This window comes from Pseudophryne corroboree, unplaced genomic scaffold (assembly GCF_028390025.1).
Source record: "Pseudophryne corroboree isolate aPseCor3 unplaced genomic scaffold, aPseCor3.hap2 scaffold_144, whole genome shotgun sequence".
Taxonomy (NCBI): Eukaryota; Metazoa; Chordata; class Amphibia; order Anura; family Myobatrachidae; genus Pseudophryne; species Pseudophryne corroboree.
The window spans coordinates 1,179,209-1,314,542 of record NW_026968068.1 but is presented as its reverse complement, the minus strand read 5'-3'; the positions used below and the strand labels follow the sequence as shown (position 1 = coordinate 1,314,542).

Here is a 135,334-nt window from a genome sequence, read left to right as displayed (position 1 = left end):
TTCATTCTAGTGTCCTTCGTTTGGGAGAAAAATGCAAAGGTACAAGACAGCTTTTCCTTGCCAATATCTCTCTTTTGCAAAGAGCTGCGCATTGGAAAATTCAGGGCTATGTCGTGTAGATGATGGCCTAACAGGAGGCTTTAAAATGTTCTTTCTAGTGTCCTTCGTTTGGGAGAAAAATGCAATGGTACAAGACAGCTTTTCCTTGCCAATATCTCTCTTTTGCAAAGAGCTGCGCATTGGAAAATTCAGGGCTATGTCGTGTAGATGATGGCCTAACAGGAGGCTTTAAAATTTTCTTTCTAGTGTCCTTCGTTTGGGAGAAAAATGCAATGGTACAAGACAGCTTTTCCTTGCCAATATCTCTCTTTTGCAAAGAGCTGCGCATTGGAAAATTCAGGGCTATGTCGTGTAGATGATGGCCTAAAAGGAGGCTTTAAAATTTTCTTTCTAGTGTCCTTCGTTTGGGAGAAAAATGCAATGGTACAAGACAGCTTTTCCTTGCCAATATCTCTCTTTTGCAAAGAGCTGCGCATTGGAAAATTCAGGGCTATGTCGTGTAGATGATGGCCTAACAGGAGGCTTTAAAATTTTCTTTCTAGTGTCCTTCGTTTGGGAGAAAAATGCAAAGGTACAAGACAGCTTTTCCTTGCCAATATCTCTATTTTGCAAAGAGCTACGCATTGGAAAATTCAGGGCTATGTCGTGTAGATGATGGCCTAACAGGAGGCTTTAAAATTTTCTTTCTAGTGACCTTCGTTTGGGAGAAAAATGCAAAGGTACAAGACAGCTTTTCCTTGCCAATATCTCTCTTTTGCAAAGAGCTGCGCATTGGAAAATTCAGGGCTATGTCGTGTAGATGATGGCCTAACAGGAGGCTTTAAAATGTTCTTTCTAGTGTCCTTCGTTTGGGAGAAAAATGCAATGGTACAAGACAGCTTTTCCTTGCCAATATCTCTCTTTTGCAAAGAGCTGCGCATTGGAAAATTCAGGGCTATGTCGTGTAGATGATGGCCTAACAGGAGGCTTTAAAATTTATTTCTAGTGTCCTTCGTTTGGGAGAAAAATGCAAAGGTACAAGACAGCTTTTCCTTGCCAATATCTCTCTTTTGCAAAGAGCTACGCATTGGAAAATTCAGGGCTATGTCGTGTAGATGATGGCCTAACAGGAGGCTTTAAAATTTTCTTTCTAGTGTCCTTCGTTTGGGAGAAAAATGCAATGGTACAAGACAGCTTTTCTTTGCCAATATCTCTCTTTTGCAAAGAGCTGCGCATTGGAAAATTCAGGGCTATGTCGTGTAGATGATGGCCTAACAGGAGGCTTTAAAATTTTCTTTCTAGTGTCCTTCGTTTGGGAGAAAAATGCAAAGGTACAAGACAGCTTTTCCTTGCCAATATCTCTCTTTTGCAAAGAGCTACGGATTGGAAAATTCAGGGCTATGTCGTGTAGATGATGGCCTAACAGGAGGCTTTAAAATTTTCTTTCTAGTGTCCTTCGTTTGGGAGAAAAATGCAAAGGTACAAGACAGCTTTTCCTTGGCAATATCTCTCTTTTGCAAAGAGCTACGCATTGGAAAATTCAGGGCTATGTCGTGTAGATGATGGCCTAACAGGAGGCTTTAAAATTTTCTTTCTAGTGTCCTTCGTTTGGGAGAAAAATGCAATGGTACAAGACAGCTTTTCCTTGCCAATATCTCTCTTTTGCAAAGAGCTGCGCATTGGAAAATTCAGGGCTATGTCGTGTAGATGATGGCCTAACAGGAGGCTTTAAAATTTTCATTCTAGTGTCTTTCGTTTGGGAGAAAAATGCAAAGGTACAATACAGCTTTTCCTTGCCGATATCTCTCTTTTGCAAAGAGCTAGGCATTGGAAAATTCAGGGCTATAACGTGTAGATGAAGCACTAACAGTAGGCTTTAAAATTTTCATTCTAGTGTCCTTCGTTTGGGAGAAAAATGCAAAGGTACAATACAGCTTTTCCTTGCCAATATCTCTCTTTTGCAAAGAGCTAGGCATTGGAAAATTCAGGGCTATAACGTGTAGATGAAGCACTAACAGGAGGCTTTAAAATTTTCATTCTAGTGTCTTTCGTTTGGGAGAAAAATGCAAAGGTACAATACAGTTTTTCCTTGCCGATATCTCTCTTTTGCAAAGAGATAGGCATTGGAAAATTCAGGGCTATAACGTGTAGATGAAGCACTAACAGGAGGCTTTTAAATTTTCATTCTAGTGTCCTTCGTTTGGGAGAAAAATGCAAAGGTACAATACAGCTTTTCCTTGCCGATATCTCTCTTTTGCAAAGAGATAGGCATTGGAAAATTCAGGGCTATAACGTGTAGATGAAGCACTAACAGGAGGCTTTTAAATTTTCATTCTAGTGTCCTTCGTTTGGGAGAAAAATGCAAAGGTACAATACAGCTTTTCCTTGCCGATATCTCTCTTTTGCAGAGATAGGCATTGGAAAATTCAGGGCTATAACGTGTAGATGAAGCACTAACAGGAGGCTTTAAAATTTTCATTCTAGTGTCCTTCGTTTGGGAGAAAAATGCAAAGGTACAATACAGCTTTTCCTTGCCGATATCTCTCTTTTGCAAAGAGATAGGCATTGGAAAATTCAGGGCTATAACGTGTAGATGAAGCACTAACAGGAGGCTTTAACATTTTCATTCTAGTGTCCTTCGTTTGGGAGAAAAATGCAAAGGTACAAGACAGCTTTTCCTTGCCAATATCTCTCTTTTGCAAAGAGCTGCGCATTGGAAAATTCAGGGCTATGTCGTGTAGATGATGGCCTAACAGGAGGCTTTAAAATGTTCTTTCTAGTGTCCTTCGTTTGGGAGAAAAATGCAATGGTACAAGACAGCTTTTCCTTGCCAATATCTCTCTTTTGCAAAGAGCTGCGCATTGGAAAATTCAGGGCTATGTCGTGTAGATGATGGCCTAACAGGAGGCTTTAAAATTTTCTTTCTAGTGTCCTTCGTTTGGGAGAAAAATGCAATGGTACAAGACAGCTTTTCCTTGCCAATATCTCTCTTTTGCAAAGAGCTGCGCATTGGAAAATTCAGGGCTATGTCGTGTAGATGATGGCCTAAAAGGAGGCTTTAAAATTTTCTTTCTAGTGTCCTTCGTTTGGGAGAAAAATGCAATGGTACAAGACAGCTTTTCCTTGCCAATATCTCTCTTTTGCAAAGAGCTGCGCATTGGAAAATTCAGGGCTATGTCGTGTAGATGATGGCCTAACAGGAGGCTTTAAAATTTTCTTTCTAGTGTCCTTCGTTTGGGAGAAAAATGCAAAGGTACAAGACAGCTTTTCCTTGCCAATATCTCTCTTTTGCAAAGAGCTACGCATTGGAAAATTCAGGGCTATGTCGTGTAGATGATGGCCTAACAGGAGGCTTTAAAATTTTCTTTCTAGTGTCCTTCGTTTGGGAGAAAAATGCAATGGTACAAGACAGCTTTTCTTTGCCAATATCTCTCTTTTGCAAAGAGCTGCGCATTGGAAAATTCAGGGCTATGTCGTGTAGATGATGGCCTAACAGGAGGCTTTAAAATTTTCTTTCTAGTGTCCTTCGTTTGGGAGAAAAATGCAAAGGTACAAGACAGCTTTTCCTTGCCAATATCTCTCTTTTGCAAAGAGCTACGGATTGGAAAATTCAGGGCTATGTCGTGTAGATGATGGCCTAACAGGAGGCTTTAAAATTTTCTTTCTAGTGTCCTTCGTTTGGGAGAAAAATGCAAAGGTACAAGACAGCTTTTCCTTGGCAATATCTCTCTTTTGCAAAGAGCTACGCATTGGAAAATTCAGGGCTATGTCGTGTAGATGATGGCCTAACAGGAGGCTTTAAAATTTTCTTTCTAGTGTCCTTCGTTTGGGAGAAAAATGCAATGGTACAAGACAGCTTTTCCTTGCCAATATCTCTCTTTTGCAAAGAGCTGCGCATTGGAAAATTCAGGGCTATGTCGTGTAGATGATGGCCTAACAGGAGGCTTTAAAATTTTCATTCTAGTGTCTTTCGTTTGGGAGAAAAATGCAAAGGTACAATACAGCTTTTCCTTGCCGATATCTCTCTTTTGCAAAGAGCTAGGCATTGGAAAATTCAGGGCTATAACGTGTAGATGAAGCACTAACAGTAGGCTTTAAAATTTTCATTCTAGTGTCCTTCGTTTGGGAGAAAAATGCAAAGGTACAATACAGCTTTTCCTTGCCAATATCTCTCTTTTGCAAAGAGCTAGGCATTGGAAAATTCAGGGCTATAACGTGTAGATGAAGCACTAACAGGAGGCTTTAAAATTTTCATTCTAGTGTCTTTCGTTTGGGAGAAAAATGCAAAGGTACAATACAGTTTTTCCTTGCCGATATCTCTCTTTTGCAAAGAGATAGGCATTGGAAAATTCAGGGCTATAACGTGTAGATGAAGCACTAACAGGAGGCTTTTAAATTTTCATTCTAGTGTCCTTCGTTTGGGAGAAAAATGCAAAGGTACAATACAGCTTTTCCTTGCCGATATCTCTCTTTTGCAAAGAGATAGGCATTGGAAAATTCAGGGCTATAACGTGTAGATGAAGCACTAACAGGAGGCTTTTAAATTTTCATTCTAGTGTCCTTCGTTTGGGAGAAAAATGCAAAGGTACAATACAGCTTTTCCTTGCCGATATCTCTCTTTTGCAGAGATAGGCATTGGAAAATTCAGGGCTATAACGTGTAGATGAAGCACTAACAGGAGGCTTTAAAATTTTCATTCTAGTGTCCTTCGTTTGGGAGAAAAATGCAAAGGTACAATACAGCTTTTCCTTGCCGATATCTCTCTTTTGCAAAGAGATAGGCATTGGAAAATTCAGGGCTATAACGTGTAGATGAAGCACTAACAGGAGGCTTTAACATTTTCATTCTAGTGTCCTTCGTTTGGGAGAAAAATGCAAAGGTACAAGACAGCTTTTCCTTGCCAATATCTCTCTTTTGCAAAGAGCTGCGCATTGGAAAATTCAGGGCTATGTCGTGTAGATGATGGCCTAACAGGAGGCTTTAAAATGTTCTTTCTAGTGACCTTCGTTTGGGAGAAAAATGCAATGGTACAAGACAGCTTTTCCTTGCCAATATCTCTCTTTTGCAAAGAGCTGCGCATTGGAAAATTCAGAGCTATGTCGTGTAGATGATGGCCTAACAGGAGGCTTTAAAATGTTCTTTCTAGTGTCCTTCGTTTGGGAGAAAAATGCAATGGTACAAGACAGCTTTTCCTTGCCAATATCTCTCTTTTGCAAAGAGCTGCGCATTGGAAAATTCAGGGCTATGTCGTGTAGATGATGGCCTAACAGGAGGCTTTAAAATTTTCTTTCTAGTGTCCTTCGTTTGGGAGAAAAATGCAATGGTACAAGACAGCTTTTCCTTGCCAATATCTCTCTTTTGCAAAGAGCTGCGCATTGGAAAATTCAGGGCTATGTCGTGTAGATGATGGCCTAACAGGAGGCTTTAAAATTTTCTTTCTAGTGTCCTTCGTTTGGGAGAAAAATGCAAAGGTACAAGACAGCTTTTCCTTGCCAATATCTCTCTTTTGCAAAGAGCTACGCATTGGAAAATTCAGGGCTATGTCGTGTAGATGATGGCCTAACAGGAGGCTTTAAAATTTTCTTTCTAGTGACCTTCGTTTGGGAGAAAAATGCAATGGTACAAGACAGCTTTTCCTTGCCAATATCTCTCTTTTGCAAAGAGCTGCGCATTGGAAAATTCAGGGCTATGTCGTGTAGATGATGGCCTAACAGGAGGCTTTAAAATTTTCTTTCTAGTGTCCTTCGTTTGGGAGAAAAATGCAAAGGTACAAGACAGCTTTTCCTTGCCAATATCTCTCTTTTGCAAAGAGCTACGCATTGGAAAATTCAGGGCTATGTCGTGTAGATGATGGCCTAACAGGAGGCTTTAAAATTTTCTTTCTAGTGACCTTCGTTTGGGAGAAAAATGCAAAGGTACAAGACAGCTTTTCCTTGCCAATATCTCTCTTTTGCAAAGAGCTGCGCATTGTAAAATTCAGGGCTATGTCGTGTAGATGATGGCCTAACAGGAGGCTTTAAAATGTTCTTTCTAGTGTCCTTCGTTTGGGAGAAAAATGCAATGGTACAAGACAGCTTTTCCTTGCCAATATCTCTCTTTTGCAAAGAGCTGCGCATTGGAAAATTCAGGGCTATGTCGTGTAGATGATGGCCTAACAGGAGGCTTTAAAATTTTCTTTCTAGTGACCTTCGTTTGGGAGAAAAATGCAAAGGTACAAGACAGCTTTTCCTTGCCAATATCTCTCTTTTGCAAAGAGCTGCGCATTTGAAAATTCAGGGCTATGTCGTGTAGATGATGGCCTAACAGGAGGCTTTAAAATTTTCTTTCTAGTGCCCTTCGTTTGGGAGAAAAATGCAATGGTACAAGACAGCTTTTCCTTGCCAATATCTCTCTTTTGCAAAGAGCTGCGCATTGGAAAATTCAGGGCTATGTCGTGTAGATGATGGCCTAACAGGAGGCTTTAAAATTTTCTTTCTAGTGTCCTTCGTTTGGGAGAAAAATGCAATGGTACAAGACAGCTTTTCCTTGCCAATATCTCTCTTTTGCAAAGAGCTGCGCATTGGAAAATTCAGGGCTATGTCGTGTAGATGATGGCCTAACAGGAGGCTTTAAAATTTTCTTTCTAGTGTCCTTCGTTTGGGAGAAAAATGCAATGGTACAAGACAGCTTTTCCTTGCCAATATCTCTCTTTTGCAAAGAGCTACGCATTGGAAAATTCAGGGCTATGTCGTGTAGATGATGGCCTAACAGGAGGCTTTAAAATTTTCTTTCTAGTTACCTTCGTTTGGGAGAAAAATGCAAAGGTACAAGACAGCTTTTCCTTGCCAATATCTCTCTTTTGCAAAGTGCTGCGCATTGGAAAATTCAGGGCTATGTCGTGTAGATGATGGCCTAACAGGAGGCTTTAAAATTTTCTTTCTAGTGACCTTCGTTTGGGAGAAAAATGCAAAGGTACAAGACAGCTTTTCTTTGCCAATATTTCTCTTTTGCAAAGAGATGCGCATTGGAAAATTCAGGGCTATGTCGTGTAGATGATGGCCTAACAGGAGGCTTTAAAATTTTCTTTCTAGTGACCTTCGTTTGGGAGAAAAATGCAAAGGTACAAGACAGCTTTTCCTTGCCAATATCTCTCTTTTGCAAAGAGCTGCGCATTGGAAAATTCAGGGCTATGTCGTGTAGATGATGGCCTAACAGGAGGCTTTAAAATTTTCTTTCTAGTGCCCTTCGTTTGGGAGAAAAATGCAATGGTACAAGACAGCTTTTCCTTGCCAATATCTCTCTTTTGCAAAGAGCTGCGCATTGGAAAATTCAGGGCTATGTCGTGTAGATGATGGCCTAAAAGGAGGCTTTAAAATTTTCTTTCTAGTGTCCTTCGTTTGGGAGAAAAATGCAAAGGTACAAGACAGCTTTTCCTTGCCAATATCTCTCTTTTGCAAAGAGCTACGCATTGGAAAATTCAGGGCTATGTCGTGTAGATGATGGCCTAACAGGAGGCTTTAAAATTTTCTTTCTAGTGTCCTTCGTTTGGGAGAAAAATGCAAAGGTACAAGACAGCTTTTCCTTGCCAATATCTCTCTTTTGCAAAGAGCTACGCATTGGAAAATTCAGGGCTATGTCGTGTAGATGATGGCCTAACAGGAGGCTTTAAAATTTTCTTTCTAGTGACCTTCGTTTGGGAGAAAAATGCAATGGTACAAGACAGCTTTTCCTTGCCAATATCTCTCTTTTGCAAAGAGCTGCGCATTGGAAAATTCAGGGCTATGTCGTGTAGATGATGGCCTAACAGGAGGCTTTAAAATTTTCTTTCTAGTGTCCTTCGTTTGGGAGAAAAATGCAAAGGTACAAGACAGCTTTTCCTTGCCAATATCTCTCTTTTGCAAAGAGCTACGCATTGGAAAATTCAGGGCTATGTCGTGTAGATGATGGCCTAACAGGAGGCTTTAAAATTTTCTTTCTAGTGACCTTCGTTAGGGAGAAAAATGCAAAGGTACAAGACAGCTTTTCCTTGCCAATATCTCTCTTTTGCAAAGAGCTGCGCATTGTAAAATTCAGGGCTATGTCGTGTAGATGATGGCCTAACAGGAGGCTTTAAAATGTTCTTTCTAGTGTCCTTCGTTTGGGAGAAAAATGCAATGGTACAAGACAGCTTTTCCTTGCCAATATCTCTCTTTTGCAAAGAGCTGCGCATTGGAAAATTCAGGGCTATGTCGTGTAGATGATGGCCTAACAGGAGGCTTTAAAATTTTCTTTCTAGTGCCCTTCGTTTGGGAGAAAAATGCAATGGTATAAGACAGCTTTTCCTTGCCAATATCTCTCTTTTGCAAAGAGCTGCGCATTGGAAAATTCAGGGCTATGTCGTGTAGATGATGGCCTAACAGGAGGCTTTAAAATTTTCTTTCTAGTGTCCTTCGTTTGGGAGAAAAATGCAAAGGTACAAGACAGCTTTTCCTTGCCAATATCTCTCTTTTGCAAAGAGCTACGCATTGGAAAATTCAGGGCTATGTCGTGTAGATGATGGCCTAACAGGAGGCTTTAAAATTTTCTTTCTAGTGACCTTCGTTTGGGAGAAAAATGCAAAGGTACAAGACAGCTTTTCCTTGCCAATATCTCTCTTTTGCAAAGAGCTGCGCATTGTAAAATTCAGGGCTATGTCGTGTAGATGATGGCCTAACAGGAGGCTTTAAAATGTTCTTTCTAGTGTCCTTCGTTTGGGAGAAAAATGCAATGGTACAAGACAGCTTTTCCTTGCCAATATCTCTCTTTTGCAAAGAGCTGCGCATTGGAAAATTCAGGGCTATGTCGTGTAGATGATGGCCTAACAGGAGGCTTTAAAATTTTCTTTCTAGTGTCCTTCGTTTGGGAGAAAAATGCAAAGGTACAAGACAGCTTTTCCTTGCCAATATCTCTCTTTTGCAAAGAGCTACTCATTGGAAAATTCAGGGCTATGTCGTGTAGATGATGGCCTAACAGGAGGCTTTAAAATTTTCTTTCTAGTGCCCTTCGTTTGGGAGAAAAATGCAAAGGTACAAGACAGCATTTCCTTGCCAATATCTCTCTTTTGCAAAGAGCTGCGCATTAAAAAATTCAGGGCTATGTCGTGTAGATGATGGCCTAACAGGAGGCTTTAAAATTTTCTTTCTAGTGCCCTTCGTTTGGGAGAAAAATGCAATGGTACAAGACAGCTTTTCCTTGCCAATATCTCTCTTTTGCAAAGAGCTGCGCATTGGAAAATTCAGGGCTATGTCGTGTAGATGATGGCCTAACAGGAGGCTTTAAAATTTTCTTTCTAGTGTCCTTCGTTTGGGAGAAAAATGCAATGGTACAAGACAGCTTTTCCTTGCCAATATCTCTCTTTTGCAAAGAGCTGCGCATTGGAAAATTCAGGGCTATGTCGTGTAGATGATGGCCTAACAGGAGGCTTTAAAATTTTCTTTCTAGTGTCCTTCGTTTGGGAGAAAAATGCAAAGGTACAAGACAGCTTTTCCTTGCCAATATCTCTCTTTTGCAAAGAGCTGCGCATTGGAAAATTCAGGGCTATGTCGTGTAGATGATGGCCTAACAGGAGGCTTTAAAATGTTCTTTCTAGTGTCCTTCGTTTGGGAGAAAAATGCAATGGTACAAGACAGCTTTTCCTTGCCAATATCTCTCTTTTGCAAAGAGCTGCGCATTGGAAAATTTAAGGCTATGTCGTGTAGATGATGGCCTAACAGGAGGCTTTAAAATTTTCTTTCTAGTGTCCTTCGTTTGGGAGAAAAATGCAATGGTACAAGACAGCTTTTCCTTGCCAATATCTCTCTTTTGCAAAGAGCTGCGCATTGGAAAATTCAGGGCTATGTCGTGTAGATGATGGCCTAACAGGAGGCTTTAAAATTTTCTTTCTAGTGTCCTTCGTTTGGGAGAAAAATGCAAAGGTACAAGACAGCTTTTCCTTGCCAATATCTCTCTTTTGCAAAGAGCTACGCATTGGAAAATTCAGAGCTATGTCGTGTAGATGATGGCCTAACAGGAGTCTTTAAAATTTTCTTTCTAGTGACCTTCGTTTGGGAGAAAAATGCAATGGTACAAGACAGCTTTTCCTTGCCAATATCTCTCTTTTGCAAAGAGCTGCGCATTGGAAAATTCAGGGCTATGTCGTGTAGATGATGGCCTAACAGGAGGCTTTAAAATGTTCTTTCTAGTGTCCTTCGTTTGGGAGAAAAATGCAATGGTACAAGACAGCTTTTCCTTGCCAATATCTCTCTTTTGCAAAGAGCTGCGCATTGGAAAATTCAGGGCTATGTCGTGTAGATGATGGCCTAACAGGAGGCTTTAAAATGTTCTTTCTAGTGTCCTTCGTTTGGGAGAAAAATGCAATGGTACAAGACAGCTTTTCCTTGCCAATATCTCTCTTTTGCAAAGAGCTGCGCATTGGAAAATTCAGGGCTATGTCGTGTAGATGATGGCCTAACAGGAGGCTTTAAAATTTTCTTTCTAGTGTCCTTCATTTGGGAGAAAAATGCAAAGGTACAAGACAGCTTTTCCTTGCCAATATCTCTCTTTTGCAAAGAGCTACGCATTGGAAAATTCAGGGCTATGTCGTGTAGATGATGGCCTAACAGGAGGCTTTAAAATTTTCTTTCTAGTGACCTTCGTTTGGGAGAAAAATGCAATGGTACAAGACAGCTTTTCCTTGCCAATATCTCTCTTTTGCAAAGAGCTGCGCATTGGAAAATCCAGGGCTATGTCGTGTAGATGATGGCCTAACAGGAGGCTTTAAAATTTTCTTTCTAGTGTCCTTCGTTTGGGAGAAAAATGCAAAGGTACAAGACAGCTTTTCCTTGCCAATATCTCTCTTTTGCAAAGAGCTACGCATTGGAAAATTCAGGGCTATGTCGTGTAGATGATGGCCTAACAGGAGGCTTTAAAATTTTCTTTCTAGTGACCTTCGTTTGGGAGAAAAATGCAAAGGTACAAGACAGCTTTTCCTTGCCAATATCTCTCTTTTGCAAAGAGCTGCGCATTGGAAAATTCAGGGCTATGTCGTGTAGATGATGGCCTAACAGGAGGCTTTAAAATGTTCTTTCTAGTGTCCTTCGTTTGGGAGAAAAATGCAATGGTACAAGACAGCTTTTCCTTGCCAATATCTCTCTTTTGCAAAGAGCTGCGCATTGGAAAATTCAGGGCTATGTCGTGTAGATGATGGCCTAACAGGAGGCTTTAAAATTTTCTTTCTAGTGACCTTCGTTTGGTAGAAAAATGCAAAGGTACAAGACAGCTTTTCCTTGCCAATATCTCTCTTTTGCAAAGAGCTGCGCATTGGAAAATTCAGGGCTATGTCGTGTAGATGATGGCCTAACAGGAGGCTTTAAAATTTTCTTTCTAGTGTCCTTCGTTTGGGAGAAAAATGCAAAGGTACAAGACAGCTTTTCCTTGCCAATATCTCTCTTTTGCAAAGAGCTACGCATTGGAAAATTCAGGGCTATGTCGTGTAGATGATGGCCTAACAGGAGGCTTTAAAATTTTCTTTCTAGTGACCTTCGTTTGGGAGAAAAATGCAAAGGTACAAGACAGCTTTTCCTTGCCAATATCTCTCTTTTGCAAAGAGCTGCGCATTGTAAAATTCAGGGCTATGTCGTGTAGATGATGGCCTAACAGGAGGCTTTAAAATGTTCTTTCTAGTGTCCTTCGTTTGGGAGAAAAATGCAATGGTACAAGACAGCTTTTCCTTGCCAATATCTCTCTTTTGCAAAGAGCTGCGCATTGGAAAATTCAGGGCTATGTCGTGTAGATGATGGCCTAACAGGAGGCTTTAAAATTTTCTTTCTAGTGTCCTTCGTTTGGGAGAAAAATGCAAAGGTACAAGACAGCTTTTCATTGCCAATATCTCTCTTTTGCAAAGAGCTACTCATTGGAAAATTCAGGGCTATGTCGTGTAGATGATGGCCTAACAGGAGGCTTTAAAATTTTCTTTCTAGTGCCCTTCGTTTGGGAGAAAAATGCAAAGGTACAAGACAGCTTTTCCTTGCCAATATCTCTCTTTTGCAAAGAGCTGCGCATTAAAAAATTCAGGGCTATGTCGTGTAGATGATGGCCTAACAGGAGGCTTTAAAATTTTCTTTCTAGTGTCCTTCGTTTGGGAGAAAAATGCAATGGTACAAGACAGCTTTTCCTTGCCAATATCTCTCTTTTGCAAAGAGCTGCGCATTGGAAAATTCAGGGCTATGTCGTGTAGATGATGGCCTAACAGGAGGCTTTAAAATTTTCTTTCTAGTGTCCTTCGTTTGGGAGAAAAATGCAAAGGTACAAGACAGCTTTTCCTTGCCAATATCTCTCTTTTGCAAAGAGCTGCGCATTGGAAAATTCAGGGCTATGTCGTGTAGATGATGGCCTAACAGGAGGCTTTAAAATGTTCTTTCTAGTGTCCTTCGTTTGGGAGAAAAATGCAATGGTACAAGACAGCTTTTCCTTGCCAATATCTCTCTTTTGCAAAGAGCTGCGCATTGGAAAATTTAGGGCTATGTCGTGTAGATGATGGCCTAACAGGAGGCTTTAAAATTTTCTTTCTAGTGTCCTTCGTTTGGGAGAAAAATGCAATGGTACAAGACAGCTTTTCCTTGCCAATATCTCTCTTTTGCAAAGAGCTGCGCATTGGAAAATTCAGGGCTATGTCGTGTAGATGATGGCCTAACATGAGGCTTTAAAATTTTCTTTCTAGTGTCCTTCGTTTGGGAGAAAAATGCAAAGGTACAAGACAGCTTTTCCTTGCCAATATCTCTCTTTTGCAAAGAGCTACGCATTGGAAAATTCAGGGCTATGTCGTGTAGATGATGGCCTAACAGGAGTCTTTAAAATTTTCTTTCTAGTGACCTTCGTTTGGGAGAAAAATGCAATGGTACAAGACAGCTTTTCCTTGCCAATATCTCTCTTTTGCAAAGAGCTGCGCATTGGAAAATTCAGGGCTATGTCGTGTAGATGATGGCCTAACAGGAGGCTTTAAAATGTTCTTTCTAGTGTCCTTCGTTTGGGAGAAAAATGCAATGGTACAAGACAGCTTTTCCTTGCCAATATCTCTCTTTTGCAAAGAGCTGCGCATTGGAAAATTCAGGGCTATGTCGTGTAGATGATGGCCTAACAGGAGGCTTTAAAATGTTCTTTCTAGTGTCCTTCGTTTGGGAGTAAAATGCAATGGTACAAGACAGCTTTTCCTTGCCAATATCTCTCTTTTGCAAAGAGCTGCGCATTGGAAAATTCAGGGCTATGTCGTGTAGATGATGGCCTAACAGGAGGCTTTAAAATTTTCTTTCTAGTGTCCTTCATTTGGGAGAAAAATGCAAAGGTACAAGACAGCTTTTCCTTGCCAATATCTCTCTTTTGCAAAGAGCTACGCATTGGAAAATTCAGGGCTATGTCGTGTAGATGATGGCCTAACAGGAGGCTTTAAAATTTTCTTTCTAGTGACCTTCGTTTGGGAGAAAAATGCAATGGTACAAGACAGCTTTTCCTTGCCAATATCTCTCTTTTGCAAAGAGCTGCGCATTGGAAAATTCAGGGCTATGTCGTGTAGATGATGGCCTAACAGGAGGCTTTAAAATGTTCTTTCTAGTGTCCTTCGTTTGGGAGAAAAATGCAATGGTACAAGACAGCTTTTCCTTGCCAATATCTCTCTTTTGCAAAGAGCTGCGCATTGGAAAATTCAGGGCTATGTCGTGTAGATGATGGCCTAACAGGAGGCTTTAAAATTTTCTTTCTAGTGACCTTCGTTTGGGAGAAAAATGCAAAGGTACAAGACAGCTTTTCCTTGCCAATATCTCTCTTTTGCAAAGAGCTGCGCATTGGAAAATTCAGGGCTATGTCGTGTAGATGATGGCCTAACAGGAGGCTTTAAAATTTTCTTTCTAGTGTCCTTCGTTTGGGAGAAAAATGCAAAGGTACAAGACAGCTTTTCCTTGCCAATATCTCTCTTTTGCAAAGAGCTGCGCATTGGAAAATTCAGGGCTATGTCGTGTAGATGATGGCCTAACAGGAGGCTTTAAAATTTTCTTTCTAGTGTCCTTCGTTTGGGAGAAAAATGCAATGGTACAAGACAGCTTTTCCTTGCCAATATCTCTCTTTTGCAAAGAGCTGCGCATTGGAAAATTCAGGGCTATGTCGTGTAGATGATGGCCTAACAGGAGGCTTTAAAATTTTCTTTCTAGTGACCTTCGTTTGGGAGAAAAATGCAAAGGTACAAGACAGCTTTTCCTTGCCAATATCTCTCTTTGGCAAAGAGCTGCGCATTGGAAAATTCAGGGCTATGTCGTGTAGATGATGGCCTAACAGGAGGCTTTAAAATTTTCTTTCTAGTGACCTTCGTTTGGGAGAAAAATGCAAAGGTACAAGACAGCTTTTCCTTGCCAATATCTCTCTTTTGCAAAGAGCTGCGCATTGGAAAATTCAGGGCTATGTCGTGTAGATGATGGCCTAACAGGAGGCTTTAAAATTTTCTTTCTAGTGCCCTTCGTTTGGGAGAAAAATGCAATGGTACAAGACAGCTTTTCCTTGCCAATATCTCTCTTTTGCAAAGAGCTGCGCATTGGAAAATTCAGGGCTATGTCGTGTAGATGATGGCCTAACAGGAGGCTTTAAAATTTTCTTTCTAGTGTCCTTCGTTTGGGAGAAAAATGCAAAGGTACAAGACAGCTTTTCCTTTCCAATATCTCTCTTTTGCAAAGAGCTACGCATTGGAAAATTCAGGGCTATGTCGTGTAGATGATGGCCTAACAGGAGGCTTTAAAATTTTCTTTCTAGTGACCTTCGTTTGGTAGAAAAATGCAAAGGTACAAGACAGCTTTTCCTTGCCAATATCTCTCTTTTGCAAAGAGCTGCGCATTGGAAAATTCAGGGCTATGTCGTGTAGATGATGGCCTAACAGGAGGCTTTAAAATTTTCTTTCTAGTGTCCTTCGTTTGGGAGAAAAATGCAATGGAACAAGACAGCTTTTCCTTGCCAATATCTCTCTTTTGCAAAGAGCTGCGCATTGGAAAATTCAGGGTTATGTCGTGTAGATGATGGCCTAACAGGAGGCTTTAAAATTTTCTTTCTAGTGCCCTTCGTTTGGGAGAAAAATGCAATGGTACAAGACAGCTTTTCCTTGCCAATATCTCTCTTTTGCAAAGAGCTGCGCATTGGAAAATTCAGGGCTATGTCGTGTAGATGATGGCCTAACAGGAGGCTTTAAAATTTTCTTTCTAGTGTCCTTCGTTTGGGAGAAAAATGCAAAGGTACAAGACAGCTTTTCCTTGCCAATATCTCTCTTTTGCAAAGAGCTACGCATTGGAAAATTCAGGGCTATGTCGTGTAGATGATGGCCTAACAGGAGGCTTTAAAATTTTCTTTCTAGTGACCTTCGTTTGGTAGAAAAATGCAAAGGTACAAGACAGCTTTTCCTTGCCAATATCTCTCTTTTGCAAAGAGCTGCGCATTGGAAAATTCAGGGCTATGTCGTGTAGATGATGGCCTAACAGGAGGCTTTAAAATATTCTTTCTAGTGTCCTTCGTTTGGGAGAAAAATGCAATGGTACAAGACAGCTTTTCCTTGCCAATATCTCTCTTTTGCAAAGAGCTGCGCATTGGAAAATTCAGGGCTATGTCGTGTAGATGATGGCCTAACAGGAGGCTTTACAATTTTCTTTCTAGTGACCTTCGTTTGGGAGAAAAATGCAAAGGTACAAGACAGCTTTTCCTTGCCAATATCTCTCTTTTGCAAAGAGCTGCGCATTGGAAAATTCAGGGCTATGTCGTGTAGATGATGGCCTAACAGGAGGCTTTAAAATTTTCTTTCTAGTGTCCTTCGTTTGGGAGAAAAATGCAATGGTACAAGACAGCTTTTCCTTGCCAATATCTCTCTTTTGCAAAGAGCTGCGCATTGGAAAATCCAGGGCTATGTCGTGTAGATGATGGCCTAACAGGAGGCTTTAAAATTTTCTTTCTAGTGTCCTTCGTTTGGGAGAAAAATGCAAAGGTACAAGACAGCTTTTCCTTGCCAATATCTCTCTTTTGCAAAGAGCTACGCATTGGAAAATTCAGGGCTATGTCGTGTAGATGATGGCCTAACAGGAGGCTTTAAAATTTTCTTTCTAGTGACCTTCGTTTGGGAGAAAAATGCAAAGGTACAAGACAGCTTTTCCTTGCCAATATCTCTCTTTTGCAAAGAGCTGCGCATTGGAAAATTCAGGGCTATGTCGTGTAGATGATGGCCTAACAGGAGGCTTTAAAATGTTCTTTCTAGTGCCCTTCGTTTGGGAGAAAAATGCAAAGGTACAAGACAGCTTTTCCTTGCCAATATCTCTCTTTTGCAAAGAGCTGCGCATTGGAAAATTCAGGGCTATGTCGTGTAGATGATGGCCTAACAGGAGGCTTTAAAATTTTCTTTCTAGTGTCCTTCGTTTGGGAGAAAAATGCAAAGGTACAAGACAGCTTTTCCTTGCCAATATCTCTCTTTTGCAAAGAGCTGCGCATTGGAAAATTCAGGGCTATGTCGTGTAGATGATGGCCTAACAGGAGGCTTTAAAATGTTCTTTCTAGTGTCCTTCGTTTGGGAGAAAAATGCAATGGTACAAGACAGCTTTTCCTTGCCAATATCTCTCTTTTGCAAAGAGCAGCGCATTGGAAAATTTAGGGCTATGTCGTGTAGATGATGGCCTAACAGGAGGCTTTAAAATTTTCTTTCTAGTGTCCTTCGTTTGGGAGAAAAATGCAATGGTACAAGACAGCTTTTCCTTGCCAATATCTCTCTTTTGCAAAGAGCTGCGCATTGGAAAATTCAGGGCTATGTCGTGTAGATGATGGCCTAACATGAGGCTTTAAAATTTTCTTTCTAGTGTCCTTCGTTTGGGAGAAAAATGCAAAGGTACAAGACAGCTTTTCCTTGCCAATATCTCTCTTTTGCAAAGAGCTACGCATTGGAAAATTCAGGGCTATGTCGTGTAGATGATGGCCTAACAGGAGGCTTTAAAATATTCTTTCTAGTGACCTTCGTTTGGGAGAAAAATGCAAAGGTACAAGACAGCTTTTCCTTGCCAATATCTCTCTTTTGCAAAGAGCTGCGCATTGGAAAATTCAGGGCTATGTCGTGTAGATGATGGCCTAACAGGAGGCTTTAAAATTTTCTTTCTAGTGTCCTTCGTTTGGGAGAAAAATGCAATGGTACAAGACAGCTTTTCCTTGCCAATATCTCTCTTTTGCAAAGAGCTGCGCATTGGAAAATCCAGGGCTATGTCGTGTAGATGATGGCCTAACAGGAGGCTTTAAAATTTTCTTTCTAGTGTCCTTCGTTTGGGAGAAAAATGCAAAGGTACAAGACAGCTTTTCCTTGCCAATATCTCTCTTTTGCAAAGAGCTACGCATTGGAAAATTCAGGGCTATGTCGTGTAGATGATGGCCTAACAGGAGGCTTTAAAATTTTCTTTCTAGTGACCTTCGTTTGGGAGAAAAATGCAAAGGTACAAGACAGCTTTTCCTTGCCAATATCTCTCTTTTGCAAAGAGCTGCGCATTGGAAAATTCAGGGCTATGTCGTGTAGATGATGGCCTAACAGGAGGCTTTAAAATGTTCTTTCTAGTGCCCTTCGTTTGGGAGAAAAATGCAAAGGTACAAGACAGCTTTTCCTTGCCAATATCTCTCTTTTGCAAAGAGCTGCGCATTGGAAAATTCAGGGCTATGTCGTGTAGATGATGGCCTAACAGGAGGCTTTAAAATTTTCTTTCTAGTGTCCTTCGTTTGGGAGAAAAATGCAAAGGTACAAGACAGCTTTTCCTTGCCAATATCTCTCTTTTGCAAAGAGCTGCGCATTGGAAAATTCAGGGCTATGTCGTGTAGATGATGGCCTAACAGGAGGCTTTAAAATGTTCTTTCTAGTGTCCTTCGTTTGGGAGAAAAATGCAATGGTACAAGACAGCTTTTCCTTGCCAATATCTCTCTTTTGCAAAGAGCTGCGCATTGGAAAATTTAGGGCTATGTCGTGTAGATGATGGCCTAACAGGAGGCTTTAAAATTTTCTTTCTAGTGTCCTTCGTTTGGGAGAAAAATGCAATGGTACAAGACAGCTTTTCCTTGCCAATATCTCTCTTTTGCAAAGAGCTGCGCATTGGAAAATTCAGGGCTATGTCGTGTAGATGATGGCCTAACATGAGGCTTTAAAATTTTCTTTCTAGTGTCCTTCGTTTGGGAGAAAAATGCAAAGGTACAAGACAGCTTTTCCTTGCCAATATCTCTCTTTTGCAAAGAGCTACGCATTGGAAAATTCAGGGCTATGTCGTGTAGATGATGGCCTAACAGGAGTCTTTAAAATTTTCTTTCTAGTGACCTTCGTTTGGGAGAAAAATGCAATGGTACAAGACAGCTTTTCCTTGCCAATATCTCTCTTTTGCAAAGAGCTGCGCATTGGAAAATTCAGGGCTATGTCGTGTAGATGATGGCCTAACAGGAGGCTTTAAAATGTTCTTTCTAGTGTCCTTCGTTTGGGAGAAAAATGCAATGGTACAAGACAGCTTTTCCTTGCCAATATCTCTCTTTTGCAAAGAGCTGCGCATTGGAAAATTCAGGGCTATGTCGTGTAGATGATGGCCTAACAGGAGGCTTTAAAATGTTCTTTCTAGTGTCCTTCGTTTGGGAGTAAAATGCAATGGTACAAGACAGCTTTTCCTTGCCAATATCTCTCTTTTGCAAAGAGCTGCGCATTGGAAAATTCAGGGCTATGTCGTGTAGATGATGGCCTAACAGGAGGCTTTAAAATTTTCTTTCTAGTGTCCTTCATTTGGGAGAAAAATGCAAAGGTACAAGACAGCTTTTCCTTGCCAATATCTCTCTTTTGCAAAGAGCTACGCATTGGAAAATTCAGGGCTATGTCGTGTAGATGATGGCCTAACAGGAGGCTTTAAAATTTTCTTTCTAGTGACCTTCGTTTGGGAGAAAAATGCAATGGTACAAGACAGCTTTTCCTTGCCAATATCTCTCTTTTGCAAAGAGCTGCGCATTGGAAAATTCAGGGCTATGTCGTGTAGATGATGGCCTAACAGGAGGCTTTAAAATGTTCTTTCTAGTGTCCTTCGTTTGGGAGAAAAATGCAATGGTACAAGACAGCTTTTCCTTGCCAATATCTCTCTTTTGCAAAGAGCTGCGCATTGGAAAATTCAGGGCTATGTCGTGTAGATGATGGCCTAACAGGAGGCTTTAAAATTTTCTTTCTAGTGACCTTCGTTTGGGAGAAAAATGCAAAGGTACAAGACAGCTTTTCCTTGCCAATATCTCTCTTTTGCAAAGAGCTGCGCATTGGAAAATTCAGGGCTATGTCGTGTAGATGATGGCCTAACAGGAGGCTTTAAAATTTTCTTTCTAGTGTCCTTCGTTTGGGAGAAAAATGCAAAGGTACAAGACAGCTTTTCCTTGCCAATATCTCTCTTTTGCAAAGAGCTGCGCATTGGAAAATTCAGGGCTATGTCGTGTAGATGATGGCCTAACAGGAGGCTTTAAAATTTTCTTTCTAGTGTCCTTCGTTTGGGAGAAAAATGCAATGGTACAAGACAGCTTTTCCTTGCCAATATCTCTCTTTTGCAAAGAGCTGCGCATTGGAAAATTCAGGGCTATGTCGTGTAGATGATGGCCTAACAGGAGGCTTTAAAATTTTCTTTCTAGTGACCTTCGTTTGGGAGAAAAATGCAAAGGTACAAGACAGCTTTTCCTTGCCAATATCTCTCTTTGGCAAAGAGCTGCGCATTGGAAAATTCAGGGCTATGTCGTGTAGATGATGGCCTAACAGGAGGCTTTAAAATTTTCTTTCTAGTGACCTTCGTTTGGGAGAAAAATGCAAAGGTACAAGACAGCTTTTCCTTGCCAATATCTCTCTTTTGCAAAGAGCTGCGCATTGGAAAATTCAGGGCTATGTCGTGTAGATGATGGCCTAACAGGAGGCTTTAAAATTTTCTTTCTAGTGACCTTCGTTTGGGAGAAAAATGCAAAGGTACAAGACAGCTTTTCCTTGCCAATATCTCTCTTTTGCAAAGAGCTACGCATTGGAAAATTCAGGGCTATGTCGTGTAGATGATGGCCTAACAGGAGGCTTTAAAATTTTCTTTCTAGTGACCTTCGTTTGGGAGAAAAATGCAAAGGTACAAGACAGCTTTTCCTTGCCAATATCTCTCTTTTGCAAAGAGCTGCGCATTGTAAAATTCAGGGCTATGTCGTGTAGATGATGGCCTAACAGGAGGCTTTAAAATGTTCTTTCTAGTGTCCTTCGTTTGGGAGAAAAATGCAATGGTACAAGACAGCTTTTCCTTGCCAATATCTCTCTTTTGCAAAGAGCTGCGCATTGGAAAATTCAGGGCTATGTCGTGTAGATGATGGCCTAACAGGAGGCTTTAAAATTTTCTTTCTAGTGTCCTTCGTTTGGGAGAAAAATGCAAAGGTACAAGACAGCTTTTCATTGCCAATATCTCTCTTTTGCAAAGAGCTACTCATTGGAAAATTCAGGGCTATGTCGTGTAGATGATGGCCTAACAGGAGGCTTTAAAATTTTCTTTCTAGTGCCCTTCGTTTGGGAGAAAAATGCAAAGGTACAAGACAGCTTTTCCTTGCCAATATCTCTCTTTTGCAAAGAGCTGCGCATTAAAAAATTCAGGGCTATGTCGTGTAGATGATGGCCTAACAGGAGGCTTTAAAATTTTCTTTCTAGTGTCCTTCGTTTGGGAGAAAAATGCAATGGTACAAGACAGCTTTTCCTTGCCAATATCTCTCTTTTGCAAAGAGCTGCGCATTGGAAAATTCAGGGCTATGTCGTGTAGATGATGGCCTAACAGGAGGCTTTAAAATTTTCTTTCTAGTGTCCTTCGTTTGGGAGAAAAATGCAAAGGTACAAGACAGCTTTTCCTTGCCAATATCTCTCTTTTGCAAAGAGCTGCGCATTGGAAAATTCAGGGCTATGTCGTGTAGATGATGGCCTAACAGGAGGCTTTAAAATGTTCTTTCTAGTGTCCTTCGTTTGGGAGAAAAATGCAATGGTACAAGACAGCTTTTCCTTGCCAATATCTCTCTTTTGCAAAGAGCTGCGCATTGGAAAATTTAGGGCTATGTCGTGTAGATGATGGCCTAACAGGAGGCTTTAAAATTTTCTTTCTAGTGTCCTTCGTTTGGGAGAAAAATGCAATGGTACAAGACAGCTTTTCCTTGCCAATATCTCTCTTTTGCAAAGAGCTGCGCATTGGAAAATTCAGGGCTATGTCGTGTAGATGATGGCCTAACATGAGGCTTTAAAATTTTCTTTCTAGTGTCCTTCGTTTGGGAGAAAAATGCAAAGGTACAAGACAGCTTTTCCTTGCCAATATCTCTCTTTTGCAAAGAGCTACGCATTGGAAAATTCAGGGCTATGTCGTGTAGATGATGGCCTAACAGGAGTCTTTAAAATTTTCTTTCTAGTGACCTTCGTTTGGGAGAAAAATGCAATGGTACAAGACAGCTTTTCCTTGCCAATATCTCTCTTTTGCAAAGAGCTGCGCATTGGAAAATTCAGGGCTATGTCGTGTAGATGATGGCCTAACAGGAGGCTTTAAAATGTTCTTTCTAGTGTCCTTCGTTTGGGAGAAAAATGCAATGGTACAAGACAGCTTTTCCTTGCCAATATCTCTCTTTTGCAAAGAGCTGCGCATTGGAAAATTCAGGGCTATGTCGTGTAGATGATGGCCTAACAGGAGGCTTTAAAATGTTCTTTCTAGTGTCCTTCGTTTGGGAGTAAAATGCAATGGTACAAGACAGCTTTTCCTTGCCAATATCTCTCTTTTGCAAAGAGCTGCGCATTGGAAAATTCAGGGCTATGTCGTGTAGATGATGGCCTAACAGGAGGCTTTAAAATTTTCTTTCTAGTGTCCTTCATTTGGGAGAAAAATGCAAAGGTACAAGACAGCTTTTCCTTGCCAATATCTCTCTTTTGCAAAGAGCTACGCATTGGAAAATTCAGGGCTATGTCGTGTAGATGATGGCCTAACAGGAGGCTTTAAAATTTTCTTTCTAGTGACCTTCGTTTGGGAGAAAAATGCAATGGTACAAGACAGCTTTTCCTTGCCAATATCTCTCTTTTGCAAAGAGCTGCGCATTGGAAAATTCAGGGCTATGTCGTGTAGATGATGGCCTAACAGGAGGCTTTAAAATGTTCTTTCTAGTGTCCTTCGTTTGGGAGAAAAATGCAATGGTACAAGACAGCTTTTCCTTGCCAATATCTCTCTTTTGCAAAGAGCTGCGCATTGGAAAATTCAGGGCTATGTCGTGTAGATGATGGCCTAACAGGAGGCTTTAAAATTTTCTTTCTAGTGACCTTCGTTTGGGAGAAAAATGCAAAGGTACAAGACAGCTTTTCCTTGCCAATATCTCTCTTTTGCAAAGAGCTGCGCATTGGAAAATTCAGGGCTATGTCGTGTAGATGATGGCCTAACAGGAGGCTTTAAAATTTTCTTTCTAGTGTCCTTCGTTTGGGAGAAAAATGCAAAGGTACAAGACAGCTTTTCCTTGCCAATATCTCTCTTTTGCAAAGAGCTGCGCATTGGAAAATTCAGGGCTATGTCGTGTAGATGATGGCCTAACAGGAGGCTTTAAAATTTTCTTTCTAGTGTCCTTCGTTTGGGAGAAAAATGCAATGGTACAAGACAGCTTTTCCTTGCCAATATCTCTCTTTTGCAAAGAGCTGCGCATTGGAAAATTCAGGGCTATGTCGTGTAGATGATGGCCTAACAGGAGGCTTTAAAATTTTCTTTCTAGTGACCTTCGTTTGGGAGAAAAATGCAAAGGTACAAGACAGCTTTTCCTTGCCAATATCTCTCTTTGGCAAAGAGCTGCGCATTGGAAAATTCAGGGCTATGTCGTGTAGATGATGGCCTAACAGGAGGCTTTAAAATTTTCTTTCTAGTGACCTTCGTTTGGGAGAAAAATGCAAAGGTACAAGACAGCTTTTCCTTGCCAATATCTCTCTTTTGCAAAGAGCTGCGCATTGGAAAATTCAGGGCTATGTCGTGTAGATGATGGCCTAACAGGAGGCTTTAAAATTTTCTTTCTAGTGCCCTTCGTTTGGGAGAAAAATGCAATGGTACAAGACAGCTTTTCCTTGCCAATATCTCTCTTTTGCAAAGAGCTGCGCATTGGAAAATTCAGGGCTATGTCGTGTAGATGATGGCCTAACAGGAGGCTTTAAAATTTTCTTTCTAGTGTCCTTCGTTTGGGAGAAAAATGCAAAGGTACAAGACAGCTTTTCCTTTCCAATATCTCTCTTTTGCAAAGAGCTACGCATTGGAAAATTCAGGGCTATGTCGTGTAGATGATGGCCTAACAGGAGGCTTTAAAATTTTCTTTCTAGTGACCTTCGTTTGGTAGAAAAATGCAAAGGTACAAGACAGCTTTTCCTTGCCAATATCTCTCTTTTGCAAAGAGCTGCGCATTGGAAAATTCAGGGCTATGTCGTGTAGATGATGGCCTAACAGGAGGCTTTAAAATTTTCTTTCTAGTGTCCTTCGTTTGGGAGAAAAATGCAATGGAACAAGACAGCTTTTCCTTGCCAATATCTCTCTTTTGCAAAGAGCTGCGCATTGGAAAATTCAGGGTTATGTCGTGTAGATGATGGCCTAACAGGAGGCTTTAAAATTTTCTTTCTAGTGCCCTTCGTTTGGGAGAAAAATGCAATGGTACAAGACAGCTTTTCCTTGCCAATATCTCTCTTTTGCAAAGAGCTGCGCATTGGAAAATTCAGGGCTATGTCGTGTAGATGATGGCCTAACAGGAGGCTTTAAAATTTTCTTTCTAGTGTCCTTCGTTTGGGAGAAAAATGCAAAGGTACAAGACAGCTTTTCCTTGCCAATATCTCTCTTTTGCAAAGAGCTACGCATTGGAAAATTCAGGGCTATGTCGTGTAGATGATGGCCTAACAGGAGGCTTTAAAATTTTCTTTCTAGTGACCTTCGTTTGGTAGAAAAATGCAAAGGTACAAGACAGCTTTTCCTTGCCAATATCTCTCTTTTGCAAAGAGCTGCGCATTGGAAAATTCAGGGCTATGTCGTGTAGATGATGGCCTAACAGGAGGCTTTAAAATATTCTTTCTAGTGTCCTTCGTTTGGGAGAAAAATGCAATGGTACAAGACAGCTTTTCCTTGCCAATATCTCTCTTTTGCAAAGAGCTGCGCATTGGAAAATTCAGGGCTATGTCGTGTAGATGATGGCCTAACAGGAGGCTTTAAAATTTTCTTTCTAGTGACCTTCGTTTGGGAGAAAAATGCAAAGGTACAAGACAGCTTTTCCTTGCCAATATCTCTCTTTTGCAAAGAGCTGCGCATTGGAAAATTCAGGGCTATGTCGTGTAGATGATGGCCTAACAGGAGGCTTTAAAATTTTCTTTCTAGTGTCCTTCGTTTGGGAGAAAAATGCAATGGTACAAGACAGCTTTTCCTTGCCAATATCTCTCTTTTGCAAAGAGCTGCGCATTGGAAAATCCAGGGCTATGTCGTGTAGATGATGGCCTAACAGGAGGCTTTAAAATTTTCTTTCTAGTGTCCTTCGTTTGGGAGAAAAATGCAAAGGTACAAGACAGCTTTTCCTTGCCAATATCTCTCTTTTGCAAAGAGCTACGCATTGGAAAATTCAGGGCTATGTCGTGTAGATGATGGCCTAACAGGAGGCTTTAAAATTTTCTTTCTAGTGACCTTCGTTTGGGAGAAAAATGCAAAGGTACAAGACAGCTTTTCCTTGCCAATATCTCTCTTTTGCAAAGAGCTGCGCATTGGAAAATTCAGGGCTATGTCGTGTAGATGATGGCCTAACAGGAGGCTTTAAAATGTTCTTTCTAGTGCCCTTCGTTTGGGAGAAAAATGCAAAGGTACAAGACAGCTTTTCCTTGCCAATATCTCTCTTTTGCAAAGAGCTGCGCATTGGAAAATTCAGGGCTATGTCGTGTAGATGATGGCCTAACAGGAGGCTTTAAAATTTTCTTTCTAGTGTCCTTCGTTTGGGAGAAAAATGCAAAGGTACAAGACAGCTTTTCCTTGCCAATATCTCTCTTTTGCAAAGAGCTGCGCATTGGAAAATTCAGGGCTATGTCGTGTAGATGATGGCCTAACAGGAGGCTTTAAAATGTTCTTTCTAGTGTCCTTCGTTTGGGAGAAAAATGCAATGGTACAAGACAGCTTTTCCTTGCCAATATCTCTCTTTTGCAAAGAGCAGCGCATTGGAAAATTTAGGGCTATGTCGTGTAGATGATGGCCTAACAGGAGGCTTTAAAATTTTCTTTCTAGTGTCCTTCGTTTGGGAGAAAAATGCAATGGTACAAGACAGCTTTTCCTTGCCAATATCTCTCTTTTGCAAAGAGCTGCGCATTGGAAAATTCAGGGCTATGTCGTGTAGATGATGGCCTAACATGAGGCTTTAAAATTTTCTTTCTAGTGTCCTTCGTTTGGGAGAAAAATGCAAAGGTACAAGACAGCTTTTCCTTGCCAATATCTCTCTTTTGCAAAGAGCTACGCATTGGAAAATTCAGGGCTATGTCGTGTAGATGATGGCCTAACAGGAGGCTTTAAAATATTCTTTCTAGTGACCTTCGTTTGGGAGAAAAATGCAAAGGTACAAGACAGCTTTTCCTTGCCAATATCTCTCTTTTGCAAAGAGCTGCGCATTGGAAAATTCAGGGCTATGTCGTGTAGATGATGGCCTAACAGGAGGCTTTAAAATTTTCTTTCTAGTGTCCTTCGTTTGGGAGAAAAATGCAATGGTACAAGACAGCTTTTCCTTGCCAATATCTCTCTTTTGCAAAGAGCTGCGCATTGGAAAATCCAGGGCTATGTCGTGTAGATGATGGCCTAACAGGAGGCTTTAAAATTTTCTTTCTAGTGTCCTTCGTTTGGGAGAAAAATGCAAAGGTACAAGACAGCTTTTCCTTGCCAATATCTCTCTTTTGCAAAGAGCTACGCATTGGAAAATTCAGGGCTATGTCGTGTAGATGATGGCCTAACAGGAGGCTTTAAAATTTTCTTTCTAGTGACCTTCGTTTGGGAGAAAAATGCAAAGGTACAAGACAGCTTTTCCTTGCCAATATCTCTCTTTTGCAAAGAGCTGCGCATTGGAAAATTCAGGGCTATGTCGTGTAGATGATGGCCTAACAGGAGGCTTTAAAATGTTCTTTCTAGTGCCCTTCGTTTGGGAGAAAAATGCAAAGGTACAAGACAGCTTTTCCTTGCCAATATCTCTCTTTTGCAAAGAGCTGCGCATTGGAAAATTCAGGGCTATGTCGTGTAGATGATGGCCTAACAGGAGGCTTTAAAATTTTCTTTCTAGTGTCCTTCGTTTGGGAGAAAAATGCAAAGGTACAAGACAGCTTTTCCTTGCCAATATCTCTCTTTTGCAAAGAGCTGCGCATTGGAAAATTCAGGGCTATGTCGTGTAGATGATGGCCTAACAGGAGGCTTTAAAATGTTCTTTCTAGTGTCCTTCGTTTGGGAGAAAAATGCAATGGTACAAGACAGCTTTTCCTTGCCAATATCTCTCTTTTGCAAAGAGCTGCGCATTGGAAAATTTAGGGCTATGTCGTGTAGATGATGGCCTAACAGGAGGCTTTAAAATTTTCTTTCTAGTGTCCTTCGTTTGGGAGAAAAATGCAATGGTACAAGACAGCTTTTCCTTGCCAATATCTCTCTTTTGCAAAGAGCTGCGCATTGGAAAATTCAGGGCTATGTCGTGTAGATGATGGCCTAACATGAGGCTTTAAAATTTTCTTTCTAGTGTCCTTCGTTTGGGAGAAAAATGCAAAGGTACAAGACAGCTTTTCCTTGCCAATATCTCTCTTTTGCAAAGAGCTACGCATTGGAAAATTCAGGGCTATGTCGTGTAGATGATGGCCTAACAGGAGTCTTTAAAATTTTCTTTCTAGTGACCTTCGTTTGGGAGAAAAATGCAATGGTACAAGACAGCTTTTCCTTGCCAATATCTCTCTTTTGCAAAGAGCTGCGCATTGGAAAATTCAGGGCTATGTCGTGTAGATGATGGCCTAACAGGAGGCTTTAAAATGTTCTTTCTAGTGTCCTTCGTTTGGGAGAAAAATGCAATGGTACAAGACAGCTTTTCCTTGCCAATATCTCTCTTTTGCAAAGAGCTGCGCATTGGAAAATTCAGGGCTATGTCGTGTAGATGATGGCCTAACAGGAGGCTTTAAAATGTTCTTTCTAGTGTCCTTCGTTTGGGAGTAAAATGCAATGGTACAAGACAGCTTTTCCTTGCCAATATCTCTCTTTTGCAAAGAGCTGCGCATTGGAAAATTCAGGGCTATGTCGTGTAGATGATGGCCTAACAGGAGGCTTTAAAATTTTCTTTCTAGTGTCCTTCATTTGGGAGAAAAATGCAAAGGTACAAGACAGCTTTTCCTTGCCAATATCTCTCTTTTGCAAAGAGCTACGCATTGGAAAATTCAGGGCTATGTCGTGTAGATGATGGCCTAACAGGAGGCTTTAAAATTTTCTTTCTAGTGACCTTCGTTTGGGAGAAAAATGCAATGGTACAAGACAGCTTTTCCTTGCCAATATCTCTCTTTTGCAAAGAGCTGCGCATTGGAAAATTCAGGGCTATGTCGTGTAGATGATGGCCTAACAGGAGGCTTTAAAATGTTCTTTCTAGTGTCCTTCGTTTGGGAGAAAAATGCAATGGTACAAGACAGCTTTTCCTTGCCAATATCTCTCTTTTGCAAAGAGCTGCGCATTGGAAAATTCAGGGCTATGTCGTGTAGATGATGGCCTAACAGGAGGCTTTAAAATTTTCTTTCTAGTGACCTTCGTTTGGGAGAAAAATGCAAAGGTACAAGACAGCTTTTCCTTGCCAATATCTCTCTTTTGCAAAGAGCTGCGCATTGGAAAATTCAGGGCTATGTCGTGTAGATGATGGCCTAACAGGAGGCTTTAAAATTTTCTTTCTAGTGTCCTTCGTTTGGGAGAAAAATGCAAAGGTACAAGACAGCTTTTCCTTGCCAATATCTCTCTTTTGCAAAGAGCTGCGCATTGGAAAATTCAGGGCTATGTCGTGTAGATGATGGCCTAACAGGAGGCTTTAAAATTTTCTTTCTAGTGTCCTTCGTTTGGGAGAAAAATGCAATGGTACAAGACAGCTTTTCCTTGCCAATATCTCTCTTTTGCAAAGAGCTGCGCATTGGAAAATTCAGGGCTATGTCGTGTAGATGATGGCCTAACAGGAGGCTTTAAAATTTTCTTTCTAGTGACCTTCGTTTGGGAGAAAAATGCAAAGGTACAAGACAGCTTTTCCTTGCCAATATCTCTCTTTGGCAAAGAGCTGCGCATTGGAAAATTCAGGGCTATGTCGTGTAGATGATGGCCTAACAGGAGGCTTTAAAATTTTCTTTCTAGTGACCTTCGTTTGGGAGAAAAATGCAAAGGTACAAGACAGCTTTTCCTTGCCAATATCTCTCTTTTGCAAAGAGCTGCGCATTGGAAAATTCAGGGCTATGTCGTGTAGATGATGGCCTAACAGGAGGCTTTAAAATTTTCTTTCTAGTGCCCTTCGTTTGGGAGAAAAATGCAATGGTACAAGACAGCTTTTCCTTGCCAATATCTCTCTTTTGCAAAGAGCTGCGCATTGGAAAATTCAGGGCTATGTCGTGTAGATGATGGCCTAACAGGAGGCTTTAAAATTTTCTTTCTAGTGTCCTTCGTTTGGGAGAAAAATGCAAAGGTACAAGACAGCTTTTCCTTTCCAATATCTCTCTTTTGCAAAGAGCTACGCATTGGAAAATTCAGGGCTATGTCGTGTAGATGATGGCCTAACAGGAGGCTTTAAAATTTTCTTTCTAGTGACCTTCGTTTGGTAGAAAAATGCAAAGGTACAAGACAGCTTTTCCTTGCCAATATCTCTCTTTTGCAAAGAGCTGCGCATTGGAAAATTCAGGGCTATGTCGTGTAGATGATGGCCTAACAGGAGGCTTTAAAATTTTCTTTCTAGTGTCCTTCGTTTGGGAGAAAAATGCAATGGAACAAGACAGCTTTTCCTTGCCAATATCTCTCTTTTGCAAAGAGCTGCGCATTGGAAAATTCAGGGTTATGTCGTGTAGATGATGGCCTAACAGGAGGCTTTAAAATTTTCTTTCTAGTGCCCTTCGTTTGGGAGAAAAATGCAATGGTACAAGACAGCTTTTCCTTGCCAATATCTCTCTTTTGCAAAGAGCTGCGCATTGGAAAATTCAGGGCTATGTCGTGTAGATGATGGCCTAACAGGAGGCTTTAAAATTTTCTTTCTAGTGTCCTTCGTTTGGGAGAAAAATGCAAAGGTACAAGACAGCTTTTCCTTGCCAATATCTCTCTTTTGCAAAGAGCTACGCATTGGAAAATTCAGGGCTATGTCGTGTAGATGATGGCCTAACAGGAGGCTTTAAAATTTTCTTTCTAGTGACCTTCGTTTGGTAGAAAAATGCAAAGGTACAAGACAGCTTTTCCTTGCCAATATCTCTCTTTTGCAAAGAGCTGCGCATTGGAAAATTCAGGGCTATGTCGTGTAGATGATGGCCTAACAGGAGGCTTTAAAATATTCTTTCTAGTGTCCTTCGTTTGGGAGAAAAATGCAATGGTACAAGACAGCTTTTCCTTGCCAATATCTCTCTTTTGCAAAGAGCTGCGCATTGGAAAATTCAGGGCTATGTCGTGTAGATGATGGCCTAACAGGAGGCTTTAAAATTTTCTTTCTAGTGACCTTCGTTTGGGAGAAAAATGCAAAGGTACAAGACAGCTTTTCCTTGCCAATATCTCTCTTTTGCAAAGAGCTGCGCATTGGAAAATTCAGGGCTATGTCGTGTAGATGATGGCCTAACAGGAGGCTTTAAAATTTTCTTTCTAGTGTCCTTCGTTTGGGAGAAAAATGCAATGGTACAAGACAGCTTTTCCTTGCCAATATCTCTCTTTTGCAAAGAGCTGCGCATTGGAAAATCCAGGGCTATGTCGTGTAGATGATGGCCTAACAGGAGGCTTTAAAATTTTCTTTCTAGTGTCCTTCGTTTGGGAGAAAAATGCAAAGGTACAAGACAGCTTTTCCTTGCCAATATCTCTCTTTTGCAAAGAGCTACGCATTGGAAAATTCAGGGCTATGTCGTGTAGATGATGGCCTAACAGGAGGCTTTAAAATTTTCTTTCTAGTGACCTTCGTTTGGGAGAAAAATGCAAAGGTACAAGACAGCTTTTCCTTGCCAATATCTCTCTTTTGCAAAGAGCTGCGCATTGGAAAATTCAGGGCTATGTCGTGTAGATGATGGCCTAACAGGAGGCTTTAAAATGTTCTTTCTAGTGTCCTTCGTTTGGGAGAAAAATGCAATGGTACAAGACAGCTTTTCCTTGCCAATATCTCTCTTTTGCAAAGAGCTGCGCATTGGAAAATTCAGGGCTATGTCGTGTAGATGATGGCCTAACAGGAGGCTTTAAAATTTTCTTTCTAGTGACCTTCGTTTGGTAGAAAAATGCAAAGGTACAAGACAGCTTTTCCTTGCCAATATCTCTCTTTTGCAAAGAGCTGCGCATTGGAAAATTCAGGGCTATGTCGTGTAGATGATGGCCTAACAGGAGGCTTTAAAATTTTCTTTCTAGTGTCCTTCGTTTGGGAGAAAAATGCAAAGGTACAAGACAGCTTTTCCTTGCCAATATCTCTCTTTTGCAAAGAGCTACGCATTGGAAAATTCAGGGCTATGTCGTGTAGATGATGGCCTAACAGGAGGCTTTAAAATTTTCTTTCTAGTGACCTTCGTTTGGGAGAAAAATGCAAAGGTACAAGACAGCTTTTCCTTGCCAATATCTCTCTTTTGCAAAGAGCTGCGCATTGGAAAATTCAGGGCTATGTCGTGTAGATGATGGCCTAACAGGAGGCTTTAAAATGTTCTTTCTAGTGTCCTTCGTTTGGGAGAAAAATGCAATGGTACAAGACAGCTTTTCCTTGCCAATATCTCTCTTTTGCAAAGAGCTGCGCATTGGAAAATTCAGGGCTATGTCGTGTAGATGATGGCCTAACAGGAGGCTTTAAAATTTTCTTTCTAGTGTCCTTCGTTTGGGAGAAAAATGCAAAGGTACAAGACAGCTTTTCATTGCCAATATCTCTCTTTTGCAAAGAGCTACTCATTGGAAAATTCAGGGCTATGTCGTGTAGATGATGGCCTAACAGGAGGCTTTAAAATTTTCTTTCTAGTGCCCTTCGTTTGGGAGAAAAATGCAAAGGTACAAGACAGCTTTTCCTTGCCAATATCTCTCTTTTGCAAAGAGCTGCGCATTAAAAAATTCAGGGCTATGTCGTGTAGATGATGGCCTAACAGGAGGCTTTAAAATTTTCTTTCTAGTGTCCTTCGTTTGGGAGAAAAATGCAATGGTACAAGACAGCTTTTCCTTGCCAATATCTCTCTTTTGCAAAGAGCTGCGCATTGGAAAATTCAGGGCTATGTCGTGTAGATGATGGCCTAACAGGAGGCTTTAAAATTTTCTTTCTAGTGTCCTTCGTTTGGGAGAAAAATGCAAAGGTACAAGACAGCTTTTCCTTGCCAATATCTCTCTTTTGCAAAGAGCTGCGCATTGGAAAATTCAGGGCTATGTCGTGTAGATGATGGCCTAACAGGAGGCTTTAAAATGTTCTTTCTAGTGTCCTTCGTTTGGGAGAAAAATGCAATGGTACAAGACAGCTTTTCCTTGCCAATATCTCTCTTTTGCAAAGAGCTGCGCATTGGAAAATTTAGGGCTATGTCGTGTAGATGATGGCCTAACAGGAGGCTTTAAAATTTTCTTTCTAGTGTCCTTCGTTTGGGAGAAAAATGCAATGGTACAAGACAGCTTTTCCTTGCCAATATCTCTCTTTTGCAAAGAGCTGCGCATTGGAAAATTTAGGGCTATGTCGTGTAGATGATGGCCTAACAGGAGGCTTTAAAATTTTCTTTCTAGTGTCCTTCGTTTGGGAGAAAAATGCAAAGGTACAAGACAGCTTTTCCTTGCCAATATCTCTCTTTTGCAAAGAGCTACGCATTGGAAAATTCAGGGCTATGTCGTGTAGATGATGGCCTAACAGGAGTCTTTAAAATTTTCTTTCTAGTGACCTTCGTTTGGGAGAAAAATGCAATGGTACAAGACAGCTTTTCCTTGCCAATATCTCTCTTTTGCAAAGAGCTGCGCATTGGAAAATTCAGGGCTATGTCGTGTAGATGATGGCCTAACAGGAGGCTTTAAAATTTTCTTTCTAGTGTCCTTCGTTTGGGAGAAAAATGCAAAGGTACAAGACAGCTTTTCCTTGCCAATATCTCTCTTTTGCAAAGAGCTACGCATTGGAAAATTCAGGGCTATGTCGTGTAGATGATGGCCTAACAGGAGTCTTTAAAATTTTCTTTCTAGTGACCTTCGTTTGGGAGAAAAATGCAATGGTACAAGACAGCTTTTCCTTGCCAATATCTCTCTTTTGCAAAGAGCTGCGCATTGGAAAATTCAGGGCTATGTCGTGTAGATGATGGCCTAACAGGAGGCTTTAAAATGTTCTTTCTAGTGTCCTTCGTTTGGGAGAAAAATGCAATGGTACAAGACAGCTTTTCCTTGCCAATATCTCTCTTTTGCAAAGAGCTGCGCATTGGAAAATTCAGGGCTATGTCGTGTAGATGATGGCCTAACAGGAGGCTTTAAAATGTTCTTTCTAGTGTCCTTCGTTTGGGAGTAAAATGCAATGGTACAAGACAGCTTTTCCTTGCCAATATCTCTCTTTTGCAAAGAGCTGCGCATTGGAAAATTCAGGGCTATGTCGTGTAGATGATGGCCTAACAGGAGGCTTTAAAATTTTCTTTCTAGTGTCCTTCATTTGGGAGAAAAATGCAAAGGTACAAGACAGCTTTTCCTTGCCAATATCTCTCTTTTGCAAAGAGCTACGCATTGGAAAATTCAGGGCTATGTCGTGTAGATGATGGCCTAACAGGAGGCTTTAAAATTTTCTTTCTAGTGACCTTCGTTTGGGAGAAAAATGCAATGGTACAAGACAGCTTTTCCTTGCCAATATCTCTCTTTTGCAAAGAGCTGCGCATTGGAAAATCCAGGGCTATGTCGTGTAGATGATGGCCTAACAGGAGGCTTTAAAATTTTCTTTCTAGTGTCCTTCGTTTGGGAGAAAAATGCAAAGGTACAAGACAGCTTTTCCTTGCCAATATCTCTCTTTTGCAAAGAGCTGCGCATTGGAAAATTCAGGGCTATGTCGTGTAGATGATGGCCTAACAGGAGGCTTTAAAATGTTCTTTCTAGTGTCCTTCGTTTGGGAGAAAAATGCAATGGTACAAGACAGCTTTTCCTTGCCAATATCTCTCTTTTGCAAAGAGCTGCGCATTGGAAAATTCAGGGCTATGTCGTGTAGATGATGGCCTAACAGGAGGCTTTAAAATGTTCTTTCTAGTGTCCTTCGTTTGGGAGAAAAATGCAATGGTACAAGACAGCTTTTCCTTGCCAATATCTCTCTTTTGCAAAGAGCTGCGCATTGGAAAATTCAGGGCTATGTCGTGTAGATGATGGCCTAACAGGAGGCTTTAAAATTTTCTTTCTAGTGACCTTCGTTTGGTAGAAAAATGCAAAGGTACAAGACAGCTTTTCCTTGCCAATATCTCTCTTTTGCAAAGAGCTACGCATTGGAAAATTCAGGGCTATGTCGTGTAGATGATGGCCTAACAGGAGGCTTTAAAATTTTCTTTCTAGTGACCTTCGTTTGGGAGAAAAATGCAAAGGTACAAGACAGCTTTTCCTTGCCAATATCTCTCTTTTGCAAAGAGCTGCGCATTGGAAAATTCAGGGCTATGTCGTGTAGATGATGGCCTAACAGGAGGCTTTAAAATGTTCTTTCTAGTGTCCTTCGTTTGGGAGAAAAATGCAATGGTACAAGACAGCTTTTCCTTGCCAATATCTCTCTTTTGCAAAGAGCTGCGCATTGGAAAATTCAGGGCTATGTCGTGTAGATGATGGCCTAACAGGAGGCTTTAAAATTTTCTTTCTAGTGACCTTCGTTTGGTAGAAAAATGCAAAGGTACAAGACAGCTTTTCCTTGCCAATATCTCTCTTTTGCAAAGAGCTGCGCATTGGAAAATTCAGGGCTATGTCGTGTAGATGATGGCCTAACAGGAGGCTTTAAAATTTTCTTTCTAGTGTCCTTCGTTTGGGAGAAAAATGCAAAGGTACAAGACAGCTTTTCCTTGCCAATATCTCTCTTTTGCAAAGAGCTACGCATTGGAAAATTCAGGGCTATGTCGTGTAGATGATGGCCTAACAGGAGGCTTTAAAATTTTCTTTCTAGTGACCTTCGTTTGGGAGAAAAATGCAAAGGTACAAGACAGCTTTTCCTTGCCAATATCTCTCTTTTGCAAAGAGCTGCGCATTGTAAAATTCAGGGCTATGTCGTGTAGATGATGGCCTAACAGGAGGCTTTAAAATGTTCTTTCTAGTGTCCTTCGTTTGGGAGAAAAATGCAATGGTACAAGACAGCTTTTCCTTGCCAATATCTCTCTTTTGCAAAGAGCTGCGCATTGGAAAATTCAGGGCTATGTCGTGTAGATGATGGCCTAACAGGAGGCTTTAAAATTTTCTTTCTAGTGTCCTTCGTTTGGGAGAAAAATGCAAAGGTACAAGACAGCTTTTCATTGCCAATATCTCTCTTTTGCAAAGAGCTACTCATTGGAAAATTCAGGGCTATGTCGTGTAGATGATGGCCTAATAGGAGGCTTTAAAATTTTCTTTCTAGTGCCCTTCGTTTGGGAGAAAAATGCAAAGGTACAAGACAGCTTTTCCTTGCCAATATCTCTCTTTTGCAAAGAGCTGCGCATTAAAAAATTCAGGGCTATGTCGTGTAGATGATGGCCTAACAGGAGGCTTTAAAATTTTCTTTCTAGTGTCCTTCGTTTGGGAGAAAAATGCAATGGTACAAGACAGCTTTTCCTTGCCAATATCTCTCTTTTGCAAAGAGCTGCGCATTGGAAAATTCAGGGCTATGTCGTGTAGATGATGGCCTAACAGGAGGCTTTAAAATGTTCTTTCTAGTGTCCTTCGTTTGGGAGAAAAATGCAAAGGTACAAGACAGCTTTTCCTTGCCAATATCTCTCTTTTGCAAAGAGCTGCGCATTGGAAAATTCAGGGCTATGTCGTGTAGATGATGGCCTAACAGGAGGCTTTAAAATGTTCTTTCTAGTGTCCTTCGTTTGGGAGAAAAATGCAATGGTACAAGACAGCTTTTCCTTGCCAATATCTCTCTTTTGCAAAGAGCTGCGCATTGGAAAATTTAGGGCTATGTCGTGTAGATGATGGCCTAACAGGAGGCTTTAAAATTTTCTTTCTAGTGTCCTTCGTTTGGGAGAAAAATGCAATGGTACAAGACAGCTTTTCCTTGCCAATATCTCTCTTTTGCAAAGAGCTGCGCATTGGAAAATTCAGGGCTATGTCGTGTAGATGATGGCCTAACAGGAGGCTTTAAAATTTTCTTTCTAGTGTCCTTCGTTTGGGAGAAAAATGCAAAGGTACAAGACAGCTTTTCCTTGCCAATATCTCTCTTTTGCAAAGAGCTACGCATTGGAAAATTCAGGGCTATGTCGTGTAGATGATGGCCTAACAGGAGTCTTTAAAATTTTCTTTCTAGTGACCTTCGTTTGGGAGAAAAATGCAATGGTACAAGACAGCTTTTCCTTGCCAATATCTCTCTTTTGCAAAGAGCTGCGCATTGGAAAATTCAGGGCTATGTCGTGTAGATGATGGCCTAACAGGAGGCTTTAAAATTTTCTTTCTAGTGTCCTTCGTTTGGGAGAAAAATGCAAAGGTACAAGACAGCTTTTCCTTGCCAATATCTCTCTTTTGCAAAGAGCTACGCATTGGAAAATTCAGGGCTATGTCGTGTAGATGATGGCCTAACAGGAGTCTTTAAAATTTTCTTTCTAGTGACCTTCGTTTGGGAGAAAAATGCAATGGTACAAGACAGCTTTTCCTTGCCAATATCTCTCTTTTGCAAAGAGCTGCGCATTGGAAAATTCAGGGCTATGTCGTGTAGATGATGGCCTAACAGGAGGCTTTAAAATGTTCTTTCTAGTGTCCTTCGTTTGGGAGAAAAATGCAATGGTACAAGACAGCTTTTCCTTGCCAATATCTCTCTTTTGCAAAGAGCTGCGCATTGGAAAATTCAGGGCTATGTCGTGTAGATGATGGCCTAACAGGAGGCTTTAAAATGTTCTTTCTAGTGTCCTTCGTTTGGGAGTAAAATGCAATGGTACAAGACAGCTTTTCCTTGCCAATATCTCTCTTTTGCAAAGAGCTGCGCATTGGAAAATTCAGGGCTATGTCGTGTAGATGATGGCCTAACAGGAGGCTTTAAAATTTTCTTTCTAGTGTCCTTCATTTGGGAGAAAAATGCAAAGGTACAAGACAGCTTTTCCTTGCCAATATCTCTCTTTTGCAAAGAGCTACGCATTGGAAAATTCAGGGCTATGTCGTGTAGATGATGGCCTAACAGGAGGCTTTAAAATTTTCTTTCTAGTGACCTTCGTTTGGGAGAAAAATGCAATGGTACAAGACAGCTTTTCCTTGCCAATATCTCTCTTTTGCAAAGAGCTGCGCATTGGAAAATCCAGGGCTATGTCGTGTAGATGATGGCCTAACAGGAGGCTTTAAAATTTTCTTTCTAGTGACCTTCGTTTGGGAGAAAAATGCAAAGGTACAAGACAGCTTTTCCTTGCCAATATCTCTCTTTTGCAAAGAGCTGCGCATTGGAAAATTCAGGGCTATGTCGTGTAGATGATGGCCTAACAGGAGGCTTTAAAATGTTCTTTCTAGTGTCCTTCGTTTGGGAGAAAAATGCAATGGTACAAGACAGCTTTTCCTTGCCAATATCTCTCTTTTGCAAAGAGCTGCGCATTGGAAAATTCAGGGCTATGTCGTGTAGATGATGGCCTAACAGGAGGCTTTAAAATTTTCTTTCTAGTGACCTTCGTTTGGGAGAAAAATGCAAAGGTACAAGACAGCTTTTCCTTGCCAATATCTCTCTTTGGCAAAGAGCTGCGCATTGGAAAATTCAGGGCTATGTCGTGTAGATGATGGCCTAACAGGAGGCTTTAAAATTTTCTTTCTAGTGACCTTCGTTTGGGAGAAAAATGCAAAGGTACAAGACAGCTTTTCCTTGCCAATATCTCTCTTTTGCAAAGAGCTGCGCATTGGAAAATTCAGGGCTATGTCGTGTAGATGATGGCCTAACAGGAGGCTTTAAAATTTTCTTTCTAGTGCCCTTCGTTTGGGAGAAAAATGCAATGGTACAAGACAGCTTTTCCTTGCCAATATCTCTCTTTTGCAAAGAGCTGCGCATTGGAAAATTCAGGGCTATGTCGTGTAGATGATGGCCTAACAGGAGGCTTTAAAATTTTCTTTCTAGTGTCCTTCGTTTGGGAGAAAAATGCAAAGGTACAAGACAGCTTTTCCTTTCCAATATCTCTCTTTTGCAAAGAGCTACGCATTGGAAAATTCAGGGCTATGTCGTGTAGAGGATGGCCTAACAGGAGGCTTTAAAATTTTCTTTCTAGTGACCTTCGTTTGGTAGAAAAATGCAAAGGTACAAGACAGCTTTTCCTTGCCAATATCTCTCTTTTGCAAAGAGCTGCGCATTGGAAAATTCAGGGCTATGTCGTGTAGATGATGGCCTAACAGGAGGCTTTAAAATTTTCTTTCTAGTGTCCTTCGTTTGGGAGAAAAATGCAATGGAACAAGACAGCTTTTCCTTGCCAATATCTCTCTTTTGCAAAGAGCTGCGCATTGGAAAATTCAGGGTTATGTCGTGTAGATGATGGCCTAACAGGAGGCTTTAAAATTTTCTTTCTAGTGCCCTTCGTTTGGGAGAAAAATGCAATGGTACAAGACAGCTTTTCCTTGCCAATATCTCTCTTTTGCAAAGAGCTGCGCATTGGAAAATTCAGGGCTATGTCGTGTAGATGATGGCCTAACAGGAGGCTTTAAAATTTTCTTTCTAGTGTCCTTCGTTTGGGAGAAAAATGCAAAGGTACAAGACAGCTTTTCCTTGCCAATATCTCTCTTTTGCAAAGAGCTACGCATTGGAAAATTCAGGGCTATGTCGTGTAGATGATGGCCTAACAGGAGGCTTTAAAATTTTCTTTCTAGTGACCTTCGTTTGGTAGAAAAATGCAAAGGTACAAGACAGCTTTTCCTTGCCAATATCTCTCTTTTGCAAAGAGCTGCGCATTGGAAAATTCAGGGCTATGTCGTGTAGATGATGGCCTAACAGGAGGCTTTAAAATATTCTTTCTAGTGTCCTTCGTTTGGGAGAAAAATGCAATGGTACAAGACAGCTTTTCCTTGCCAATATCTCTCTTTTGCAAAGAGCTGCGCATTGGAAAATTCAGGGCTATGTCGTGTAGATGATGGCCTAACAGGAGGCTTTAAAATTTTCTTTCTAGTGCCCTTCGTTTGGGAGAAAAATGCAAAGGTACAAGACAGCTTTTCCTTGCCAATATCTCTCTTTTGCAAAGAGCTGCGCATTGGAAAATTCAGGGCTATGTCGTGTAGATGATGGCCTAACAGGAGGCTTTAAAATTTTCTTTCTAGTGTCCTTCGTTTGGGAGAAAAATGCAATGGTACAAGACAGCTTTTCCTTGCCAATATCTCTCTTTTGCAAAGAGCTGCGCATTGGAAAATCCAGGGCTATGTCGTGTAGATGATGGCCTAACAGGAGGCTTTAAAATTTTCTTTCTAGTGTCCTTCGTTTGGGAGAAAAATGCAAAGGTACAAGACAGCTTTTCCTTGCCAATATCTCTCTTTTGCAAAGAGCTACGCATTGGAAAATTCAGGGCTATGTCGTGTAGATGATGGCCTAACAGGAGGCTTTAAAATTTTCTTTCTAGTGACCTTCGTTTGGGAGAAAAATGCAAAGGTACAAGACAGCTTTTCCTTGCCAATATCTCTCTTTTGCAAAGAGCTGCGCATTGGAAAATTCAGGGCTATGTCGTGTAGATGATGGCCTAACAGGAGGCTTTAAAATGTTCTTTCTAGTGTCCTTCGTTTGGGAGAAAAATGCAATGGTACAAGACAGCTTTTCCTTGCCAATATCTCTCTTTTGCAAAGAGCTGCGCATTGGAAAATTCAGGGCTATGTCGTGTAGATGATGGCCTAACAGGAGGCTTTAAAATTTTCTTTCTAGTGACCTTCGTTTGGTAGAAAAATGCAAAGGTACAAGACAGCTTTTCCTTGCCAATATCTCTCTTTTGCAAAGAGCTACGCATTGGAAAATTCAGGGCTATGTCGTGTAGATGATGGCCTAACAGGAGGCTTTAAAATTTTCTTTCTAGTGACCTTCGTTTGGGAGAAAAATGCAAAGGTACAAGACAGCTTTTCCTTGCCAATATCTCTCTTTTGCAAAGAGCTGCGCATTAAAAAATTCAGGGCTATGTCGTGTAGATGATGGCCTAACAGGAGGCTTTAAAATGTTCTTTCTAGTGTCCTTCGTTTGGGAGAAAAATGCAATGGTACAAGACAGCTTTTCCTTGCCAATATCTCTCTTTTGCAAAGAGCTGCGCATTGGAAAATTCAGGGCTATGTCGTGTAGATGATGGCCTAACAGGAGGCTTTAAAATGTTCTTTCTAGTGTCCTTCGTTTGGGAGAAAAATGCAATGGTACAAGACAGCTTTTCCTTGCCAATATCTCTCTTTTGCAAAGAGCTGCGCATTGGAAAATTCAGGGCTATGTCGTGTAGATGATGGCCTAACAGGAGGCTTTAAAATTTTCTTTCTAGTGTCCTTCGTTTGGGAGAAAAATGCAAAGGTACAAGACAGCTTTTCATTGCCAATATCTCTCTTTTGCAAAGAGCTACTCATTGGAAAATTCAGGGCTATGTCGTGTAGATGATGGCCTAACAGGAGGCTTTAAAATTTTCTTTCTAGTGCCCTTCGTTTGGGAGAAAAATGCAAAGGTACAAGACAGCTTTTCCTTGCCAATATCTCTCTTTTGCAAAGAGCTGCGCATTAAAAAATTCAGGGCTATGTCGTGTAGATGATGGCCTAACAGGAGGCTTTAAAATTTTCTTTCTAGTGTCCTTCGTTTGGGAGAAAAATGCAATGGTACAAGACAGCTTTTCCTTGCCAATATCTCTCTTTTGCAAAGAGCTGCGCATTGGAAAATTCAGGGCTATGTCGTGTAGATGATGGCCTAACAGGAGGCTTTAAAATGTTCTTTCTAGTGCCCTTCGTTTGGGAGAAAAATGCAAAGGTACAAGACAGCTTTTCCTTGCCAATATCTCTCTTTTGCAAAGAGCTGCGCATTGGAAAATTCAGGGCTATGTCGTGTAGATGATGGCCTAACAGGAGGCTTTAAAATGTTCTTTCTAGTGTCCTTCGTTTGGGAGAAAAATGCAATGGTACAAGACAGCTTTTCCTTGCCAATATCTCTCTTTTGCAAAGAGCTGCGCATTGGAAAATTTAGGGCTATGTCGTGTAGATGATGGCCTAACAGGAGGCTTTAAAATTTTCTTTCTAGTGTCCTTCGTTTGGGAGAAAAATGCAATGGTACAAGACAGCTTTTCCTTGCCAATATCTCTCTTTTGCAAAGAGCTGCGCATTGGAAAATTCAGGGCTATGTCGTGTAGATGATGGCCTAACAGGAGGCTTTAAAATTTTCTTTCTAGTGTCCTTCGTTTGGGAGAAAAATGCAAAGGTACAAGACAGCTTTTCCTTGCCAATATCTCTCTTTTGCAAAGAGCTACGCATTGGAAAATTCAGGGCTATGTCGTGTAGATGATGGCCTAACAGGAGTCTTTAAAATTTTCTTTCTAGTGACCTTCGTTTGGGAGAAAAATGCAAAGGTACAAGACAGCTTTTCCTTGCCAATATCTCTCTTTTGCAAAGAGCTGCGCATTGGAAAATTCAGGGCTATGTCGTGTAGATGATGGCCTAACAGGAGGCTTTAAAATGTTCTTTCTAGTGTCCTTCGTTTGGGAGAAAAATGCAATGGTACAAGACAGCTTTTCCTTGCCAATATCTCTCTTTTGCAAAGAGCTGCGCATTGGAAAATTCAGGGCTATGTCGTGTAGATGATGGCCTAACAGGAGGCTTTAAAATGTTCTTTCTAGTGTCCTTCGTTTGGGAGTAAAATGCAATGGTACAAGACAGCTTTTCCTTGCCAATATCTCTCTTTTGCAAAGAGCTGCGCATTGGAAAATTCAGGGCTATGTCGTGTAGATGATGGCCTAACAGGAGGCTTTAAAATTTTCTTTCTAGTGTCCTTCATTTGGGAGAAAAATGCAAAGGTACAAGACAGCTTTTCCTTGCCAATATCTCTCTTTTGCAAAGAGCTACGCATTGGAAAATTCAGGGCTATGTCGTGTAGATGATGGCCTAACAGGAGGCTTTAAAATTTTCTTTCTAGTGACCTTCGTTTGGGAGAAAAATGCAATGGTACAAGACAGCTTTTCCTTGCCAATATCTCTCTTTTGCAAAGAGCTGCGCATTGGAAAATCCAGGGCTATGTCGTGTAGATGATGGCCTAACAGGAGGCTTTAAAATTTTCTTTCTAGTGTCCTTCGTTTGGGAGAAAAATGCAAAGGTACAAGACAGCTTTTCCTTGCCAATATCTCTCTTTTGCAAAGAGCTACGCATTGGAAAATTCAGGGCTATGTCGTGTAGATGATGGCCTAACAGGAGGCTTTAAAATTTTCTTTCTAGTGACCTTCGTTTGGGAGAAAAATGCAAAGGTACAAGACAGCTTTTCCTTGCCAATATCTCTCTTTTGCAAAGAGCTGCGCATTGGAAAATTCAGGGCTATGTCGTGTAGATGATGGCCTAACAGGAGGCTTTAAAATGTTCTTTCTAGTGTCCTTCGTTTGGGAGAAAAATGCAATGGTACAAGACAGCTTTTCCTTGCCAATATCTCTCTTTTGCAAAGAGCTGCGCATTGGAAAATTCAGGGCTATGTCGTGTAGATGATGGCCTAACAGGAGGCTTTAAAATGTTCTTTCTAGTGCCCTTCGTTTGGGAGAAAAATGCAAAGGTACAAGACAGCTTTTCCTTGCCAATATCTCTCTTTTGCAAAGAGCTGCGCATTAAAAAATTCAGGGCTATGTCGTGTAGATGATGGCCTAACAGGAGGCTTTAAAATTTTCTTTCTAGTGTCCTTCGTTTGGGAGAAAAATGCAATGGTACAAGACAGCTTTTCCTTGCCAATATCTCTCTTTTGCAAAGAGCTGCGCATTGGAAAATTCAGGGCTATGTCGTGTAGATGATGGCCTAACAGGAGGCTTTAAAATGTTCTTTCTAGTGTCCTTCGTTTGGGAGAAAAATGCAATGGTACAAGACAGCTTTTCCTTGCCAATATCTCTCTTTTGCAAAGAGCTGCGCATTGGAAAATTTAGGGCTATGTCGTGTAGATGATGGCCTAACAGGAGGCTTTAAAATTTTCTTTCTAGTGTCCTTCGTTTGGGAGAAAAATGCAATGGTACAAGACAGCTTTTCCTTGCCAATATCTCTCTTTTGCAAAGAGCTGCGCATTGGAAAATTCAGGGCTATGTCGTGTAGATGATGGCCTAACAGGAGGCTTTAAAATTTTCTTTCTAGTGTCCTTCGTTTGGGAGAAAAATGCAAAGGTACAAGACAGCTTTTCCTTGCCAATATCTCTCTTTTGCAAAGAGCTACGCATTGGAAAATTCAGGGCTATGTCGTGTAGATGATGGCCTAACAGGAGTCTTTAAAATTTTCTTTCTAGTGACCTTCGTTTGGGAGAAAAATGCAAAGGTACAAGACAGCTTTTCCTTGCCAATATCTCTCTTTTGCAAAGAGCTGCGCATTGGAAAATTCAGGGCTATGTCGTGTAGATGATGGCCTAACAGGAGGCTTTAAAATGTTCTTTCTAGTGTCCTTCGTTTGGGAGAAAAATGCAATGGTACAAGACAGCTTTTCCTTGCCAATATCTCTCTTTTGCAAAGAGCTGCGCATTGGAAAATTCAGGGCTATGTCGTGTAGATGATGGCCTAACAGGAGGCTTTAAAATGTTCTTTCTAGTGTCCTTCGTTTGGGAGTAAAATGCAATGGTACAAGACAGCTTTTCCTTGCCAATATCTCTCTTTTGCAAAGAGCTGCGCATTGGAAAATTCAGGGCTATGTCGTGTAGATGATGGCCTAACAGGAGGCTTTAAAATTTTCTTTCTAGTGTCCTTCATTTGGGAGAAAAATGCAAAGGTACAAGACAGCTTTTCCTTGCCAATATCTCTCTTTTGCAAAGAGCTACGCATTGGAAAATTCAGGGCTATGTCGTGTAGATGATGGCCTAACAGGAGGCTTTAAAATTTTCTTTCTAGTGACCTTCGTTTGGGAGAAAAATGCAATGGTACAAGACAGCTTTTCCTTGCCAATATCTCTCTTTTGCAAAGAGCTGCGCATTGGAAAATCCAGGGCTATGTCGTGTAGATGATGGCCTAACAGGAGGCTTTAAAATTTTCTTTCTAGTGTCCTTCGTTTGGGAGAAAAATGCAAAGGTACAAGACAGCTTTTCCTTGCCAATATCTCTCTTTTGCAAAGAGCTACGCATTGGAAAATTCAGGGCTATGTCGTGTAGATGATGGCCTAACAGGAGGCTTTAAAATTTTCTTTCTAGTGACCTTCGTTTGGGAGAAAAATGCAAAGGTACAAGACAGCTTTTCCTTGCCAATATCTCTCTTTTGCAAAGAGCTGCGCATTGGAAAATTCAGGGCTATGTCGTGTAGATGATGGCCTAACAGGAGGCTTTAAAATGTTCTTTCTAGTGTCCTTCGTTTGGGAGAAAAATGCAATGGTACAAGACAGCTTTTCCTTGCCAATATCTCTCTTTTGCAAAGAGCTGCGCATTGGAAAATTCAGGGCTATGTCGTGTAGATGATGGCCTAACAGGAGGCTTTAAAATTTTCTTTCTAGTGACCTTCGTTTGGGAGAAAAATGCAAAGGTACAAGACAGCTTTTCCTTGCCAATATCTCTCTTTTGCAAAGAGCTGCGCATTGGAAAATTCAGGGCTATGTCGTGTAGATGATGGCCTAACAGGAGGCTTTAAAATTTTCTTTCTAGTGTCCTTCGTTTGGGAGAAAAATGCAAAGGTACAAGACAGTTTTTCCTTGCCAATATCTCTCTTTTGCAAAGAGCTGCGCATTGGAAAATTCAGGGCTATGTCGTGTAGATGATGGCCTAACAGGAGGCTTTAAAATTTTCTTTCTAGTGTCCTTCGTTTGGGAGAAAAATGCAATGGTACAAGACAGCTTTTCCTTGCCAATATCTCTCTTTTGCAAAGAGCTGCGCATTGGAAAATTCAGGGCTATGTCGTGTAGATGATGGCCTAACAGGAGGCTTTAAAATTTTCTTTCTAGTGACCTTCGTTTGGGAGAAAAATGCAAAGGTACAAGACAGCTTTTCCTTGCCAATATCTCTCTTTGGCAAAGAGCTGCGCATTGGAAAATTCAGGGCTATGTCGTGTAGATGATGGCCTAACAGGAGGCTTTAAAATTTTCTTTCTAGTGACCTTCGTTTGGGAGAAAAATGCAAAGGTACAAGACAGCTTTTCCTTGCCAATATCTCTCTTTTGCAAAGAGCTGCGCATTGGAAAATTCAGGGCTATGTCGTGTAGATGATGGCCTAACAGGAGGCTTTAAAATTTTCTTTCTAGTGCCCTTCGTTTGGGAGAAAAATGCAATGGTACAAGACAGCTTTTCCTTGCCAATATCTCTCTTTTGCAAAGAGCTGCGCATTGGAAAATTCAGGGCTATGTCGTGTAGATGATGGCCTAACAGGAGGCTTTAAAATTTTCTTTCTAGTGTCCTTCGTTTGGGAGAAAAATGCAAAGGTACAAGACAGCTTTTCCTTTCCAATATCTCTCTTTTGCAAAGAGCTACGCATTGGAAAATTCAGGGCTATGTCGTGTAGATGATGGCCTAACAGGAGGCTTTAAAATTTTCTTTCTAGTGACCTTCGTTTGGTAGAAAAATGCAAAGGTACAAGACAGCTTTTCCTTGCCAATATCTCTCTTTTGCAAAGAGCTGCGCATTGGAAAATTCAGGGCTATGTCGTGTAGATGATGGCCTAACAGGAGGCTTTAAAATTTTCTTTCTAGTGTCCTTCGTTTGGGAGAAAAATGCAATGGAACAAGACAGCTTTTCCTTGCCAATATCTCTCTTTTGCAAAGAGCTGCGCATTGGAAAATTCAGGGTTATGTCGTGTAGATGATGGCCTAACAGGAGGCTTTAAAATTTTCTTTCTAGTGCCCTTCGTTTGGGAGAAAAATGCAATGGTACAAGACAGCTTTTCCTTGCCAATATCTCTCTTTTGCAAAGAGCTGCGCATTGGAAAATTCAGGGCTATGTCGTGTAGATGATGGCCTAACAGGAGGCTTTAAAATTTTCTTTCTAGTGACCTTCGTTTGGGAGAAAAATGCAATGGTACAAGACAGCTTTTCCTTGCCAATATCTCTCTTTTGCAAAGAGCTGCGCATTGGAAAATTCAGGGCTATGTCGTGTAGATGATGGCCTAACAGGAGGCTTTAAAATTTTCTTTCTAGTGTCCTTCGTTTGGGAGAAAAATGCAATGGTACAAGACAGCTTTTCCTTGCCAATATCTCTCTTTTGCAAAGAGCTGCGCATTGGAAAATTCAGGGCTATGTCGTGTAGATGATGGCCTAACAGGAGGCTTTAAAATTTTCTTTCTAGTGACCTTCGTTTGGGAGAAAAATGCAAAGGTACAAGACAGCTTTTCCTTGCCAATATCTCTCTTTGGCAAAGAGCTGCGCATTGGAAAATTCAGGGCTATGTCGTGTAGATGATGGCCTAACAGGAGGCTTTAAAATTTTCTTTCTAGTGACCTTCGTTTGGGAGAAAAATGCAAAGGTACAAGACAGCTTTTCCTTGCCAATATCTCTCTTTTGCAAAGAGCTGCGCATTGGAAAATTCAGGGCTATGTCGTGTAGATGATGGCCTAACAGGAGGCTTTAAAATTTTCTTTCTAGTGACCTTCGTTTGGGAGAAAAATGCAAAGGTACAAGACAGCTTTTCCTTTCCAATATCTCTCTTTTGCAAAGAGCTACGCATTGGAAAATTCAGGGCTATGTCGTGTAGATGATGGCCTAACAGGAGGCTTTAAAATTTTCTTTCTAGTGACCTTCGTTTGGTAGAAAAATGCAAAGGTACAAGACAGCTTTTCCTTGCCAATATCTCTCTTTTGCAAAGAGCTGCGCATTGGAAAATTCAGGGCTATGTCGTGTAGATGATGGCCTAACAGGAGGCTTTAAAATTTTCTTTCTAGTGTCCTTCGTTTGGGAGAAAAATGCAATGGAACAAGACAGCTTTTCCTTGCCAATATCTCTCTTTTGCAAAGAGCTGCGCATTGGAAAATTCAGGGTTATGTCGTGTAGATGATGGCCTAACAGGAGGCTTTAAAATTTTCTTTCTAGTGCCCTTCGTTTGGGAGAAAAATGCAATGGTACAAGACAGCTTTTCCTTGCCAATATCTCTCTTTTGCAAAGAGCTGCGCATTGGAAAATTCAGGGCTATGTCGTGTAGATGATGGCCTAACAGGAGGCTTTAAAATTTTCTTTCTAGTGTCCTTCGTTTGGGAGAAAAATGCAAAGGTACAAGACAGCTTTTCCTTGCCAATATCTCTCTTTTGCAAAGAGCTACGCATTGGAAAATTCAGGGCTATGTCGTGTAGATGATGGCCTAACAGGAGGCTTTAAAATTTTCTTTCTAGTGACCTTCGTTTGGTAGAAAAATGCAAAGGTACAAGACAGCTTTTCCTTGCCAATATCTCTCTTTTGCAAAGAGCTGCGCATTGGAAAATTCAGGGCTATGTCGTGTAGATGATGGCCTAACAGGAGGCTTTAAAATATTCTTTCTAGTGTCCTTCGTTTGGGAGAAAAATGCAATGGTACAAGACAGCTTTTCCTTGCCAATATCTCTCTTTTGCAAAGAGCTGCGCATTGGAAAATTCAGGGCTATGTCGTGTAGATGATGGCCTAACAGGAGGCTTTAAAATTTTCTTTCTAGTGACCTTCGTTTGGGAGAAAAATGCAAAGGTACAAGACAGCTTTTCCTTGCCAATATCTCTCTTTTGCAAAGAGCTGCGCATTGGAAAATTCAGGGCTATGTCGTGTAGATGATGGCCTAACAGGAGGCTTTAAAATTTTCTTTCTAGTGTCCTTCGTTTGGGAGAAAAATGCAATGGTACAAGACAGCTTTTCCTTGCCAATATCTCTCTTTTGCAAAGAGCTGCGCATTGGAAAATTCAGGGCTATGTCGTGTAGATGATGGCCTAAAAGGAGGCTTTAAAATTTTCTTTCTAGTGTCCTTCGTTTGGGAGAAAAATGCAATGGTACAAGACAGCTTTTCCTTGCCAATATCTCTCTTTTGCAAAGAGCTGCGCATTGGAAAATTCAGGGCTATGTCGTGTAGATGATGGCCTAACAGGAGGCTTTAAAATTTTCTTTCTAGTGTCCTTCGTTTGGGAGAAAAACGCAATGGTACAAGACAGCTTTTCCTTGCCAATATCTCTCTTTTGCAAAGAGCTGCGCATTGGAAAATTCAGGGCTATGTCGTGTAGATGATGGCCTAACAGGAGGCTTTAAAATTTTCTTTCTAGTGACCTTCGTTTGGGAGAAAAATGCAAAGGTACAAGACAGCTTTTCCTTGCCAATATCTCTCTTTTGCAAAGAGCTGCGCATTGGAAAATTTAGGGCTATGTCGTGTAGATGATGGCCTAACAGGAGGCTTTAAAATTTTCTTTCTAGTGTCCTTCGTTTGGGAGAAAAATGCAATGGTACAAGACAGCTTTTCCTTGCCAATATTTCTCTTTTGCAAAGAGCTGCGCATTGGAAAATTCAGGGCTATGTCGTGTAGATGATGGCCTAACAGGAGGCTTTAAAATTTTCTTTCTAGTGACCTTCGTTTGGGAGAAAAATGCAAAGGTACAAGACAGCTTTTCCTTGCCAATATCTTTCTTTTGCAAAGAGCTGCGCATTGGAAAATTCAGGGCTATGTCGTGTAGATGATGGCCTAACAGGAGGCTTTAAAATTTTCTTTCTAGTGACCTTCGTTTGGGAGAAAAATGCAAAGGTACAAGACAGCTTTTCCTTGCCAATATCTCTCTTTTGCAAAGAGCTGCGCATTGGAAAATTCAGGGCTCTGTCGTGTAGATGATGGCCTAACAGGAGGCTTTAAAATTTTCTTTCTAGTGCCCTTCGTTTGGGAGAAAAATGCAATGGTACAAGACAGCTTTTCCTTGCCAATATCTCTCTTTTGCAAAGAGCTGCGCATTGGAAAATTCAGGGCTATGTCGTGTAGATGATGGCCTAACAGGAGGCTTTAAAATTTTCTTTCTAGTGTCCTTCGTTTGGGAGAAAAATGCAAAGGTACAAGACAGCTTTTCCTTGCCAATATCTCTCTTTTGCAAAGAGCTACGCATTGGAAAATTCAGGGCTATGTCGTGTAGATGATGGCCTAACAGGAGGCTTTAAAATTTTCTTTCTAGTGACCTTCGTTTGGTAGAAAAATGCAAAGGTACAAGACAGCTTTTCCTTGCCAATATCTCTCTTTTGCAAAGAGCTGCGCATTGGAAAATTCAGGGCTATGTCGTGTAGATGATGGCCTAACAGGAGGCTTTAAAATATTCTTTCTAGTGTCCTTCGTTTGGGAGAAAAATGCAATGGTACAAGACAGCTTTTCCTTGCCAATATCTCTCTTTTGCAAAGAGCTGCGCATTGGAAAATTCAGGGCTATGTCGTGTAGATGATGGCCTAACAGGAGGCTTTAAAATTTTCTTTCTAGTGACCTTCGTTTGGGAGAAAAATGCAAAGGTACAAGACAGCTTTTCCTTGCCAATATCTCTCTTTTGCAAAGAGCTGCGCATTGGAAAATTCAGGGCTATGTCGTGTAGATGATGGCCTAACAGGAGGCTTTAAAATTTTCTTTCTAGTGACCTTCGTTTGGTAGAAAAATGCAAAGGTACAAGACAGCTTTTCCTTGCCAATATCTCTCTTTTGCAAAGAGCTGCGCATTGGAAAATTCAGGGCTATGTCGTGTAGATGATGGCCTAACAGGAGGCTTTAAAATTTTCTTTCTAGTGTCCTTCGTTTGGGAGAAAAATGCAATGGTACAAGACAGCTTTTCCTTGCCAATATCTCTCTTTTGCAAAGAGCTGCGCATTGGAAAATTCAGGGCTATGTCGTGTAGATGATGGCCTAACAGGAGGCTTTAAAATTTTCTTTCTAGTGACCTTCGTTTGGGCGAAAAATGCAAAGGTACAAGACAGCTTTTCCTTGCCAATATCTCTCTTTTGCAAAGAGCTGCGCATTGGAAAATTCAGGGCTATGTCGTGTAGATGATGGCCTAACAGGAGGCTTTAAAATTTTCTTTCTAGTGACCTTCGTTTGGTAGAAAAATGCAAAGGTACAAGACAGCTTTTCCTTGCCAATATCTCTCTTTTGCAAAGAGCTGCGCATTGGAAAATTCAGGGCTATGTCGTGTAGATGATGGCCTAACAGGAGGCTTTAAAATTTTCTTTCTAGTGTCCTTCGTTTGGGAGAAAAATGCAATGGTACAAGACAGCTTTTCCTTGCCAATATCTCTCTTTTGCAAAGAGCTGCGCATTGGAAAATTCAGGGCTATGTCGTGTAGATGATGGCCTAAAAGGAGGCTTTAAAATTTTCTTTCTAGTGTCCTTCGTTTGGGAGAAAAATGCAATGGTACAAGACAGCTTTTCCTTGCCAATATCTCTCTTTTGCAAAGAGCTGCGCATTGGAAAATTCAGGGCTATGTCGTGTAGATGATGGCCTAACAGGAGGCTTTAAAATTTTCTTTCTAGTGTCCTTCGTTTGGGAGAAAAATGCAAAGGTACAAGACAGCTTTTCCTTGCCAATATCTCTCTTTTGCAAAGAGCTGCGCATTGGAAAATTAAGGGCTATGTCGTGTAGATGATGGCCTAACAGGAGGCTTTAAAATTTTCTTTCTAGTGTCCTTCGTTTGGGAGAAAAACGCAATGGTACAAGACAGCTTTTCCTTGCCAATATCTCTCTTTTGCAAAGAGCTGCGCATTGGAAAATTCAGGGCTATGTCGTGTAGATGATGGCCTAACAGGAGGCTTTAAAATTTTCTTTCTAGTGACCTTCGTTTGGGAGAAAAATGCAAAGGTACAAGACAGCTTTTCCTTGCCAATATCTCTCTTTTGCAAAGAGCTGCGCATTGGAAAATTTAGGGCTATGTCGTGTAGATGATGGCCTAACAGGAGGCTTTAAAATTTTCTTTCTAGTGTCCTTCGTTTGGGAGAAAAATGCAATGGTACAAGACAGCTTTTCCTTGCCAATATTTCTCTTTTGCAAAGAGCTGCGCATTGGAAAATTCAGGGCTATGTCGTGTAGATGATGGCCTAACAGGAGGCTTTAAAATTTTCTTTCTAGTGACCTTCGTTTGGGAGAAAAATGCAAAGGTACAAGACAGCTTTTCCTTGCCAATATCTCTCTTTTGCAAAGAGCTGCGCATTGGAAAATTCAGGGCTATGTCGTGTAGATGATGGCCTAACAGGAGGCTTTAAAATTTTCTTTCTAGTGACCTTCGTTTGGGAGAAAAATGCAAAGGTACAAGACAGCTTTTCCTTGCCAATATCTCTCTTTTGCAAAGAGCTGCGCATTGGAAAATTCAGGGCTATGTCGTGTAGATGATGGCCTAACAGGAGGCTTTAAAATTTTCTTTCTAGTGACCTTCGTTTGGGAGAAAAATGCAAAGGTACAAGACAGCTTTTCCTTGCCAATATCTCTCTTTTGCAAAGAGCTGCGCATTGGAAAATTCAGGGCTATGTCGTGTAGATGATGGCCTAACAGGAGGCTTTAAAATTTTCTTTCTAGTGACCTTCGTTTGGGAGAAAAATGCAAAGGTACAAGACAGCTTTTCCTTGCCAATATCTCTCTTTTGCAAAGAGCTGCGCATTGGAAAATTCAGGGCTATGTCGTGTAGATGATGGCCTAACAGGAGGCTTTAAAATTTTCTTTCTAGTGCCCTTCGTTTGGGAGAAAAATGCAATGGTACAAGACAGCTTTTCCTTGCCAATATCTCTCTTTTGCAAAGAGCTGCGCATTGGAAAATTCAGGGCTATGTCGTGTAGATGATGGCCTAACAGGAGGCTTTAAAATTTTCTTTCTAGTGTCCTTCGTTTGGGAGAAAAATGCAAAGGTACAAGACAGCTTTTCCTTGCCAATATCTCTCTTTTGCAAAGAGCTACGCATTGGAAAATTCAGGGCTATGTCGTGTAGATGATGGCCTAACAGGAGGCTTTAAAATTTTCTTTCTAGTGACCTTCGTTTGGGAGAAAAATGCAAAGGTACAAGACAGCTTTTCCTTGCCAATATCTCTCTTTTGCAAAGAGCTGCGCATTGGAAAATTCAGGGCTATGTCGTGTAGATGATGGCCTAACAGGAGGCTTTAAAATTTTCTTTCTAGTGCCCTTCGTTTGGGAGAAAAATGCAATGGTACAAGACAGCTTTTCCTTGCCAATATCTCTCTTTTGCAAAGAGCTGCGCATTGGAAAATTCAGGGCTATGTCGTGTAGATGATGGCCTAACAGGAGGCTTTAAAAATTTCTTTCTAGTGTCCTTCGTTTGGGAGAAAAATGCAAAGGTACAAGACAGCTTTTCCTTGCCAATATCTCTCTTTTGCAAAGAGCTACGCATTGGAAAATTCAGGGCTATGTCGTGTAGATGATGGCCTAACAGGAGGCTTTAAAATTTTCTTTCTAGTGACCTTCGTTTGGTAGAAAAATGCAAAGGTACAAGACAGCTTTTCCTTGCCAATATCTCTCTTTTGCAAAGAGCTGCGCATTGGAAAATTCAGGGCTATGTCGTGTAGATGATGGCCTAACAGGAGGCTTTAAAATATTCTTTCTAGTGTCCTTCGTTTGGGAGAAAAATGCAATGGTACAAGACAGCTTTTCCTTGCCAATATCTCTCTTTTGCAAAGAGCTGCGCATTGGAAAATTCAGGGCTATGTCGTGTAGATGATGGCCTAACAGGAGGCTTTAAAATTTTCTTTCTAGTGACCTTCGTTTGGGAGAAAAATGCAAAGGTACAAGACAGCTTTTCCTTGCCAATATCTCTCTTTTGCAAAGAGCTGCGCATTGGAAAATTCAGGGCTATGTCGTGTAGATGATGGCCTAACAGGAGGCTTTAAAATTTTCTTTCTAGTGACCTTCGTTTGGTAGAAAAATGCAAAGGTACAAGACAGCTTTTCCTTGCCAATATCTCTCTTTTGCATAGAGCTGCGCATTGGAAAATTCAGGGCTATGTCGTGTAGATGATGGCCTAACAGGAGGCTTTAAAATATTCTTTCTAGTGTCCTTCGTTTGGGAGAAAAATGCAATGGTACAAGACAGCTTTTCCTTGCCAATATCTCTCTTTTGCAAAGAGCTGCGCATTGGAAAATTCAGGGCTATGTCGTGTAGATGATGGCCTAACAGGAGGCTTTAAAATTTTCTTTCTAGTGACCTTCGTTTGGGAGAAAAATGCAAAGGTACAAGACAGCTTTTCCTTGCCAATATCTCTCTTTTGCAAAGAGCTGCGCATTGGAAAATTCAGGGCTATGTCGTGTAGATGATGGCCTAACAGTAGGCTTTAAAATTTTCTTTCTAGTGTCCTTCGTTTGGGAGAAAAATGCAATGGTACAAGACAGCTTTTCCTTGCCAATATCTCTCTTTTGCAAAGAGCTGCGCATTGGAAAATTCAGGGCTATGTCGTGTAGATGATGGCCTAACAGGAGGCTTTAAAATTTTCTTTCTAGTGTCCTTCGTTTGGGAGAAAAATGCAATGGTACAAGACAGCTTTTCCTTGCCAATATCTCTCTTTTGCAAAGAGCTGCGCATTGGAAAATTCAGGGCTATGTCGTGTAGATGATGGCCTAACAGGAGGCTTTAAAATTTTCTTTCTAGTGACCTTCGTTTGGGAGAAAAATGCAAAGGTACAAGACAGCTTTTCCTTGCCAATATCTCTCTTTTGCAAAGAGCTGCGCATTGGAAAATTCAGGGCTATGTCGTGTAGATGATGGCCTAACAGGAGGCTTTAAAATGTTCTTTCTAGTGTCCTTCGTTTGGGAGAAAAATGCAATGGTACAAGACAGCTTTTCCTTGCCAATATCTCTCTTTTGCAAAGAGCTGCGCATTGGAAAATTCAGGGCTATGTCGTGTAGATGATGGCCTAACAGGAGGCTTTAAAATTTTCTTTCTAGTGTCCTTCGTTTGGGAGAAAAATGCAATGGTACAAGACAGCTTTTCCTTGCCAATATCTCTCTTTTGCAAAGAGCTGCGCATTGGAAAATTCAGGGCTATGTCGTGTAGATGATGGCCTAACAGGAGGCTTTAAAATTTTCTTTCTAGTGACCTTCGTTTGGGAGAAAAATGCAAAGGTACAAGACAGCTTTTCCTTGCCAATATCTCTCTTTTGCAAAAAGCTGCGCATTGGAAAATTCAGGGCTATGTCGTGTAGATGATGGCCTAACAGGAGGCTTTAAAATTTTCTTTCTAGTGCCCTTCGTTTGGGAGAAAAATGCAATGGTACAAGACAGCTTTTCCTTGCCAATATCTCTCTTTTGCAAAGAGCTGCGCATTGGAAAATTCAGGGCTATGTCGTGTAGATGATGGCCTAACAGGAGGCTTTAAAATTTTCTTTCTAGTGACCTTCGTTTGGGAGAAAAATGCAAAGGTACAAGACAGCTTTTCCTTGCCAATATCTCTCTTTTGCAAAGAGCTGCGCATTGGAAAATTTAGGGCTATGTCGTGTAGATGATGGCCTAACAGGAGGCTTTAAAATTTTCTTTCTAGTGTCCTTCGTTTGGGAGAAAAATGCAATGGTACAAGACAGCTTTTCCTTGCCAATATCTCTCTTTTGCAAAGAGCTGCGCATTGGAAAATTCAGGGCTATGTCGTGTAGATGATGGCCTAACAGGAGGCTTTAAAATTTTCTTTCTAGTGACCTTCGTTTGGGAGAAAAATGCAAAGGTACAAGACAGCTTTTCCTTGCCAATATCTCTCTTTTGCAAAGAGCTGCGCATTGGAAAATTCAGGGCTATGTCGTGTAGATGATGGCCTAACAGGAGGCTTTAAAATTTTCTTTCTAGTGACCTTCGTTTGGGAGAAAAATGCAAAGGTACAAGACAGCTTTTCCTTGCCAATATCTCTCTTTTGCAAAGAGCTGCGCATTGGAAAATTCAGGGCTATGTCGTGTAGATGATGGCCTAACAGGAGGCTTTAAAATTTTCTTTCTAGTGCCCTTCGTTTGGGAGAAAAATGCAATGGTACAAGACAGCTTTTCCTTGCCAATATCTCTCTTTTGCAAAGAGCTACGCATTGGAAAATTCAGGGCTATGTCGTGTAGATGATGGCCTAACGAGGCTTTAAAATTTTCTTTCTAGTGACCTTCGTTTGGTAGAAAAATGCAAAGGTACAAGACAGCTTTTCCTTGCCAATATCTCTCTTTTGCAAAGAGCTGCGCATTGGAAAATTCAGGGCTATGTCGTGTAGATGATGGCCTAACAGGAGGCTTTAAAATATTCTTTCTAGTGTCCTTCGTTTGGGAGAAAAATGCAATGGTACAAGACAGCTTTTCCTTGCCAATATCTCTCTTTTGCAAAGAGCTGCGCATTGGAAAATTCAGGGCTATGTCGTGTAGATGATGGCCTAACAGGAGGCTTTAAAATTTTCTTTCTAGTGACCTTCGTTTGGGAGAAAAATGCAAAGGTACAAGACAGCTTTTCCTTGCCAATATCTCTCTTTTGCAAAGAGCTGCGCATTGGAAAATTCAGGGCTATGTCGTGTAGATGATGGCCTAACAGTAGGCTTTAAAATTTTCTTTCTAGTGTCCTTCGTTTGGGAGAAAAATGCAAAGGTACAAGACAGCTTTTCCTTGCCAATATCTCTCTTTTGCAAAGAGCTGCGCATTGGAAAATTCAGGGCTATGTCGTGTAGATGATGGCCTAACAGGAGGCTTTAAAATGTTCTTTCTAGTGTCCTTCGTTTGGGAGAAAAATGCAATGGTACAAGACAGCTTTTCCTTGCCAATATCTCTCTTTTGCAAAGAGCTGCGCATTGGAAAATTCAGGGCTATGTCGTGTAGATGATGGCCTAACAGGAGGCTTTAAAATTTTCTTTCTAGTGTCCTTCGTTTGGGAGAAAAATGCAATGGTACAAGACAGCTTTTCCTTGCCAATATCTCTCTTTTGCAAAGAGCTGCGCATTGGAAAATTCAGGGCTATGTCGTGTAGATGATGGCCTAAAAGGAGGCTTTAAAATTTTCTTTCTAGTGTCCTTCGTTTGGGAGAAAAATGCAATGGTACAAGACAGCTTTTCCTTGCCAATATCTCTCTTTTGCAAAGAGCTGCGCATTGGAAAATTCAGGGCTATGTCGTGTAGATGATGGCCTAACAGGAGGCTTTAAAATTTTCTTTCTAGTGTCCTTCGTTTGGGAGAAAAATGCAATGGTACAAGACAGCTTTTCCTTGCCAATATCTCTCTTTTGCAAAGAGCTGCGCATTGGAAAATTCAGGGCTATGTCGTGTAGATGATGGCCTAACAGGAGGCTTTAAAATTTTCTTTCTAGTGACCTTCGTTTGGGAGAAAAATGCAAAGGTACAAGACAGCTTTTCCTTGCCAATATCTCTCTTTTGCAAAGAGCTGCGCATTGGAAAATTCAGGGCTATGTCGTGTAGATGATGGCCTAACAGGAGGCTTTAAAATTTTCGTTCTAGTGCCCTTCGTTTGGGAGAAAAATGCAATGGTACAAGACAGCTTTTCCTTGCCAATATCTCTCTTTTGCAAAGAGCTGCGCATTGGAAAATTCAGGGCTATGTCGTGTAGATGATGGCCTAACAGGAGGCTTTAAAATTTTCTTTCTAGTGACCTTCGTTTGGGAGAAAAATGCAAAGGTACAAGACAGCTTTTCCTTGCCAATATCTCTCTTTTGCAAAGAGCTGCGCATTGGAAAATTCAGGGCTATGTCGTGTAGATGATGGCCTAACAGGAGGCTTTAAAATTTTCTTTCTAGTGCCCTTCGTTTGGGAGAAAAATGCAATGGTACAAGACAGCTTTTCCTTGCCAATATCTCTCTTTTGCAAAGAGCTGCGCATTGGAAAATTCAGGGCTATGTCGTGTAGATGAGGCTAGAGCTGGGGAGGGTCTCTGCTCGGGCACCCCCCTGTCAAGTGAAGGAGATCCAACTGAGGCAGCACAAGGGAACTCTCGAAAGAAGAACAAGGCTAGAGGAAGATCTGAAACAAAGAAATCTGACTTTTACCAGAGCTGACCAGAGGAAAACACAAACACAGTCCCCCACTACCACAAATAAAGCAGTCAAGTTTCCCACATTAAGGGAAATCACAGGGGTCAGCATACCCAGAATGCAATGAATGAACCTCACCCTGGGAGAATAATCTTCATGACCATGGTATCTCCTATGCAAAATAAGTATGATTTGGGATAGAGCTGGGGAGGGCCGCTGCTCAGGCATATCTCTGTCAAGTTAAGGAGATTCAACTGAGGCAGCACAAGGGAACTCTCATCTGGGGACAACAACTGCAGGGAGAACACATATTTTCAGATAAACATGGGAGGGCAGAAGGCTGCCTAATACTGAAGCACCCCCAAACAACAAACCAAATGCAACAACTAGTGCAAGCATTCCTGGGGGAAGGCCTGCCGCAGATGGATTTGCATATGGTGATGTCATCCAAGCAGTGGGTCAAAGTTGGCTTCAACCCTCGTCTGCATATGAAAACAGAAAAGGGGCGTGCAGGGCATGGTGGCCTTTTGCGGCGCTTGTCTGACCCCTAGTTTGCATTAAACACCTCCACCCTCCTTCGGTGTGGGGCTCATGTTGGCTATGCCCCAGCCCCTGAAGCATTCAAGCTGATTTCTTGCAGCAGCTGGGCACTGTAACAGCTCCAGAGCTGCTCTGTAAGGCAAGTAAAAGGGTGTGGGCCCTGCAGCACTACCTGTAGTTTGCATTGTGCATTGGAAGGCACAAAGTAAGCAGACGGGAGGAGAAGTCAGGATAGTGCACAAGGGTATAGAAGGGAGCGGCTGAAGAAAAGAGAAGTGGAAACAGACAGCAAACTAGTCTGGAGAGAGACCTGAGACAAAGAGATCTGAATTATACGAGAGCCGACCAGGGGAAACACAAATTATGCAGTCAAGTTTCCCACATTTGGGGAAATCGCAGGAGCAGCACACCCAGAGTACAATGGGTGAGCCTTGCCCTGGGAGAAGCACCTTCATGATCATAGTATCTCACCTGGCAGGTAAGTAGGAGTTGGGCTAGAGCTGGGGAGGGTCGCTGCTCGTGTACCCCCCTGTAAAGTGAAGGAGATCAAACTGAGGCAGCACAAGGGAACTCTCGAAAGAAGAATAAGGCTAAAGGAAAATCTGAGACAAAGAAATCTGACTTTTACCAGAGCTGACCAGAGGAAAGCACAAACACAGTCTCCCACTACCACAAATAATGCAGTCAAGTTTCCCACATTTGGGGAAATCACAGCGGTCAGCATACCCAAAATGCAATGAATGAACCTCACCCTGGGAGAAAAATCTTCATGACCATGGTATCTCCTATGCAAAATAAGTATGATTTGGAATAGGGCTGGGGAGGGCCGCTGCTCATGCACATCTCTGTCAAGTAAAGGAGATTCAACTGAGGCAGCACAAGGGAACTCTCATCTTGGGACAACAACTGCAGGGAGAACATATATTTTCAGATGAACATGGGAGGGCAGAAGGCTGCCTAATACTGAAGCACCCCCAAACAACAAACCAAATGCAACAACTAGTGCAAGCATTCCTGGGGGAAGGCCTGCCACAGATGGATTTGCATATGGTGATGTCATCCAAGCAGTGGGTCAAAGTTGGCTTCAACCCTCGTCTGCATATGAAAATAAAAAAGGGGTGTGCAGGGCATGGCGGCCTTTTGCGGTGCTTGGATGACCCCTAGTTCGCATTAAACACCTCCACCCTCCTTCGGTGTGGGGCTCATGTTGGCTATGCCCCAGCCCCTGAAGCATTCAAGCTGATTTCTTGCAGCAGCTGGGCACTGTAACAGCTCCAGAGCTGCTCTGTAAAGCAAGTAAAAGGGTGTGGGCCCTGCAGCACTACCTGTAGTTTGCATTGTGCGTTGGAAGGCACAAAGTAAGCAGACAGGAGGAGAAGTCAGGAGAGTCCACAAGGGTATAGAATGGAGGGGCTCAAGAAAAAAGAAGTGGAAACAGACAGCAAACTAGGCTGGAGAGAGACCTGAGACAAAGAGATCTGAATTATATGAGAGCCGACCAGGGGAAACACAAATTATGCAGTCAAGTTTCCCACATTTGGGGAAATCGCAGGGGCAGCACACCCAGAGTGCAATGGGTGAGCCTTGCCCTGGGAGAAGCACCTACATGATCATAGTATCTCACCTGGCAGGTAAGTAGGAGTTGGGCTAGAGCTGGGGAGGGTCGCTGCTCGGGCACCCCCCTGTCAAGTGAAGGAGATCCAACTGAGGCAGCACAAGGGAACTCTCGAAAGAAGAACAAGGCTAGAGGAAGATCTGAGACAAAGAAATCTGACTTTTACCAGAGCTGACCAGAGGAAAGCACAAACACAGTCCCCCACTACCACAAATAATGCAGTTGAGTTTCCCACATTTGGGGAAATCACAGGGGTCAGCATACCCAGAATGCAATGAATGAACCTAACCCTGGGAGAACAATCTTCATGACCATGGTCTCTCCTATGCAAAATAAGTATGATTTGGGATAGGGCTGGGGAGGGCCGCTGCTCAGGCACATCTCTGTCAAGTAAAGGAGATTCAACTGAGGCAGCACAAGGGAACTCTCATCTGGGGACAACAACTGCAGGGAGAACACATATTTTCAGATGAACATGGGAGGGCAGAAGGCTGCCTAATACTGAAGCACCCCCAAACAACAAACCAAATGCAACAACTAGTAAAAGCATTCCTGGGAGAAGGTCTGCAGAAGACGGATTTGCATACGGTGATGTCATCCAAGCAGTGGGCCAAAGTTGGCTGGAACCCTCATCTGCATATGAAAAGAGAAAAGGGTTATGCAGGGCATGGCGGCCTTTTGCGGTGCTTGGATGACCCCTAGTTCGCATTAAACACCTCCATTCTCCTTCGGTGTGGGGCTCATGTTGGCTATGCCCCAGCCCCTGAAGTATTCAAGCTGATTTCTTGCAGCAGCTGGGCACTGTAACAGCTCCAGAGCTGCTCTGTAAGGCAAGTAAAAGGGTGTGGGCCCTGCAGCACTACCTGTAGTTCGCATTGTGCGTTGGAAGGCACAAAGTAAGCAGACAGGAGAAGTCAGGAGAGTGCACAAGGGCATAGAAGGCAGGGGCTCAAGAAAAGAGAAGTGGAAACAGACAGCAAACTAGGCTGGAGAGAGACCTGAGACAAAGAGATCTGAATTATACGAGTAGCCGACTAGAGGAAACACAAATTATGCAGTCAAGTGTCCCACATTTGGGGAAATCGTAGGAGCAGCACACCCAGAGTGCAATGGGTGAGCCTTGCCCTGGGAGAAGCACCTTCCTGATCATAGTATCTCACCTGGCAGGTAAGTAGGAGTTGGGCTAGAGCTGGGGAGGGTCGCTGCTCGGGCACCCCCCTGTCAAGTGAAGGAGATCCAACTGAGGCAGCACAAGGAAACTCTCGAAAAAAGAACAAGGCTAGAGGAAGATCTGAGACAAAGAAATCTGTATTTTACCAGAGCTGACCAGAGGAAAGCACAAACACAGTCCCCCACTACCACAAATAATGCAGTCGAGTTTCCCACATTTGGGGAAATCACAGGGGTCAGCATACCCAGAATGCAATGAATGAACCTCACCCTGAGAGAACAATCTTCATGACCATGGTATCTCCTATGCAAAATAAGTATGATTTGGGATAGGGCTGGGGAGGGCCGCTGCTCAGGCACATCTCTGTCAAGTAAAGGAGATTCAACTGAGGCAGCACAAGGGAACTCTCATCTGGGGACAACAACTGCAGGGAGAACACATATTTTCAGATGAACATGGGAGGGCAGAAGGCTGCCTAATACTGAAGCACCCCCAAACAACAAACCAAATGTAACAACTAGTAAAAGCATTCCTGGGAGAAGGTCTGCAGAAGACGGATTTGCATACGGTGATGTCATCCAAGCAGTGGGCCAAAGTTGGCTGGAACCCTCATCTGCATATGAAAAGAGAAAAGGGTTATGCAGGGCATGGCGGCCTTTTGCGGTGCTTGGATGACCCCTAGTTCGCATTAAATACCTCCACCCTCCTTCGGTGTGGGGCTCATGTTGGCTATGCCCCAGCCCCTGAAGCATTCAAGCTGATTTCTTGCAGCAGCTGGGCACTGTATCAGCTCCAGAGCTGCTCTGTACGGCAAGTAAAAGGGTGTGGGCCCTGCAGCACTACCTGTAGTTCGCATTGTGCGTTGGAAGGCACAAAGTAAGCAGACGGGAGAAGTCAGGATAGTGCGCAAGGGCATAGAAGGGAGCGGCTCAAGAAAACAGAAGTGGAAACAGACAGCAAACTAGGCTGGAGAGAGACCTGAGACAAAGAGATCTGAATTATACGAGAGCCGACCAGGGGAAACACAAATTATGCAGTCAAGTTTCCCACATTTGGGGAAATCGCAGGAGCAGCACACCCAGAGTGCAATGGGTGAGCCTTGCCCTGGGAGAAGCACCTACGTGATCATAGTATCTCACCTGGCAGGTAAGTAGGAGTTGGGCTAGAGCTGGGGAGGGTCGCTGCTCGGGTACCCCCCCTGTCAAGTGAAGGAGATCCAACTGAGGCAGCACAAGGGAATTCTCGAAAGAAGAACAAGGCTAGAGGAAGATCTGAGACAAAGAAATCTGACTTTTACCAGAGCTGACCAGAGGAAAACACAAACACAGTCCCCCACTACCACAAATAATGCTGTCGAGTTTCCCACATTTGGGGAAATCACAGGGGTCAGCATACCCAGAATGCAATGAATGAACCTCACACTGGGAGAATAATCTTCATGACCATGGTCTCTCCTATGCAAAATAAGTATGATTTGGGATAGGGCTGGGGAGGGCCGCTGCTCAGGCACATCTCTGTCAAGTAAAGGAGATTCAACTGAGGCAGCATAAGGGAACTCTCATCTGGGGACAACAACTGCAGGGAGAACACATATTTTCAGATGAACATGGGAGGGCAGAAGGCTGCCTAATACTGAAGCACCCCCAAACAACAAACCAAATGCAACTACTAGTGCAAGCATTCCTGGGGGAAGGCCTGCAGCAGATGGATTTGCATATGGTGATGTCATCCAAAGCAGTGGGTCAAAGTTTGCTTCAACCCTCGTCTGCATATGAAAAGAGAAAAGGGGCGTGCAGGGCATGGCGGCCTTTTGCGGCGCTTGGATGACCCCTAGTTCGCATTAAACACCTCCACCCTCCTTCGGTGTGGGGCTCATGTTGGCTATGCCCCAGCCCCTGAAGCATTCAAGCTGATTTCTTGCAGTAGCTGGGCACTGTAACTGCTCCAGAGCTGCTCTGTACGGCAAGTAAAAGGGTGTGGGCCCTGCAGCACTACCTGTAGTTTGCATTGTGCATTGGAAGGCACAAAGTAAGCAGACGGGAGAAGTAAGGATAGTGCGCAAGGCCATAGAATGGAGCGGCTTAAGAAAAGAGAAGTGGAAACAGACAGCAAACTAGGCTGGAGAGAGACCTGAGACAAAGAGATCTGAATTATACGAGAGCCGACCAGGGGAAACACAAATTATGCAGTCAAGTTTCCCACATTAGGGGAAATCGCAGGGGCAGCACATCCAGAGTGCAATGGGTGAGCCTTGCCCTGGGAGAAGCACCTTCATGATTATAGTATCTCACCTGGCAGGTAAGTAGAAGTTGGGCTAGAGCTGGGGAGAGTCGCTGCACGGGCACCCCCCTGTCAAGTGAAGGAGATCCAACTGAGGCAGCACAAGGGAACTCTCGAAAGAAGGACAAGGCTAGAGGAAGATCTGAAACAAAGAAATCTGACTTTTACCAGAGCTGACCAGAGGAAAGCACAAACACAGTCCCCCACTACCACAAATAATGCAGTTGAGTTTCCCACATTTGGGGAAATCACAGGGGTCAGCATACCCAGAATGCAATGAATGAACCTCACCCTGGGAGAACAATCTTCAAGACCATGGTCTCTCCTATGCAAAATAAGTATGATTTGGGATAGGGCTGGGGAGGGCCGCTGCTCAGGCACATCTCTGTCAAGTAAAGGAGATTCAACTGAGGCAGCACAAGGGAACTCTCATCTGGGGACAACAACTGCAGGGAGAACACATATTTTCAGATGAACATGGGAGGGCAGAAGGCTGCCTAATACTGAAGCACCCCCAAACAACAAACCAAATGCAACAACTAGTGCAAGCATTCCTGGGGGAAGGCCTGCAGCAGATGGATTTGCATATGGTGATGCCATCCAAGCAGTGGGTCAAAGTTGGCTTCAACCCTCGTCTGCATATGAAAAGAGAAAAGGGGCGTGCAGGGCATGGCGGCCTTTTGCGGCGCTTGGATGACCCCTAGTTCGCATTACACACCTCCACCCTCCTTCGGTGTGGGGCTCATGTTGGCTATGCCCCAGCCCCTGAAGCATTCAAGCTGATTTCTTTCAGCAGCTGGGCACTGTAACTGCTCCAGAGCTGCTCTGTAAGGCAAGTAAAAGGGTGTGGGCCCTGCAGCACTACCTGTAGTTTGCATTGTGCGTTGGAAGGCACGAAGTAAGCAGACGGGAGAAGTCAGGATAGTGCGCAAGGGCATAGAAGGGAGCGGCTCAAGAAAAGAGAAGTGGAAACAGACAGCAAACTAGGCTGGAGAGAGACCTGAGACAAAGAGATCTGAATTATACGAGAGATGACCAAGGGAAACACAAATTATGCAGTCAAGTTTCCCACATTTGGGGAAATCGCAGGGGCAGCACAACCAGAGTGCAATGGGTGAGCCTTGCCCTGGGAGAAGCACCTTCATGATCATAGTATCTCACCTGGCAGGTAAGTAGGAGTTGGGCTAGAGCTGGGGAGGGTCGCTGCTCGGGCACCCCCCTCTCAAGTGAAAGAGATCCAACTGAGGCAGCACAAGGGAACTCTCGAAAGAAGAACAAGGCTAGAGGAAGATCTGATATAAAGAAATCTGATTTTTACCAGAGCTGACCAGAGGAAAGCACAAACACAGTCCCCCACTACCACAAATAATGCAGTTGAGTTTCCCACATTTGGGGAAATCACAGGGGTCAGCATACCCAAAATGCAATGAATGAACCTCACCCTCGGAGAACAATCTTCATGACCATGGTATCTCCTATGCAAAATAAGTATGATTTGGGATAGGGCTGGGGAGGGCCGCTGCTCAGGCACATCTCTGTCAAGTAAAGGAGATTCAACTGAGGCAGCACAAGGGAACTCCCATCTGGGGACAACAACTGCAGGGAGAACACATATTTTCAGATGAACATGGGAGGGCAGAAGGCTGCCTAATACTGAAGCACCCGCAAACAATAAACCAAATGCAACAACTAGTACAAGCATTCCTGGGGGAAGTTCTGCAGAAGACGGATTTGCATACGGTGATGTCATCCAAGCAGTGGGCCAAAGTTGGCTGGAACCCTCATCTGCATATGAAAAGAGAAAAGGGGTATGCAGGGCATGGCGGCCTTTTGCGGCGCTTGGATGACCCTTAGTTCGCATTAAACACCCCCACCCTCCTTCGGTGTGGGGCTCATGTTTGCTATGCCCCAGCCCCTGAAGCATTCAAGCTGATTTCTTGCAGCAGCTGGGCACTGTAACAGCTCCAGAGCTGCTCTGTACGGCAAGTAAAAGGGTGTGGGCCCTGCAGCACTACCTGTAGTTTGCATTGTGCATTGGAAGGCACTTAAGAAAAGAGAAGTGGAAACAGACAGCAAACTAGGCTGGAGAGAGACCTGAGACAAAGAGATCTGAATTATACGAGAGCCGACCAGGGGAAACACAAATTATGCAGTCAAGTTTCCCACATTTGGGGAAATCGCAGGAGCAGCACACCCAGAGTGCAATGGGTGAGCCTTGCCCTGGGAGAAGCACCTACGTGATCATAGTATCTCACCTGGCAGGTAAGTAGGAGTTGGGCTAGAGCTGGGGAGGGTCGCTGCTCGGGTACCCCCCTGTCAAGTGAAGGAGATCCAACTGAGGCAGCACAAGGGAATTCTCAAAAGAAGAACAAGGCTAGAGGAAGATCTGAGACAAAGAAATCTGACTTTTACCAGAGCTGACCAGAGGAAAACACAAACACAGTCCCCCACTACCACAAATAATGCTGTCGAGTTTCCCACATTTGGGGAAATCACAGGGGTCAGCATACCCAGAATGCAATGAATGAACCTCACACTGGGAGAATAATCTTCATGACCATGGTCTCTCCTATGCAAAATAAGTATGATTTGGGATAGGGCTGGGGAGGGCCGCTGCTCAGGCACATCTCTTTCAAGTAAAGGAGATTCAACTGAGGCAGCATAAGGGAACTCTCATCTGGGGACAACAACTGCAGGGAGAACACATATTTTCAGATGAACATGGGAGGGCAGAAGGCTGCCTAATACTGAAGCACCCCCAAACAACAAACCAAATGCAACAACTAGTGCAAGCATTCCTGGGGGAAGGCCTGCAGCAGATGGATTTGCATATGGTGATGTCATCCAAAGCAGTGGGTCAAAGTTGGCTTCAACCCTCGTCTGCATATGAAAAGAGAAAAGGGGCGTGCAGGGCTTGGCGGCCTTTTGCGGCGCTTGGATGACCCCTAGTTCGCATTAAACACCTCCACCCTCCTTCGGTGTGGGGCTCATGTTGGCTATGCCCCAGCCCCTGAAGCATTCAAGCTGATTTCTTGCAGTAGCTGGGCACTGTAACTGCTCCAGAGCTGCTCTGTACGGCAAGTAAAAGGGTGTGGGCCCTGCAGCACTACCTGTAGTTTGCATTGTGCATTGGAAGGCACAAAGTAAGCAGACGGGAGAAGTAAGGATAGTGCGCAAGGCCATAGAATGGAGCGGCTTAAGAAAAGAGAAGTGGAAACAGACAGCAAACTAGGCTGGAGAGAGACCTGAGACAAAGAGATCTGAATTATACGAGAGCCGACCAGGGGAAACACAAATTATGCAGTCAAGTTTCCCACATTTGGGGAAATCGCAGGGGCAGCACATCCAGAGTGCAATGGGTGAGCCTTGCCCTGGGAGAAGCACCTTCATGATTATAGTATCTCACCTGGCAGGTAAGTAGAAGTTGGGCTAGAGCTGGGGAGAGTCGCTGCACGGGCACCCCCCTGTCAAGTGAAGGAGATCCAACTGAGGCAGCACAAGGGAACTCTCGAAAGAAGAACAAGGCTAGAGGAAGATCTGAAACAAAGAAATCTGACTTTTACCAGAGCTGACCAGAGGAAAGCACAAACACAGTCCCCCACTACCACAAATAATGCAGTTGAGTTTCCCACATTTGGGGAAATCACAGGGGTCAGCATACCCAGAATGCAATGAATGAACCTCACCCTGGGAGAACAATCTTCAAGACCATGGTCTCTCCTATGCAAAATAAGTATGATTTGGGATAGGGCTGGGGAGGGCCGCTGCTCAGGCACATCTCTTTCAAGTAAAGGAGATTCAACTGAGGCAGCACAAGGGAACTCTCATCTGGGGACAACAACTGCAGGGAGAACACATATTTTCAGATGAACATGGGAGGGCAGAAGGCTGCCTAATACTGAAGCACCCCCAAACAACAAACCAAATGCAACAACTAGTGCAAGCATTCCTGGGGGAAGGCCTGCAGCAGATGGATTTGCATATGGTGATGCCATCCAAGCAGTGGGTCAAAGTTGGCTTCAACCCTCGTCTGCATATGAAAAGAGAAAAGGGGCGTGCAGGGCATGGCGGCCTTTTGCGGCGCTTGGATGACCCCTAGTTCGCATTACACACCTCCACCCTCCTTCGGTGTGGGGCTCATGTTGGCTATGCCCCAGCCCCTGAAGCATTCAAGCTGATTTCTTGCAGCAGCTGGGCACTGTAACTGCTCCAGAGCTGCTCTGTAAGGCAAGTAAAAGGGTGTGGGCCCTGCAGCACTACCTGTAGTTTGCATTGTGCGTTGGAAGGCACGAAGTAAGCAGACGGGAGAAGTCAGGATAGTGCACAAGGGCATAGAAGGGAGCGGCTCAAGAAAAGAGAAGTGGAAACAGACAGCAAACTAGGCTGGAGAGAGACCTGAGACAAAGAGATCTGAATTATACGAGAGATGACCAAGGGAAACACAAATTATGCAGTCAAGTTTCCCACATTTGGGGAAATCGCAGGGGCAGCACAACCAGAGTGCAATGGGTGAGCCTTGCCCTGGGAGAAGCACCTTCATGATCATAGTATCTCACCTGGCAGGTAAGTAGGAGTTGGGCTAGAGCTGGGGAGGGTCGCTGCTCGGGCACCCCCCTCTCAAGTGAAAGAGATCCAACTGAGGCAGCACAAGGGAACTCTCGAAAGAAGAACAAGGCTAGAGGAAGATCTGATATAAAGAAATCTGATTTTTACCAGAGCTGACCAGAGGAAAGCACAAACACAGTCCCCCACTACCACAAATAATGCAGTCGAGTTTCCCACATTTGGGGAAATCACAGGGGTCAACATACCCAGAATGCAATGAATGAACCTCACCCTGGGAGAACAATCTTCATGACCATGGTATCGCCTATGCAAAATAAGTATGATTTGGGATAGGGCTGGGGAGGGCCGCTGCTCAGGCACATCTCTGTCAAGTAAAGGAGATTCAACTGAGGCAGCACAAGGGAACTTTCATCTGGGGACAACAACTGCAGGGAGAACACATATTTTCAGATGAACATGGGAGGGCAGAAGGCTGCCTAATACTGAAGCACCCCCAAACAACAAACCAAATGCAACAACTAGTGCAAGCATTCCTGGGGGAAGGCCTGCAGCAGATGGATTTGCATATGGTGATGTCATCCAAACAGTGGGTCAAAGTTGGCTTCAACCCTCGTCTGCATATGAAAAGAGACAAGGGGCGTGCAGGGCATGGCGGCCTTTTGCGGCGCTTGGATGACCCCTAGTTCGCATTACACACCTCCACCCTCCTTCGGTGTGGGGCTCATGTTGGCTATGCCCCAGCCCCTGAAGCATTCAAGCTGATTTCTTGCAGCAGCTGGGCACTGTAACAGCTCCAGAGCTGCTCTGTAAGGCAAGTAAAAGGGTGTGGGCCCTGCAGTACTACCTGTAGTTTGCATTGTGCATTGGAAGGCACAAAGTAAGCAGACGGGAGGAGAAGTCAGGATAGTGCACAAGGGTATAGAAGGGAGCGGCTGAAGAAAAGAGAAGTGGAAACAGACAGCAAACTAGGCTGTAGAGAGATCTGAGACAAAGAGATCTGAATTATACGAGAACCGACCAGGGGAAACACAAATTATGCAGTCAAGTTTCCCACATTTGGGGAAATCGCAGGGGCAGCACACCCAGAGTGCAATGGGTAAACCTTGCCCTGGGAGAAGCACCTTCATGATCATAGTATCTCACCTGGCAGGTAAGTAGGAGTTGGGCTAGAACTGGGGAGGGTCGCTGCTCGGGCACCCCCCTGTTAAGAGAAGGAGATCCAACTGAGGCAGCACAAGGGAACTCTCAAAAGAAGAACAAGGCTAGAGGAAGATCTGAAACAAAGAAATCTGACTTTTACCAGAGCTGACCAGAAGAAAACACAAACACAGTCCCCCACTACCACAAATAAAGCAGTCGAGTTTCCCACATTTGGGGAAATCACAGGGGTCAGCATACCCAGAATGCAATGAATGAACCTCACCCTGGGAGAATAATCTTCATGACCATGGTATCTCCTATGCAAAATAAGTATGATTTGGGATAGAGCTGGGGAGGGCCGCTGCTCAGGCACATCTCTGTCAAGTTAAGGAGATTCAACTGAGGCAGCACAAGGGAACTCTCATCTGGGGACAACAACTGCAGGGAGAACACATATTTTCAGATGAACATGGGAGGGCAGAAGGCTGCCTAATACTGAAGCACCCCCAAACAACAAACCAAATGCAAAAACTAGTGCAAGCATTCCTGGGGGAAGGCCTGCCGCAGATGGATTTGCATATGGTGATGTCATCCAAGCAGTGGGTCAAAGTTGGCTTCAACCCTCGTCTGCATATGAAAACAGAAAAGGGGCGTGCAGGGCATGGTGGCCTTTTGCGGCGCTTGACTGACCCCTAGTTTGCATTAAACACCTCCACCCTCCTTCGGTGTGGGGCTCATGTTGGCTATGCCCCAGCCCCTGAAGCATTCAAGCTGATTTCTTGCAGCAGCTGGGCACTGTAACAGCTCCAGAGCTGCTCTGTAAGGCAAGTAAAAGGGTGTGGGCCCTGCAGCACTACCTGTAGTTTGCATTGTGCATTGGAAGGCATAAAGTAAGCAGACGGGAGGAGAAGTCAGGATAGTGCACAAGGGTATAGAAGGGAGCGGCTGAAGAAAAGAGAAGTGGAAACAGACAGCAAACTAGGCTGGAGAGAGACCTGAGACAAAGAGATCTGAATTATACGAGAGCCGACCAGGGGAAACACAAATTATGCAGTCAAGTTTCCCACATTTGGGGAAATCGCAGGAGCAGCACACCCAGAGTACAATGGGTGAGCCTTGCCCTGGGAGAAGCACCTTCATGATCATAGTATCTCACCTGGCAGGTAAGTAGGAGTTGGTCTAGAGCTGGGGAGGGTCGCTGCTCGGGTACCCCCCTGTAAAGTGAAGGAGATCCAACTGAGGCAGCACAAGGGAACTCTCGAAAGAAGAACAAGGCTAAAGGAAAATCTGAGACAAAGAAATCTGACTTTTACCAGAGCTGACCAGAAGAAATCACAAACACAGCCTCCCACTACCACAAATAATGCAGTCAAGTTTCCCACATTTGGGGAAATCACAGGGGTCAGCATACCCAAAATGCAATGAATGAACCTCACCCTGGGAGAAAAATCTTCATGACCATGGTATCTCCTATGCAAAATAAGTATGATTTGGAATAGGGCTGGGGAGGGCCGCTGCTCATGCACATCTCTATCAAGTAAAGGAGATTCAACTGAGGCAGCACAAGGGAACTCTCATCTGGGGACAACAACTGCAGGGAGAACACATATTTTCAGATGAACATGGGAGGGCAGAAGGCTGCCTAATACTGAAGCACCCCCAAACAACAAACCAAATGCAACAACTAGTGCAAGCATTCCAGGGGGAAGGCCTGCCGCAGATGGATTTGCATATGGTGATGTCATCCAAGCAGTGGGTCAAAGTTGGCTTCAACCCTCGTCTGCATATGAAAAGAGAAAAGGGGCGTGCAGGGCATGGTGGCCTTTTGCGGCGCTTGGCTGACCCCTAGTTTGCATTAAACACCTCCACCCTCCTTTGGTGTGGGGCTCATGTTGGCTATGCCCCAGCCCCTGAAGCATTCAAGCTGATTTCTTGCAGCAGCTGGGCACTGTAACAGCTCCAGAGCTGCTCTGTAAGGCAAGTAAAAGGGTGTGGGCCCTGCAGCACTACCTGTAGTTCGCATTGTGCGTTGGAAGGCACAAAGTAAGCAGACAGGAGGAGAAGTCAGGATAGTGCGCAAGGGCATAGAAGGGAGCGGCTCAAGAAAAGAGAAGTGGAAAAAGACAGCAAACTAGGCTGGAGAGAGACCTGAGACAAAGAGATCTGAATTATACGAGAGCCGACCAGGGGAAACACAAATTATGCAGTCAAGTTTCCCACATTTGGGGAAATCGCAGGGGCAGCACACCCAGAGTGCAATGGGTGAGCCTTGCCCTGGGAGAAGCACCTTCATGATCATAGTATCTCACCTGGCAGGTAAGTAGGAGTTGGGCTAGAGCTGGGGAGGGTCTCTGCTCGGGCACCCCCCTGTCAAGTGAAGGAGATCCAACTGAGGCAGCACAAGGGAACTCTCGAAAGAAGAACAAGGCTAGAGGAAGATCTGAAACAAAGAAATCTGACTTTTACCAGAGCTGACCAGAGGAAAACACAAACACAGTCCCCCACTACCACAAATAAAGCAGTCAAGTTTCCCACATTAAGGGAAATCACAGGGGTCAGCATACAAAGAATGCAATGAATGAACCTCACCCTGGGAGAATAATCTTCATGACCATGGTATCTCCTATGCAAAATAAGTATGATTTGGGATAGAGCTGGGGAGGGCCGCTGCTCAGGCACATCTCTGTCAAGTTAAGGAGATTCAACTGAGGCAGCACAAGGGAACTCTCATCTGGGGACAACAACTGCAGGGAGAACATATATTTTCAGATGAACATGGGAGGGCAGAAGGCTGCCTAATACTGAAACACCCCCAAACAACAAACCAAATGCAACAACTAGTGCAAGCATTCCTGGGGGAAGGCCTGCCGCAGATGGATTTGCATATGGTGATGTCATCCAAGCAGTGGGTCAAAGTTGGCTTCAACCCTCGTCTGCATATGAAAACAGAAAAGGGGCGTGCAGGGCATGGTGGCCTTTTGCGGCGCTTGTCTGACCCCTAGTTTGCATTAAACACCTCCACCCTCCTTCGGTGTGGGGCTCATGTTGGCTATGCCCCAGCCCCTGAAGCATTCAAGCTGATTTCTTGCAGCAGCTGGGCACTGTAACAGCTCCAGAGCTGCTCTGTAAGGCAAGTAAAAGGGTGTGGGCCCTGCAGCACTACCTGTAGTTTGCATTGTGCATTGGAAGGCACAAAGTAAGCAGACGGGAGGAGAAGTCAGGATAGTGCACAAGGGTATAGAAGGGAGCGGCTGAAGAAAAGAGAAGTGGAAACAGACAGCAAACTAGGCTGGAGAGAGACCTGAGACAAAGAGATCTGAATTATACGAGAGCCGACCAGGGGAAACACAAATTATGCAGTCAAGTTTCCCACATTTGGGGAAATCGCAGGAGCAGCACACCCAGAGTACAATGGGTGAGCCTTGCCCTGGGAGAAGCACCTTCATGATCATAGTATCTCACCTGGCAGGTAAGTAGGAGTTGGGCTAGAGCTGGGGAGGGTCGCTGCTCGTGTACCCCCCTGTAAAGTGAAGGAGATCAAACTGAGGCAGCACAAGGGAACTCTCGAAAGAAGAATAAGGCTAAAGGAAAATCTGAGACAAAGAAATCTGACTTTTACCAGAGCTGACCAGAGGAAAGCACAAACACAGTCTCCCACTAACACAAATAATGCAGTCAAGTTTCCCACATTTGGGGAAATCACAGCGGTCAGCATACCCAAAATGCAATGAATGAACCTCACCCTGGGAGAAAAATCTTCATGACCATGGTATCTCCTATGCAAAATAAGTATGATTTGGAATAGGGCTGGGGAGGGCCGCTGCTCATGCACATCTCTGTCAAGTAAAGGAGATTCAACTGAGGCAGCACAAGGGAACTCTCATCTTGGGACAACAACTGCAGGGAGAACATATATTTTCAGATGAACATGGGAGGGCAGAAGGCTGCCTAATACTGAAGCACCCCCAAACAACAAACCAAATGCAACAACTAGTGCAAGCATTCCTGGGGGAAGGCCTGCCACAGATGGATTTGCATATGGTGATGTCATCCAAGCAGTGGGTCAAAGTTGGCTTCAACCCTCGTCTGCATATGAAAATAAAAAAGGGGTGTGCAGGGCATGGCGGCCTTTTGCGGTGCTTGGATGACCCCTAGTTCGCATTAAACACCTCCACCCTCCTTCGGTGTGGGGCTCATGTTGGCTATGCCCCAGCCCCTGAAGCATTCAAGCTGATTTCTTGCAGCAGCTGGGCACTGTAACAGCTCCAGAGCTGCTCTGTAAGGCAAGTAAAAGGGTGTGGGCCCTGCAGCACTACCTGTAGTTTGCATTGTGCGTTGGAAGGCACGAAGTAAGCAGACGGGAGAAGTCAGGATAGTGCGCAAGGGCATAGAAGGGAGCGGCTCAAGAAAAGAGAAGTGGAAACAGACAGCAAACTAGGCTGGAGAGAGACCTGAGACAAAGAGATCTGAATTATACGAGAGATGACCAAGGGAAACACAAATTATGCAGTCAAGTTTCCCACATTTGGGGAAATCGTAGGAGCAGCACACCCAGAGTGCAATGGGTGAGCCTTGCCCTGGGAGAAGCACCTTCCTGATCATAGTATCTCACCTGGCAGGTAAGTAGGAGTTGGGCTAGAGCTGGGGAGGGTCGCTGTTCGGGCACCCCCCTGCCAAGTGAAGGAGATCCAACTGAGGCAGCACAAGGAAACTCTCGAAAAAAGAACAAGGCTAGAGGAAGATCTGAGACAAAGAAATCTGACTTTTACCAGAGCTGACCAGAGGAAAGCACAAACACAGTCCCCCACTACCACAAATAATGCAGTCGAGTTTCCCACATTTGGGGAAATCACAGGGGTCAGCATACCCAGAATGCAATGAATGAACCTCACCCTGGGAGAACAATCTTCATGATAATGGTATCTCCTATGCAAAATAAGTATGATTTGTGATAGGGCTGGGGAGGGCCGCTGCTCAGGCACATCTCTGTCAAGTAAAGGAGATTCAACTGAGGCAGCACAAGGGAACTCTCATCTGGGGACAACAACTGCAGGGAGAACACATATTTTCAGATGAACATGGGAGGGCAGAAGGCTGCCTAATACTGAAGCACCCCCAAACAACAAACCAAATGCAACAACTAGTGCAAGCATTCCTGGGAGAAGGCATGCAGCAGATGGATTTGCATATGGTGATGCCATCCAAGCAGTGGGTCAAAGTTGGCTTCAACCCTCGTCTGCATATGAAAAGAGAAAAGGGGCGTGCAGGGCATGGCGGCCTTTTGCGGCGCTTGGATGACCCCTAGTTCGCATTACACACCTCCACCCTCCTTCGGTGTGGGGCTCATGTTGGCTATGCCCCAGCCCCTGAAGCATTCAAGCTGATTTCTTGCAGCAGCTGGGCACTGTAACTGCTCCAGAGCTGCTCTGTAAGGCAAGTAAAAGGGTGTGGGCCCTGCAGCACTACCTGTAGTTTGCATTGTGCGTTGGAAGGCACGAAGTAAGCAGACGGGAGAAGTCAGGATAGTGCGCAAGGGCATAGAAGGGAGCGGCTCAAGAAAAGAGAAGTGGAAACAGACAGCAAACTAGGCTGGAGAGAGACCTGAGACAAAGAGATCTGAATTATATGAGAGATGACCAAGGGAAACACAAATTATGCAGTCAAGTTTCCCACATTTGGGGAAATCGTAGGAGCAGCACACCCAGAGTGCAATGGGTGAGCCTTGCCCTGGGAGAAGCACCTTCCTGATCATAGTATCTCACCTGGCAGGTAAGTAGGAGTTGGGCTAGAGCTGGGGAGGGTCGCTGCTCGGGCACCCCCCTGTCAAGTGAAGGAGATCCAACTGAGGCAGCACAAGGGAACTCTCGAAAGAAGAACAAGGCTAGAGGAAGATCTGAGACAAAGAAATCTGACTTTTACCAGAGCTGACCAGAGGAAAGCACAAACACAGTCCCCCACTACCACAAATAATGCAGTTGAGTTTCCCACATTTGGGGAAATCACAGGGGTCAGCATACCCAGAATGCAATGAATGAACCTAACCCTGGGAGAACAATCTTCATGACCATGGTATCTCCTATGCAAAATAAGTATGATTTGGGATAGGGCTGGGGAGGGCCGCTGCTCAGGCACATCTCTGTCAAGTAAAGGAGATTCAACTGAGGCAGCACAAGGGAACTCTCATCTGGGGACAACAACTGCAGGGAGAACACATATTTTCAGATGAACATGGGAGGGCAGAAGGCTGCCTAATACTGAAGCACCCCCAAACAACAAACCAAATGCAACAACTAGTAAAAGCATTCCTGGGAGAAGGTCTGCAGAAGACGGATTTGCATACGGTGATGTCATCCAAGCAGTGGGCCAAAGTTGGCTGGAACCCTCATCTGCATATGAAAAGAGAAAAGGGTTGTTACAAACCTGCAGCGGCCGCGGCGGCCGCGCTTGTCCCTACGGGTGGTCTGGTCTGCCCGGCGCCTCGTTCCCCCTGGCGGTCTCCGGATTCAGTGGCGGGTCGGCGCTGCTCCCCGGCGGCTTCCCGGAAGCAGGGACGCCGCCATCGCAAGTGAGGGCAAGCAGGCGGAGCAGGTCTGACGTCACCTGCCTGCTCCGTCAATCAGGCTGGGGCGGGGAGTTTAAAAGCGGATACCAGGCAGAGATCCGGTGCCTGAGTATCTTCGTTTCTCCCCAAGCACCTCCGTGCCTCCAAGCACCTCCGTGCCTCCAAGCACCTCCGTGCCTCCAAGCACCTCGTGCCTCCAAGCACCTCCGTGCCTCCAAGTACCTCCGTGCCTCCAAGTACCCCCGTGCCTTCAAGCACCTCCGTGCCTCCAAGCACCTCGTGCCTCCAAGCACCTCCGTGCCTCCAAGCACCTCCGTGCCTCCAAGCACCTCCGTGCCTCCAAGCACCTCGTGCCTCCAAGCATCTCCGTACCTCCAGGGGCCTCCTAGCACGCCCTGTACTTCCAGCACCTCAGAACCCCAATACCGCGGAGCCTCCGACATCACGGTACCTCTAATATCTCAGTACCCCAGCCTTCAGTATTTCTACGAGTCTTGTCTTACAGGAGACCGTCAAGAACTCCTCTGTGCCTCCCGCCTGCCGACGTAGTCCTGCATGAGGAAGACCTACATCCGGCCATCCCTACTGCGACCCAGTGGCGGTTCCTCTTCCCGGTCATCGGAAGAAGCCCCGAGTCCACAACACTCCCAAACCAGGTCAGTGATAGTATACTCAGGCCTAATGGACTCGGGGATTCGGAACACGGACTCGAGTGCCATCCAGAACCTGGCTTCCCGAGTACAAAGTCAGGAGGCGGCGCAAGGCCAGGTGATGCAGTACCTCCAGCAGTTGTCCGGACGTCTGGATCAGATCCAGGCATCTCTGGCCTCAGTAATTCCGGCTCCTGCTCCAGTGGTCGCACCAGTTGTCGTTGCCAGTAATGTTCAACCATCGGCTGGTATCACTCCACGTCTTCAGTTGCCTACTCCGTCCCGCTATAATGGGAATCCCAAAAATTGCCGCGGTTTCTTGAACCAATGCGAGGTACATTTCGAGCTACTTGCACACAACTTTCCTACAGACCGGTCCAAGGTAGCATATATCATTTCTTTATTGGAAGGTTCTGCTTTGGATTGGGTGTCTCCACTATGGGAACGGTCCGATCCCATGGTTTCCAACTATACCAACTTCATCTCGTCCTTTCGAAGGATTTTCGACGAACCCGGCAGAATGACCACGGCTTCTTCCGATTTGCTCCATGTTCGGCAAGGCGCCCGTTCCGTGGGCCAGTATGTGGTTCATTTCCAGACCATTGCTTCCGAACTACGCTGGAATAATGACGCCCTGAGAGCTGCCTTCTGGAACGGTCTTTCCGACCGGCTGAAAGATGAGCTGGTTACTAGAGATCTGCCGGATCCATTAGAAGATTTGATTTCTCTGTGCGTCAAGGTGGATCTTCGGATGCAAGAGCGTGGAAGAGAACGTAGCCATTCAGATCGTCCCAGGCTCCGGAATCCTACTCCTAGGCCGGTGGCCTCACCTAGCTCAGATGAGCCCATGCAAATTAACCGCTCCCGACTGTCTCCAGAAGAACGACAGCGTCGTCGTGAGGGTAAACTCTGCCTTTACTGTGGAGCCGCAGATCATTTTCTTAAATCTTGTAAAGTCCGTCCGGGAAACGGGCAGTCCTAGCTTGTTCCGGAGGAGTCAAGCTGGGAGTTGCGACAAAAGCTTCTCCAACTTCGGACTGTTTGCTTCCAGTAACTCTAGTCTCCAACTCAGTCTCCAAGTCTTGTGAAGCCCTATTGGACTCCGGAGCTGCGGGGAACTTCGTTTCTTCCATCTGTGCCCAAAGTTTGGGTTTGAAGTTACGGCCTATCGAGCGGCCAATCTCACTGACGGCTATCAATGGGACTAGAATTGCCAAAGGTCTTATAAGGTGGCGCACGGGGCCAGTTAAGCTGCAGGTCGGGGCTCTACATCAGGAAGATTTGGAACTCTTGGTAATCCCAGAAATGTCCCATGATCTGGTTCTTGGAATACCTTGGCTAAAAAGTCATAATCCCCACATCGACTGGAAGTCGTCACAAATTCTGTCCTGGAGTTCCTTTTGTCACACTAATTGTCTTACTCCTGTCTGTCCGCTCCGTGTCACTTCCAAGACGGATGAAGAGCACATTCCGGAGGCATATCAAGGGTACAAGGACGTGTTTTCGGAACAAGCTGCGGACCTATTACCACCTCACAGGCCTTGGGACTGCTCTATTGACCTTGTCCCAGGGAAGACGCCACCCCGTGGTCGCACATATCCTCTGTCTCTTCCTGAGACCCAAGCCATGTCGGAGTATATTAAGTCCAATCTGCTCAAAGGATTCATTCGCCCCTCTTCCTCCCCTGCTGGTGCAGGCTTCTTTTTTGTGAAGAAAAAAGACGGAGGGTTGAGACCATGCATCGACTACCGCGGTCTAAATGACATTACTATTAAGAATAAGTACCCTTTGCCACTAATCACAGAGTTATTTGATAGGGTTCGTGGGGCCCGCATTTTTTCCAAACTCGACTTGAGAGGAGCTTATAATCTTATACGCATCCGAGAGGGGGATGAATGGAAGACTGCCTTTAATACCCGAGATGGGCATTACGAATACTTGGTGATGCCATTTGGTCTTAGTAATGCTCCCGCGGTTTTCCAGGGATTCGTCAATGAAATCTTTCGTGATATGCTGTATCAGAGCGTTGCGGTATATTTGGACGACATATTGATTTTTTCCAAGAATCTTGTCGAACACAGGTTACAAGTCAAAGAAGTACTACACCGTTTACGAGAGAATCATCTCTACGCCAAGCTCTCCAAGTGTACCTTTGAAGTAACATCTATTCCGTTCCTCGGTTATGTCATCTCGGGGACGGAGCTTCGCATGGATCCGGAAAAGTTATCTGCCATTCGTGACTGGACTCAACCTCTTTCCCTGAAAGCAATACAAAGATTCCTGGGCTTTGCGAACTACTACAGGAAATTCATTAAGGGTTTCTCCACCATTGTTGCGCCCATTACTGCCCTGACGAGGAAGGGTTCCAATCCTAGTCTGTGGTCCCCGGAAGCCATTTTAGCTTTTTCTCGTTTAAAATTAGCCTTCATGACGGCTCCAGTTCTCAAACAACCAGATTTCGATGAACCCTTCTTCTTAGAAGTTGATGCGTCTTCAGTCGGAGTTGGGGCTGTTCTCTCCCAGTATTCCTCTGATAAGAAACTACATCCGTGTGGCTTCCATTCTCGTAAGTTCTCTCCGGCCGAACGGAACTACACTATTGGAGACCAGGAACTCTTGGCAATCAAGTCTGCCTTGGAAGAATGGAGATATCTTCTGGAAGGGGCTAAACACGTGTTTACTATCTACACAGATCACAAGAATTTGCTGTACATCAAATCCGCACAGTGCTTGAATCCTCGCCAGGCAAGATGGGCACTTTTCTTTTCCCGATTCTCGTTCATTATCAAGTACCGGGCCGGGAGTCTCAATATTAAAGCAGATGCACTTTCTCGTTCACAAGTTTCCTCTGACGAGGATGAACCTCCGGAGCGGGGTTTAATTCTGAATCCAGTTTCTGTCTCTGTTGCTTTAACTACTCCAGCTCCTCCTCCTGGAAGAATGTCCGTACCAGCTAGATTCCGCTCAAGGATACTACTGTGGGTCCATAACTCCAAGTTTTCCGGTCATCCCGGCGCTCAGAAGATGTACAAGTTTCTGCAAAGATCTTACTGGTGGAACACCATGAGGAAGGATGTACAAGATTGCGTTAATTCCTGTCCCCAATGTACACAACACAAATCTCCTCGTTTGCCTCCTGCAGGGTTACTTCGTCCTCTGCCTATCCCTGTGAGACCCTGGACTCACATTTCCATGGACTTCGTCACTGACCTGCCCTGTTCCAAAGGTTTCAACACCGTTTGGGTTATCGTTGACCGTTTTTCGAAGATGGCACACTTTGTGCCCTTGACTGGTCTTCCAACAGCACCGAAACTGGCACTACTGTTTATCCGAGAACATTTTCGTTTGCATGGGTTGCCACAAGAGATTGTTTCTGACCGAGGAGTACAGTTCACCGCCAGGTTTTGGAAAGCCCTTTGTTCGACTCTGCAAATCAAACTTAAGTTTTCGTCTGCTTATCATCCCCAAACAAATGGACAAACGGAACGTGTCAATCAGGATCTAGAGACTTTTCTTCGTCTGTACCTCTCTCCTTCACAGGACAATTGGGTGGAGTTGCTGCCTTGGGCGGAGTTTGCCCACAACCATTTGTTTCATTCTTCCACTGGGGAATCACCATTTTTCGTCAATTACGGGTTCCATCCCCGTGTTCCGGAATTTCCAAGCCTTCCGTTAGTAGAGGTTCCTGCTGTAGTATCCACTCTACGACACTTTGGACAAATTTGGAGGAAGGTTCATGCCAATCTTAAGCAGGTTTCGGCTCGGTACAAGTTCTTCGCAGATAAGAAACGGCGAGCTGCACCTCAATATAAAGTTGGGGACAGGGTATGGCTGTCCACACGGAACCTCTGGCTGAAGGTGCCTACCATGAAATTCGCTCCAAGGTTCATCGGGCCCTACCCTGTGCTACAAGTCTTAAATCCTGTGGTCTGTAAACTGGGTTTGCCTGCCCATCTTCGAGTACCTAACGCCTTTCATGTTTCTCTACTCCGTCCCCTCGTTCTGAATCGGTTCCACTCAGCACTCCCTAGGTCAACGTCAGTAGTGGCAGAAGCCGGAGCAGAGTTTGAAATCAAAGCTATTCTTGACTCCCGTTATCTTCATAAAAAATTACAGTACTTGGTGGACTGGAAGGGTTACGGTCCTGAGGAAAGAAGTTGGATTGGAGCTACTGAAGTAATGGCTCCTCGTCTGATTCGGATCTTCCACTCCAAACATCCGACTAAGCCCGGGAAGTGTCCAGGGGCCACTCCTGGAGGAGGGGGTACTGTTACAAACCTGCAGCGGCCGCGGCGGCCGCGCTTGTCCCTACGGGTGGTCTGGTCTGCCCGGCGCCTCGTTCCCCCTGGCGGTCTCCGGATTCAGTGGCGGGTCGGCGCTGCTCCCCGGCGGCTTCCCGGAAGCAGGGACGCCGCCATCGCAAGTGAGGGCAAGCAGGCGGAGCAGGTCTGACGTCACCTGCCTGCTCCGTCAATCAGGCTGGGGCGGGGAGTTTAAAAGCGGATACCAGGCAGAGATCCGGTGCCTGAGTATCTTCGTTTCTCCTTCGGAAGCTGTGATTCCAGAGCTCCCTCGTCCTGTGCCTCCAAGCATCCCGTGCCTCCAAGCACCTCCGTGCCTCCAAGCACCTCCGTGCCTCCAAGCACCTCGTGCCTCCAAGCACCTCCGTGCCTCCAAGCACCTCCGTGCCTCCAAGCACCTCCGTGCCTCCAAGCACCTCGTGCCTCCAAGCACCTCCGTGCCTCCAAGTACCTCCGTGCCTCCAAGTACCCCCGTGCCTTCAAGCACCTCCGTGCCTCCAAGCACCTCGTGCCTCCAAGCACCTCCGTGCCTCCAAGCACCTCCGTGCCTCCAAGCACCTCGTGCCTCCAAGCATCTCCGTACCTCCAGGGGCCTCCTAGCACGCCCTGTACTTCCAGCACCTCAGAACCCCAATACCGCGGAGCCTCCGACATCACGGTACCTCTAATATCTCAGTACCCCAGCCTTCAGTATTTCTACGAGTCTTGTCTTACAGGAGACCGTCAAGAACTCCTCTGTGCCTCCCGCCTGCCGACGTAGTCCTGCATGAGGAAGACCTACATCCGGCCATCCCTACTGCGACCCAGTGGCGGTTCCTCTTCCCGGTCATCGGAAGAAGCCCCGAGTCCACAACACTCCCAAACCAGGTCAGTGATAAGGGTTATGCAGGGCATGGCGGCCTTTTGCGGTGCTTGGATGACCCCTAGTTCGCATTAAACACCTCCATTCTCCTTCGGTGTGGGGCTCATGTTGGCTATGCCCCAGCCCCTGAAGTATTCAAGCTGATTTCTTGCAGCAGCTGGGCACTGTAACAGCTCCAGAGCTGCTCTGTAAGGCAAGTAAAAGGGTGTGGGCCCTGCAGCACTACCTGTAGTTCGCATTGTGCGTTGGAAGGCACAAAGTAAGCAGACAGGAGAAGTCAGGAGAGTGCACAAGGGCATAGAAGGCAGGGGCTCAAGAAAAGAGAAGTGGAAACAGACAGCAAACTAGGCTGGAGAGAGACCTGAGACAAAGAGATCTGAATTATACGAGTAGCCAACTAGAGGAAACACAAATTATGCAGTCAAGTGTCCCACATTTGGGGAAATCGTAGGAGCAGCACACCCAGAGTGCAATGGGTGAGCCTTGCCCTGGGAGAAGCACCTTCCTGATCATAGTATCTCACCTGGCAGGTAAGTAGGAGTTGGGCTAGAGCTGGGGAGGGTCGCTGCTCGGGCACCCCCCTGTCAAGTGAAGGAGATCCAACTGAGGCAGCACAAGGAAACTCTCGAAAAAAGAACAAGGCTAGAGGAAGATCTGAGACAAAGAAATCTGTATTTTACCAGAGCTGACCAGAGGAAAGCACAAACACAGTCCCCCACTACCACAAATAATGCAGTCGAGTTTCCCAATTTGGGGAAATCACAGGGGTCAGCATACCCAGAATGCAATGAATGAACCTCACCCTGGGAGAACAATCTTCATGACCATGGTATCTCCTATGCAAAATAAGTATGATTTGGGATAGGGCTGGGGAGGGCCGCTGCTCAGGCACATCTCTGTCAAGTAAAGGAGATTCAACTGAGGCAGCACAAGGGAACTCTCATCTGGGGACAACAACTGCAGGGAGAACACATATTTTCAGATGAACATGGGAGGGCAGAAGGCTGCCTAATACTGAAGCACCCCCAAACAACAAACCAAATGTAACAACTAGTGCAAGCATTCCTGGGAGAAGGTCTGCAGAAGAAGGATTTGCATACGGTGATGTCATCCAAGCAGTGGGCCAAAGTTGGCTGGAACCCTCATCTGCATATGAAAAGAGAAAAGGGTTATGCAGGGCATGGCGGCCTTTTGCGGTGCTTGGATGACCCCTAGTTCGCATTAAATACCTCCACCCTCCTTCGGTGTGGGGCTCATGTTGGCTATGCCCCAGCCCCTGAAGCATTCAAGCTGATTTCTTGCAGCAGCTGGGCACTGTAACAGCTCCAGAGCTGCTCTGTACGGCAAGTAAAAGGGTGTGGGCCCTGCAGCACTACCTGTAGTTCGCATTGTGCGTTGGAAGGCACAAAGTAAGCAGACGGGAGAAGTCAGGATAGTGCGCAAGGGCATAGAAGGGAGCGGCTCAAGAAAACAGAAGTGGAAACTGACAGCAAACTAGGCTGGAGAGAGACCTGAGACAAAGAGATCTGAATTATACGAGCGCCGACCAGGGGAAACACAAATTATGCAGTCAAGTTTCCCACATTTGGGGAAATCGCAGGAGCAGCACACCCAGAGTGCAATGGGTGAGCCTTGCCCTGGGAGAAGCACCTTCATGATCATAGTATCTCACCTGGCAGGTATGTAGGAGTTGGGCTAGAGCTGGGGAGGGTCGCTGCTCGGGTACCACCCTGTCAAGTGAAGGAGATCAAACTGAGGCAGCACAATGGAACTCTCGAAAGAAGAACAAGGCTAGAGTAAGATCTGAGACAAAGAAATCTGACTTTTACCAGAGCTGACCAGAGGAAAACACAAAAACAGTCCCCCACTACCACAAATAATGCAGTTGAGTTTCCCACATTTGGGGAAATCACAGGGGTCAGCATACCCAGAATGCAATGAATGAACCTCACCCTGGGAGAACAATCTTTATGACCATGGTATCTCCTATGCAAAATAAGTATGATTTGGGATAGGGCTGGGGAGGGCCGCTGCTCAGGCACATCTCTGTCAAGTAAAGGAGATTCAACTGAGGCAGCACAAGGGAACTCTCATCTGGGGACAACAACTGCAGGGAGAACACATATTTTCAGATGAACATGGGAGGGCAGAAGGCTGCCTAATACTGAAGCACGCCCAAACAACAAACCAAATGCAACAACTAGTACAAGCATTCCTGGGGGAAGGTCTGCAGAAGACGGATTTGCATACGGTGATGTCATCCAAGCAGTGGGCCAAAGTTGGCTGGAACCCTCATCTGCATATGAAAAGAGAAAAGGGGTATGCAGGGCATGGCGGCCTTTTGCGGCGCTTGGATGACCCTTAGTTCGCATTAAACACCCCCACCCTCCTTCGGTGTGGGGCTCATGTTGGCCATGCCCCAGCCCCTGAAGCATTCAAGCTGATTTCTTGCAGCAGCTTGGCACTGTAACAGCTCCAGAGCTGCTCTGTACGGCAAGTAAAAGGGTGTGGGCCCTGCAGCACTACCTGTAGTTTGCATTGTGCATTGGAAGGCACAAAGTAAGCAGACGGGAGAAGTAAGGATAGTGCGCAAGGCCATAGAATGGAGCGGCTTAAGAAAAGAGAAGTGGAAACAGACAGCAAACTAGGCTGGAGAGAGACCTGAGACAAAGAGATCTGAATTATACGAGAGCCGACCAGGGGAAACACAAATTATGCAGTCAAGTTTCCCACATTTGGGGAAATCGCAGGAGCAGCACACCCAGAGTGCAATGGGTGAGCCTTGCCCTGGGAGAAGCACCTACGTGATCATAGTATCTCACCTGGCAGGTAAGTAGGAGTTGGGCTAGAGCTGGGGAGGGTCGCTGCTCGGGTACCCCCCCTGTCAAGTGAAGGAGATCCAACTGAGGCAGCACAAGGGAATTCTCGAAAGAAGAACAAGGCTAGAGGAAGATCTGAGACAAAGAAATCTGACTTTTACCAGAGCTGACCAGAGGAAAACACAAACACAGTCCCCCACTACCACAATTAATGCTGTCGAGTTTCCCACATTTGGGGAAATCACAGGGGTCAGCATACCCAGAATGCAATGAATGAACCTCACACTGGGAGAATAATCTTCATGACCATGGTCTCTCCTATGCAAAATAAGTATGATTTGGGATAGGGCTGGGGAGGGCCGCTGCTCAGGCACATCTCTGTCAAGTAAAGGAGATTCAACTGAGGCAGCACAAGGGAACTCTCATCTGGGGACAACAACTGCAGGGAGAACACATATTTTCAGATGAACATGGGAGGGCAGAAGGCTGCCTAATACTGAAGCACGCCCAAACAACAAACCAAATGCAACAACTAGTACAAGCATTCCTGGGGGAAGGTCTGCAGAAGACGGATTTGCATACGGTGATGTCATCCAAGCAGTGGGCCAAAGTTGGCTGGAACCCTCATCTGCATATGAAAAGAGAAAAGGGGTATGCAGGGCATGGCGGCCTTTTGCGGCGCTTGGATGACCCTTAGTTCGCATTAAACACCCCCACCCTCCTTCGGTGTGGGGCTCATGTTGGCCATGCCCCAGCCCCTGAAGCATTCAAGCTGATTTCTTGCAGCAGCTTGGCACTGTAACAGCTCCAGAGCTGCTCTGTACGGCAAGTAAAAGGGTGTGGGCCCTGCAGCACTACCTGTAGTTTGCATTGTGCATTGGAAGGCACAAAGTAAGCAGACGGGAGAAGTAAGGATAGTGCGCAAGGCCATAGAATGGAGCGGCTTAAGAAAAGAGAAGTGGAAACAGACAGCAAACTAGGCTGGAGAGAGACCTGAGACAAAGAGATCTGAATTATACGAGAGCCGACCAGGGGAAACACAAATTATGCAGTCAAGTTTCCCACATTTGGGGAAATCGCAGGAGCAGCACACCCAGAGTGCAATGGGTGAGCCTTGCCCTGGGAGAAGCACCTACGTGATCATAGTATCTCACCTGGCAGGTAAGTAGGAGTTGGGCTAGAGCTGGGGAGGGTCGCTGCTCGGGTACCCCCCCTGTCAAGTGAAGGAGATCCAACTGAGGCAGCACAAGGGAATTCTCGAAAGAAGAACAAGGCTAGAGGAAGATCTGAGACAAAGAAATCTGACTTTTACCAGAGCTGACCAGAGGAAAACACAAACACAGTCCCCCACTACCACAATTAATGCTGTCGAGTTTCCCACATTTGGGGAAATCACAGGGGTCAGCATACCCAGAATGCAATGAATGAACCTCACACTGGGAGAATAATCTTCATGACCATGGTCTCTCCTATGCAAAATAAGTATGATTTGGGATAGGGCTGGGGAGGGCCGCTGCTCAGGCACATCTCTGTCAAGTAAAGGAGATTCAACTGAGGCAGCATAAGGGAACTCTCATCTGGGGACAACAACTGCAGGGAGAACACATATTTTCAGATGAACATGGGAGGGCAGAAGGCTGCCTAATACTGAAGCACCCCCAAACAACAAACCAAATGCAACAACTAGTGCAAGCATTCCTGGGGGAAGGCCTGCAGCAGATGGATTTGCATATGGTGATGTCATCCAAAGCAGTGGGTCAAAGTTGGCTTCAACCCTCGTCTACATATGAAAAGAGAAAAGGGGCGTGCAGGGCATGGCGGCCTTTTGCGGCACTTGGATGACCCCTAGTTCGCATTAAACACCTCCACCCTCCTTCGGTGTGGGGCTCATGTTGGCTATGCCCCAGCCCCTGAAGCATTCAAGCTGATTTCTTGCAGTAGCTGGGCACTGTAACTGCTCCAGAGCTGCTCTGTACGGCAAGTAAAAGGGTGTGGGCCCTGCAGCACTACCTGTAGTTTGCATTGTGCATTGGAAGGCACAAAGTAAGCAGACGGGAGAAGTAAGGATAGTGCGCAAGGCCATAGAATGGAGCGGCTTAAGAAAAGAGAAGTGGAAACAGACAGCAAACTAGGCTGGAGAGAGACCTGAGACAAAGAGATCTGAATTATACGAGAGCCGACCAGGGGAAACACAAATTATGCAGTCAAGTTTCCCACATTTGGGGAAATCGCAGGGGCAGCACATCCAGAGTGCAATGGGTGAGCCTTGCCCTGGGAGAAGCACCTTCATGATTATAGTATCTCACCTGGCAGGTAAGTAGAAGTTGGGCTAGAGCTGGGGAGAGTCGCTGCACGGTCACCCCCCTGTCAAGTGAAGGAGATCCAACTGAGGCAGCACAAGGGAACTCTCGAAAGAAGAACAAGGCTAGAGGAAGATCTGAAACAAAGAAATCTGACTTTTACCAGAGCTGACCAGAGGAAAGCACAAACACAGTCCCCCACTACCACAAATAATGCAGTTGAGTTTCCCACATTTGGGGAAATCACAGGGGTCAGCATACCCAGAATGCAATGAATGAACCTCACCCTGGGAGAACAATCTTCAAGACCATGGTCTCTCCTATGCAAAATAAGTATGATTTGGGATAGGGCTGGGGAGGGCCGCTGCTCAGGCACATCTCTGTCAAGTAAAGGAGATTCAGCTGAGGCAGCACAAGGGAACTCTCATCTGGGGACAACAACTGCAGGGAGAACACATATTTTCAGATGAACATGGGAGGGCAGAAGGCTGCCTAATACTGAAGCACCCCCAAACAACAAACCAAATGCAACAACTAGTGCAAGCATTCCTGGGGGAAGGCCTGCAGCAGATGGATTTGCATATGGTGATGCCATCCAAGCAGTGGGTCAAAGTTGGCTTCAACCCTCGTCTGCATATGAAAAGAGAAAAGGGGCGTGCAGGGCATGGCGGCCTTTTGCGGCGCTTGGATGACCCCTAGTTCGCATTACACACCTCCACCCTCCTTCGGTGTGGGGCTCATGTTGGCTATGCCCCAGCCCCTGAAGCATTCAAGCTGATTTCTTGCAGCAGCTCGGCACTGTAACTGCTCCAGAGCTGCTCTGTAAGGCAAGTAAAAGGGTGTGGGCCCTGCAGCACTACCTGTAGTTTGCATTGTGCGTTGGAAGGCACGAAGTAAGCAGACGGGAGAAGTCAGGATAGTGCGCAAGGGCATAGAAGGGAGCGGCTCAAGAAAAGAGAAGTGGAAACAGACAGCAAACTAGGCTGGAGAGAGACCTGAGACAAAGAGTTCTGAATTATACGAGAGATGTCCAAGGGAAACACAAATTATGCAGTCAAGTTTCCCACATTTGGGGAAATCGCAGGGGCAGCACAACCAGAGTGCAATGGGTGAGCCTTGCCCTGGGAGAAGCACCTTCATGATCATAGTATCTCACCTGGCAGGTAAGTAGGAGTTGGGCTAGAGCTGGGGAGGGTCGCTGCTCGGGCACCCCCCTCTCAAGTGAAAGAGATCCAACTGAGGCAGCACAAGGGAACTCTCGAAAGAAGAACAAGGCTAGAGGAAGATCTGATATAAAGAAATCTGATTTTTACCAGAGCTGACCAGAGGAAAGCACAAACACAGTCCCCCACTACCACAAATAATGCAGTCGAGTTTCCCACATTTGGGGAAATCACAGGGGTCAGCATACCCAAAATGCAATGAATGAACCTCACCCTCGGAGAACAATCTTCATGTCCATGGTATCTCCTATGCAAAATAAGTATGATTTGGGATAGGGCTGGGGAGGGCCGCTGCTCAGGCACATCTCTGTCAAGTAAAGGAGATTCAACTGAGGCAGCACAAGGGAACTCCCATCTGGGGACAACAACTGCAGGGAGAACACATATTTTCAGATGAACATGGGAGGGCAGAAGGCTGCCTAATACTGAAGCACCCCCAAACAACAAACCAAATGCAACAACTAGTACAAGCATTCCTGGGGGAAGTTCTGCAGAAGACGGATTTGCATACGGTGATGTCATCCAAGCAGTGGGCCAAAGTTGGCTGGAACCCTCATCTGCATATGAAAAAAGAAAAGGGGTATGCAGGGCATGGCGGCCTTTTGCGGCGCTTGGATGACCCTTAGTTCGCATTAAACACCCCCACCCTCCTTCGGTGTGGGGCTCATGTTTGCTATGCCCCAGCCCCTGAAGCATTCAAGCTGATTTCTTGCAGCAGCTGGGCACTGTAACAGCTCCAGAGCTGCTCTGTACGGCAAGTAAAAGGGTGTGGGCCCTGCAGCACTACCTGTAGTTTGCATTGTGCATTGGAAGGCACTTAAGAAAAGAGAAGTGGAAACAGACAGCAAACTAGGCTGGAGAGAGACCTGAGACAAAGAGATCTGAATTATACGAGAGCCGACCAGGGGAAACACAAATTATGCAGTCAAGTTTCCCACATTTGGGGAAATCGCAGGGGCAGCACATCCAGAGTGCAATGGGTGAGCCTTGCCCTGGGAGAAGCACCTTCATGATTATAGTATCTCACCTGGCAGGTAAGTAGAAGTTGGGCTAGAGCTGGGGAGAGTCGCTGCACGGGCACCCCCCTGTCAAGTGAAGGAGATCCAACTGAGGCAGCACAAGGGAACTCTCGAAAGAAGAACAAGGCTAGAGGAAGATCTGAAACAAAGAAATCTGACTTTTACCAGAGCTGACCAGAGGAAAGCACAAACACAGTCCCCCACTACCACAAATAATGCAGTTGAGTTTCCCACATTTGGGGAAATCACAGGGGTCAGCATACCCAGAATGCAATGAATGAACCTCACCCTGGGAGAACAATCTTCAAGACCATGGTCTCTCCTATGCAAAATAAGTATGATTTGGGATAGGGCTTGGGAGGGCCGCTGCTCAGGCACATCTCTTTCAAGTAAAGGAGATTCAACTGAGGCAGCACAAGGGAACTCTCATCTGGGGACAACAACTGCAGGGAGAACACATATTTTCAGATGAACATGGGAGGGCCTAATACTGAAGCACCCCCAAACAACAAACCAAATGCAACAACTAGTGCAAGCATTCCTGGGGGAAGGCCTGCAGCAGATGGATTTGCATATGGTGATGCCATCCAAGCAGTGGGTCAAAGTTGGCTTCAACCCTCGTCTGCATATGAAAAGAGAAAAGGGGCGTGCAGGGCATGGCGGCCTTTTGCGGCGCTTGGATGACCCCTAGTTCGCATTACACACCTCCACCCTCCTTCGGTGTGGGGCTCATGTTGGCTATGCCCCAGCCCCTGAAGCATTCAAGCTGATTTCTTGCAGCAGCTGGGCACTGTAACTGCTCCAGAGCTGCTCTGTAAGGCAAGTAAAAGGGTGTGGGCCCTGCAGCACTACCTGTAGTTTGCATTGTGCGTTGGAAGGCACGAAGTAAGCAGACGGGAGAAGTCAGGATAGTGCGCAAGGGCATAGAAGGGAGCGGCTCAAGAAAAGAGAAGTGGAAACAGACAGCAAACTAGGCTGGAGAGAGACCTGAGACAAAGAGTTCTGAATTATACGAGAGATGACCAAGGGAAACACAAATTATGCAGTCAAGTTTCCCACATTTGGGGAAATCGCAGGGGCAGCACAACCAGAGTGCAATGGGTGAGCCTTGCCCTGGGAGAAGCACCTTCATGATCATAGTATCTCACCTGGCAGGTAAGTAGGAGTTGGGCTAGAGCTGGGGAGGGTCGCTGCTCGGGCACCCCCCTCTCAAGTGAAAGAGATCCAACTGAGGCAGCACAAGGGAACTCTCGAAAGAAGAACAAGGCTAGAGGAAGATCTGATATAAAGAAATCTGATTTTTACCAGAGCTGACCAGAGGAAAGCACAAACACAGTCCCCCACTACCACAAATAATGCAGTCGAGTTTCCCACATTTGGGGAAATCACAGGGGTCAGCATACCCAAAATGCAATGAATGAACCTCACCCTCGGAGAACAATCTTCATGTCCATGGTATCTCCTATGCAAAATAAGTATGATTTGGGATAGGGCTGGGGAGGGCCGCTGCTCAGGCACATCTCTGTCAAGTAAAGGAGATTCAACTGAGGCAGCACAAGGGAACTCCCATCTGGGGACAACAACTGCAGGGAGAACACATATTTTCAGATGAACATGGGAGGGCAGAAGGCTGCCTAATACTGAAGCACCCCCAAACAACAAACCAAATGCAACAACTAGTACAAGCATTCCTGGGGGAAGTTCTGCAGAAGACGGATTTGCATACGGTGATGTCATCCAAGCAGTGGGCCAAAGTTGGCTGGAACCCTTATCTGCATATGAAAAAAGAAAAGGGGTATGCAGGGCATGGCGGCCTTTTGCGGCGCTTGGATGACCCTTAGTTCGCATTAAACACCCCCACCCTCCTTCGGTGTGGGGCTCATGTTTGCTATGCCCCAGCCCCTGAAGCATTCAAGCTGATTTCTTGCAGCAGCTGGGCACTGTAACAGCTCCAGAGCTGCTCTGTACGGCAAGTAAAAGGGTGTGGGCCCTGCAGCACTACCTGTAGTTTGCATTGTGCATTGGAAGGCACTTAAGAAAAGAGAAGTGGAAACAGACAGCAAACTAGGCTGGAGAGAGACCTGAGACAAAGAGATCTGAATTATACGAGAGCCGACCAGGGGAAACACAAATTATGCAGTCAAGTTTCCCACATTTGGGGAAATCGCAGGGGCAGCACATCCAGAGTGCAATGGGTGAGCCTTGCCCTGGGAGAAGCACCTTCATGATTATAGTATCTCACCTGGCAGGTAAGTAGAAGTTGGGCTAGAGCTGGGGAGAGTCGCTGCACGGGCACCCCCCTGTCAAGTGAAGGAGATCCAACTGAGGCAGCACAAGGGAACTCTCGAAAGAAGAACAAGGCTAGAGGAAGATCTGAAACAAAGAAATCTGACTTTTACCAGAGCTGACCAGAGGAAAGCACAAACACAGTCCCCCACTACCACAAATAATGCAGTTGAGTTTCCCACATTTGGGGAAATCACAGGGGTCAGCATACCCAGAATGCAATGAATGAACCTCACCCTGGGAGAACAATCTTCAAGACCATGGTCTCTCCTATGCAAAATAAGTATGATTTGGGATAGGGCTTGGGAGGGCCGCTGCTCAGGCACATCTCTTTCAAGTAAAGGAGATTCAACTGAGGCAGCACAAGGGAACTCTCATCTGGGGACAACAACTGCAGGGAGAACACATATTTTCAGATGAACATGGGAGGGCCTAATACTGAAGCACCCCCAAACAACAAACCAAATGCAACAACTAGTGCAAGCATTCCTGGGGGAAGGCCTGCAGCAGATGGATTTGCATATGGTGATGCCATCCAAGCAGTGGGTCAAAGTTGGCTTCAACCCTCGTCTGCATATGAAAAGAGAAAAGGGGCGTGCAGGGCATGGCGGCCTTTTGCGGCGCTTGGATGACCCCTAGTTCGCATTACACACCTCCACCCTCCTTCGGTGTGGGGCTCATGTTGGCTATGCCCCAGCCCCTGAAGCATTCAAGCTGATTTCTTGCAGCAGCTGGGCACTGTAACTGCTCCAGAGCTGCTCTGTAAGGCAAGTAAAAGGGTGTGGGCCCTGCAGCACTACCTGTAGTTTGCATTGTGCGTTGGAAGGCACGAAGTAAGCAGACGGGAGAAGTCAGGATAGTGCGCAAGGGCATAGAAGGGAGCGGCTCAAGAAAAGAGAAGTGGAAACAGACAGCAAACTAGGCTGGAGAGAGACCTGAGACAAAGAGTTCTGAATTATACGAGAGATGACCAAGGGAAACACAAATTATGCAGTCAAGTTTCCCACATTTGGGGAAATCGCAGGGGCAGCACAACCAGAGTGCAATGGGTGAGCCTTGCCCTGGGAGAAGCACCTTCATGATCATAGTATCTCACCTGGCAGGTAAGTAGGAGTTGGGCTAGAGCTGGGGAGGGTCGCTGCTCGGGCACCCCCCTCTCAAGTGAAAGAGATCCAACTGAGGCAGCACAAGGGAACTCTCGAAAGAAGAACAAGGCTAGAGGAAGATCTGATATAAAGAAATCTGATTTTTACCAGAGCTGACCAGAGGAAAGCACAAACACAGTCCCCCACTACCACAAATAATGCAGTCGAGTTTCCCACATTTGGGGAAATCACAGGGGTCAGCATACCCAAAATGCAATGAATGAACCTCACCCTCGGAGAACAATCTTCATGTCCATGGTATCTCCTATGCAAAATAAGTATGATTTGGGATAGGGCTGGGGAGGGCCGCTGCTCAGGCACATCTCTGTCAAGTAAAGGAGATTCAACTGAGGCAGCACAAGGGAACTCCCATCTGGGGACAACAACTGCAGGGAGAACACATATTTTCAGATGAACATGGGAGGGCAGAAGGCTGCCTAATACTGAAGCACCCCCAAACAACAAACCAAATGCAACAACTAGTACAAGCATTCCTGGGGGAAGTTCTGCAGAAGACGGATTTGCATACGGTGATGTCATCCAAGCAGTGGGCCAAAGTTGGCTGGAACCCTTATCTGCATATGAAAAAAGAAAAGGGGTATGCAGGGCATGGCGGCCTTTTGCGGCGCTTGGATGACCCTTAGTTCGCATTAAACACCCCCACCCTCCTTCGGTGTGGGGCTCATGTTTGCTATGCCCCAGCCCCTGAAGCATTCAAGCTGATTTCTTGCAGCAGCTGGGCACTGTAACAGCTCCAGAGCTGCTCTGTACGGCAAGTAAAAGGGTGTGGGCCCTGCAGCACTACCTGTAGTTTGCATTGTGCATTGGAAGGCACTTAAGAAAAGAGAAGTGGAAACAGACAGCAAACTAGGCTGGAGAGAGACCTGAGACAAAGAGATCTGAATTATACGAGAGCCGACCAGGGGAAACACAAATTATGCAGTCAAGTTTCCCACATTTGGGGAAATCGCAGGGGCAGCACATCCAGAGTGCAATGGGTGAGCCTTGCCCTGGGAGAAGCACCTTCATGATTATAGTATCTCACCTGGCAGGTAAGTAGAAGTTGGGCTAGAGCTGGGGAGAGTCGCTGCACGGGCACCCCCCTGTCAAGTGAAGGAGATCCAACTGAGGCAGCACAAGGGAACTCTCGAAAGAAGAACAAGGCTAGAGGAAGATCTGAAACAAAGAAATCTGACTTTTACCAGAGCTGACCAGAGGAAAGCACAAACACAGTCCCCCACTACCACAAATAATGCAGTTGAGTTTCCCACATTTGGGGAAATCACAGGGGTCAGCATACCCAGAATGCAATGAATGAACCTCACCCTGGGAGAACAATCTTCAAGACCATGGTCTCTCCTATGCAAAATAAGTATGATTTGGGATAGGGCTTGGGAGGGCCGCTGCTCAGGCACATCTCTTTCAAGTAAAGGAGATTCAACTGAGGCAGCACAAGGGAACTCTCATCTGGGGACAACAACTGCAGGGAGAACACATATTTTCAGATGAACATGGGAGGGCCTAATACTGAAGCACCCCCAAACAACAAACCAAATGCAACAACTAGTGCAAGCATTCCTGGGGGAAGGCCTGCAGCAGATGGATTTGCATATGGTGATGCCATCCAAGCAGTGGGTCAAAGTTGGCTTCAACCCTCGTCTGCATATGAAAAGAGAAAAGGGGCGTGCAGGGCATGGCGGCCTTTTGCGGCGCTTGGATGACCCCTAGTTCGCATTACACACCTCCACCCTCCTTCGGTGTGGGGCTCATGTTGGCTATGCCCCAGCCCCTGAAGCATTCAAGCTGATTTCTTGCAGCAGCTGGGCACTGTAACTGCTCCAGAGCTGCTCTGTAAGGCAAGTAAAAGGGTGTGGGCCCTGCAGCACTACCTGTAGTTTGCATTGTGCATTGGAAGGCACGAAGTAAGCAGACGGGAGAAGTCAGGATAGTGCGCAAGGGCATAGAAGGGAGCGGCTCAAGAAAAGAGAAGTGGAAACAGACAGCAAACTAGGCTGGAGAGAGACCTGAGACAAAGAGATCTGAATTATATGAGAGATGACCAAGGGAAACACAAATTATGCAGTCAAGTTTCCCACATTTGGGGAAATCGCAGGGGCAGCACAACCAGAGTGCAATGGGTGAGCCTTGCCCTGGGAGAAGCACCTTCATGATCATAGTATCTCACCTGGCAGGTAAGTAGGAGTTGGGCTAGAGCTGGGGAGGGTCGCTGCTCGGGCACCCCCCTCTCAAGTGAAAGAGATCCAACTGAGGCAGCACAAGGGAACTCTCGAAAGAAGAACAAGGCTAGAGGAAGATCTGATATAAAGAAATCTGATTTTTACCAGAGCTGACCAGAGGAAAGCACAAACACAGTCCCCCACTACCACAAATAATGCAGTCGAGTTTCCCACATTTGGGGAAATCACAGGGGTCAGCATACCCAGAATGCAATGAATGAACCTCACCCTGGGAGAACAATCTTCATGACCATGGTATCGCCTATGCAAAATAAGTATGATTTGGGATAGGGCTGGGGAGGGCCGCTGCTCAGGCACATCTCTGTCAAGTAAAGGAGATTCAACTGAGGCAGCACAAGGGAACTCTCATCTGGGGACAACAACTGCAGGGAGATCACATATTTTCAGATGAACATGGGAGGGCAGAAGGCTGCCTAATACTGAAGCACCCCCAAACAACAAACCAATTGCAACAACTAGTGCAAGCATTCCTGGGGGAAGGCCTGCAGCAGATGGATTTGCATATGGTGATGTCATCCAAACAGTGGGTCAAAGTTGGCTTCAACCCTCGTCTGCATATGAAAAGAGACAAGGGGCGTGCAGGGCATGGCGGCCTTTTGCGGCGCTTGGATGACCCCTAGTTCGCATTACACACCTCCACCCTCCTTCGGTGTGGGGCTCATGTTGGCTATGCCCCAGCCCCTGAAGCATTCAAGCTGATTTCTTGCAGCAGCTGGGCACTGTAACTGCTCCAGAGACGCTCTGTAAGGCAAGTAAAAGGGTGTGGGCCCTGCAGCACTACCTGTAGTTTGCATTGTGCGTTGGAAGGCACGAAGTAAGCAGACGGGAGAAGTCAGGATAGTGCGCAAGGGCATAGAAGGGAGCGGCTCAAGAAAAGAGAAGTGGAAACAGACAGCAAACTAGGCTGGAGAGAGACCTGAGACAAAGAGATCTGAATTATACGAGAGCCGACCAGGGGAAACACAAATTATGCAGTCAAGTTTCCCACATTTGGGGAAAACGCAGAAGCAGCACACCCAGAGTGCAATGGGTGAGCCTTGCCTTGGGAGAAGCACCTTCATGATCATAGTATCTCACCTGGCAGGTAAGTAGGAGTTGGGCTAGAGCTGGGGAGGGTCGCTGCTCGAGCATCCCCCTGTCAAGTAAAGGAGATTCAACTGAGGCAGCACAAGGGAACTCTCATCTGGGGACAACAACTGCAGGGAGAACACATATTTTCAGATAAAAATCTTGGTCATGCTCTGGTTTCTCTTCAGAACGAACAAATCTTTCGCCTTTTACTAAAGATTTCCGTGGAGAGGAGCAAAACCGAGTTTTATCTCAATTTTTGCATGCCCCATCTTTTTGGGGTATCTTTTATCGGTTTAAAGATAGAATGAGTGTGCTTTAATGTAAGCTCATTTGCATAGAAATGACAGTAAATGTTTGTTTCTTTTCAAACAGAACTTTCTTGACCATGCTACTTGCTTGAAAGATCTGGGAGCACATGGAATACAGTACAAACCATGCTTATAGCAAGGAGAAGACAGGTGAGAAATCTGCTTTCTTTCAAATTGGGCGCTCACTTTGATCTGAATGAGGACTGCTGGCACGGCACTCAGGCGACAGGTGGAATCTTGGTCATGCTCTGGTTTCTCTTCAGAACGAACAAATCTTTCGCCTTTTACTAAAGATTTCCGTGGAGAGGAGCAAAACTGAGTTTTATCTCAATTTTTGCATGCCCCATATTATTGGGGTTTCTTTTATCGGATTAAAGACAGAACGAGTGTGCTTTCTTGTTAGCTTTAATGTAAGTTTATTTGCATAACAATGACAATAAATGCCTGTTTCTTTTCAAGCAGAACTTTCTTGACCATACTAATTGCTTGAAAGATCTGGGAGCACATGGAAAAGAGTACAAACCATGCTTATAGCAAGGGGAAGCCTGGTGAGAAATCTGCTTTCTTTCTTTCAAATTGGGTGCTCACTTTGAGCTGAATGAGGACTGCTGGCATGGCACTCAGGCGACAGGTGGAATCTTGGTCATGCTCTGGTTTCTCTTCAGAACGAACAAATCTTTCGCCTTTTACTAAAGATTTCCGTGGAGAGGAGCAAAACTGAGTTTTATCTCAATTTTTGCATGCCCCGTCTTATTGGGGTTTCTTTTATCAGTTTAAAGATAGAACGAGTGTGCTTTAATGTAAGCTCATTTGCATAGAAATGACAGTAAATGTTTGTTTCTTTTCAAACAGAACTTTCTTGACTATACTAATTGCTTGAAAGATCTGGGAGCACATGGAAAAGAGTACAAACCATGTTTATAGCAAGGGGAAGCCTGGTGAGAAATCTGCTTTCTTTCTTTCAAAGTTGGTGCTCACTTTGAGCTGAATGAGGACTGCTGGCATGGCACTCAGGCGACAGGTAGAATCTTGGTCATGCTGTGGTTTCTCTTCAGAACGAACAAATCTTTCGCCTTTTACTAAAGATTTCCGTGGAGAGGAGCAAAACTGAGTTTTATCTCAATTTTTGCATGCCCCATCTTATTGGGGTTTTATTTTATCGGTTTAAAGATAGAACGAGTGTGCTTTAATGTAAGCTCATTTGCATAGAAATGACAGTAAATGTTTGTTTCTTTTCAAACAGAACTTTCTTGACCACACTAATTGTTTGAAAGATCTGGGAGCACATGGAAAAGAGTACAAACCATGTTTATAGCAAGGGGAAGCTGTCACAACTGAGGGCCTGAGCTGACGGGAGGCAGCCTCAGTTGTAGGGGCTGAGATGTACCGGAACCTGGGAGGTTGTATCAGACCCCTGGACATGTAAGTAACATAAATAATAAATGCCCGAAGGCGTGACCACGACAACTTGGATAAAAGTCAATGATGTTTATTATGACAACTCCGCAACACAGCAGCAGTAAAAGAAAACGTAAAAGTCAGCAAAGAATAAATACAGTTCCTGGGTACTACAGGATGGCAGGAGCCACAGGGCACTGGTAGTGTGAGATAGTTCTTATGATCTTCTAGATGGAAAGTCCTTACCAGGCCCGACTGTAGCAATGGAGATAACCCAGGATTGTGCCAGCTGGTGTTCCAGGAAAAGCTGGGTTGCTGAAGATAAAACAGCTGCTGTGGATACTGGCTGGAACCTGACTGTTGTTAGCACGTAGTGGATACTGGCTGGAACCAGTTAAATAATAAATGAACTTGGGAGCGATGAAATATGAACTGAAATGTAGAACTTGAGAGCGGAGAAATAATAATACCGGTGGAGAGTGGTAAAGTGTAGAAAGGACTAGAGATGAGCGGGTTCGGTTTCTCTGAATCCGAACCCGCACGAACTTCATGTTTTTTTCACGGGTCCGAGCAGACTCGGATCCTCCCGCCTTGCTCGGTTAACCCGAGCGCGCCCGAACGTCATCATGACGCTGTCGGATTCTCGCGAGACTCGGATTCTATATAAGGAGCCGCGCGTCGCCGCCATTTTCACACGTGCATTGAGATTGATAGGGAGAGGACGTGGCTGGCGTCCTCTCCATTTAGATTAGGGTTGAGAGAGAGAGAGAGAGATTGACCCGAGGCTGTGATACTGTAGAAGAGAGTGCAGAGTTTAGTGACTGACGACCACAGTGACCACCAGACAGTGCAGTTGTTTGTTTTATTTAATATATCCGTTCTCTGCCTGAAAAAAACGATACACACAGTGACTCAGTCACATACCATATCTGTGTGCACTGCTCAGCCCAGTGTGCTGCATCAATGTATATATATATATCTGACTGTGCTCAGCTCACACAGCTTATAATTGTGGGGGAGACTGGGGAGCACTGCAGTGCCAGTTATAGGTTATAGCAGGAGCCAGGAGTACATAATATTATATTAAAATTAAACAGTGCACACTTTTGCTGCAGGAGTGCCACTGCCAGTGTGACTAGTGACCAGTGACCTGACCACCAGTATATATAATATTAGTAGTATACTATCTCTTTATCAACCAGTCTATATTAGCAGCAGACACAGTACAGTGCGGTAGTTCACGGCTGTGGCTACCTCTGTGTCGGCACTCGGCAGCCCGTCCATAATTGTATATACCACCTAACCGTGGTTTTTTTTTCTTTCTTTATAGTCATACTAGTTACGAGTATACTATCTCTTTATCAACCAGTCTATATTAGCAGCAGACACAGTACAGTGCGGCAGTTCACGGCTGTGGCTACCTCTGTGTCGGCACTCGGCAGCCCGTCCATAATTGTATATACCACCTAACCGTGGTTTTTTTTTCTTTCTTTATACATACATACTAGTTACGAGTATACTATCTCTTTATCAACCAGTCTATATTAGCAGCAGACACAGTACAGTGCGGTAGTTCACGGCTGTGGCTACCTCTGTGTCGGCACTCGGCAGCCCGTCCATAATTGTATATACCACCTAACCGTGGTTTTTTTTTCTTTCTTTATACATACATACTAGTTACGAGTATACTATCTCTTTATCAACCAGTCTATATATTAGCAGCAGACACAGTACAGTGCGGTAGTTCACGGCTGTGGCTACCTCTGTGTCGGCACTCGGTAGCCCGTCCATAATTGTATATACCACCTAACCGTGGTTTTTTTTTCTTTCTTTATACATACATACTAGTTACGAGTATACTATCTCTTTATCAACCAGTCTATATATTAGCAGCAGACACAGTACAGTGCGGTAGTTCACGGCTGTGGCTACCTCTGTGTCGGCACTCGGCAGCCCGTCCATAATTGTATATACCACCTAACCGTGGTTTTTTTTTCTTTCTTTATACATACATACTAGTTACGAGTATACTATCTCTTTATCAACCAGTCTATATATTAGCAGCAGACACAGTACAGTGCGGTAGTTCACGGCTGTGGCTACCTCTGTGTCGGCACTCGGCAGCCCGTCCATAATTGTATATACCACCTAACCGTGGTTTTTTTTTCTTTCTTTATACATACATACTAGTTATGAGTATACTATCTCTTTATCAACCAGTCTATATATTAGCAGCAGACACAGTACAGTGCGGTAGTTCACGGCTGTGGCTACCTCTGTGTCGGCACTCGGCAGCCCGTCCATAATTGTATATACCACCTAACCGTGGTTTTTTTTTCTTTCTTTATACATACATACTAGTTACGAGTATACTATCTCTTTATCAACCAGTCTATATATTAGCAGCAGACACAGTACAGTGCGGTAGTTCACGGCTGTGGCTACCTCTGTGTCGGCACTCGGCAGCCCGTCCATAATTGTATATACCACCTAACCGTGGTTTTTTTTTCTTTCTTTATAGTCATACTAGTTACGAGTATACTATCTCTTTATCAACCAGTCTATATTAGCAGCAGACACAGTACAGTGCGGTAGTTCACGGCTGTGGCTACCTCTGTGTCGGCACTCGGCAGCCCGTCCATAATTGTATATACCACCTAACCGTGGTTTTTTTTTCTTTCTTTATACATACATACTAGTTACGAGTATACTATCTCTTTATCAACCAGTCTATATATTAGCAGCAGACACAGTACAGTGCGGTAGTTCACGGCTGTGGCTACCTCTGTGTCGGCACTCGGTAGCCCGTCCATAATTGTATATACCACCTAACCGTGGTTTTTTTTTCTTTCTTTATACATACATACTAGTTACGAGTATACTATCTCTTTATCAACCAGTCTATATATTAGCAGCAGACACAGTACAGTGCGGTAGTTCACGGCTGTGGCTACCTCTGTGTCGGCACTCGGCAGCCCGTCCATAATTGTATATACCACCTAACCGTGGTTTTTTTTTCTTTCTTTATACATACATACTAGTTACGAGTATACTATCTCTTTATCAACCAGTCTATATATTAGCAGCAGACACAGTACAGTGCGGTAGTTCACGGCTGTGGCTACCTCTGTGTCGGCACTCGGCAGCCCGTCCATAATTGTATATACCACCTAACCGTGGTTTTTTTTTCTTTCTTTATACATACATACTAGTTATGAGTATACTATCTCTTTATCAACCAGTCTATATATTAGCAGCAGACACAGTACAGTGCGGTAGTTCACGGCTGTGGCTACCTCTGTGTCGGCACTCGGCAGCCCGTCCATAATTGTATATACCACCTAACCGTGGTTTTTTTTTCTTTCTTTATACATACATACTAGTTACGAGTATACTATCTCTTTATCAACCAGTCTATATATTAGCAGCAGACACAGTACAGTGCGGTAGTTCACGGCTGTGGCTACCTCTGTGTCGGCACTCGGCAGCCCGTCCATAATTGTATATACCACCTAACCGTGGTTTTTTTTTCTTTCTTTATAGTCATACTAGTTACGAGTATACTATCTCTTTATCAACCAGTCTATATTAGCAGCAGACACAGTACAGTGCGGTAGTTCACGGCTGTGGCTACCTCTGTGTCGGCACTCGGCAGCCTGTCCATAATTGTATATACCACCTAACCGTGGGTTTTTTTTCTTTCTTTATACATACATACTAGTTACGAGTATACTATCTCTTTATCAACCAGTCTATATATTAGCAGCAGACACAGTACAGTGCGGTAGTTCACGGCTGTGGCTACCTCTGTGTCGGCACTCGGCAGCCCGTCCATAATTGTATATACCACCTAACCGTGGTTTTTTTTTCTTTCTTTATACATACATACTAGTTACGAGTATACTATCTCTTTATCAACCAGTCTATATATTAGCAGCAGACACAGTACAGTGCGGTAGTTCACGGCTGTGGCTACCTCTGTGTCGGCACTCGGCAGCCCGTCCATAATTGTATATACCACCTAACCGTGGTTTTTTTTTTCTTTCTTTATACATACATACTAGTTACGAGTATACTATCTCTTTATCAACCAGTCTATATATTAGCAGCAGACACAGTACAGTGCGGTAGTTCACGGCTGTGGCTACCTCTGTGTCGGCACTCGGCAGCCCGTCCATAATTGTATACTAGTATCCAATCCATCCATCTCCATTGTTTACCTGAGGTGCCTTTTAGTTGTGCCTATTAAAATATGGAGAACAAAAATGTTGAGGTTCCAAAATTAGGGAAAGATCAAGATCCACTTCCACCTCGTGCTGAAGCTGCTGCCACTAGTCATGGCCGAGACGATGAAATGCCAGCAACGTCGTCTGCCAAGGCCGATGCCCAATGTCATAGTACAGAGCATGTCAAATCCAAAACACCAAATATCAGTAAAAAAAGGACTCCAAAACCTAAAATAAAATTGTCGGAGGAGAAGCGTAAACTTGCCAATATGCCATTTACCACACGGAGTGGCAAGGAACGGCTGAGGCCCTGGCCTATGTTCATGGCTAGTGGTTCAGCTTCACATGAGGATGGAAGCACTCAGCCTCTCGCTAGAAAAATGAAAAGACTAAAGCTGGCAAAAGCAGTAGCACCGCAAAGAACTGTGCGTTCTTCGAAATCCCAAATCCACAAGGAGAGTCCGACTCCAATTGTGTCGGTTGCGATGCCTGACCTTCCCAACACTGGACGTGAAGAGCATGCGCCTTCCACCATTTGCACGCCCCCTGCAAGTGATGGAAGGAGCACCCGCAGTCCAGTTCCTGATAGTCAGATTGAAGATGTCAGTGTTGAAGTACACCAGGATGAGGAGGATATGGGTGTTGCTGGCGCTGGGGAGGAAATTGACCAGGAGGATTCTGATGGTGAGGTGGTTTGTTTAAGTCAGGCACCCGGGGAGACACCTGTTGTCCGTGGTAGGAATATGGCCGTTGACATGCCTGGTGAAAATACCAAAAAAATCAGCTCTTCGGTGTGGAAGTATTTCACCAGAAATGCGGACAACAGGTGTCAAGCCGTGTGTTCCCTTTGTCAAGCTGTAATAAGTAGGGGTAAGGACGTTAACCACCTCGGAACATCCTCCCTTATACGTCACCTGCAGCGCATTCATAATAAGTCAGTGACAAGTTCAAAAACTTTGGGTGACAGCGGAAGCAGTCCACTGACCAGTAAATCCCTTCCTCTTGTAACCAAGCTCACGCAAACCACCCCACCAACTCCCTCAGTGTCAATTTCCTCCTTCCCCAGGAATGCCAATAGTCCTGCAGGCAATGTCACTGGCAATTCTGACGAGTCCTCTCCTGCCTGGGATTCCTCCGATGCATCCTTGCGTGTAACGCCTACTGCTGCTGGCGCTGCTGTTGTTGCTGCTGGGAGTCGATGGTCATCCCAGAAGGGAAGTCGTAAGCACACTTTTACTACTTCCACCAAGCAATTGACTGTCCAACAGTCCTTTGCGAGGAAGATGAAATATCACAGCAGTCATCCTGTTGCAAAGCGGATAACTGAGGCCTTGACAACTATGTTGGTGTTAGACGTGCGTCCGGTATCCGCCGTTAGTTCACAGGGAACTAGACAATTTCTTGAGGTAGTGTGCCCCCGTTACCAAATACCATCTAGGTTCCACTTCTCTAGGCAGGCGATACCGAGAATGTACACGGACGTCAGAAAAAGACTCACCAGTGTCCTAAAAAATGCAGTTGTACCCAATGTCCACTTAACCACGGACATGTGGACAAGTGGAGCAGGGCAGGGTCAGGACTATATGACTGTGACAGCCCACTGGGTAGATGTATGGACTCCCGCCGCAAGAACAGCAGCGGCGGCACCAGTAGCAGCATCTCGCAAACGCCAACTCTTTCCTAGGCAGGCTACGCTTTGTATCACCGGTTTCCAGAATACGCACACAGCTGAAAACCTCTTACGGCAACTGAGGAAGATCATCGCGGAATGGCTTACCCCAATTGGACTCTCCTGTGGATTTGTGGCATCGGACAACGCCAGCAATATTGTGTGTGCATTAAATCTGGGCCAATTCCAGCACGTCCCATGTTTTGCACATACCTTGAATTTGGTGGTGCAGAATTTTTTAAAAAACGACAGGGGCGTGCAAGAGATGCTGTCGGTGGCCAGAAGAATTGCGGGACACTTTCGGCGTACAGGCACCACGTACAGAAAACTGGAGCACCACCAAAAACTACTGAACCTGCCCTGCCATCATCTGAAGCAAGAAGTGGTAACGAGGTGGAATTCAACCCTGTATATGCTTCAGAGGTTGGAGGAGCAGCAAAAGGCCATTCAAGCCTATACAATTGAGCACGATATAGGAGGTGGGATGCACCTGTCTCAAGCGCAGTGGAGAATGATTTCAACGTTGTGCAAGGTTCTGATGCCCTTTGAACTTGCCACACGTGAAGTCAGTTCAGACACTGCCAGCCTGAGTCAGGTCATTCCCCTCATCAGGCTTTTGCAGAAGAAGCTGGAGACATTGAAGGAGGAGCTAACACGGAGCGATTCCGCTAGGCATGTGGGACTTGTGGATGGAGCCCTTAATTCGCTTAGCAAGGATTCACGGGTGGTCAATCTGTTGAAATCAGAGCACTACATTTTGGCCACCGTGCTCGATCCTAGATTTAAAGCCTACCTTGGATCTCTCTTTCCGGCAGACACAAGTCTGCTGGGGTTCAAACACCTGCTGGTGAGTAAATTGTCAAGTCAAGCGGAACGCGACCTGTCAACAACATCTCCTCCTTCACATTCTCCCGCAACTGGGGGTGCGAGGAAAAGGCTCAGAATTCCGAGCCCACCCGCTGGCGGTGATGCAGGGCAGTCTGGAGCGACTGCTGATGCTGACATCTGGTCCGGACTGAAGGACCTGACAACGATTACGGACATGTCGTCTACTGTCACTGCATATGATTCTCTCCCCATTGAAAGAATGGTGGAGGATTATATGAGTGACCGCATCCAAGTAGGCACGTCACACAGTCCGTACTTATACTGGCAGGAAAAAGAGGCAATTTGGAGGCCCTTGCACAAACTGGCTTTATTCTACCTAAGTTGCCCTCCCACAAGTGTGTACTCCGAAAGAGTGTTTAGTGCCGCCGCTCACCTTGTCAGCAATCGGCGTACGAGGTTACATCCAGAAAATGTGGAGAAGATGATGTTCATTAAAATGAATTATAATCAATTCCTCCGTGGAGACATTGACCAGCAGCAATTGCCTCCACAAAGTACACAGGGAGCTGAGATGGTGGATTCCAGTGGGGACGAATTGATAATCTGTGAGGAGGGGGATGTACACGGTGATATATCGGAGGATGATGATGAGGTGGACATCTTGCCTCTGTAGAGCCAGTTTGTGCAAGGAGAGATTAATTGCTTCTTTTTTGGTGGGGGTCCAAACCAACCCGTCATATCAGTCACAGTCGTGTGGCAGACCCTGTCACTGAAATGATGGGTTGGTTAAAGTGTGCATGTCCTGTTTATACAACATAAGGGTGGGTGGGAGGGCCCAAGGACAATTCCATCTTGCACCTCTTTTTTCTTTTCTTTTTCTTTGCGTCATGTGCTGTTTGGGGAGGGTTTTTTGGAAGGGACATCCTGCGTGACACTGCAGTGCCACTCCTAGATGGGCCCGGTGTTTGTGTCGGCCACTAGGGTCGCTTATCTTACTCACACAGCTACCTCATTGCGCCTCTTTTTTTCTTTGCGTCATGTGCTGTTTGGGGAGGGTTTTTTGGAAGGGACATCCTGCGTGACACTGCAGTGACACTCCTAGATGGGCCCGGTGTTTGTGTCGGCCACTAGGGTCGCTTATCTTACTCACACAGCTACCTCATTGCACCTCTTTTTTTCTTTGCGTCATGTGCTGTTTGGGGAGGGTTTTTTGGAAGGGACATCCTGCGTGACACTGCAGTGCCACTCCTAGATGGGCCCGGTGTTTGTGTCGGCCACTAGGGTCGCTAATCTTACTCACACAGCTACCTCATTGCGCCTCTTTTTTTCTTTGCGTCATGTGCTGTTTGGGGAGGGTTTTTTGGAAGGGCCATCCTGCGTGACACTGCAGTGCCACTCCTAGATGGGCCCGGTGTTTGTGTCGGCCACTAGGGTCGCTTATCTTACTCACACAGCGACCTCGGTGCAAATTTTAGGACTAAAAATAATATTGTGAGGTGTGAGGTATTCAGAATAGACTGAAAATGAGTGGAAATTATGGTTTTTGAGGTTAATAATACTTGGGATCAAAATGACCGCCAAATTCTATGATTTAAGCTGTTTTTTAGGTTTTTTGGAAAAAAACACCCGAATCCAAAACACACCCGAATCCGACAAAAAAAATTCGGTGAGGTTTTGCCAAAACGCGGTCGAACCCAAAACACGGCCGCGGAACCGAACCCAAAACCAAAACACAAAACCCGAAAAATTTCCGGCGCTCATCTCTAGAAAGGACACCGGCCCTTTAAGGGAAGCTGTACTCTGCTGGAAGCTGAGCTGGAAGCAGGTAATGTTGTAGCTGGAAACAGATGAATCCACAATGGATTGGAGAGTCAGGCTACACCGCAGGTGGAATGCTGGTGCGGGTCTCTATGGTGGAAGTCTTGAGACAGGAGCTGGAACCTGGAAGACAATCACAGGAGAGAGACAAACAGGAACTAGGTTTGACAACCAAAGCACTGACGCCTTCCTTACTCAGGCACAGTGTATTTATACCTGCAGCAAGGAAGGGATTGGCTAGGCAATTGTGCAGATTATCAATACTGAGAACAGATTGGTGGAAATGATCAGCTGACAGAATCCAAGATGGCTGCGCCCATGCAGACACTTGGAGGGAAGTTTTGGTTTGTAATCCATGTGGTAATGAAAACAGTAATGGCGGCGCCGGCCACCGGAGACAGGAGGCGCCAGGCTGACAGATGCACATCCAACCACGCGGACACGGCGGAGGCCGCGGGAGACGCCATGCCAGGTGTAATATGGCGTTTACTGTGACAGCGTCCCAGAGTGACAGGAGAGAATACAGGAATGTACACATCAGGATAACAGATGGGATCCGGTCCTGGAGCGCTGAGCCAGCCTTAGGAGGCATCTGATGGGTAAGAAATGGCGTCCAGATACCCGGATCGTGACAGCACCCCCCCCTTTAGGAGTGGCCCCAGGACACTTCTTTGGCTTTTGAGGAAACTTGGAATGGAATCTCCGGACCAAGGCAGGAGCATGGACATCAGAAGCATTGGTCCATGAACGTTCCTCAGGACCATAACCCTTCCAGTCAATAAGATATTGTAGTTGACCGTAACGGTGACGTGAGTCCAGGATCTTGGCCACTTCATACTCAACGCCTCGTTGAGTTTGGACTTTCGGAGTTGGAGGAAGTGAGGAATGAAACCGATTCAAGATCAGCGGTTTCAACAGGGAAACATGGAATGTCCTGGGTATTTTTAAGAAGGGAGGCAACTGGAGTCTGTAAGCAACAGGATTGATGACTTGTTCAATCTTGAAAGGACCGATATAGCGAGGTGCAAACTTCATACTGGGAACTCTTAACCTCAAATTCTTCGTGGATAACCATACCCGATCACCCACCTTGAGAGCAGGAACTGCTCGACGCTTCTTATCCGCAAACTTCTTGTACCTGAACGATGCCTTGAGCAGAGCTGATCGTACGCTCTTCCAGATATTGGCAAACTGATGCAAGGTGATATCCACTGCGGGAACAGAAGTTGCTGGAAGCGGTTGGAACTCAGGGACTTTAGGGTGGAATCCAAAGTTAGTGAAGAATGGTGTTGAAGCAGATGAAGAATGATACTGGTTGTTATGACAGTACTCGGCCCAGGGAAGTAATTGAACCCAGTCATCTTGAGAGGAGGACACATAGATGCGGAGGAAGGCCTCCAAGTCCTGATTCACCCTCTCGGTTTGACCATTGGTCTGAGGATGGTAAGCCGTGGAAAACTTTAGCTTGACTTGGAGGACTTGACATAAACTTCGCCAGAATTTGGCTGTGAATTGAACTCCTCGATCTGAGATAATTTCTTCAGGAAGACCGTGGAGTCGGAAGATCTCTTGTATGAATACTTGAGCCAACTTGGAAGCTGACGGAAGACCGGTGAGAGGAATGAAGTGTGCCATCTTGGTGAACCGGTCAACTACCACCCAGATGGTATTGAACTTGTTGCACATGGGTAAGTCTGTAATGAAATCCATCGACAAGTGGGTCCATGGTCGACGGGGAACGGATAGTGGAACCAGTTGCCCCGCAGGCGACTGGCGGGATACTTTATGTTGGGCACACTTTGGGCAAGATGCAATAAACTCCAAGACGTCCTTTTTCAGAGTTGGCCACCAATAGGACCTAGAGATAAACTCCAGGGTTTTTTGGATACCTGTATGTCCGGCAAAACGGGAAGCATGGGCCCAATGCATGAGCTTCTTCCTTAGCATCGGCTTCACAAAACTTTTCCCTGATGGGGGCGTAGAGTCCATCCCTACCGTGGAGAATGCCAACGGACTTATAATAGGATGCTTGTCTGAAGACTCTGACTCATTTTCTTGCTCCCATGAGCGGGAAAGGGCATCGGCCTTGCGATTCTGAGAGCCCGGACAGAACTGGAGTTTAAAGTCGAACCTGGAAAAGAAAAGTGCCCATCTGGCCTGACGAGGGTTGAGACATTGTGCGCCTTTCAAATATAGAACGTTCTTGTGGTCTGTAAGGATGGTGATTGAATGAGAAGCTCCCTCCAACAGATATCTCCACTCCTCTAGAGCGAGCTTGATGGCTAGCAACTCCTGGTCGCCAATGGCATAGTTGCGCTCCGCTGGGGAGAACTTCCGTGAAAAGAAACTGCAAGGATGTAAATGGCCATCTTTAGCCCTCTGAGATAACACCGCTCCTACTCCAACGGAGGAGGCATCCACCTCTAGGATGAAAGGAGAGTCGATGTCAGGCTGTTTCAGGACAGGCGCAGAGATGAACCTCTGTTTTAAAAGATGAAAAGCTTGCATGGCTTCTTCAGACCACTTGGACGGGTTAGCACCCTTCTTGGTGAAAGCAGTAATAGGCGCCACAATGGTGGGAAAGTCTCGTATAAACTTTCGGTAATAATTGGCGAACCCTAAGAACCTCTGGACCCCTTTGAGGGTTAAGGGTACTGGCCAATTCTGAATTGCTTGTAGTTTCTCAGGATCCATCTCTAGTCCGAAACCGGACACAATGTACCCTAGAAACGGAATGGACTTGACTTCAAAGACGCATTTCTCTAATTTGCAATAGAGATGATTGACACGGAGACGGGACAGAACCTCCTTTACCCAAAAACGATGTTCCTCTAAATTGTTGGCAAAAATGAGGATATCATCTAGATAGACCACGACATGACGGTATAGAATGTCTCTGAAGATCTCATTGACGAAATGCTGGAAGACAGCTGGAGCATTGCTCAATCCGAAGGGCATGACGAGGTACTCATAATGTCCGTCACGGGTGTTAAATGCGGTCTTCCACTCGTCACCCTCACGGATCCGGATGAGATTGTATGCACCTCGCAAGTCCAGCTTTGTAAAGATGGTAGCTCCGCTAACTCTGTCAAAGAGCTCAGTAATCAGGGGTAAAGGATAACGGTTCTTGATGGTAATGTCGTTCAAACCTCTGTAGTCGATGCACGGCCGCAGACCACCATCTTTCTTTTTTACAAAAAAGAAGCCTGCGCCGGCTGGAGAAGAAGAAGGTCGAATGAACCCCTTTGCTAGGTTCTCTTTAATATATTCCTCCATAGAATGCGTCTCAGGCAGAGACAACGGATAAGTTCGGCCTCGAGGTGGAACCTTCCCTGGAACGAGATCAATCGGACAGTCCCATTCTCTATGAGGAGGAAGGATATCAGCAGAAGCTTTACTGAACACATCCGTGAAATCTTGATATGGAGGAGGTGGAACATCAGACGACCTGGGGGAGGAAGAACAGACAGGCAATACTTTAAACAAACATGTCTCAGCACAGGAGGAACCCCATGCCAGGATTTGCGTAGTCGTCCAATCAATTGTAGGATTGTGAAGACGGAGCCATGGAAGGCCCAGGACCACAGGATGTGTGGCTCTTGGAATCACTAAAAAAGAAATAAGTTCGGAATGAAGAACTCCCACTCTCAGACGAACTGGTAGAGTCCTTAAAGAAATAACTGCATCAAAAATTTTGCTGCCATCCACGGCAGTTAAAGAAATGGACGAAGGAAGTCTCTCGGTGGGTAGGGACCACCGTTTAACATAGGCTTCGGTAATAAAGTTCCCAGCTGCTCCGGAATCAAGGAGGGCAATGACGTTCCGATAACGTTGAGCAACTTGAAGCGAGACTGGGAGATTACAATCTTGAGAAGATGGAGAGGAGATCATTACTCCTAGCCGGCCCTCTCCTTGGCGAGCTAGGATTTGAAGTTTCCCAGACGTTTGGGACAGGCATTAATGGTGTGAGACGGAGCTGCACAATAGAGACAGAGAAACTCGGAGAGACGTCTTCGGCGCTCAGCAGGGGTTAAACGGGAACGGCCAAGTTGCATGGGCTCATCTTTAGATGGTGACAGTTGACGAGGAGGAGGAGCAGAAGATTTTGGAGCAGATGATCTTCCACGCTCAGTTGCTCTCTCTCTGAAACGTAAATCAACTTTCGTGCAGAGTGAGATTAGCTCATCTAACTTAGAAGGTAAGTCTCTGGTAGCTAACTCATCTTTAATACGCTCAGATAAGCCATGCCAGAATGCAGCATACAGGGCCTCGTCGTTCCATGCCAGTTCGGATGCCAGGATCTGGAACTGTATCAGATATTGTCCTACAGTACGTGACCCCTGGCGTAAACGGAGAATCTCGGATGAAGCTGAGGTTACCCGGCCTGGCTCGTCGAAGATGCGCCTGAATGTTGACACGAAGGCAGTGTAGGAAGATAGCAGGGTGTCGGACCTCTCCCATAACGGTGATGCCCAATCAAGGGCTGAGCCACTGAGAAGAGAAATAATGTAGGCAATTTTTGTACGGTCACTGGGAAAATTGCCAGGTTGTAGCTCAAACTGAATCTCACACTAGTTGAGAAATCCCCTGCAGAATCTTGGAGATCCGTCAAATTTTGCTGGCGTTGGAAGATGAAGACGTGGAGCAGAAATGGGTAAGGTGGGTGGGGTTATAGCTGGAGTCACTGTGGTTGACGCACCAGACGCGCCTGATCCACGGAGAGTTGTCTGAATCCCATCCAGCCGAGTAGAGAGATCCTGGAGACAGCGGATGATGTGGCCCTGTGCAGCCTCCTGATGTTCTAGTCGGGCTGCCAGTTCTTGCATCGGCCTGGCCGCTTGATCCTGGTCTCCGGCTGGATTCATTTGGTCAGTGCTTACTGTCACAACTGAGGGCCTGAGCTGACGGGAGGCAGCCTCAGTTGTAGGGGCTGAGATGTACCGGAACCTGGGAGGTTGTATCAGACCCCTGGACATGTAAGTAACATAAATAATAAATGCCCGAAGGCGTGACCACGACAACTTGGATAAAAGTCAATGATGTTTATTATGACAACTCCGCAACACAGCAGCAGTAAAAGAAAACGTAAAAGTCAGCAAAGAATAAATACAGTTCCTGGGTACTACAGGATGGCAGGAGCCACAGGGCACTGGTAGTGTGAGATAGCTCTTATGATCTTCTAGATGGAAAGTCCTTACCAGGCCCGACTGTAGCAATGGAGATAACCCAGGATTGTGCCAGCTGGTGTTCCAGGAAAAGCTGGGTTGCTGAAGATAAAACAGCTGCTGTGGATACTGGCTGGAACCAGACTGTTGTTAGCACGGAGTGGATACTGGCTGGAACCAGTTAAATAATAAATGAACTTGGGAGCGATGAAATATGAACTGAAATGTAGAACTTGAGAGCGGAGAAATAATAATACCGGTGGAGAGTGGTAAAGTGTAGAAAGGACACCGGCCCTTTAAGGGAAGCTGTACTCTGCTGGAAGCTGAGCTGGAAGCAGGTAATGTTGTAGCTGGAAACAGATGAATCCACAATGGATTGGAGAGTCAGGCTACACCGCAGGTGGAATGCTGGTGCGGGTCTCTATGGTGGAAGTCTTGAGACAGGAGCTGGAACCTGGAAGACAATCACAGGAGAGAGACAAACAGGAACTAGGTTTGACAACCAAAGCACTGACGCCTTCCTTACTCAGGCACAGTGTATTTATACCTGCAGCAAGGAAGGGATTGGCTAGGCAATTATGCAGATTATCAATACTGAGAACAGATTGGTGGAAATGATCAGCTGACAGAATCCAAGATGGCTGCGCCCATGCAGACACTTGGAGGGAAGTTTTGGTTTGTAATCCATGTGGTAATGAAAACAGTAATGGCGGCGCCGGCCACCGGAGACAGGAGGCGCCAGGCTGACAGATGCACATCCAACCACGCGGACACGGCGGAGGCCGCGGGAGACGCCATGCCAGGTGTAATATGGCGTTTACTGTGACAGCGTCCCAGAGTGACAGGAGAGAATACAGGAATGTACACATCAGGATAACAGATGGGATCCGGTCCTGGAGCGCTGAGCCAGCCTTAGGAGGCATCTGATGGGTAAGAAATGGTGTCCAGATACCCGGATCGTGACAGAAGCCTGGTGAGAAATCTGCTTTCTTTCATTCAAATTTGGTGCTCACTTTGAGCTGAATGAGAACTGCTGGCATGGCACTCAGGCGACAGGTGGAATCTTGGTCATGCTCTGGTTTCTCTTCAGAACTAACAAATATTTCGCCTTTTATTAAAGATTTCCGTGGAGAGGAGCAAAACTGAGTTTTATCTCAATTTTTGCATGCCCCATATTATTGGGGTTTCTTTTATCAGTTTAAAGACAGAACGAGTGTGCTTTCTTGTTAGCTTTAATGTAAGTTTATTTGCATAACAATGACAGTAAATGTTTGTTTCTTTTCAAACAGAACTTTCTTGACCATGCTACTTGCTTGAAAGATCTGGGAGCACATGGAAAACAGTACAAACCATGCAGTATCACAAGAGCCTTTATTTGATCTTTCATGAAGATAGAGCAGAATTGAGGACACGTCAACAATTTCTGCCAAAGGTGGTTCATCTTTCCACATGGTGCCTTTGGCCACTGACACCTTCGTTGAGTCAAAGTCTCTGGCTGTGGTCAGAACTTTGAAAATTTATGTCACCAGAACGGTTCAGATTAGGAAAACAGAGGCTCTGTTTGTCCTGTATGCTCCCAACAGGATTGGGTGTCCTGCTTCCATGCAGACCATTATGCGCTGAATCTGTGGTAAGATTCAGCATGCTCATTCCACGGCAGGATTGCCGTTACTGAATTAGGTGAAGACCCATTCTACTAGAAAGGTGGGTTCATCCTGGGCAGCTGGTCGGGGAGTCTCAGCATTGCAACTTTGCCGAGCAGCTATTTAGTAAACACTTTTGCTAAGTTTTACAAGTTTGATACCTTGGCTGATGATAACCTCAAGTTGGGTCATTCGGTGCTGCAGAGTCGTACGCACTCTCCCACCCGTTCAAGAGCTTTGGTATAACCCCATGGTTCTTAATGTGACCCCAGCATCCTCTAGGTCGTATGAGAAAATAGGATTTTAATACCTACCGGTAAATCCTTTTCTCTTAGTACGTAGAGGATGCTGGGCACCCGTCCCAGTCCATACTGTGTCTGCAGTTATTACTTGTGGTTATACACATGTTGTGTTACGGTTCTGGTCAGCTTTTTGCTGCAATTGTTCATGCCGTTGGCTTGTGTTCTGTTGAATGCCACGTTCTGCGGCATGCTTAAGGTGTGAGCTGGTAAGATGCTCACCTTAGTTTAACAATAAATCCTTTCCTCGAAATGTCAGTCTCCCTGGGCACAGTTCCTATAACTGGAGTCTGGAGGAGGGGCATAGAGGGAGGAGCCAGTCCACACCCTTTGAAAGTCTTAAAGTGCCCATGTCTCTTGCGGATCCCGTCTATACCCCATGGTTCTTAATGTGACCCCAGCATCCTTTACGGACTAAGAGAAAAGGATGCCCTTGTGTACTATCCTGACTTCTCCTCCCGTCTGCTTACTTTGTGCCTTCCAACGCACAATGCGAACTACAGGTAGTGCTGCAGGGCCCACACCCTTTTACTTGCCTTACAGAGCAGCTCTGGAGCTGTTACAGTGCCCAGCTGCTGCAAGAAATCAGCATGAATGCTTCAGGGGATTGGGCATGGCCAACATGAGCCCCACACCAAAGGAGGGTGGGGGTGTTTAATGCGAACTAGGGGTCATCCAAGCACTGCAAAAGGCCGCCATGCCCTGCATGCCCCTTTTCTCTTTTTATATGCAGATGAGGGTTCCAGCCAACTTTGGCCCACTGCTTGGATGACATCACCGTATGCAAATCCGTCTGCTGCAGACCTTCCCCCAGGAATGCTTGTACTAGTTGTTGTATATGGTTTGATATTTGATGGTGCTTCAGTATTAGGCAGCCTTCCGCCCTCCCATGTTCATCTGAAAAGATGTGGTCTCCCTGCAGTTGTTGTCCCCAGACGAGAGTTCCCTTGTGCTTCCTCAGTTGAATCTCCTTAACTTGACGGGGGAGGGGCTGCCCGAGCTGCCACCCTCCCCAGCCCTATCCCAACTCATACTTATTTTACATATTAGATCTCTTGATCATGAAGATTGTTCTCACAGGGTTAGGTTCATCCATTATATTTTAAAATAGGAAGGTACAAATTACATATTTGAATTGCATCTATGTGCTGGATTCAAATGCCCCCCCCCCCCTTCCTTTCTCAATTGTGCCCGTCAGCAGCTATTCTAAGGTTGCTGCCAATGGGTGTGACACATTAATTTCTTCTGTGGGGTACACTGGACTCCACAAGGATTCACATTGGGGTGTAGAGTAGGATCTTGATCTGAGGCACCAACCGGCTCAAAGCTTTTGACTGTTCCCAAGATGCTCAGCGCATCCTCCTCTATAACCCCGCTTCCATGAACAGGGAGCTCAGTTTGTAGTTGGTGCCTTCAGTAGCAGGCCACTTAACAGGGGCCTGCCTCAGGCAGCCTATTCTTAGCTATTAATTTTGACAAGAAAAGAAGAACTTGTTTTATGAGAATCTACAAGGGCTGCAGCAGGCTAGGTCTAATAGACATCTTTACTGCAGCTTCATCACTCCCAGCGGCGCTGTAAACTCCCGTGCCCTGGTTGCTGGGTCACTTCAGCGGAGGCTCCGGTTTCTTCCTAAGGTCAGTCACACACACACCGCCCTTCCGGATCACGAGGCCGCTGATTAAGGGGAGCGTGGCCGTAGGGGGTGGGCCGTGTGCGCACTGGGGTGGACACTGATTACTGGGCAGCCGCTCCACTAGCCACCAGGTACAGTTAAGGAGCACAGGTCTGGGGGTTTTTCTCCTATATTAACCCAATTTTGTACTGCCCGCAGCGCATTGTGATAGGTAATAGGGCCTGATTCAGGTTGGATTGCAATCACAATAAGCGATCCAACTGCAAAAATTGCTAAGAGCATACGCATGTGCCTGCATGCGATCGCCTCTGCCTGTCAATCGGGGCAGGGGGGGAGAGTGGGGTCAGCAACACTCCATTTCCAAGTCAGGGATGGAGCAGTGCGGGGGCAAGGCTTCAAAATGGGGTCTGCAATGGAGGAGACACAGGGGGCGTGGTCACAGCGGCTGTATGACATCACATTCAGCCGCTGTAATCACAAAAATGGTGGCGGCTTCCTGCGCGCACATACAGTCTGCACCAGCAGGAGGCTACACCATTGTTTATGATCACGCTGAACTGCAGTGCGACTGCAATTACAGCATGGTCAAGAAGGGAGGTGTCATACTGGGTGGCCATGCCCTGTCACTGTGCAGGAGCCAGCACCGCTTACACACTAGTCCCCGGGTGCAGCCCCCAACCCCCGGGACACCCGGAGCAACAAAATGTAGATTCAGGCCACCAGGCCACGCCCCTACCTATGAAATAATGCCTCCTTTTTACCATTGCGCTGCTTATTTGCACGCACTGCATTACAATCTCCCTCGCCACCTCTCTGGGTGTCACCAGTGATAGTGACACCTCTGAAATGCTTGTAGCAGCTGGTCCAAAGATCTATGCCTCAAGCCCTGAGTGTTTGCCCTTGTGACTTGTTGATCATCATAGCGAAGCAGATGCTTACAGAAAACTGCAGGGGCTTAGATTGAAAATAAAAAAAATTGATGGGTATAAGGTAGAGAGGAGCGGGTTCGGTTCTCCGAGAACCGAATTCCCCACGAACTCCACGTGGTTTACACTGGTCTGAGGCAGGCTCGGTTGTTCCCGCCTGACTCGGAAAACCTGAACAAGGGAAAATGTCATCATCCCGCTGTCGGATTCTCGCGAGATTCGGATATTATATATAGAGCTGCGCGTTGCCGCCATTTTTACTCGTGCATTGAAGAGAGAGCGGAGAGGACGTGGCTATGTTCTCTCAGTGGAAATCTCAATATCAGTGCTCAGTATCAGTGGTTACTTATTGCTGCTCAGTAATACTAGTAGTGTGTCTCTCCTGCTCAGTGTCAGTTCTCAGTAGTATCCTCATCAGTGCTCAGTATCACTGTTCATTGTCTTGTGCTGCATTGTGTTGCTCAGCATACTACAGTACATTACTAATAGTCCAGTGCTGCATCTTGCTGCTCAGTGTCAGTTCTAGTATCCTCATCAGTGCTCACTATCACTGCTCATTGCATTGTGGTGTTCTGTATACTACAGTAATATAGTAACATATAGTAACATAGTTTTTGAGGTTGAATAGAGGCAAATTGCCCATCGTGTTCAACCTGTTTTAAGTTGTGATGATTCTACATACTTGCTGAATAATGTTTTATGACTAGTTAGCTACTATAACTCATGTTACCCCCGGATTAACCATGTTGATATTTTAAGTATTATAACCTTGGATAGCTTTTTCATTCAGAAATGTATCCATTCCTTTTTTAAATCCAATTACAGAGTCCGCCATTACCACCTTCCCTGGCAGGGAATTCCACATCCTGATTGCCCTAACAGTGAAGAACCCTTTCCTCCATTGCATTCTGAACTTTCCTCCAGTCGCAGCGAGTGACCACGTGTTCTTTTAATAAATAATTCCTCTGATAACTCTTTGTTATGTATCTTTACATATTTGAAGATATTAATAATATCTCCTCTTAGGCACCTCTTTTCTAGTGTATACATATTCAGCCTAGTAAGTCTTTCCTTATAGTCCAGTACTTTTAGGCCTTTAATCAATTTAGTCTTCAGGATCTCTCAGACTTCCATGAGCAGCAGAGTAGTGCAATGGAAGGATGCTGGGCCCATAACCCAGAGGTCGATTAATCGAAACTATCCTCTGCTATGTGCATTTTTTTTTTATAATTAAAGTAATCAAAAACTGGGATTGATATTTTGGCTCTTTTATTTTTACTTAAAGTACAATAACTTTTATCATTTTAATTTGTTTTAATAGTATATTGACAGCATTGTTTTCTTTAAAAAATCCACTTAATTTTCTTTACCCTATTACTGAAATGGTAATTGACAAAAACAAACTACATTGTCACCAGAAGAGCAATGCAAAATGTACAAGTGATATATTAAAATCATCTTCCATCTTGAATTTCAATGATGCATTGGGACAACAATTTTGTGAGAAACATCTTCACCCATAAAGAAAGATTTTCTTAATTCCTTATCTGTGTGCTGATTAGATATTACCTTGTTTTCACATTAAACAGACTTCCACATGAGAAAGCAGCAAGGATGCAGTAACGTTTATGTGTCCTGGTGTAAACCTGTATTTTTTCAGTAGACATTGAAATGAGGATGCATCTTGCTGCCTTTCCAATGTAGCAAGTTTAATTCAGTAATAGGTGAAAAAACATTCCTACAAAGGTGTTAATCAGAGACTTGGCTTTGTGGACACTTTTCAGAGAGCAAATTTGTTAGCATAAAAATAAAGTCAGAAAATGAAGAGCTGTTTAATCACTCAATTGGACTTTTCTGCCAGCATAGTTTTTTTTTCTCTGCAACCCACTGCTAAATTGTGCTTCCTAGCTGTTTTTTATAAAATCACTTAATCAAATCTAACTCTGATTACATCAGAGAAGGCCAGGTACCCTACACCATAAGAGGGGGTTTGAAATTTTGACTTGTCTACTTAAAGATCACCAAAATCTGATCACAAGGTCAATTACATCCCTGGGTGGGATTGAACCACCAACCTTTTGGTTAATAGCCAAACATGCTAACCGATTGCACCACAGAGACACCTCGTAAAAGTCCATTCTGACAAAGGCTAATAAGCATTCATCTAGAACGTTTCCTAGAAAAACTTTAAAAAGTCAATAATCTGGAGAGTTTTTGTAAGAAACACATTGCTACTTTCCCATGATGAGTGAGTGCTTCAGGATCTCTTGCACTTACATGAGCAGCAGAGTACTGCAACGGAAGCATGCTGGGCCCATAACCCAGATGTAGGCAGATTGAAACTATCTTCTGCTATATGCATTGTTTTTTGTTAATTAAAGTAATCCAAAACTGGGATTGATATTTTGGCTCTTTTATTTTTACTTAAAGTACAATAACTTTTACCATTTTAATTTGTTTTAATAGTAAATTGACAGTATTGTTTTCTTTCAAAAATCCACTTAATTTTCTTTACCCTATTATTAAAATGGTAATTGACAAAAACAAACTACATTGTCACCAGAAGAGCAGTACAAAATGTACAAGTGATATATTAAAATCATCTTTCCAGCTTGAATTTCAATGATGCTTCGGTGCAACAATTTTGTGAGAAACATCTTCATCCATAAAGAAAGATTTTCTTAATTCCTTACCTGTGTGCTAATTAGATATCACCTTGTTTTCACATTAAACAGACTTCCACATGAGAAAACAGCAAAGATGCAGTGGCGTTAATGTTTCCTGGTGTCAACCTGTATTATTTCAGTAGACATTGAAATGAGGATGCATCTTGCTGCCTTTCCAATGAAGCAAGTTTAATTCAGTAATAGGTGAAAAACCATCCCTACAAAGGTGTTAATCAGAGACTTGGCTTTGTGGACACTTTTCAGAGAGCAAATTTGTTAGCATAAACATAAAATCAGAAAATGAAGAGCTGTTTCGTCACTAAATTGGACTTTTCTGCCAGCATAATTTTTTTTCTCTGCAACCCACTGCTAAATTGTGCTTCCTAGCTGTTTTTTTATAAAATCACTTAATCAAATCTAACTCTGATTACATCAGAGAAGGCCAGGTACCCTACACCATAAGAGGGGGTTTGAAATTTTGACTTGTCTATTTAAAGATCACCAAAATCTGATTACAAGGTCAATTACATCCCTGGGTGGGATTGAACCACCAACCTTTTTTCGTTAATAGCCAAACATGCTAACCGATTGCGCCACATAGACACCTTGCAAAAGTAGATACTGACAAAGGCTAATAAGCATTTATCTAGAACGTTTCCTAGAAAAACTTTAAAAAGTCAATAATCTGGAGAATTTTTGTAAGAAACACATTGGTACTTTCCCATGATGAGTGAGTGCTTCAGGATCTCTTTCACTTACATGGGCTATTAACCAAAAGGTTGGTGGTTCAATCCCACCCAGGGATGTAATTGACCTTGTGATCGGATTTTGGTGATCTTTAAGTAGACAAGTCAAAATTTCAAACCCCCTCTTATGGTGTAGGGTACCTGGCCTTCTCTGACGTAATCAGAGTTAGATTTAATTAAGTGATTTTATAAAAAACAGCTAGGAAGCACAATTTAGCAGTGGGTTGCAGAGAAAAAAATAACATTTTAAACCTACCGGTAAATTTTTTTTCTCGTAGTCCGTAGAGGATGATGGGGACTCCGTAAGGACCATGGGGGATAGACGGGCTCCGCAGCAGACATGGGCACTTTAAGAAAGACTTTAGATCTGGGTGTGCACTGGCTCCTCCCTCTATGCCCCTCCTCCATACCTCAGTTAGAGAAACTGTGCCCAGAGGAGACGGACAGTACGAGGAAAGGATTTTTGTTAATCCAAGGTCAAGATTCATACCAGCCACACCAATCACACCGTATAACTTGTGATATACTACCCAGTTAACAGTATGAAAACAACATAGCATCAGTCCAAGACCGATGAAAACTAACATATAACCCTTATGTAAGCAATAACTATATACAAGTCTTGCAGAAGTAGTCCGCACTTGGGACGGGCACCCAGCATCCTCTACGGACTACGAGAAAAAGATTTACCGGTAGGTTTAAAATCTTATTTTCTCTTACGTCCTAAAAGATGCTGGGGACTCCGTAAGGACCATGGGGATTATACCAAAGCTCCCAAACGGGCTCCTGCGGATGACTCTGCAGCACCGATTGAGCAAACAGGAGGTCCTCCTCAGCCAGGGTATCAAACTTATAGAACTTTGCAAAGGTGTTTGAACCCGACCAAGTAGCAGCTCGGCACAGCTGTAGTGCCGAGACCCCTCGGGCAGCTGCCCAAGAAGAGCCCACCTTCCTAGTGGAATGGGCCTTGACTGAATTAGGCAATGGCAATCCCGCCATAGAATGCGCCTGCTGAATCATGTTACAGATCCAGAGAGCAATAGTCTGATTTGAAGCAGGGGTGCCAATCTTGTTGGCTGCATACAGGACAAACAGTGCTTCTGTTTTTCTGACTCTAGCCGTTCTGGCCACGTAAATTTTCAAAGCCCTGACCACATCAAGGGACTCGGAATCCTCCAAGTCACGCGTAGCCACAGGCACCACAATAGGTTGGTTCATATGAAAGAATGAGTCCACTTTTAGCAGGAATTGAGGACGGGTCTGCAATTCCGCTCTATCCATATGGAAAACCAGATAGGGGATTTTATGTGATAAAGCTGCTAATTCCGACACTCGCCTAGCGGAAGCCAAGGCTAATAACATGACCACCTTCCAAGTGAGATATTTAAACTCCACCATTTTAAGTGGTTCAAACCATAACCTTAACACCACGTTAAGGTCCCAAGGGACCACCGGAGGTACAAAAGGAGGCTGAATATGCAGTACTCCCTTCACAAAAGTTTGTACTTACTTCAGGAAGAGAGGCCAATTCCTTTTGAAAGAAAATGGATAAGGCCAAAATCTGAACCTTAATAGAGCCTAATTTTAGGCCCAAATTCACTCCAGTTTGTAGGAAGTGAAGGAAGTGGCCCAGGTGGAATTCTTACGTATGAGCATTCCTGGCCTCACACAAAGAAACATATTTTCGCCATATACAGTGATAATGTTTAGATGTCACGTCCTTCCTAGCCTTTATTAGCGTAGGAATGACCTCATCTGGAATACCCTTTTCCGCTAGGATCCGGCGTTCAACCGCCATGCCGTCAAACGCAGCCGCGGTAAGTCTTGGAACAGACAGGGCCCCTGTTGCAACAGGTCCTGTCTTAGAGGAAGTGGCCACGGATCTTCTGTGAGCATTTCCTGCAGATCTGGATACCAGGTCCTTCGCGGCCAATCTGGAACAATGAGAATTGTTCTTACTCCTCTTTTTCTTACTATTATCAACACCTTGGGTATGAGAGGTAGAGGAGGAAATACATAGACCGACCGGAACACCCACGGTGTCACTAGGGCGTCTACAGCTACTGCCCGAGGGTCTCTTGACCTGGTGCAATACCTCTGTAGCTTTTTGTTGAGGCGGGACGCCATCATGTCTATCTGGAACAGTCCCCACCGACTTGCAATCTGTGCGAAGACTTCCTGATGGAGTCCCCACTCTCCTGGATGTAGGTCGTGTCTGCTGAGGAAGTCTGCATCCCAGTTGTCCACTCCCGGAATGAACACTGCTGACAGTGCGCTTTGATAAAGCTAAATATTTATCTTATTTAAAACCCTTTGTGAGGTCTAAGAACACTGTACGCTATTTGCGTATGGAGTACCGTAAGGGTACGCTCGTTGCGTAACAATCGCTTAGCCGTGGTCGAGACGCTCAAGCGTCACGTTCGCTCACGGCCAAGAGATCACAGGCAGGCACGCTATTGGCTGCTGACTAACGTAATGGTTCGCTATAGCGTAACGGACGCTGTATCGGGAGCGGGCTGCTCGAGCGATACAGACGCTCACGAGAATACGCTGTTGGTATCGGGCACACTTATAGGTGAGCGACTACCGTAATGCTACGCTATCAGCGTAGCGGACGCTCGAGACCACGAGGAGATCACGAGCGGCGCCGACGCTCACAATGTTAAACCTTTATGTCTAAACCACAAACAATGTAATTTGCTGTAAAACCTTAGTGTAGAGATAGGGTGTAAATGCAACACTGTATAACCTTATTAACTCAAAAGCTGTTCGAGCGTCACCGACGCTCTGAGAATACTTAACACTATAAGAAATACACAAATACCGTGCTTAGGGTCCAACGCCTAATATATATATTATGAATGTTATACTTGCAAAAGAATTAATACAATACAAGTCATACACTACAATATAACATAGACTAACTAACCAGGTAACTACACAGTAAATACAATACAAGTACGTTTAAGAGAAAATGAGAGAAAGAGAAGAGAGAGAGAGAAAGATATGGCCCATAATAACAAGAAAAGACAATATGATTACGGAGAAAACTTACGCACAAAGGAAACGATCGCATGCGCCTCTGGACATCCAGCTCCCGATTTTCAGCAATGATAACCGATGAAGAGTGAGTGCTGGATGTGATCGGCCTGTCTATTTATGCCCCACACACAATACAATTCAATGGTCCCTACAATCTCATTGTTCATTGGACACAGGAATTTGTCTTCGCATTATAACAAAAGGTCATAGGTTGATTCATACAGGTGGGCTGTGACTATTTCCAACAGCTCAGGTGGGAGGGAAACTGGGTTTCCCGCCGCATGGATAAGTAAGTGCAAATACAGTAAATGTTCATAAACTTCTTATGTCCATAACTATTCGCACGAGCGATTGATCCGCTTCAAACCAACACCGGAATATTGCTAATTAAATACTCTTCCGATGGATACTAAACACCACTGTATTACTCCTGTCTGACCCTTCGTATCAAACAATGAGGGATCTCTCTGTCCAGGAACATACTACATTAACTAAACTTTCAGAATCTATCAAAGGGACCATAATCTACAAAATGCATTATATGGTGAAAATATGTAACGAAAGAGTCGTCCGCTAGACGCACACAATCTCTACCGTAAATGTGCATACCGTGCGCCTGCGGGTGCCCGCAACAGCGAGTATGCGCACGCACGGGAGAGCGCACGCATGCGCAGCAGGGACACATATGAGGTGCAAATATGGCAGTGTGCATCGTGATATTTTTCTGACTTTGACAGTCCACCCTTTGGCAGTCAACAATAACTGCCACTTCCTAAAACATTTCAAAAAGAGAAAAATATATGTCAGGGGTTAATACATTTACATGGTTGGGTAGGGGAGGAGAGGAGAAGGTAGGAAAAGGGTATGACCTAGTGAGATAGCAGAAGCATGTGTGTATGAATCCATGTTTGGGGGGTCATGTATCATCGTGCCGTACGTGTTTTAAATCAAGCTTCGAGGTATTGCGAAGTATACATTTGAATTCCTTCTTATCCCGTGGTACGGGTCTGTGGATGGGCTGTCAAACTTTACCGAGCTTTTTTCGGATTTTGGTTGTAACAAAAATGGGGAGCACATTTTAGTTGATGATACATGAATGGGGGAATATGTGATTGCTGATATCTGTGCCTGTATTCCCTATACTATGTGTGTAATTACCTGAAGGTTGTAGAGATGAAGAAAATACATAATTACGGTAAATGCAGTGGTATTCTATGTCAGATTAATGAACATTCGTCGATTGAGGTCTTGTTTGGTGTCTGTTGAATGCAGTCTTCTTTGTGCTTTTGCCCATAAGGTGCGAGCAAAAAGCTTTGTCAATGTCCATAGATTTACAAAAGTGTTGGGCTAGCGTAATTTTAAAATTTCTAGGGAAACTGGGGATCTATGGCATAGTTCATCAAAAATCTGTGTATAAGGTTGTCAAAACTTCTTCTTTAATCCATCTGTTGTCTGTATATCGGCTCATCAAATTCCTCGTCCAAGTGGGTCTTTTTACCTCAGAGGAAAACGGAAAAACAGATGAAAGAAACGGACCGTAGAAATCGCATTACAATTTCCTCACTCCTTAAACTCATCACCCTGGTACTTCGTTTGCACTTCGTTAAAGCCTGACCGCATCTAAATATCAAGCCAATCGTTATGATAACACCTAAGATACATAGGAGAAACTTCCCTACATCCATTATAACTCCTTGAGCCCATTCTCCTAAACCGGAGAACCAATTTCGCGGGTTCAACCATGACACCCAACTAGTCAGCTCATTACTCACAGCAGCAAGGGTGAGATTGTGTCTCCTGCGAAATTCCCACTTCAATTGGAGAATATCGTCCATCTTTTGGTCTATGACCTCGACCGGGTCCTCGGTACTATTCGTTATATATGTGCAGCATTTCACGCCGTACTGCGTTGCCAGTGTGACACAATATCCACCTGTTACTGCTGTGAGATAATTGAGAATCATTCTATGCTGAACTAGTTCTGTTTTATAAGCTTGAAGTTCTCTTCCAGTATACCTAAATGTGTCATCATACATTTCTGTGATATTGTCTAACAAATTTGCGAGCGCAGATATGTATTTATAATTCAACACTCCTCTGGCGGTGCGAGTGAGGTCTAACGCAAGTAGAAACTGAATCCCGGTTGATTCATGGATCATGTCAGAGGCCGGGTGCTCTGTTCTTTCTATCAGGTGCCGTTTAACTACGTGCTCGTAATGGGTGTGAGTATAAGGAGTTTGGGCAACACGGTGTATGTCTTTCATTTTGGCATGTGATACAGTCATTACCTCAAGCAATACTTTTCCAATATAACACAATCCTTCAGAGTTTGGGGCAAGCCACTTATACGCCTTCCTCCCGCATATGAAATATGCATCATCGGGGAGAACATATGGGACGGAGTAGGACATAACCATATTACACATTTTCCATGTGAAATCTCCTAACCCTAATTCTCCCATCTGTCTAGTACACGTATCAGCTTGTACGATATGTGCACAGTATCCTGGTGATACCTCTCCAACTCTCGTAATCCTACTTCCTAGGGTATACCTATACCGGAAAGATTTTCCTCTACTGGCTATGTGGCGTATAAGCTCTGTATCTGTCGGCATTCTATCTGCTCTATATGAAAAGGTCATGGTTTGGTTACTCCATGACACTTCCCAATTTCCCGGCTTTCGGGGATTGGAAATGTTAAAACATATGAGGGATCTATCCACATGATATTGGTGGAGCTTCAAACTAGGAGGACTGGAGATATTAAACCTCCTGTCCACCGGTCTCCCACCACTTAGCTCAAGTACCTCCCCTATCGTTAAAGGAAATGGTACTAGTCCTGATTTGCTATGACCTTGAGGTACTTGAGAGCATACCCAACAATCTGTTTGATTTAACACGCTACCCACTAAGGAGTGATAGTCACTCAAGGGATGCCGGTCCATGTGGATATTAAAACTGGATTGGCATTTCTTAATGCACCCATCCTCGACTACGTTGTCACAGAGCCTACAGATACAGTTTTCTTCAGCTAACAATCCTTCACAATTCCTTCTATTGTCAATGCTATCGGATCGTTTTCTGATACTCGCCTTTGCTTGTTGATTATGTTGTTCTCGGAAAACTACGCCTCCATCTCTGTCATCAGAACCCATTCCAGAATCTCTCTCGACCTCCATGGTACTCTCGCCGGAACAGACTGCTCTGGTCAACATCATGGTCAACAGGAAAATCCGGATCACAGTCTCTTGGGGCAAGTCCATCTTATAGGAGGAAACGAAGAAGAATGAGAAGGGGGGAAAAATAATTTGAGGGAGAGGGGATGGGAAGTTGGAGAAAAACAATAAAAGGGAACAGGGAATCGACAACTGCTTTTGATCTTGTGATTTTCAATGCTCAGGTGCCGCCTCAGTCCTCCTGGAACAGACACTCCAGTGATACAACGTCCTCTACCGTCTGTTCCTTATCACGGGACCTCTCTGGATCAGCAACCTTCTTACAATGGGACGAATGAACCCAAGTCTCTCTCTCGGCAACTTTCAATGCTGTAGTGCTAGTCAATAAGACTTGGTATGGTCCTTCCCATCTGTCAATAAGGCAACCTGAGCGTAGAAAATTTCGTATCATTACATACTCCCCAGGTTCAATGTCATGACAATTACTATCTGGTAAATCAGGAATCACCAACTTCAAATTATTATTTTGATTCCTTAGCTGTTTACTCATATTAACCAGGTACTTTACAGTCACTTCATTGTTACACTTCAAATCATCCTGAGGGTTAATCATAACATGCGGTTGTCGACCAAACAAGATTTCAAAAGGGGACAGATTAAGAGGGGACCTGGGAGTGGTTCTGATGCTGTACAGTACAATGGGTAAAGCTTCTGGCCATGTCAATCCTGTTTCTGCCATAACTTTGCTCAAATTATTTTTAATAGTGCTATTCACTCTTTCCACCTTCGCACTCGCCTGTGGACGGTATGGAGTGTGCAGCTTGCTATCAATTCCCATCAACTTACACATTCCTTGAAAGACATCACCTGTAAAATGGGTACCCCTATCACTTTCGATAATTCTAGGGATACCATATCTACATACAAATTCCTGCACAATTTTCTTAGCAGTAAACATAGCGGTATTTGTGGCCGCCGGGAATGCTTCAACCCAATTTGAGAACACATCTATACAAACAAGTACATATTTCAAATTTCGACAAGGGGGTAATTGAATGAAGTCAATCTGTATTGCCTGGAAAGGACCGCCTGCAGGTGGGATATGAGATGGTTCTGTTGGTATTGCCTTTCCGATATTCTTTCTCAAACAGGTAAGGCATGACATTGCTCTCTTACTTGCATGAGATGAAAATCCTGGGGCGCACCAATATGCTCTTACCAACTTGCACTTTCCTTCCTTGCCCAGATGAGTCAGCCCGTGAGCTGCCTCAGCTAAACATGGAAGATATGCTCTGGCGGCCACCGGTTTACCTTGTCCATCCGTCCAGAGTCCTGAGGACTCCTGGCCATATCCCTTCGCCTTCCAGACTGCCTTTTCCTGTGTGGAACACAAATTTTGCATTTCACACAACTTCTGTGTGTTGATGGTATTAAATACCATCAGTTGTGTGGTGTCTGTCTGTCTGGGGGTACCAGCTGCTAACTTAGCTGCTTCGTCTGCTCGGCTGTTACCAAGTGATACTGGGTCCTGGCTATATGTGTGTGCTTTACACTTGATAACAGCCACTCTGTCGGGTTCCTGTATCGCTGTTAGAAGCCTTTTGATGTGAGCTGCATGCGCTACCGGTGTACCAGCTGCCGTCATGAAATTTCTGAGGCGCCATAGGGCTCCGAAATCATGGACTACCCCGAATGCGTATCTAGAGTCGGTGTAGATATTGGCTGATTTGCCCTTAGCCAATTCACATGCTCTGGTTAGGGCGACCAGTTCAGCAACCTGGGCTGAGTGAGGTGGGCCTAGCGGTTCCGCTTCTATGATGCCTTGGTCATCTACGACTGCGTATCCAGTACACAAGTCTCCCGAGTCTGACTGTCTGTGACAACTACCGTCCGTGTAGAAAGTTAGATCTACATTTTCCAGCGGGTTGTCACTGATGTCAGGCCTTGCGGTAAAATTTTGGGTCAAATATTCCATACAATCATGTGTGTCCTTCTGTGTGTTAAATTCTCCTTCCCCACCACTCTCATCCTCCACCCTTTGTGCCTGTCCAGGCACACCTGGGAGATATGTTGCAGGATTTAATGCACTGCATCTCCTTATGGTGATGTTTACGGGGGCCATTAGTGCCAATTCCCATCTTGTAAACCGTGCTGATGAGACGTGCCTGGTTTGGGCAGAATTTAGCAAGGCTGACACTGCATGTGGTGTATGAATTGTGAGGTTGTGACCTAGCACTACATCTTCGCTTTTCGTTACTAGCAATGCTATCGCAGCGACGCTTCGCAAGCATGTGGGGAGGGATCGCGCTACCGTGTCTAGCTGAGCGCTGTAGTATGCTACTGGCCTGCTGGCATCACCGTGCTTTTGGGTTAAGACGCCTGCCGCGCAACCAGCACTTTCTGTTCCGTACAGCTCAAAGGGTTTCCCATAGTCTGGCATACCTAATGCTGGTGCCTGCGTTAGGCACTGTTTAAGTCTCTCAAATGCCATCTCGGACTCGTCTGTATGCGAAATCCGATCAGGTTTGTTTGAGGAGACCATCTCCTGCAGAGGTAACGCTAGAATGGAAAACCCTGGGATCCAGTTACGGCAATACCCACACATTCCTAAAAATGTTCTGATCTGTTGCTGGGTTTTTGGCAGAGTCATGTCTCTAATTGCTGGAATTCTATCAGTGGTCAGGTGTCTCAGTCCTTGTGTTAGACAGTGTCCCAAATATTTTACCTTAGTTTGGCATAATTGCAACTTGTCTTTGGAAACCTTGTGTCCTGTGTCTGAAAGATGAAACAGGAGCTGTTTCGTATCCTTCAGGGATGCTTCCAATGAATCAGAACACAGTAGTAGATCATCCACGTACTGTATTAATACTGATCCACTCTCTGGTTGGAAAGACTGTAAACAATCATGCAAAGCCTGGGAAAATATACTTGGACTGTCTATGAAACCTTGTGGTAATCGAGTCCATGTGTATTGGACTCCTCTGTATGTGAATGCAAACAAATATTGGCTGTCAGGGTGCAGAGGTACCGAAAAGAAAGCGGAGCAGAGGTCAATAACAGTGAAAAATTTCGCAGTGGGAGGGATTTGCATAAGGATGACAGCTGGATTTGGCACTACGGGGAACTGACTCTCAACTATTTTGTTGATCCCCCTTAGATCCTGCACTAGCCGGTAACCCCTCCCCCCACTCTTTTTCACAGGGAAGATGGGACTATTGGCAGTGCTGGACGTTCTTACCAGAATACCCTGTTGTAGCAAGCGCTCTATTACGGGATACACTCCTAACTCCACCTCTGGCTTCAGAGGGTACTGTGGGATTTTTGGAGCTATCCTACCATCTTTTACTTGTACAACTACTGGAGCTACGTTTGCCATTAATCCAGTGTCCTGTCCATCTTTAGTCCAAAGTGACTCTGGTATCTGGGATGTCATTTCTTCTACTTGGGATGGAGTCCTATTTGTCATAATGGTATGTGACATTAATTTTGATGGGGAGTCTAACATGTCTCGCACTTCCTGAGCGTGATTCTCAGGTATGTCCAAGAATACACCTTCAGGAGTACAATAAATGACGCACCCCATTTTACACAATAACTCTCTTCCCAGGAGATTAGTCGGTGCCGATGCAGCCAGCAAAAAGGAATGCTTGGTATGTAAAGGCCCTACTGTAATCTCGGCTGGTTTGCTAACAGGGTAGTGCTGGACTACTCCCGTTACCCCTATGGCTGGAATTGTCTTACCAGTGGTTCTCATGCCCACTGTCGAATTTATCACTGATTTGGCCGCCCCTGTGTCTACAAGAAAGTTTAATGATTTACCAGCTACATTGATTGCAATTTCAGGTTCACTCCCAAGGCTTGCAATCAATTTTACTGGCTGCAGATTACAGGTATGGCCACACCCCTATTGGGTATGGTGACCTCCCTGAATCCCGCTGGCAGCAACTACTTGTGAAGGGGTTAAATGGGAACTGCCAGGAGTTTGCCAGTCTCTGTTCGGGGGGTATCTTTTTGTTTCTCCTGCATGTGGCTCATAACTCCGTCTCTGCGGACCTTGCTCCCAATGTCGTGTGTCGTGTCGTTGTCTAGGGGGTTGGTAAGATCTTTGCGAATTTTTCGCTCTACAGTCTCGTGCTATGTGTCCCTGTTTATGACAAAAATAACATGTTACCACATTTGACTTACCCACAGGGTTTGGTGATATAAACACAGGCTGTTTTGTGGTCAGGGCCTGTATACTTACTGACATTAACTTATCACCTTGCGACTCCCTGTGTCTGGTGATATTCCGGTCGTGATCAATAGCAGCCTCTCTCAAAGTAGCCACTGACAGACCTCGCCAACATGGTTGCGTGGTCTGTACCCTTGTCTTTAATGCTTCTTTTAAACCATCCATTAGCACAGATACTGCTACTTCTTGATGGTTTGCATTGGTCCTAATGTCCTCTATGCCAGTGTACTTTGCCATTTCTAATAATGCCCGGTGAAAATAATCAGCAGCTGTTTCTGTCTCTTTTTGTTTAATGGAAAAAATTCTATTCCATTTGGCTACAGCTGGGAAATACTCCTTTAACTGTAAATTTATTCTTTTTACGTTATCTTTGTTGTACACATCTGTAAGAGGTACATCCAGATCCAATCCACAGTCAGCTAAAAATTGAGCTGAGTCGACATTGGAGGGTAAACATGCCCTCAGCAATATCTGCCAGTCTTTGTTATTGGGCTCTAAAGTGTTTCCTAGGTCTCTGATGTATTTTTGGCTAGCAACTAAGTCTTTTCTGGGGTCAGGGAATTCAGACACTATGGTCCTTAATTCCATTCTGGAAAATGGGCTATACATGGCAATGTTCCTGATAGGAGTGACTCCTGATGTGTCAGTTTTCCCATTTGGAACAGCTATTACCCTAACAGGATTAAGTCTACTAACATCATTCTGTGTAGATTCTACAGCCTGTGGTGAAATGGTTTCAGCATAGTGTAAGGTGCCGTACTTACCCGTTGATACGACCTCACCTGTCCCTCCGCTAGGGGGCTTTGTTACTAATCTTATGGGTTGGGCCGTGCCTACTGTCGTTTCTGATATAGTGGCTGCTAGAGAGAGCGCCGATATTGTTGCCGATTCGTCCTCTTGATCACACTCCTGGGGAAAGTTCAAAACAGGGTACAACTTGCACGGGTTAATACTTGCATTGGTTAACTTATTAACATTATCCTTAACATTTATACAGTTGCTAAGTGCCTGTTTGTTACCCCCTGATGCGTCATTCTCCGCAACCAATTTCTCTCCTGATATGTATGGTGGCGGCGGGGCCGTGGCTATCAGTTTCCTGATAGGGCCAGATCCCGCCGCCAGAGCCAATCCTCTCTGTATTTCACCCTCCTGTTGCCATAGCTGCAAATAATCATAATGTTGGATTCGTCTCTTTGTTGATTTAATGAGACATATCCTCCTCCTTAAATTCATTAACACTTCTAGGCTGAAGCTACCTACTCTTGGGAATTTCTCCCCGTCATGTACTGTCATTCTCTCCCATTCATCACATAAAATTTCTGTATGTAAACCATATTTTTCACACATTACATACCTTGCCGACCCGACTGGTCGGTTTACTGAATCAACCCGAACCGAGGTTGATCGCCCCCTTCCTGAACAACTGGCCCCCATAATTTGCAGGTGTTGCTTGCTCTACCTCTGACCTTTATCTCAGGGTCTTCAGCGAACCCTTACAAAAAACCAAAATATTAAAAGATAGGTTGACGGTGAAGTTTACCGAGCACCTCACTCACTCGCCCACGCCGACCAATACGCCCACACACTGATATAGCGCTGGCGTACTCGACCCAGGGCCCCTATGAACCTCTATTTACTGGAACATGCGAGAGATATCCGAAGAACACTTACTCTTTCCAGTAACTATTGGTTGTTGGACAATTCCTGAGTGACCAGCGAACTTCCCTTCAGAAAATAAAAAATTACACAAATCACGTCAGAATGTACAAATAGTTTTATGACCGGGTTTGTACACAAATGGTACTGGTCAGACTAACTTAATGCACACAATTACGTGCGGTACAATCGTTCAGCACATAAGCAACTAATCTTATGTACGGAGCGACAAGTGGAATCGACATTCAGCAGCTGCGAATTCCTTCAGCCTGAGCTTTTTATGGCCTATATGGGTGTCGCACCAACCCTTCTTGGTGTTGTGCCTTGTCTCTATAGCGGACTTCCTTGTCTGCTGTACTTGGACCTCCTGGTCTGTTATGCGACCTCCTGGTCTGTTACAGTATGACCTCCTGGTCTGCTACACTCTAATGCTCAAATTTTATGTTTAACCAGAGATGCCTCCCTAGCCACCACGTATGTCACTTACACGTATGTACTTCACGAGAACTCGATGATTTCTGTGGTTCAATCCCCAAAATTGTAAAAACAAACACTCACTCACCACATACACACTTTTGTTTCTATTTCTATTTCTGCGCAGAAATTTTTCTTTAGACCAGATGTGTTGTAAATTTGGAGAAGGATCTGTTAATTTAAATTTCGGATTTAAAATAGATTTGCGCTATTTATCGCCTGTTGCGCTATTTATCGCTTGTTGCGCTATTTATCGCCTGTTGCGCTATTTATCGCTTATTGCGCTATTTATCGCTTATTGTGCTATTTAAAAATCAACACTATCGTGTGATTTGAGTTACGTGGGCGTACCCAGACGCTCCGTTGCGTAATTTACGCTACGTGCGTCGGCCTTTGCGTACGCGAGTCTCAGCCTTTTGTTAGAGACACGTGTATACAAAACCAATGTCCACCGTAACACAACTAACACGTTTTATCAATGTAGATGATCCTCGATCGTCTACCGTGCAACACACCAATCTCTCCTTTTACCTTTAGGTAGAGCTGCGTGTGTGCTTTACACTTTATCCCTTAACGCATTACTTTTACACTTTAACTATGAAATAGCGACAAATCTCTCTTAGCACGTTTTATCAATTATAAAATGGCAAACAGGAGAGTGATATATGAAAATACACGAATGAAAAAGAAATGCAGATATGCGTGTGTGCGTACGCAAGATAGAAATAAACAGTTTTAAAAGACACTAGTGTGTTGTTCTTACCTCCGGTTCCCGGATTCCTTCAGCACCCTTTACTAAGCGAAACAGACGCTTAACCCGTCAGCACTGCGAAGAATATGATCTCCCACCCTTTGCTGATGGATAATGTCTGCTGAAATTACCTAGCAGAGATATGTGAAGGACAGGACGAGCCGCCAATTGATAAAGCTAAATATTTATCTTATTTAAAACCCTTTGTGAGGTCTAAGAACACTGTACGCTATTTGCGTATGGAGTACCGTAAGGGTACGCTCGTTGCGTAACAATCGCTTAGCCGTGGTCGAGACGCTCAAGCGTCACGTTCGCTCACGGCCAAGAGATCACAGGCAGGCACGCTATTGGCTGCTGACTAACGTAATGGTTCGCTATAGCGTAACGGACGCTGTATCGGGAGCGGGCTGCTCGAGCGATACAGACGCTCACGAGAATACGCTGTTGGTATCGGGCACACTTATAGGTGAGCGACTACCGTAATGCTACGCTATCAGCGTAGCGGACGCTCGAGACCACGAGGAGATCACGAGCGGCGCCGACGCTCACAATGTTAAACCTTTATGTCTAAACCACAAACAATGTAATTTGCTGTAAAACCTTAGTGTAGAGATAGGGTGTAAATGCAACACTGTATAACCTTATTAACTCAAAAGCTGTTCGAGCGTCACCGACGCTCTGAGAATACTTAACACTATAAGAAATACACAAATACCGTGCTTAGGGTCCAACGCCTAATATATATATTATGAATGTTATACTTGCAAAAGAATTAACACAATACAAGTCATACACTACAATATAACATAGACTAACTAACCAGGTAACTACACAGTAAATACAATACAAGTACGTTTAAGAGAAAATGAGAGAAAGAGAAGAGCGAGAGAGAAAGATATGGCCCATAATAACAAGAAAAGACAATATGATTACGGAGAAAACTTACGCACAAAGGAAACGATCGCATGCGCCTCTGGACATCCAGCTCCCGATTTTCAGCAATGATAACCGATGAAGAGTGAGTGCTGGATGTGATCGGCCTGTCTATTTATGCCCCACACACAATACAATTCAATGGTCCCTACAATCTCATTGTTCATTGGACACAGGAATTCGTCTTTGCATTATAACAAAAGGTCATAGGTTGATTCATACAGGTGGGCTGTGACTATTTCCAACAGCTCAGGTGGGAGGGAAACTGGGTTTCCCGCCGCATGGATAAGTAAGTGCAAATACAGTAAATGTTCATAAACTTCTTATGTCCATAACTATTCGCACGAGCGATTGATCCGCTTCAAACCAACACCGGAATATTGCTAATTAAATACTCTTCCGATGGATACTAAACACCACTGTATTACTCCTGTCTGACCCTTCGTATCAAACAATGAGGGATCTCTCTGTCCAGGAACATACTACATTAACTAAACTTTCAGAATCTATCAAAGGGACCATAATCTACAAAATGCATTATATGGTGAAAATATGTAACGAAAGAGTTGCCCGCTAGACGCACACAATCTCTACCGTAAATGCGCATACCGTGCGCCTGCGGGTGCCCGCAACAGCGAGTATGCGCACGCACGGGAGAGCGCACGCATGCGCAGCAGGGACACATATGAGGTGCAAATATGGCAGTGTGCATCGTGATATTTTTCTGACTTTGACAGCTTACATGATTCTCCGCCCAGCGAAGAATTCTGGTGGCTTCCGCCATCGCCACTCTGCTCCTTGTGCCGCCTTGGCGGTTTACATGAACTACTGCGGTGACGTTGTCTGACTGGATCAGAACTGGTTGGTCGCGAAGTAAGGTCTCCGCTTGACATAGGGCGTTGTATATGGCCCTTAGCTCCAGGATGTTGATGTGAAGACAAGTCTCCTGACTTGACCAAAGACCTTGGAAATTTCTTCCCTGTGTGGCTGCTCCCCAACCTCGGAGGCTCGCGTTCGTGGTCACCAGGATCCAGTCCTGAATGCCGAACCTGCGGCCCTCTAGAAGGTGAGCACTCTGCAGCCACCACAGGAGAGATACCCTGGCCCTGGGGGACAGGGTGATCAACTGATGAATCTGTAGATGTGACCCGGACCACTTGTCCAGTAGGTCCCATTGCAAGATCCTCGCATGGAACCTGCCAAAGGGAATGGCCTCGTATGATGCCACCATCATTCCCAGGACTCGAGTGCAGTGATGCACTGACACCTGTTTTGGTTTCAATAGGTTCCTGACCAGAGTCATGAGTTCCTGGGCCTTTTCTATCGGAAGATAACCCCTTTTCTGGTCCGTATCCAGAATAATGCCCAAGCAAAGTCAGACGAGTCGTAGGAACCAACTGCGACTTCGGGATATTGAGAATCCAGCCGTGTTGCTGTAACACCTTCAGTGAAAGTTATACGCTGTTCAGCAACTGCTCTCTTGATCTCGCTTTTATGAGGAGATCGTTCAAGTACGGGATAATTGTGACACCTTGCTTTCGCAGGAGCACCATAATTTCCGTCATTACCTTGGTGAAAATTCTCGGAGAAAATTCTGGAGAGACCAAACGGCAACGTCTGAAATTGGTAATGACAATACTGTACCGCAAATCTTAGGTACGCCTGATGAGGTGGATAAATGAGTACATGAAGGTATGCATCCTTTATGTCCAGAGATATCATAAAATCCCCCCCTTCTAGGCTGGCGATGACCGCTCTTAGCGATTCCATCTTGAACTTGAACCTTTTCAAGTATAGGTTCAGGGATTTTAAATTTAATATGGGTCTGACCAAACCGTCCGGTTTTGGGACTACAAACAGGGTCGAATAATTTCCCTTTCCTTGTTGAAGCAGGGGAACCTTGACCACCACCTGTTGAAGATACAATTTGTGAATTGCATTTAACACTATCTCCCTTTCCTGGGGAGAAGATGGTAGGGCCGATTTGAAAAACCGGCGAGGAGGCACCTCTTCGAATTTCAGCTTGTAACCCTGAGAAACAATTTCTATTGCCTAGGGATCCACCTGCGAATGAACCCAGATGTGGCTGAAAACTCGAAGACGTGCCCCCAACTGGGCGGACTCCTTTAGCGGAGCCCCAGCGTCATGCGGTGGATTTTGTAGAGGCCGGGGAGGACTTCTGTTCCTGGGAACTAGCTGTGTTGTGCAGCTTCTTCCCTCTGCCCTTACCTCTGGCAAGAAAGGACGCACCTCGTACTTTCTTGTTTCTCTGTGATCGAAAGGACTGCATTTGATAATGTGGTGCTTTCTTAGGCTGTGAGGGAATATAAGGCAAAAAATTTGATTTACCAGCTGTAGCTGTGGAGACTAGGTCCGAGAGACCTTCCCCAAACAATTCCTCACCCCTGTAAGGTAAAACCTCCATATGCCTTTTTGAGTCGGCATCACCTGTCCATTGCCGGGTCCATAGGACTCGTCTAGCAGAAATCGACATAGCGTTTATTCTAGAACCCAGTAGACTAATGTCACTTTGAGCATCTCTCATATATAGGACAGCATCTTTTATATGCCCTATGGTCAATAACATAGCATCCTTATCTAGGGTCTCAATCTCTGCTGATAAGGTATCTGTCCATGCTGCCACCGCGCTACAACCCCGGCCGACGCAATTGCCGGTCTGAGTAAGGTACCAGAATGTGTGTAAATGGACTTTAGGGTAACCTCCTGCTTGCGGTCAGCATGGTCCCTGATGGTAGCCGTATCCTGGGATGGCAGCGCTACCTTTTTGGATAAGCGTGTCAATGCTTTATCCACCCTAGGGGAGGATTCCCACCGTATCCTGTCCATTGGCGGGAAAGGATACGCCATAAGAATCCTTTTGGGAATCTGCAGCTTTTTGTCTGGAGATTCCCAAGCTTTTTCACATAATTCGTTCAACTCATGTGAGGGGGGAAAGGTTATCTCAGGTTTCTTTCCCTTATACATGTGTACCCTCGTGTCAGGGACAGGGGACTCTGTGATGTGCAAAACATCTTTTATTGCAATAATCATATATCGAATACATTTAGCCAATTTTGGCTGTAACTTTGCATCATCGTAGTCGACACTGGAGTCAGAATCCGTGTCGGTATCTGTGTCAACTATTTGGGATAGTGGGCGCTTTTGAGACCCCGAAGGTCCCTGCGACATAGGGACAGGCATGGGTTGACTCCCTGACTGTTCCCTAGCTTCAGCTTTGTCTAATCTCTTGTGTAATAAGTTTACATTAGCACATAAAACATTTCACATATCCATTCAGTCAGGTGTCGGCGTTGTCGATGGAGACACCACATTAATTTGCTCCTGCTCCTCTCTAGGAGAGCCTTCTACCTCAGACATGTCGACACACGTGTACCGACACACCATACACTCAGGGAATCCTCTTATCTGAGGACAGTTCCCCAACAAGGCCCTTTGGAGAGACAGAGAGAGAGAGTATGCCAGCACACACCCCAGCGCTATATGACCCAGGAAAAAAACACAATAATTTTATGTTTACCCAGAAGCGCTGTATTTCCATATATATATGCGCCTAATTATGTGCCCCCCTCTTCTTTAAGACCCTCTTT

At 45.0% G+C, this 135,334-nt stretch overlaps 58 non-coding genes and 4 pseudogenes across 58 annotated transcripts; 5 read left to right on the top strand and 57 right to left on the bottom strand.

The window, feature by feature from the left end:
- Positions 1-56,354: 56,354 nt before the first annotated feature.
- On the bottom strand, positions 56,355-56,518 carry LOC134997166 (U1 spliceosomal RNA). Its single transcript, XR_010199716.1, has one exon. It is a non-coding gene; the product is annotated as a U1 spliceosomal RNA (small nuclear RNA).
- Positions 56,519-57,192: 674 nt separating this feature from the next.
- On the bottom strand, positions 57,193-57,355 carry LOC134997297 (U1 spliceosomal RNA). The gene has a single exon (XR_010199832.1). It is a non-coding gene; the product is annotated as a U1 spliceosomal RNA (small nuclear RNA).
- Positions 57,356-57,507: 152 nt separating this feature from the next.
- LOC134997181 (U1 spliceosomal RNA) lies at positions 57,508-57,671 on the bottom strand. Its single transcript, XR_010199730.1, has one exon. It is a non-coding gene; the product is annotated as a U1 spliceosomal RNA (small nuclear RNA).
- Positions 57,672-58,366: 695 nt separating this feature from the next.
- Positions 58,367-58,508, bottom strand: LOC134997364 (U1 spliceosomal RNA; annotated as a pseudogene).
- A 152-nt stretch (positions 58,509-58,660) lies between these two features.
- Positions 58,661-58,824, bottom strand: LOC134996903 (U1 spliceosomal RNA). The gene has a single exon (XR_010199463.1). It is a non-coding gene; the product is annotated as a U1 spliceosomal RNA (small nuclear RNA).
- Positions 58,825-59,495: 671 nt separating this feature from the next.
- LOC134997368 (U1 spliceosomal RNA) lies at positions 59,496-59,659 on the bottom strand. Its single transcript, XR_010199892.1, has one exon. It is a non-coding gene; the product is annotated as a U1 spliceosomal RNA (small nuclear RNA).
- A 152-nt stretch (positions 59,660-59,811) lies between these two features.
- Positions 59,812-59,975, bottom strand: LOC134997014 (U1 spliceosomal RNA). The gene has a single exon (XR_010199570.1). It is a non-coding gene; the product is annotated as a U1 spliceosomal RNA (small nuclear RNA).
- A 671-nt stretch (positions 59,976-60,646) lies between these two features.
- LOC134997329 (U1 spliceosomal RNA) lies at positions 60,647-60,809 on the bottom strand. The gene has a single exon (XR_010199862.1). It is a non-coding gene; the product is annotated as a U1 spliceosomal RNA (small nuclear RNA).
- Positions 60,810-60,962: 153 nt separating this feature from the next.
- On the bottom strand, positions 60,963-61,126 carry LOC134997178 (U1 spliceosomal RNA). The gene has a single exon (XR_010199728.1). It is a non-coding gene; the product is annotated as a U1 spliceosomal RNA (small nuclear RNA).
- Positions 61,127-61,798: 672 nt separating this feature from the next.
- On the bottom strand, positions 61,799-61,961 carry LOC134997391 (U1 spliceosomal RNA). Its single transcript, XR_010199912.1, has one exon. It is a non-coding gene; the product is annotated as a U1 spliceosomal RNA (small nuclear RNA).
- A 152-nt stretch (positions 61,962-62,113) lies between these two features.
- On the bottom strand, positions 62,114-62,277 carry LOC134996987 (U1 spliceosomal RNA). Its single transcript, XR_010199544.1, has one exon. It is a non-coding gene; the product is annotated as a U1 spliceosomal RNA (small nuclear RNA).
- A 671-nt stretch (positions 62,278-62,948) lies between these two features.
- Positions 62,949-63,111, bottom strand: LOC134997360 (U1 spliceosomal RNA). The gene has a single exon (XR_010199890.1). It is a non-coding gene; the product is annotated as a U1 spliceosomal RNA (small nuclear RNA).
- A 152-nt stretch (positions 63,112-63,263) lies between these two features.
- Positions 63,264-63,427, bottom strand: LOC134997124 (U1 spliceosomal RNA). The gene has a single exon (XR_010199677.1). It is a non-coding gene; the product is annotated as a U1 spliceosomal RNA (small nuclear RNA).
- Positions 63,428-64,042: 615 nt separating this feature from the next.
- Positions 64,043-64,205, bottom strand: LOC134997328 (U1 spliceosomal RNA). Its single transcript, XR_010199861.1, has one exon. It is a non-coding gene; the product is annotated as a U1 spliceosomal RNA (small nuclear RNA).
- Positions 64,206-64,357: 152 nt separating this feature from the next.
- LOC134997177 (U1 spliceosomal RNA) lies at positions 64,358-64,521 on the bottom strand. Its single transcript, XR_010199727.1, has one exon. It is a non-coding gene; the product is annotated as a U1 spliceosomal RNA (small nuclear RNA).
- A 672-nt stretch (positions 64,522-65,193) lies between these two features.
- Positions 65,194-65,356, bottom strand: LOC134997385 (U1 spliceosomal RNA). The gene has a single exon (XR_010199909.1). It is a non-coding gene; the product is annotated as a U1 spliceosomal RNA (small nuclear RNA).
- A 152-nt stretch (positions 65,357-65,508) lies between these two features.
- LOC134996985 (U1 spliceosomal RNA) lies at positions 65,509-65,672 on the bottom strand. The gene has a single exon (XR_010199542.1). It is a non-coding gene; the product is annotated as a U1 spliceosomal RNA (small nuclear RNA).
- A 671-nt stretch (positions 65,673-66,343) lies between these two features.
- LOC134997359 (U1 spliceosomal RNA) lies at positions 66,344-66,506 on the bottom strand. The gene has a single exon (XR_010199889.1). It is a non-coding gene; the product is annotated as a U1 spliceosomal RNA (small nuclear RNA).
- Positions 66,507-66,658: 152 nt separating this feature from the next.
- On the bottom strand, positions 66,659-66,822 carry LOC134997079 (U1 spliceosomal RNA). Its single transcript, XR_010199633.1, has one exon. It is a non-coding gene; the product is annotated as a U1 spliceosomal RNA (small nuclear RNA).
- Positions 66,823-67,496: 674 nt separating this feature from the next.
- On the bottom strand, positions 67,497-67,659 carry LOC134997221 (U1 spliceosomal RNA). The gene has a single exon (XR_010199766.1). It is a non-coding gene; the product is annotated as a U1 spliceosomal RNA (small nuclear RNA).
- Positions 67,660-67,811: 152 nt separating this feature from the next.
- Positions 67,812-67,975, bottom strand: LOC134997141 (U1 spliceosomal RNA). Its single transcript, XR_010199693.1, has one exon. It is a non-coding gene; the product is annotated as a U1 spliceosomal RNA (small nuclear RNA).
- A 674-nt stretch (positions 67,976-68,649) lies between these two features.
- Positions 68,650-68,812, bottom strand: LOC134997296 (U1 spliceosomal RNA). The gene has a single exon (XR_010199831.1). It is a non-coding gene; the product is annotated as a U1 spliceosomal RNA (small nuclear RNA).
- Positions 68,813-68,964: 152 nt separating this feature from the next.
- Positions 68,965-69,128, bottom strand: LOC134997169 (U1 spliceosomal RNA). Its single transcript, XR_010199719.1, has one exon. It is a non-coding gene; the product is annotated as a U1 spliceosomal RNA (small nuclear RNA).
- A 674-nt stretch (positions 69,129-69,802) lies between these two features.
- On the bottom strand, positions 69,803-69,965 carry LOC134997238 (U1 spliceosomal RNA). Its single transcript, XR_010199783.1, has one exon. It is a non-coding gene; the product is annotated as a U1 spliceosomal RNA (small nuclear RNA).
- Positions 69,966-70,117: 152 nt separating this feature from the next.
- On the bottom strand, positions 70,118-70,281 carry LOC134997222 (U1 spliceosomal RNA). The gene has a single exon (XR_010199767.1). It is a non-coding gene; the product is annotated as a U1 spliceosomal RNA (small nuclear RNA).
- Positions 70,282-70,955: 674 nt separating this feature from the next.
- On the bottom strand, positions 70,956-71,118 carry LOC134997295 (U1 spliceosomal RNA). Its single transcript, XR_010199830.1, has one exon. It is a non-coding gene; the product is annotated as a U1 spliceosomal RNA (small nuclear RNA).
- A 152-nt stretch (positions 71,119-71,270) lies between these two features.
- LOC134997187 (U1 spliceosomal RNA) lies at positions 71,271-71,434 on the bottom strand. Its single transcript, XR_010199736.1, has one exon. It is a non-coding gene; the product is annotated as a U1 spliceosomal RNA (small nuclear RNA).
- Positions 71,435-72,105: 671 nt separating this feature from the next.
- On the bottom strand, positions 72,106-72,268 carry LOC134997316 (U1 spliceosomal RNA). The gene has a single exon (XR_010199849.1). It is a non-coding gene; the product is annotated as a U1 spliceosomal RNA (small nuclear RNA).
- A 152-nt stretch (positions 72,269-72,420) lies between these two features.
- LOC134997486 (U1 spliceosomal RNA) lies at positions 72,421-72,584 on the bottom strand. The gene has a single exon (XR_010199981.1). It is a non-coding gene; the product is annotated as a U1 spliceosomal RNA (small nuclear RNA).
- A 672-nt stretch (positions 72,585-73,256) lies between these two features.
- Positions 73,257-73,418, bottom strand: LOC134997309 (U1 spliceosomal RNA). The gene has a single exon (XR_010199842.1). It is a non-coding gene; the product is annotated as a U1 spliceosomal RNA (small nuclear RNA).
- A 152-nt stretch (positions 73,419-73,570) lies between these two features.
- On the bottom strand, positions 73,571-73,734 carry LOC134997427 (U1 spliceosomal RNA). The gene has a single exon (XR_010199944.1). It is a non-coding gene; the product is annotated as a U1 spliceosomal RNA (small nuclear RNA).
- A 6,668-nt stretch (positions 73,735-80,402) lies between these two features.
- LOC134997308 (U1 spliceosomal RNA) lies at positions 80,403-80,554 on the bottom strand (annotated as a pseudogene).
- Positions 80,555-80,706: 152 nt separating this feature from the next.
- LOC134997334 (U1 spliceosomal RNA) lies at positions 80,707-80,869 on the bottom strand. The gene has a single exon (XR_010199867.1). It is a non-coding gene; the product is annotated as a U1 spliceosomal RNA (small nuclear RNA).
- A 671-nt stretch (positions 80,870-81,540) lies between these two features.
- On the bottom strand, positions 81,541-81,703 carry LOC134997276 (U1 spliceosomal RNA). The gene has a single exon (XR_010199821.1). It is a non-coding gene; the product is annotated as a U1 spliceosomal RNA (small nuclear RNA).
- A 152-nt stretch (positions 81,704-81,855) lies between these two features.
- Positions 81,856-82,019, bottom strand: LOC134997056 (U1 spliceosomal RNA). The gene has a single exon (XR_010199611.1). It is a non-coding gene; the product is annotated as a U1 spliceosomal RNA (small nuclear RNA).
- A 671-nt stretch (positions 82,020-82,690) lies between these two features.
- LOC134997327 (U1 spliceosomal RNA) lies at positions 82,691-82,853 on the bottom strand. The gene has a single exon (XR_010199860.1). It is a non-coding gene; the product is annotated as a U1 spliceosomal RNA (small nuclear RNA).
- A 153-nt stretch (positions 82,854-83,006) lies between these two features.
- LOC134997201 (U1 spliceosomal RNA) lies at positions 83,007-83,170 on the bottom strand. Its single transcript, XR_010199748.1, has one exon. It is a non-coding gene; the product is annotated as a U1 spliceosomal RNA (small nuclear RNA).
- A 671-nt stretch (positions 83,171-83,841) lies between these two features.
- Positions 83,842-84,004, bottom strand: LOC134997326 (U1 spliceosomal RNA). The gene has a single exon (XR_010199859.1). It is a non-coding gene; the product is annotated as a U1 spliceosomal RNA (small nuclear RNA).
- Positions 84,005-84,157: 153 nt separating this feature from the next.
- On the bottom strand, positions 84,158-84,321 carry LOC134997200 (U1 spliceosomal RNA). Its single transcript, XR_010199747.1, has one exon. It is a non-coding gene; the product is annotated as a U1 spliceosomal RNA (small nuclear RNA).
- A 672-nt stretch (positions 84,322-84,993) lies between these two features.
- Positions 84,994-85,156, bottom strand: LOC134997384 (U1 spliceosomal RNA). The gene has a single exon (XR_010199908.1). It is a non-coding gene; the product is annotated as a U1 spliceosomal RNA (small nuclear RNA).
- Positions 85,157-85,308: 152 nt separating this feature from the next.
- On the bottom strand, positions 85,309-85,472 carry LOC134996984 (U1 spliceosomal RNA). Its single transcript, XR_010199541.1, has one exon. It is a non-coding gene; the product is annotated as a U1 spliceosomal RNA (small nuclear RNA).
- Positions 85,473-86,143: 671 nt separating this feature from the next.
- On the bottom strand, positions 86,144-86,306 carry LOC134997319 (U1 spliceosomal RNA). Its single transcript, XR_010199852.1, has one exon. It is a non-coding gene; the product is annotated as a U1 spliceosomal RNA (small nuclear RNA).
- A 152-nt stretch (positions 86,307-86,458) lies between these two features.
- LOC134997054 (U1 spliceosomal RNA) lies at positions 86,459-86,622 on the bottom strand. Its single transcript, XR_010199609.1, has one exon. It is a non-coding gene; the product is annotated as a U1 spliceosomal RNA (small nuclear RNA).
- Positions 86,623-87,237: 615 nt separating this feature from the next.
- LOC134997383 (U1 spliceosomal RNA) lies at positions 87,238-87,400 on the bottom strand. Its single transcript, XR_010199907.1, has one exon. It is a non-coding gene; the product is annotated as a U1 spliceosomal RNA (small nuclear RNA).
- A 152-nt stretch (positions 87,401-87,552) lies between these two features.
- On the bottom strand, positions 87,553-87,716 carry LOC134996983 (U1 spliceosomal RNA). Its single transcript, XR_010199540.1, has one exon. It is a non-coding gene; the product is annotated as a U1 spliceosomal RNA (small nuclear RNA).
- Positions 87,717-88,404: 688 nt separating this feature from the next.
- LOC134997366 (U1 spliceosomal RNA) lies at positions 88,405-88,540 on the bottom strand (annotated as a pseudogene).
- A 152-nt stretch (positions 88,541-88,692) lies between these two features.
- Positions 88,693-88,856, bottom strand: LOC134997053 (U1 spliceosomal RNA). Its single transcript, XR_010199608.1, has one exon. It is a non-coding gene; the product is annotated as a U1 spliceosomal RNA (small nuclear RNA).
- A 615-nt stretch (positions 88,857-89,471) lies between these two features.
- On the bottom strand, positions 89,472-89,634 carry LOC134997382 (U1 spliceosomal RNA). The gene has a single exon (XR_010199906.1). It is a non-coding gene; the product is annotated as a U1 spliceosomal RNA (small nuclear RNA).
- A 152-nt stretch (positions 89,635-89,786) lies between these two features.
- On the bottom strand, positions 89,787-89,950 carry LOC134996982 (U1 spliceosomal RNA). Its single transcript, XR_010199539.1, has one exon. It is a non-coding gene; the product is annotated as a U1 spliceosomal RNA (small nuclear RNA).
- Positions 89,951-90,638: 688 nt separating this feature from the next.
- LOC134997365 (U1 spliceosomal RNA) lies at positions 90,639-90,774 on the bottom strand (annotated as a pseudogene).
- Positions 90,775-90,926: 152 nt separating this feature from the next.
- Positions 90,927-91,090, bottom strand: LOC134997052 (U1 spliceosomal RNA). The gene has a single exon (XR_010199607.1). It is a non-coding gene; the product is annotated as a U1 spliceosomal RNA (small nuclear RNA).
- Positions 91,091-91,705: 615 nt separating this feature from the next.
- On the bottom strand, positions 91,706-91,868 carry LOC134997380 (U1 spliceosomal RNA). Its single transcript, XR_010199904.1, has one exon. It is a non-coding gene; the product is annotated as a U1 spliceosomal RNA (small nuclear RNA).
- Positions 91,869-92,020: 152 nt separating this feature from the next.
- Positions 92,021-92,184, bottom strand: LOC134996981 (U1 spliceosomal RNA). The gene has a single exon (XR_010199538.1). It is a non-coding gene; the product is annotated as a U1 spliceosomal RNA (small nuclear RNA).
- A 662-nt stretch (positions 92,185-92,846) lies between these two features.
- LOC134997350 (U1 spliceosomal RNA) lies at positions 92,847-93,008 on the bottom strand. The gene has a single exon (XR_010199882.1). It is a non-coding gene; the product is annotated as a U1 spliceosomal RNA (small nuclear RNA).
- A 152-nt stretch (positions 93,009-93,160) lies between these two features.
- Positions 93,161-93,324, bottom strand: LOC134997049 (U1 spliceosomal RNA). Its single transcript, XR_010199604.1, has one exon. It is a non-coding gene; the product is annotated as a U1 spliceosomal RNA (small nuclear RNA).
- A 671-nt stretch (positions 93,325-93,995) lies between these two features.
- On the bottom strand, positions 93,996-94,158 carry LOC134997390 (U1 spliceosomal RNA). The gene has a single exon (XR_010199911.1). It is a non-coding gene; the product is annotated as a U1 spliceosomal RNA (small nuclear RNA).
- Positions 94,159-94,302: 144 nt separating this feature from the next.
- LOC134996883 (U5 spliceosomal RNA) lies at positions 94,303-94,418 on the top strand. The gene has a single exon (XR_010199444.1). It is a non-coding gene; the product is annotated as a U5 spliceosomal RNA (small nuclear RNA).
- A 270-nt stretch (positions 94,419-94,688) lies between these two features.
- Positions 94,689-94,804, top strand: LOC134997480 (U5 spliceosomal RNA). The gene has a single exon (XR_010199976.1). It is a non-coding gene; the product is annotated as a U5 spliceosomal RNA (small nuclear RNA).
- A 286-nt stretch (positions 94,805-95,090) lies between these two features.
- Positions 95,091-95,206, top strand: LOC134997489 (U5 spliceosomal RNA). The gene has a single exon (XR_010199984.1). It is a non-coding gene; the product is annotated as a U5 spliceosomal RNA (small nuclear RNA).
- Positions 95,207-95,480: 274 nt separating this feature from the next.
- On the top strand, positions 95,481-95,596 carry LOC134996899 (U5 spliceosomal RNA). Its single transcript, XR_010199459.1, has one exon. It is a non-coding gene; the product is annotated as a U5 spliceosomal RNA (small nuclear RNA).
- Positions 95,597-110,619: 15,023 nt separating this feature from the next.
- LOC134996957 (U5 spliceosomal RNA) lies at positions 110,620-110,735 on the top strand. The gene has a single exon (XR_010199516.1). It is a non-coding gene; the product is annotated as a U5 spliceosomal RNA (small nuclear RNA).
- A 5,363-nt stretch (positions 110,736-116,098) lies between these two features.
- On the bottom strand, positions 116,099-116,172 carry TRNAN-AUU (transfer RNA asparagine (anticodon AUU)). Its single transcript has one exon. It is a non-coding gene; the product is annotated as a tRNA-Asn (tRNA).
- Between the last annotated feature and the right edge of the window lie 19,162 nt (positions 116,173-135,334).